This window comes from Carassius auratus, chromosome 34 (genome assembly GCF_003368295.1).
Source record: "Carassius auratus strain Wakin chromosome 34, ASM336829v1, whole genome shotgun sequence".
Taxonomy (NCBI): domain Eukaryota; kingdom Metazoa; phylum Chordata; class Actinopteri; order Cypriniformes; family Cyprinidae; genus Carassius; species Carassius auratus.
In genome coordinates this window covers 16,661,425-16,782,631 of record NC_039276.1, presented here as the reverse complement: position 1 = coordinate 16,782,631, position 121,207 = coordinate 16,661,425, and the positions used below count along the sequence as shown (strand labels likewise).

Below are 121,207 nucleotides of genomic sequence, written 5' to 3'. Positions count from 1 at the left end.
CACGTTTGACTTTTGCTCTTGAGTTTTTCACATGACAGTAAAAAGAAATTAAACTTTAAAAAAAGTGTCTCTACTGTATACCTTGCATTCTTTTGCCCTCACATCTCACATTTTAAAATGAATTAAAATTGTTCTACGTGAATGGCCCTTAAAGGTAGGACCTGCCACGAGAGGGCGCACTACCAAAACAATAACAATCGTGTGGTTTGATAATGCTAAGAAGGAGCGTAGAATGATGGGATTTGTTGTCTTTTACTCAACTGCTGACGATTAAAACACAAGCGAGATCGGCATCTCTTTCTAGATGAAGTTTGTCGCGAAGCAACTTCCGCATTTGTCCAAGTCACTGTTGTCATATGGTTTCTACGTCAGTAAAGGTGGTAACAAAGGGTTACTAACGTCATTGACAGGTAACTGCACTGCCCCGTGTCACTGTTTAGAATAGGACTTTTCTCATGATTTACAAGTAGTTGTAAACATTAGAGATATGTTAATAGCTGGACAAAATATATAACACTAGCCTAGTGGTTTTGGGATATTTTACTGCAAATATCTTACAAATTGTACCTTTAAGAGAGACAGTATATACCAGTTCTCGGCCTCTAAATCCTCCTTGATGGATACCATGGTTGCCATTCATAACAGTGTTTTTGCAATATCTGATAATGTGAGGTTGCTGTTGGCAAACATTTGAATGCATCTTTCTGTAGTAAGATAAATAATCAGCCTGAGCTGGCTAAGTAGACAAACACTAGTTTAGTCAGTATGTAGTGGCATGTTGAACAAGCCTGAGCTTGGGGTTTATTGACAGAGGTTGGGATGCTTGGTACTAACAATTTTATTGTTGAACGAATCTATGATTCAGTGCTTTAGAACAATAGCTTAGATATTTTTTTGAATTGCTGATTAAATTTTTTTACAACCTGTGCCTTTGTTCAGGATTGTATAAAGAGACTACAACACTGTTTGCTATCCAACATTTCACATCTGACAATGACAACTGAGAGTGTAAGTGCCTCTTTCTCCCTGATTGTCTGAGTCCCACAGTTTGTCATGATGTGTTAGCACAATGTAAACTCTCAGTGTTGTGTTTTGTCTGACAGATTGTGTTCTACGAAGACAGGAACTTCCAGGGAAGGTCATATGAGTGTAAGGGAGACACAAGTGACCTTCATTCTTTTTTTAGCCGCTGTAATTCTGCAAAGGTGGAGGGGGGCTTTTGGGTGCTGTATGAGTGGCCAAACTACATGGGCTATCAGTATGTCCTGACCCCAGGGGAGTATCCAGATTATCATCATTGGATTGGCTTCAATGATTGTGTCCGATCTTGTCGTCTACTCAGGCATGTAAGTTCAATGGCAACACAAATTATCACTTTGAATTGCTTTTAGGGAGTCTGTGATTATAAGTAAACAGTGTGATTAGGTGTAAACATAGAAACGTCATTTGTGTTTATTTCAGGTTACTGGAAATCTCAAGCTGAAGCTCTTTGAAAGGCCCAATTTTGATGGCCAAACATGGGAAGTTACAGAAAGCACCCCGTCCATCCAGGAACATTTCCTCTGTAGAGAGATCCATTCCTGCAAGGTCCAGGAAGGTCCCTGTGTGTTCTTTGAGCATGCAAACTACAGTGGCCGGCAGTACCTCCTTGAGAAGGGAGAGTACAGACGCCACACTGAATGGGGGGCCATGCATCCCATTGTGGGCTCTGTTCGTCAAATCACCACAGACTGTTGAACTGAAAACTTCTTGTCACTACTACTGAAAAATACAATTATTGAAGAGGCATTCATATATGTGAGTTGTGTCTATTTTGTTCCGGTTGCCATAAAAAAAAATATAAGGCTGAAATACTAAAAAAAAAAAAAAAAAACATTATTACAGCTAGTTTATCATATATATTTCTATGAATGACTGCTTTGTAAAGCCAAATCAAGTCACCTTTATTAAATTCAGTTCAATAACAGTGTTTATGTTAAATTTATCAGTGATTAACAAATTTAATGCTGCTATAAAGCAGCTCTATAGAAGACAATAGTGTCATTATTCAGCTCAGTTCAGTTACATTCAAGTGGTGTTCTCTTCCTAAAGAGTAAATGTGATCATATTACTGAATATTAAGTGTCTTTAAACACTAACTAAACGAGCCAAAGGCAATGGTAGCAAAGAGTCCAAACTCAATCAGGTGACAAAAATGGGGGGGGGGGGGGGTAAAACTTGCATCTCTTGAGCAGAAATGTTTTCAAGTAAGATGTTTTACTTTATATTTTCATAAACTAAGCCCAATGAACAAGAGTTGTCTGACTCTGAAATAAATCAGACAAAAGACAACAGCAGTTGTGCACTTCCTGAGCAATTTACAAAGCAGATAAAAATCAGCTCATCAGATTATATTACATTTACTGTTATAATTTTATAATACTTTGTTATAATTTAAAATACAAGAGAACGTTCTATATATATAGCGTTCTTATCAGACAGTGTGTGTTTAGAGCAAAATGCTATTTTCAGGAATTTCACATACAGTGAATAGATATTTTACTTCATAAATGCATAAATATAGTTTTTCTCGACTGCTTAAACACTGTAACCAGGCTTCTGAACTAAAATTTCAAGACCATAGCACCATTTATTAAAAAGCACAGCCATTCCCCTAAACTAAACACTTTAACCCTTTTTTAAACACATGAATCGGATTTGGTGAAATGTCACTGCAAATCTCTACATACAAATCCCTTAATTTCTCATTGCCTATGCCATGTTGTCATTTAGAAAGCAGTAGCATTCAATATTGTTCACTAAAGTCAGTATAGCTTGAGCTCAATTAGTACACAGTTACCCAAATGGAAAAATTAGGAGTCAAAACTTATCACACACCAATCAGAACTTTCAATAGATAGATAAAATAGCCCCAGTCAGTTCATTCAGTTTTGGAATAATTTATTAAGAGAGACATGATTGAAAAGCTCAAGGACACCAGAGAGGAGGAGGAAGACAAAGAGGAGGAGGAGGAGGATAAGGATGAGGGGCAAGGAGAAAAGGAGTCTCAGATTAAATTTGTGCCATTAGTTGACCATGTCCTATGACTATAAGGGAGGCTGGGCAATGAGTTTGCAAACTTGCAGTTTTTCTCGATTGCTTACAGATTTTGCTTATTGCTATCACACGTTATGCAAAATTTGGCTCATTGTGTCAAAATCAGTCTTTCTATTTTTGTAGAACACAGAGACGATGGAATGGAAGAAGCCTGACTAGACATTACAGTTGATGTGTGACGGGGGTGGATCACTCATGCAAGAAGATTATGTGATGCTGGGGCAGAATATTTTTTGGTTGTTGTTTGATGTATTGTACTGTACAGTACATTAAGGAATAGAAAATGTGCAAATGTATACACATGTTCATCATGTGAAAAGTTCATAGAGGGGGAGAACCACAAGCAACACAACTTATTACTGGTTTTTAGTTTTTGTAGTTTTGTTTTGAATTTACCTCACCACTGTGTAAGACTATGTTGTAGTGTGTGTGTTTGAGGACTTGTTTTGAGTGTAGAGCTTCATTCTGAACTGAAAATTGGATGTTTGGGGAATTGGGTGAGATGTTACGGATTTGCGTTTACTGTTTTGAGAATATAAGGCATGAAGAGAAAAACTTTCAGGGACGTTGTTTTGAGTGCAGCATGGACTGCCCAGAGCTGTCATCCCACTTCAGCCGCTGTAACTCCATCCAAGAGTGAAAGTGGGGCCTGGGTTTTGTATGAACGTCCAAAATTAATCGGTTGCCAGTACATCCTAACCAGGGGAGAGTATCCTCATTACCTGCACTGGATGGGCTACAATGACTCTATAAGGTCTTGCCGCAAGGTTAGGGTGACCATATGCGCCGTTCATACGGGACACGTCCCAGCCAGGATTTTAATATTGCCTAAAATATCCAGGTTTTGGCTATTTTGCTTTTGAATCGCTTTTACGTGTATGTTCGTTCGTTTGACTTGAAGGATTGTGGCGCACTTTGTTTTTGTTTGTTTTTTTTGGATTTGTGCGCAGGGACGCTTCAAGTCAATCGAACGAACAAACACGTGCGCATATTTGCATAGCTTTTATTGTTCCCTCTAGATCTCACCTTCTCACACGCAGCCCCACGATTGGTCGACTACGTACAATACCTGCATGTTATTGGTCAAGCTGCTCTGGATGTTTAAGGCATTATTAAAATTCTGGCTGGGACGTGTCCCGTATGAGCGGCGCATATGGTCACCCTACGCAAGGTGCGAAATGTAAGTCATGCCTGTTTGGAGAAACTGAGCTATTTAGCCCAATACAAGTCTACAGTATGTTCCTTTTTTCAGGAAAAACCACACCAACATATACTGTATCCCTCACTAACCATTCAGGAACAGCATTATTGGCCCTAAACTCTGGCAGATATGGAATAACACTGTATTGTTCCCTACTGAAAGTTTATTTTTATCTTGGAGAAGATTGAAACATAAAACCCAGTATGCATAAACTTAAATATTTTTTTTAATAATTCAGTCCCCCATTAGTATAATTTTAGGTGAGTCTGGATATGATTCTGCTCTTTCTACAGTATATGGCCGATAAGAAATCAATGCATTGTAATGGTATTTGGCTACCTGCTGTATCTTTTGTAGCATACTGGCATTTTTTGTATCCGTCTGTATGAGCGGCCTGACTTTCAGGGTCAGATTATGGAGTCCAGTGAGGACTTACCCTCTCTCTATGACCGCTTCCATCACCGTGAGGTACAGTACAGGCCTGTAACGTTCTGGATGGGGCCTGTGTGAGCATCCTAACTACAGGAACATCAATATTTGTTGGATAGAGGCGAGTTCCGCCACTTCACTGGAGTGCCATGCATCCTGCTGTCGGCTCCATCCGCCGTGTTCAGGAGTTTTCAGTGTGTAGTTAATTGTTCCTTAACCATTTAATAAGAAATGACACTGTGCTACCCTAAAGCTCCAGTCTCCTGGTTTACTTTTTTTATTTTTATTTTTTATTTTTATTATTTATACCTTTGATAACAAAGATAAATTTTTTAGTAGACTTTAATATAGTCTTCGGTGACACAATATCATGAACTTTAGAAATCATTGAATATGCTGACTTGGTTTTATGCTGATGCATTTTGTTTAGGATTTTTTGATGAATAGAAAGTTATGAAATTAAATAAATAAATGTGTGTTTGTGTGTGTTAAATGTGAACCACTTTTTAATTGATTTAATGGCCTTCTCATATCTTTCGGCATCTACTGTTGATATAACTCTATACTCCCTTCTGTTGGTTTATTGCTTCTGAATGGTCTCTTACAAACATAAGATTTTAAAATCTAAAAAATGTTGACTTCTGTTACATTGCATACAAGACAAGAAAACAGAATTTACATTTACATTTTAGTACTGTCATGACAAACTAAACATTTTACGATAAATAAACAATTAATACATTGAAATATATTTGATAAATCCAATTGCACGTAAACACTTACTATAGGAGTTTATTTAAAGTTTATTTATAATAAACATGACATATGAAGAATCAGCTAGAAATAAATGGCCTAAAAATAAACTGCTTTTTCAGGCTTTTTGCCGTAATGACACTTAGGTCAGGAATTTTGTTTTTGTTACCAGTACCTGTTCACATGAATATACATACCACACTTGTTTTTTAACCATTTGTATGTGAAAATGAGTGCTTGTGTGTTTGCACTGGTTCAGAGAGAGAGGATGAGCTGCCAGTTGTGTGAACAGTTGCTGGTCAATAACCCCTAAATCTCCCCATACAATAGTTCAGGCCATGTTGATGACTCAGGGGCTTTTCCAGAGACCAGCATGTGCCCAAAGTCCACAATGCTGATGCAGACCAGAGAGGGACAAGAGCATGCTTGAAAACAAAAGAGTTTTTTTTCTGCACAAAGGCCACCAGCAAGCACTTTTTCACTGGTGGGCCCTCAGGGCAACATGTATCTGTTGGTCCAGATTCCTCCATAGGCATCCAGCACGGAATGGAAGGATGGTTCACAAAGTTCACTAACTAGTGTTTGAGCTAGTACATTTTCTGCCAGCCTGACAGCGCTCTCTTGTGGTTGTCATTTTTATAACTTTTTAACATATGGTGCTTGATAACTTCTTGTAATCATAAATGGGCATCATCTACACATTCCTAAATAATTATTTTGGATAATTGTGGAGTGATTCAGAAAACTAGTATGCACTGTAATCAGATTTTTTTTTCCCCATTGATTTTATTGACAACCACTGTAGTCAATCATATTTAAAAAGAAAATAAACAATGTTTCTTTATATTTTATACTAACTTCAGGTTAAAACAGTATAAAACAGCAACAGTCCAGTATTTTCAATCTCCCAGCATGCAAAAGTCACACAACATGGTGGAACACAATTAAAACATTGCTGACTTTATTGGAAAATTCTAAGCATTTGACCTGTAATACTTTTTTTCACAGTTCTCAAGTTCCGTGACTAAAAAAATGCCAACATTGAATCTTTAGTGATTAAAGAAAATGCAGCTGTGGCAGACAATTTGTAATATTACTATATCCTATTAGGCTAATCATTAATAAACTACTCCAAATGATTTTTTAATGTACTGACATTAACTAAATGAAGTGTCAACCTAGTTCACTGAGAAGAGTTTTACAGAGGTTAATGCAACACTATAGTTCTTTAAATATGCATTTTCAGATACTTTACAAAGGCACGGTGAAGTGTAGGAATGCTCCAGGATTATTAAAGTTTACAAGAGTAAGTGACTCTGAGACATATCCAGATTTCAGTCTTGTAGCTTGCTGAGATGTCGCCTCGAGAAGGTCAAAGCATATCTTCTTGTAATTTGCATGTAGAGAAATGTTTTAAACAAAATATGTATAAAAATCACGATTTTTATAACTAGTGATGTGCTACATGCAAGTTTAAAGCCGTAACGATAATACATAATCACCATTAGCTTGGGTCCGTTAGCTTGTGTCCGTTAGGGTTTGTCCCACGTTTTTTAATAATAAGCTTATATTTTAGTTGTCTTTTAATCAGAATATATCTGCAAGATTTATCAGCTGCTACCATGTGGTACAGCTATGATTTAACAAGCTGGCAAAGTATGTGCAGGTGTTAATTACCTGGTAGTTGCAAGTGGGAACTGCAAGGTCATTGTGGAGACACCCCTGCTGCAATGTTATTACACTGTTAAAAGATGGAGACATCTTTAAATACACCAGGAATTAATTATAAGACAGGCTTCTAAAGCTGTAAGCATGCAGTCTAATGCAATTTAAACCCATTTACCAAATGTAATGATGCATTCTATGCAGTAGTAAAAATGTCACAGGTTGTGTCACTGGCCTAATCTAAATAAAAACTGAAGTTAGTTTGATTTGTCTGACCTTCAGCTTTTTTGTTTTACCATGTAAAAAAAAAAAAACAACATTTCACATTTTCTTATTGCTTTCAGAATCACATTCCTCCAAGACTATTTTTAAACCTCTGAGTCACTGATACAGGTCCACAGCTGAAAGGAATTACTTTAATCCTATGAAAAGAAAGTAAAAATAATATTTCCAGACAAGACAATTGCCTTTTAAGGAAATAGCAAAAGAGTCAAATGGAAAAGAGGGGGCAGGGGGAAAAAAACCCCAAAGTAATATATACAAAAGCCATTCAGTTTCTAAAGTAATAATATTGAAACAGTTGTCTTGGGCACTATAAAGTCCAGCAGTGATGTACGATGTCTAAAAAGTAAACTTTATTACATGTTTACTGCTAAAAACATATTTACAATTGACCATTTTGTAATCCTTTAAACGAGACGTCACACAGAACAAAACAAGAATTTATTTCATATTAAGTAAACTTTGTTTAATACTTTGTTTGCGATTGAAAATGCTATTTATATGGAAACTGAATACAACATAAAATATTAATGCCAGGATCTCAATATTCATTAGGATTCATTGGTACTGTACGTCTATAAAGTTGTTCATGCGTAACTAATTTACACTTTAGATGTTTTGCTTTATCGTAACGTAATGTACGTGTGGTAGAACCACACTTTATAAAAAAAAAAAAAAAAAACACATATCAGATCATGTTGCTTTTGTGGTCTGTGAAATATACGTTATATAATACTGGTGGTCGCTTAATCTTTAACCTTTTGTGCAGTCCTCAAACTTGAATAGGCAGAGCTCATTAAGTGCTATAGCCTGTATCTTTACACATCTCCTCTCTCTTATCAGTTTGAATACATTAATTTTTAAACTAAATTTCTTTCTTAGCAGGATTCCTTTGAGATGCTTCAGATTTAAAACAAATAGCTAGACCTCACTTGTGTAACCACTGTGTGTAAAAACTACACACCACAAAAGACAAATTAATTACATACACTAAAAGATTATATATTTACCTTTAATAATTCTGATCATCAAGGCTTATTAAGATTTAGGTGAAAATTAGGATTCATTATTACATGGGCAGGCTGGATGAGTAAGCTAAACACAATCTCACTCCTTTCTGGTGATGACAGACAGACGGGTGGTACACCTGGCCCAGAACGGCATGCTGGGTCCTTAATTATGGGCCTCGGCCTGAGGTACATTAGATGACTCACCTAGTGCTAACATAAATCTGTTACAAATACAGACAGCGTCTGAATCCCTAAATAATGACACCCCTCCTACCACAGTTTATTGTCATCATCTCCAGCTGTCAATGACCCACATGGATCAGGAAGCAGAGGAAGAACTGTAACTTTTAACATCACTGGAAATTTTCATTATATAAATATGTTAATGAGATTTCCATGAAATATAGGTATAGGTTTTTTGGTTTCTGTTGTGCCTTTTGTTTTCACCACTGGAGGGCAGCATAGAATATAGAACATATCATTGCCAATGGTGATATTCTGAAAACGAGAATTTTACTTCCCTCACTGGCAGATAGTTTTTTTAATTAATTGTTTTAAGCACAATGCACTTAATTTATCATATCCCCCCGGAGAACAAGACTATATATATTAAGTAATTTGGAATATCTAGTAAAAGTATCTTTATTTAAGAATTTTTAGATATTTTGACTAGAAACAAGACAAAAATACTAAGTAAGATAAGCCATTTTTTGCAGTGTTGTTTATTAAGGATGCAGGACAACCACCTAGCAGTGCATTACAATAGTCCACTCTAGAGGTCATGAATGCATGAACTAACTTTTCTGTATAAGGAAAGATCATTGTGGCACTCCAAACTTTACTGGTCATAATTGAGGTGACTCCCCATTTAAATAAACAAAGTGGTAGTGATCAGACAGATAGGATCTAAACCATCTTAAAGCCTGCCCGTGAATACCTGTATAGTTTTGTAATCGATCTAGGAGTATGCCATGATCTATGGTGTTGAACGCAGCACTAAGATCAAGTAAAATTGGCAATGAGATGCAGCCTTGGTCTGACGCAAGAAGCAAGTCATTAGTTATTTTAACAAGTTCAGTTTCTGCAGTCTAAAAAAAGATATTCTTTAAAGGTTCTTTACATGCAGTAATGGTTTTTAGAACCATAGCATTCTGAAGAACCATTTTATGCTGAAATGGTTCTTTGTGTTAGAGCAGGATTCCTCAAATCTGGCCCATGAGATCCACTATCCTGCGGCGTTTAGCTCTAACACCCTGTGTTAAAGTTTAGGGTTCTTTGATCCCACCCCCTTTTCTTTCTGTAACTGTCAAAGTACCTAATTACTGATTTTCTGGAGTTCAATGATCCAACAACACAGACTATCAACACACTCTCATCAGGTATATTAGAGTCAGAGTGGTGCTCCCTGGCTGAAGGCCTCTAGTGGAAAGCGGTTCTGCGGACCGTCATTTTCGCTGGATAGCCTTCGTCATAACGTCCTGACGCCTAAGGTCTAGGACTTTTTGAGGGCCAGCTCCCTCTTGGAAAGAGCGGTGTACACCACATTACACAGTGCCCGTCTCTCCTCAGTGCCCTCAGGAGATCGATCTGCCAACCCTGCCGGTGTTCCAGGACGCAGCGGTCTCCGGCGACCACTTCTCTCAGTTACCGCCTGGAAATGTAGCGGTTCTAAAAGGCTCGCTACTTCAGCGATGGTCTCCAGAGCAGCTAGTATGGTTGTCCCCTGCCAGTGCGCCGCTACAGGGCACCAAGCTAACTGCTCTGATGACACCAGAGATCAGTCTTGAGAGGCTGATTCCCTTAGTAGACTATTTGGCAGTGTGAAAACTACTGCCAAATGTGTCTCAGTGGGTCCTGCACATTGTAGTGAAATGCCACATCAGTCAGGGGACTGAAGTTCAGACCAAGTCCGAAGACCTTGTGTCATGATCTATCAAAAAGATGCACTTATCTCCATCCTTCCTCATCAGAAGTTCCTGAGGTTTGCTTTTGGGGGCAAAAGCCTACCAATATGGTTCTTCCTCTGTCCGTGCACTCTCACCCCACACTTTCACGATATTAGCTCGATCAGAGTGGTCGGCACCAAGGTGTCGTTCTCGCTCACATGAAAGAGCTGGGGTTAAGACTTAATGTCAAGAAAAGTGTGCTTTCTCTAGTACAGAGAACCACTTATCTGGACATGGTGTGGGATCGGACCACAATGCAGGCATGTATGTCACCTGCTCGGATCGAGTCGATCCTCACTGCAGTCGCGAGGGTGAGAGAAGGCTGGTCAATTCACTGTCAAGCAGTCTCAGAGATTGCTGGGTCTGATGGCAGGTGCATCCAACGTGAATACTATTGGACTGCTGTACATAAAAAGTGACGTGACATTCAGCCAAGTATGGTGACCCATACGCAGAATTCGTGCTCTGCATTTAACCCATCCAAAGTGCACATACGCAGAGCAGTGAACACACACACTGTGAACATACACCCGGAGCAGTGGGCAACCATTTATGCTGCGGCGCCCGGGGAGCAGTTGGGGGTTCGATGCCTTTGTTCAAGGGCACCTAAGTAGTGGTATTGTCGGCCGGAGATTCGAACCCACAACGCTAGGGTTAGAAGTCAAACTCTCTAACCACTCTACATGAGACCCCTACAGTGGTGTCTCAAGACCAAGGGGTTCTCCTTGAGGGGAAACCCACTTCGCATGCTAATGGTCATGCAGCGGTGCCTACATGCCTTGGACATGTGGAGAAAACCTTGTTTTTTGTCTCAAGGCCCGGTTCTGGGAGCTCCTTGTCGCCGCGTAATGCAATCTGTCATAGCATATCATCTGCCAAAGGAGGCTGGCCATGCTTCGAGCACTACATTACTTTCTCCCAGACCTAAGAGGTCACCATGTGTTGCTGCACACCGACAACACAGCAGTGGCCTCTTACATCAAGCTCTGCGCTCACGCCGTTCATACAAACTATCGTACCAGATCCTTGTGTGGTGCCAGGGTGAACTCCCGCTGAGAGCAGTCCACATTCCTGGGCATCTTAATATGGGAGCAGACATCCTGTTGAGGTAGGGGCATTTCACCTCTTGGTGCAGAGACCACCAGCTCAACCCAGTTAACTGCCCAGTTGGTACAGTTCTGGAGTTCCTGCAGGCCCTTCTCTCCGCAGGGTCGACCCACTCCACCTTGAGGGTCTATGTGGCAGCCATGACAGCCTACCCCACCCCCCTTGGTGGCCAGTCAGTGGGCAGACACCCTCTTTTTACATGTTTTATCCATGGTGCGCTGAGGCTGAGGCCTCCGGCTAGAAGAAGCTTATGCTAAGCTGTGATCGGGATGCTATCCTAAGCCTCGAGTCCTCTGATCTTCACTCTCTGGGAGTCAAGACTCACTCCTTCTGATGTTTGGCCATTGGACAGGTTGTCCCCGATTACTGTCAGACTCCCCTCCTGGAAGGCTCATCCCGAGCTGTAACACCGAGGGGTGGGGGGGGGGGCGCCATGGAGGTTGATGCAGGACAGGAACAGGGTGGAGTTGAGGAGGACATCCAGGGCGGATCTGGAGACTCGGGCGGCCATGGTGAATCTGAAGACTGACAAGATCTAGTCAAGTCAAGTCATTTTTATTTTGAAGGCACATTTAACAGCAACAGCATTGCACAAAAGTGCTATACATTTAAAACAAGGCAGATAACACAGTTACAACAAGATAACAACTCTTGAGAAAATGCTAAAGAATAAAAATGAAATTTAAGAGCAGCCAAGATCTAATAAGAACTAACTTTAATTCCTCGATTTCGGAAGGCATTCTAGCATAAAAAGTAAATTCTAAAGTAAATTGTAATACATCATCCTAGTTATTATTATAGACGCGTCCTGTAAATAAGTATTATTTTTATAGGCTATCGACCTTATTTATCCAAGACCGGATGTGTTCATTTGTAAATTTTATGTGTCTGGCTTCCAGTGTCATTCGCTTCCAGGTACTTTTAGCTGTAAAAAATGCAGCCCACACAACCAAACATATGTTTGCGCGGCCCGCTGCAACAAAATTAACTGACGCCGCTATTGTTGAGTTAATAACTTAGTACTCAGAAGCTAGATTGTTAACTGTCTTTATTGAATGAACTGGCAATGAACAGAAAATAACTCAGGCTACATAACACCGCTTGGCACAACTGCTGTTGTTCTGTAGCATATGCAGCAAAAATATCTAAGATAAATTGGCGGTTTATTCTTAAACCAATCAGTGAGTTCGAATATTGGAAGCATAGTTACAGTTTAATATTTATTTTTTGTTATTTAATTATATGAAATGATGTTATTGTGTTATGACTCCGACATTTTTAAATATATGAACAATATTATTTTTTATTTTAATAGTAATTGACAGCCCACCTGCAATACCATCGCGGCCCACAGGTTGAAAACACTGTCTTACCATAAAGTTTTAATGTATTATCTTAGTTATGAGTACACGGGTTTGAAGTGCGAATGGTTCTGCCATTTACTGCACATTAATATTCTTCTCCTTATTTCCCTACAGTGGCTAACGATCTGGAAGTCTCGCACATTCACAGAAAACTGATGAATGATTTAATCAAAATAAATAAATAAATAAATAAAATACAAGGTGTTGTGTATTTAAATAAAAGTAGGCCTAACTGTTAGGCTACTCTGATAATTTAAACACCAAACCGTTGAATCACACAATGCTATGTTTAGCAACCAATAGCCTTTAAATTGCGTTTTATATTTTTAAGCTTTCATTTAATATGTTATCCAGAAGTGGTTGGAAAATGCTTTTTAGTACCCATTTTAGGGACATTTGAGATGCTCGCAGCATAGCTTTTCGAGTCAGCTCGGCTCATGCACACGCACACGATGCCCAGCAATGCTGTCTAAATAGGCAGGTCGCTAGGTTTTGAGAAACAGCTGGACTCACGACTCCAGACTGGTGGGGAGATGAGGACACAATGAATTCATCTGTGGGTAGGTTCTCACCTTTGTTGTTAGTTACTCAGGATTATCAGTGTCTGTAGATAAAAGATTGTTCCTGTTCGATTTAGACTGCATATAGCAATTTAAGTGATCAAAATGTTATGGATACTGCCACATATACCTATGACTTCACATTGTTGTTAAGCAATTTTTATGTGTCATTTTGGCATTTATTATTGACTGTTTTAATATTGGACCTTTACAGAAATTGATAGAATAGAATCTAAGATATTATGGAGAATGAAAATTCATTCTGCTAGTTTTTGGCAAATTATCAAAATGTAAAATAACAATAAGCTTTATATATACACCAGTGGACAATACAACCTAACCAGCAGTTTTGTTCTGTATGCTGTCAGCTCATGTAGACAGATGTGTTAACATTTCCATAAATGTTTACTGCGAGTCTTTTTATATTTATAATTGCCTGCAGTGTGTATGAAAAGCATACTGCAAAATAGTTTTTTAAAGGTTTGCAGATGTGTTGTTTTTGTCTCAGGAATGAGGTGTTTACAGTGCTGGGCAAAGGGGGATCCTGGGAGGTTGCTATTTTTAGCTCTTATTTCATCATTCCTCTGCACAGTGCAGCAAACTGCTCTCTGCATATCAATGATTGAGGATTGGCACATCAGCCCCCTTCTCATTAAAATATCTAAAGCTTTTAAATCAAAAACAATCCAAGAGGACGAATGGATGTGGAGTCATACTCTTTTTCAATCTGCTCTAATGTTGTTGCTTTGCTGTGCAGATTCTAAGGCTGTTAGGTTGTGCAGTATTGTGTTCTATACACATGCAGCAATAGGGCATTCATTGGCATTCATTAGTGTTTGACAGAATGATGTCTCTTGATACTAAACACAATATATACAGGCACAGATCCATTTACATGTGTTTCTTCCAAGGTTGTCATAACAGCATGAGCCAGATTGGTATCTAACACTGTACGCCTGACCTTAAACACGACCAAAATGTCTGTCTTTAAAGTTCCATCCAATGTATAAACCATAATACATTTTTTATTACAACGAAGAGCACTCTCTACTCTTGTATGTAGTGGATGTGGTGTAGTTTTATGTTTTACACTTCCCATCACAGAAATTCTTCATTCTCTGTATTTAGATTACATTGAACTCGTAGCTAAGCACATTGCCATGGAAATTTGAATTTGAACAAAAAGTTAGATTTTTGCATTTGTAGTGGAATCTCTAATAAGAGGAACTTTTATAGTTCTGGTCATTGGATTTTAGAGTTTCTTTTTATTCAGATTCAATATGAGCTATTTTCTCAGTATATATGTTGGAAAATGAAAGTGAAATAACTTTGACTATGTTTGACTTTTTGGGCACAATTTGGCACATATTTTATTAACTTGACAGAGAGCAAGATGAAGATTCATATATACCGTTTAGATATGAATGTGAAATATCTGTTATGAAATCTTAAAAAAAAAGTTTCATTTCATAAGTCATCTAAAGGTTGCAGTGTATTACTGCAATGTATTAATACAGTTATGTTCAACATAGAAATGGTGTGGTTTGTCTCACTTTACAGTGTGTGAAACGTGGCAAAAGGAGCAGTTAAATCTTTTTTTTTATATGGAACACAGTGAGCTACACTTACTAATGTAGTTGATTATTTGATGTGTGGCAGAAAGGAGTCTAATTGTGTGGGCTGTCAACGGGGCCAACAGTTGTTGCAATTATTACGCAAGGGTGATAGCAAGCAAATGTTCCAAGGCATACTGTTTATGTTTGTGTTGTAGGTTGCACAATGCTGTTATAGAAGCGTCTATGTTCAATGAAAAACAACACAGAAAAAGTGACCTTTGTCTGACTACAGATAATGAGAGAGGAAACCTGCCTTTGTAAATTATAGAATACTGTCAGCAATGTGCCATGGTTAAGTGTGACAACTGAAAACAATTGAGAGAAAGAGAAATGTCAAGGGGAGGTGCTAATTATGTTAAATGCGGTTTAGTGGTGTAAAATGACCTCGAAAATGATTCAATGAAGGAGAAATGAATTGCCATTATTTTGAAAACATTTAATAGCAAATCAAGAAATTATTTGGCATTTGAACAGCAATAGACAATTCATTTTTATGTAACCAATTTTAAATATCAAATCAGTAACAGCTTTATATAAATTCAAAACAAGTTTGGGGACATGCAAATTTAAGATTTCACCACAACATGTGAGCAGAATTATATTTTTAATACATTTTTATTTAAGTTGGTCACATGCAATACAGAGTCCAATTTTACAGGTTGGGATTTAAAAAGTCTTAACTTTCCTTTCCACAAATTAAGGCCTGAAAAAGGTCTTAAATCAGAGCACAAAGTCTTAAATTACTAAAAATTAAAACAAGAAATAAAATAAAAAAGGAAGAGGAAGAATATCTTCTTCACTGGTTTTTCAATACAATTATCTAAACATCATTTAGTAAAGAGACATGAACTTGAGATGCTAAGATGTTACATTTTGGGGCATGGAAACTTGTTTTCCCTTTAAATTAAGTTGTTTTTTCTTAGCCCATTGGCTGATGTTTACTGTATATTATGCCTTCTTTTATTCTTTAGCCGTTATACTTATTTTGATGTATCTTCATTTAAGACATTTGGTCTTAAAAAGTCTCTAACTTTATAAAACATGTAGATAATGCCCTAAAATAATAATAGTAATTGCAATACATTTATTTTACCAATGAAGCTGTTCATCATTTAAATTGCAGCTGCATACTATAATCACATCACCAGCAAGTCAATTGTAATCCACTCTTCTTTTCCCCTGGATGTTAAACAAAAGGCTGCAAAATGCAAAGGCCTTGCCATCTGCCTGGAGATGACGGCAGCAATTTATTCTCCTATAGTTTCTCAGCCAACCAGGATAGGTGGCACAAATGGAGTGTTTTAATTAGAAACTGCTGAGACATTAGGGGAAGATGTCAGCATGGCATGGTTTCCCCACAAGAACACGCTGCTTGTGTTTCATCACTGCAAAACAAATAAGGCAAACAGAATGACTCTTACAATGAAGGGAATATTGTGTTTACATAAACCAGTTACATAAAACAGCTATATAGAAATTCATATTGAATTTCCTAAGAGCTACAGAAATTAACATTTGTACTGAACATATACTTAAATGCGATGATATACCCACCCATCAGATGTCACATTACATCATAATGGTGAAAATATAAGTCCCCACTAAAGTCGAGGTCATTTAGTGGATAAAAAAAACATTGGTATAACCAACACCACACTCTCTGACGAATAATGTTAGAGATCAGAATGCATTTCAGCTGACAGAGGGGAGAAGGTTATGCTTTTGTCCATAGAGATGTTTACTAGCAGTCCGGTCTCTGTATTCCCTGGGAGGTTTCCATCGCTATGGTGACAGCAAGCTGCTGATGTCATTCAGTCCAAGTCACTGAGGTTGGTGGGCTTCGTTCTGTCCTTTTCCCCTCTGCCTTTCATTTACATCAAATCCTGAACACCAGATCGGAATCAAAATGATTAGAGAATGCTCACTTCATAAGCTACCTCTATTGTTTTCAATTAATTCACTGCATGGTAAACCATGCAAATATAATACAGTGAAAGCAAGCTGGATCTTTTGGATGGATGTTGCCTTTTATTCTTCCTCTGACTGCTAATTAAGTTTTCTGTAATGAGCCCTAGAGGCATGCTAATCACATTAGCACCGTATTTACAGAGAGGAGAGGTGTCCAAGGTGTATATTTGCACAAAGGCAGCTGGAATATATCTATAACAGGAAGGGGAAAGTGAAGGAAATATTTTTAGGAAATGTTCTACTGAACATTGCTGGAAATGTTCTGCTGATGAACTTTCAGTTCCTTATTACTAATTACTAAGTTTTTTTTTTCTTTCAGTCTAGTCTTGGCTTTGTATTAAACCAGATGGTATAGTATAATTCAGCATGAGAGTAAATGTTGCTTGAGCTACATTAACTAATTATGGTTGAGGCTTTTATCGCTATTAAAGTTATGAAGTTGCTATAATTGTATGCAAGTTTCTCAAGCATGTGACTGATGATGTCATTCTACGTAAATGTAAAATACATTATATTCTAAATAACAGCTATAAACAAACTGTTTCACAACCAAAAAAACAACAAAATAATATATGTACATGAACAGGATTTAATCCTGTTAAAAACTGCAGACCGTAAGAAGTTTGCAGTACAAGTTTTTCTGTATGCAGATTTGGAATGAAAAGAAGAATATAAATGGTACTTGCAGAAGCCATGCATGCTGATGTTTTGTTGCAGGTTTATGAGACTCCTCCCCAGACCTTTCCCTTGCTCTGGATCTTGCTCTTTCATTGGTTGCAGGTTGTCACCGACTTAATTTCCAGTCAAAACACATTTCACAGAGTTGCAGACAGGTCTAGATATTTAACATGCATCTCTCATTTCAGTGTTTCTCTCAGATTGTCTCTTTGATAATACACTACGATTGTTACTTATGTGAACAAAACTGTCAACAAGTGGAAATCATGCAGTGGGTACCCAGCATAAGACCAGCAAACAGTCTTATGCAGTTTTGAGCTTTTTTCTTTCAAGGTACATATAGGAAAATGTTAGTTTAAAATGTAAATGTTGTCCTGGAAACTGTATGTGGCTCTGAAAAAGCACTCACTTGAAATAAATATTACAGGGTTAGCTGGATAATTATTTTTATTCTCATTTAAGACCAGTTAAAGTAAAACGACTATATTTCCATGGAAGCAGATAGAGAAGCTTATTAAACAATGAATCAGTTCATTAAAAATGCATGATATAACAGGGAATTAAAATGCAGGTACAATCACCACAGTATAACTCTTTATGGACTTTTGTGTTTGTTTTCATTTCATCTTTTGTGTTCTTTGAGCTATATATCACCGTAAAACAGGGGAAGCACCACCTCCTCTGCCCCACCACAGCCACAAGGTAACCCACTTTGAAAAGCTATTCCCAAATTGCATTCCTTGACTTGCCAACTCCACTTATTTCCACCCTCAGTGATAACATTTATGTCAGTGGTGGGTGTAATGATTAGTTGTCAGTGGTTTTTGTCCTTTCTCAGCGTGAGGTCCCGCTGAAAACACTATTCTTTACATCCACCCGCACATTCAGGCTGAGTCAGTACACTCTGTGTCATTTGCTGTCTCGAACCCCTTCTTCTCCACGCAGCCTCTTCCCATCCATTGCTCATTTATGGCATATTATTTTCATGGCTGATGCTTAACATGGCTGTTAAGTTCCTTCAGACCTCTCATAGGGGTAAAAAAAACCATCCACATTGCGCTCTTCTCAAAGTAAAACCAATTACCTGACAAGTCCACGTGATTATGGGCAAACAGAGAGGCTGTGGCTTGAGGCAAGCAGTAAAATGATGCAACTGTGGAAAAGTAATAATGTGCTGGAGCCCATTTGTTTTATTGCGAAAGCAAATACTTATCAGTGAAGGATGAACTCTCCAGTCATGTATTTATGACAACTTTATAGATCTCAAGTGTGCAATCTGTAATCTCTTAGGGGCAAAATATTGATTTTTTGAATTGAATTGAAGTGGGATTGAAACAATAAACAGTTTATAAAATATTATTTTTATTGAAATCCAAAGTTTCAGAGTTAAAGTGCAAATTTCAGGTAATTAAAGTTTTGATTGTGTATGTGTCAAAAGTACGGTGGCCGAGACAGCTCAACACGCTGCAACTTAAGAAAACACATGCAAATTGAAAAAACAGCAAATGAAGAAAACATCTTCATCAGTTTGACAACACAAGTTTTGCAAATCATCACAACACATGCATATAACAAAACACTCTACAAATCATCACAGCACATGCATATAATGAAACGCTCTGCACATTATCACAGTACATGCATATAACGAAACACGCTGCAAATCATCACAACGCATGCATATAACGAAACGCTCTGCAAATTATCACAATACATGCATATAGTGAAACAAGCTGCAAATCATCACAACACATGCATAAACGAAACGCGCTGCAAATCCTTCACAACACCTGCAATTAACAAACGCACTGCAAATAGCACTGACCACAATGGAAATGTTTCAAGGAGACCTCAAAAAAGTGTCGGACCCGAGATTTGTTTATCATGCAGCGGCTACTGGTCAGTTGAGTTGCTGGTAAACTGAAAGGTGAGGTTTTTTTTTAAACACCATGATTCCTTTATCTTTTGGATATTATTAGCCTAAATAAGCCAAATAATTACATGATGAAATGTAAAACGTTACTTAAGATGGCTAATTTTAATATTCTCAACTAAACATAATTTCATGGTTAATGTAAATAAATTTGCAATGCTTCATTATTTGTTTCTAAATGTGTGCTGTAAGGATTTGCAGCGTTTCTTAATTTATGTGTTGTGAAGTAATTTCAGCGCGTTTCGTTATATGCATGTGTTGTGACGATTTGTAGCGCGTTTCGCTATATGCATGTGTTGTGATGATTTGTAGCTCGCTTCGTTATATGCATGTATTGTGATGATTTGCAGAGCGTTTCCTTATATGCATGTGTTGTGAAGGATTTGCAGCTTGTTTCGTTTATGGATGTGTTGTGATGATTTGCAGCTCGTTTTGTTATATCCATGTGTTGTGATGATTTGCAGCATGTTTCGTTATATGTATGTGTTGTGATGATTTGCAGAGTCTTTCGTTATATGCATGTATTGTGATGATTTGCAGCGTGTTTCGTTATATGTATGTGTTGTGATGATTTGCAGAGTCTTTCGTTATATGTATGTGTTGTGATGATTTGCAGTGCGTTTCGTTATATGTATGTGTTGTGATGATTTGCAGAGTCTTTCGTTATATGCATGTGTTGTGATGATTTGCAGCGCCGTTTCGTTATATGCATGCGTTGTGATGATTTGCAGCGCCGTTTCGTTATATGCAGGTGTTGTGATGATTTGCAGCGCCGTTTTATTATATCCCTGTGTTGTGATGATTTGCAGAGTCTTTCGTTATATGTATGTGTTGTGATGATTTGCAGAGTCTTTCGTTATATGCATGTGTTGTGATGATTTGCAACACTTGTGTTGTCAAACTGATGAAGATGTTTTCTTCACTTGCTGATGTTTTTTTCAATTTGCTTGTGTTTTCTTAAGTTGCAGCATGTTGAGCTGTCTCGGCCACCGTACAAAAGTTGCATTCGGCAACATTAATCATACATTCTAATCCACAGCTGCATTCATTTCTCATGTCTGTAAAATTTCAAATGCAATATCTACTCTTTAAAATCTAAATTGAATTATTTAAACCTAATGATGAATTATTAAAAGCGGGCACATAAGTATGACAGCTCACCATGGTTAAATAATGGTAGGAATTAAAATTAAAATTCAGAATTTTATTATAGGGTTTTCTTTTTTGTGGTTGCCCTTAACAAATGTGTATCATCATCAACAGTTTTCCTCAATTTTCCCAGTCCTTAAGCATGATTCCAACTAACATTTTCCTCTATAAATATTTTTTTGATTCATGTCAGCACTATTCAGACCAAAGGTTATAAAGAAAACCCTACAGGGACATGCATATGGGTGAGAGTTGTTCCCTTGCTTCTCAAAAGGTAGAATACTCTTTGTGCATTTGCATGCTAATAGAGGTGTGCACAGTAAGACTTGTGTTATCCATTCATCAAGAGGCTGCCAGACACATTGATTCTCAAGTCAGGGCAAAGGTGTACCGATAGATTCCTTGTCAGTGTTACGACCCGGCTCAAAGTCACAACATAAAGAGGGCACTTAGACAAAAATAGGTTTCAATACAATTATAAATTTATTTCAAATTAATCAAATAATGTCTAGGGTCAAAGTATTAAAGAATAACAAATGAATCAAATCAAATAGCTGTTAGAAATTGGGTTTGTGGAGTTGTGGAAAACAAATGTGAACACAAAATATCAACCCACTCTTCAAACAAACAAACCAAAAATGAGAGAGAGTGATCACAGCTCCATGAGCCTCTTAAATAGGGTGCCACAGGTGCCAATAATTAACACTGGAATCCCGCCCATCCAGGAGGAACCTGCAACCTTAACCAAAATAAGAGAAAAATAGGCAGGGCTGTAACACCTCAATCAACAAAATGTTAAATAACCTAAAGTATTTAACACAATAAATTTAACAAATAATAAAACAAACAAATATATCAAAACATTTACAAAAAAAAAACAGGAGTATAGAATGTCATACACGAGACAGTGCATCGGCTAAAACATTCTCCTTTCCTTTGATGTGATGAATTTATAAAGGAAAAGACTGCAAAAAGAGACTCCATCTCATCAACCGCTGGTTAGAGTTGCAACTTCGCTGCAAAAAAACTAGTGGGTTATGATCAGTCAACACTTCAATTGGGTTGCCACTACTCAAATAAACCTCAAAATGTTGAACTGCTAAAATCATTGCCAAGGCTTCCTTCTCAATTACAGAATAATTTCTTTGGTGGGAATTAAACTTTTTAGAAAAGAAGCAGACTGGGTGTTCAATACCTTGATCATCGTCCTGCAAAAGAACTGCCCCTGCCCCATTTTCACTTGCATCTACTGCCAGTTTGAAAGCATTTTTAAAATTTGGCGCTGCCAAGATAGGGGCATTAACCAACAGGGCCTTGGCATTATCAAATGCCTGCTGGCAACTGTCGGTCCACACAAAATCAATTTTTGGACTTAACAAGTCTGTAAGAGAACTCACTACACTAGCGAAATTGGGACAAAAGGCACGATAATAGCCGGTCATTCCCAAAAATCTCCTTAGATCTTTACGAGACTGAGGAACAGGGAAATGATCTATAGCTTCAACTTTAGCCCGAATAGTTCGAACTTGACCTTGCCCCACAATTTTGCCCAGGTAGGTAATGGTTGCTTTGGCAAACTCACATTTAGCGAGGTTAACAGTCAGATTAGCAGCCAACAAACGGTCTAAGAGCGCTTTAAGCTGAGCTACATGACTACTCCAGTCAGGGCTGTATACCACAATATCGTCCAAATAGGCTTCACAATTGTCTAACCCAGATATTACTTGGTTAACTAACCTTTGAAAGGTAGATGCAGCATTTTGCATTCCAAAAGCCATAACCTGATATTCCCATAGTCCATCTGGAGTCACAAATGCTGACATCTCTTTGGCTCTGTCAGAAAGGGGAACCTGCCAGTAACCTTTTAAAAGATCTAACTTGGTTACATACCTGGCAGAACCCACCCGGTCAATGCAGTCATCCAATCGGGGCAATGGATAAGAATCTACTTTGGTTAGAGCATTAACCTTACGAAAATCTGTACAGAACCTCATAGACCCATCAGACTTTGGCACCAAAATACATGGAGAACTCCAGGCACTTTGGCTTGGTACAGCAATTCCATGTTCAACCATATAAGCCACCTCCTTACTCAACAGTGCACGCTTTTCAGGACCCACCCTGTAGGGATGTTGCTTCACAGGGGCAGCACCTGAAACATCAATATCATGCACTACCAGATTAGTTTGGTTAGGCACATCTGGAAACAGTGGTTCATAAGAGCTAATCAGCTCTACAAGAACAGACCTTTCAACTTGAGGCAAATAAGATAGATAAGCCTCAAGATCAAACAGGATTTCAGAATTATTTAACCGAGGTGTAGGAACCATCACTTCACTGATTCCTTCTGAAACTACTGGAGTACAAGGTAACACCACCATCTTCTTGGTTAAATCAAAACTCCCTTCTCTAGTAAAATACTCTTTCAGCATATTAATATGACAGAGACGACTTTTCTTTCGTCTGCCTGGAGTAGAAATGACATAGTCAAGATCACCAACCTTGCGTTCAACTGTGTAAGGCCCTGAAAAACGGGCCTGCAACGCAGAACCATGGACAGGAAGCAAAGCCAAAACTCGATCCCCTACTGAAAAAGATCGCTTTTTAGCCCGCTTATCATACCAGGCCTTCATCTTTTTCTGCGAGCTAGCGAGATTAGAATTGGCAATTTCACAGGCTTTACTAAGCCGATATCGAAAATGGCTAACATAGTCCAGTAAGTTGGAAGAATCTGTTACCTCAGCCAGCCACTGTTCCTTCAACAATTTCAAAGGACCACGGACATTATGTCCGAAGACCAAATGAGCAGGACTAAACCCCAAAGACTCTTGCACAGCTTCTCTGGCCGCAAAAAGCATGAGATGTACTCCTTCATCCCAGTCCCGCTGAAACTCAAGACAGTAGGTTTTTAACATTGTTTTCAAGGTTTGATGAAACCTCTCGAGAGCCCCTTGGGACTCTGGATGGTAGGCACTAGAATGACAATGTGAAATTCCTAACTGATCCAACACCTGCCTAAAAATCCCAGACATAAAATTGGATCCTTGGTCAGACTGAACAGTCTTAGGAAGCCCAAACATTGAAAAAAACTTTAGCAAGGCCTGCACTACCACGGGAGCTGTTATTTTCCTTAAAGGAATAGCCTCTGGAAAGCGAGTAGAAGCGCACATAACAGTTAGTAAGTATTGGTTGCCATGTTTGGTTTTAGGCAAAGGACCAACACAGTCTACTAAAACTCTACCAAATGGCTCCTCAAAAGCCGGAATAGGATGCAAAGGAGCAACAGGTATAGTCTGATTAGGTTTACCAGCTACCTGACAAATATGACAGGTCCTGCAATATGCTACAACATCTTGTTTTAGACCAGGCCAATAGAAATTTTGCAATATACTATTATAAGTCTTATTCACACCAAGATGTCCTGCCATGCTACAGTCATGTGCTAGCTTGAGTATGTCTTTACGGAAAACTTGAGGTACCACAATCTGAAAGACATTTCCCCACTCATCCTGTCTAGATAATGATTGTGGGCGCCATTTTCGGATTAGGACCCCATCCTTTTGGAAATAACCACATGACAATTCATTTACTTCTTGTTCAGTGCTCACTTCCTCAAACAGAGAAGATAAAGAAGAATCCTTACTCTGCTCTAAAATGAGCTGATCTCTGGTAATTGCAGTCTCTTTAGGAGGAATCTCCTGGGATTTTTCTAGCTCTGCCTTACCTGACACTATTAAAGATTTAACAGGCACAACTTCATCTCTCTTCTTTTCATCAAACACCCTTAAAAAGGTATCAGCTAGATCGCAATTAAAATCTGCTCTTTTTTTATCGGTAGACTTAAAAGTCTGTTTAGACATAGCACGAGTCACAGCACATACTGGAAAAACATCAGGAAAAGATTGAGACAGATCAGAGTTCTCACTTGACATAGGGACCTCAATAACTTGAGCATTAGGTGTGACCTTGACACCAGCCAAATCATTACCTAAAATAAATGAAACCCCTTCAATTGGCAAACAAGATCGTACACCCACCACTACCTGACCAGACACTAATGGTGATTTTATCTCAATGCTATGTAGAGGAACAACAGCAGAACCCATTTCAACTCCCCTTACCAACACTTGAGCTCCTGTAGCAGTCTGGTTAGAGAGAGGCAAAATTCCCTCAAGTAATAAAGACTGTGAGGCTCCTGTATCTCTAAGAATACTCACTGGAACACCACTTTCTTGCCCTGGTAGAGACACAACTCCTGTAGTAAGAAAAGGAGCATAATCTGTTAAACAGTCACTAGTACCCAAGTCTCCAAACTTCAAAGACTGAACCCCAAAACATTCAGCACTTTTTTGTACAGGAAAATGGCTTGCCGCAGCCAATCCAACTGGCTTGGTAGATTTTGCTTTCTTACCAAGAACAAAACATTCTGATATCTTATGCCCTGGCTTCTTGCAATAAAAGCAGATGATGTTTGCCTTAGAAGAAACCGCACTAAGCTTGCTAGAGGAAGTTGAAAAAGAGTCAGGTCCGGCCAAAACAGTTTTACTATGATCCTGATAATTTCTTCTTGGGTTATGGTTTCCATATAACCCTTTATGGGTTAAAGCGAACTCATCAGCCATAACAGCGGCATCAAACAATTTGGAAATCTTTTGTTCATTTAAATATGTAGCCAGAACTGCTGGGACACAATTTTTAAACTCCTCTAAGAGAATCAAGTCACTAAGCTGGTCTTTAGTTTCCACTTGCCTAGAAGCACACCACCTAACAAACATGTTCTCCTTTTCCCGCGCAAATTCCACAAACGTCTGCCTATCACTTTTGATGTAGTTTCGAAAACGTTGCCGATATGCTTCAGGTACTAGCTCGTAAGCATGAAGAATAGAAGTTTTAACTGTATCATACACAGCACTCTGTTCTAAACTAAGTGATGAATAAACCTCTTGAGCCCTACCTGTAAGCACACATTGTAAAAGCAACGTCCAAACATCCTTTGGCCACTTCAATGAAGTAGCGACTCTCTCGAAGTGGGAGAAATACTTCTCTACCTCTTTTTCAGAGAATGGAGGAACCATTTTAATATGCTTACCAATATCAAAAGCTTGCCCTACACTTTGAGAAGACTCTGAAGGTACTACAAAAGGTGAAACAGGGGGCTGACCCTCAGGTGTCCTACCTGCCAACTCTAACTCCATTTTTTTAAGGACAAAGGCACGCTCACGCTCCCTTTCCTGGCCCTCCAATTTCCTCAACTCAAGTTCTCTGTGCAACTCCTTTTCTTTCAAAGCTATTCTATCATGTTCTAAGCGACACTTCACTGCCTCCAATTCTAACTCCTTTTCTCGTAACACCATCTCTTTTAGCTTTACTTCACTGTCAACGTTACTTGGAACATGTAACTTTGCAACTAGAACTCCTTCTTCCTCTAAAGTGCCCCTCAAGTTCTTTAAGATAGACTCCTTAAGTTTTTTATCACTTTTAGTGAGCTCTATATTATAATGAGCAGCAACCAACAAAAGCTGCTCTTTAGTGCACTTCTCAAGTGCTTCCTCTGAAGGTTCTTTTAGAAATTCTTCCACATTGGAAGCCATTGCTAAAAACCTCTAAGTTTTCAAACAAGTAGCCACTTTAGGAGTTCACACGAATCAGAACAATATCCTTTAAATATACTCCACCAAAAAAAATTTTTTACCTTATACACAACTCCATTTCCACAAAGTTACTTAATGGTAATTTAATCTACACCAACAAATCAGATTTACAAATCAGAATCAGTCCCCTTATCTTCTCTATGGAGAACGAATACAAAGGTTTAACAAAACCCTCTCCGCAAGTAGCATGCCAACAATATAATACTCTTACAAAAAGAGATTAATTCATAAGTCACGCAATCACTCCTGAACTGCTGACAATATTCAACAAGGTAGCTACCACGAAACTGCATGTTAATTAGTATATTGACTCCCTACGTTTGTTATTGGTGTAAAATTACTTACCAATTTGAAGAAAGTGGGGATGAGAAAAAAAAAATGCTCTCTCAAAAGCAAACAAACAAAATAAATTTCACAAGTTCCCAACACTAGCCATTGATTCAAAGTACCACACCAATTGGCATGGATACTAGAGAACCACTCCGGTAAAACACTACACAAACAAAAAAAAACTAACCTCTCTAATCTTCAAAGGCTTACCAGGCTCGGGGCCACTTTAAACGCTGAACTTCATGTCACCTGGTAAAAACCAGGCCCTGAATAGCGCACCCCCAACAGAGATTAAATCTCCACCCGGGATACCTTCAAAAATAACAAACTAACAAAACAAACTAACAAAACAAACAGTGCTCCGTTGGAAGGATTGACTAGCAACCCAGCTGGACCACTCTACCTAACCGGAGTCCTCTATTAATCCAATAACTATGAACCTTTTCCATGCTCCACTCTCAAAAAACTTGAAAAACAAGTCACAAAACCCCAACTTCAAACAAGAATTTGATCCCGGACGAGCCCCCAATTTATGTTACGACCCGGCTCAAAGTCACAACATAAAGAGGGCACTTAGACAAAAATAGGTTTCAATACAATTATAAATTTATTTCAAATTAATCAAATAATGTCTAGGGTCAAAGTATTAAAGAATAACAAATGAATCAAATCAAATAGCTGTTAGAAATTGGGTTTGTGGAGTTGTGGAAAACAAATGTGAACACAAAATATCAACCCACTCTTCAAACAAACAAACCAAAAATGAGAGAGAGTGATCACAGCTCCATGAGCCTCTTAAATAGGGTGCCACAGGTGCCAATAATTAACACTGGAATCCCGCCCATCCAGGAGGAACCTGCAACCTTAACCAAAATAAGAGAAAAATAGGCAGGGCTGTAACAGTCAGTGCAGTTCTAATGTTATTCCTGGTACATGTTTAAAATGAAGTACATGGAATCCATATAATGTCACAATTGAATATGGGAAGGGAGTGTGCTTATACACAGGTAAAACGAATGCCACTGCTTACATCAAAGGAAATGGTAAAGAGAGCAGGAGGTCCCTGCAGAGGAAACCAGAGCTCTATCTTTTGCAAATGTGTGCATGAATGTGGTAAAAAGATGAGCAGAGGATTTCAACCTGCCTTTATCAATGTAACAAGTGCAGGAAACTTTGTACAGTGAGTTTTTTCTTTTAGTTTATATTTAGTATGATAATAATGGCTAACAGAGAATGTGACTTTGTTTACTTAAACTTTATGTAACTGTTAAAAACAAATAAAACCCTGTTGCCAGAATTTACTGCACAGAATACAGTGACATTGTTTCAGGTATTACATATCAGGTACTGGTGCCTGAACATTTTACAAATTATAACAGTATATTCATTAATCATATATAAAGTGAATATTCCAGTGTACTCTATCTATCACTCTCAAATGAAAAGGTAAACAATCTGTCAGTAGGGCAGTACCCTTTCCAAAGGTAGTAATATATACATTTTATGTGATAATATGATATTTTAAGATACTAATATGCACACTTCAGGGGTAAAAAAAAATAAATAAATAAAAAAAGAGTGTAACAAAATCTGCTTTTTGACTTAAAATGTACTGATAACCACCACAATAATACAGGTGGTGCAATAGAAAACCAATTGGTTTGTTTACTCTTGTCCTGTCTTGAGAAAAGGATACAGTCAATATTTCACCTTTTGTGCATGTGTGAATATGTTGGTGTCAGTAATATGCAGTATCAGGCTGTGCATGTGTGTTGCACTGCTCTGGTGTTCCCAGAAAAGAGCGTACCTCTCTAAGAGCTCGTGGAGTCCTCAGGCTTCTCAGGATTCTGTTTGAACTATGACTATACATGCCTTAGACCTGCTTTATCGAGACTCTATTTTTTTAACCATGATGTATTATGTTCTTTGCAACTTCTTTTGAAAACATCTTTTTGAACACAGTCGATGTGGGCCAAGAATTCCCTTTATAATGTTCTTGGATAAGCCTGATGTTTTTATGAAATGTAAGCTTTTCAGCTTTGTTAGATTTGTTTTGTGCAATGCTACTTCATTGTGCGAATCTTCTCTTTCTCCTCCCCCTTCTTCTTGTCCTGGAGTCTCTGGGGATGAGCCTGCCAGCCCAGTGATGTAGCATTGGATCTCATTATGGGGTGGAGATGTAATGGAGCCATGGTTGTCTGTCACCCGCTAAGTTGTGCATTAATGCAGAGCTGATCCCCCACCCCCCATTAAAATTATAGCCTTTAGGACATTCCTAATCTGTCTTCTTACTATTTTTAATTTCACATCTGTAGCTACTTAATAGTGCGGAAATTTGGAATTAAAATGCTGGATTGTTTACACTTTAATTGGAACATAGTGTGAGACTGTATTGGGAAAGATCCCTTCCTGTTGTTGCTGAAATGCAATACTCCATGAAGTGAACCTTAAATCCTGCACATTTTTCTAATTATAATTATGGTGTATTCACTTAACTATACACTACCATTCAAAAGTTTTTTAAGTCTGTTTTACCAGTGCTGCATTTATATGTTCAGAATTAGCTTTTTGTTTTATTCTTCACTGAATACAATTATTAATTAAAAAATAATAATCATAATTGTACTGACTCAAACTTTTGAATGGTGTTACTATAGGCTTCATCCCAAATCTTTCCTCAGTGGGATTTGTGAGAAGCCAGTATCATAATAGTGTCTTCTGATTATAGTGTGGGAGTCTTTTTTTTTTTTAACAACTTAAAAAGTGATAACTACAACATGCAACCAGATACACCACTATTCATGACATATACTGACAGAAATGTAACAAAATATTATTTTGTATGATTTGCAGTCTGTTTTCAGCTTCTTTTGCGTTGTCTGTTGATACTGTTCCATGCATGTCTTACAATTCACACTCCTCCTACACACACACACACACACACACACACACACACACACACACACTCATACTACTACTGCTAAAGGCCTACTATATGTTTCTTTGGAAGATGTCCAACAAGGCAATTGATGCTAAGTGGCATATGCAATGGCAGGAGAGCATGAACAGTCTTGCTTTTACCATAAGATACAACTGCAGACTGTCGTGTTCATGCGTGATTGCACAGTAAATGAGGGGGAAAAAAGTGAGAAAGGGAAGTTTTATTCCCAGGGTGCTCTCACTCGTGATGAGAATGAGGTGACCGCTCCCAGTGGACTCTGAGGTGAGGAGCGAAGGACAGCACTTCCGCTCACTGGGGAGATGGGACAGCTGGAGGGATAAAAATAGCAAGTAAATTCCACCCCCAAGCTCTTTCTTGTCCTTCTGGACACTGTGTGAGGGTCTCTCTCCCGGTACCCTGCTGTCTTCCCCACAGACTCTGCAGGATCCCACACTGGATCATAATCAACCCAGTGCTGGATTCAGAAGCAAACGCCTGTTTCTGTCCGACAGACAGACAGACAGACAGACAGACAGACAGACAGACAGACAGACAGACAGACAGACAGATAGATAGATAGATAGATAGATAGATAGATAGATAGATAGATAGATAGATAGATAGATAGATAGATAGATAGATAGATAGATAGATAGATAGATAGAGAACCGACCTTGAGATTTCTCATTCATAATCTTGGTTCATTACAGTATTTTCCATTTCTTCAAACAAAGAGGACAATAAGATAGGGACAGGAAGTGAAAGCATACACTCTGCTGGCACAAGGCAACGCCTCCAGCTCTAACAGCGAAGGGGAAAGTCCCCTCAGAAAGCGAGAGAGCACTAGAGAAAACCAGAGACAAAGAACAGACACCTTACGCAGCCCTGTAGACCTATATACATTTTCCTCTCCTTATTGCATTTCTCTCGTCTTTTTAAAAATTGTGTCTATTTTACCATGTGAAAACACTTTGTGGGTTTTTCTGATAATGTGCTGTTTTGTGCAAGTGCAAAAAGCATTTTGATGCGGTTCTTCTGTTACCTCTACCACTCTTCTAGGAAATACAGACGTCTCCTCATGTTGACACTCCTACACGTTTCCTAAACACTGATTACTGTATGCACAAGACAGCCAGCTTACCATTCTGAAATGATCCCAGTGAGGACCGTCTTATCATTTAGTCTTCTTATTTTCCTTTTTTGTCTATAGTAAGAGTGTGTGATCTAATCTCTCGGTGTCCTTCAACTGCAAAATCTCAACAAGCCAGAGGCTTAAGGGTCAGCACATGTGCTCTGATTGAAACCACTTACCTAAAAAGGTCTTTTAGAGCAAATTCATGATTGCTCTCCTTTTTAAAAAATAGAAAAAATGATAAGGGGATGGCATACCTTAAGTGACAGTCAGGCCAGACATAAACAGTCTGCTTTTGATCATCGGAGCAGGGGAGGAGCGCTCCAGCGCTATTTCTGTCCCCTTTTCTGCTTGTCAAATTAAGTGATGGAGTGATGGTGTTACAGCTTAATTCCCTATTCAGCTGATAAGCCCTGGTCTCATCCCATCATCCATTGAGGGACCATTATATCATCCCAATGTGACATCGACAAAGTTTCTCACTATTACGGTCTTAAAAATAAAGGTTCCAAAAAGCGGCTTATATACAAAAAGTGCCAAACAAAAAAACTTTCAGTATCTATGAATGTCCCATCAATATTTTTTGAAATCTGAAATACACATTTTCTATTGAATAAAAGCTTTGTGGCTCACTTTCCCAACTGACATAACTGAAATCAATTTTGTGTTTATGGTTTTCTTAAGCCCCCATGAAAACATTCAACAAGCACTGTTGTCTTTTTCTGTGTTGACAAGGATTTTTCTTTTGAAACAGGAAATGTCCTATAAGGGCTCATTAATTGCTGTAAAACCAAACAGTTTAAATTAATGTAATAAAATGAGTTTGTTTCACCAAATAGTATATTGCATTGTTTTAAATTTCTTACTGCATAATTTAATATTATGTGTTTCTTATATTAGTGTTATTATTTCATCTCTACTGTGTAATTCCTGTGTATAACCTTCTGAAAGTTCCTTGTACTTAATAGAAAAAAGTTACGTGAACTCAAAATCTGATTGTAGTAAGCTAAACTTTTGACTAAGTTGCAACAGATTTATAGTTCCCAGCATGCTTTGCATCAGACTGTAGAAGGAGTATAAATGTCTAGATGAAGTGTTATTTTGTGTGTTTTTGCACAAGATTAATATAGGGAGAGACGTTAAGGTTTAACATTCTGCTGTCTTGGGGTTTACGGGGTTTCAGTTATGTTCAATGAACATTTTTCACCTCCTTAGAATTATACTTCGAAACCACAACACAACAGATCAGACCTCATTTAACTCTTACAAATCTGACACACTCGTCCCAATTATTTATTTATTCACATATTATTATACATATTTACACAAGTTTTTAGTAATACTATGAGTGTTTCCAATATTATTATCATTATTAATATCATAGAAACATTGAACAGTAATAAGATGATGTTGATGTGATGATATTTTGTATAAGGACGGTAACTGTTTAATGAAGCTCATAACACTAAATATATATACTTTAAACATATAGATATAACTAAATAAAATCTGCACCCAACATATACAACACTTTAATGCACCACACCCTTCTTTTAATGCACCACCTCAGCTTACATAAAGTAATCATACTGTGAATGAAAAAAAAAAAAACATGACACTGACACAGAAGGGAGGATAGGTGTGGTAAGTGTTGGGTGAGTCATCATTACATTATTATTATTACTATTGTTATTACATTATTATTATTATTATTATTATTATTATTAGTATTACTTTTTTATTGATATTAATGTTGCCTTTCATCACATCAAGGTATTATTGTTATCATCACCATTTTTATTATTATGATTATTATTATTATGCATGCTAGTACTGCTTAAATACTACTACTATTTTTCAGATTGTCATTGCTGTTTATTTTCATTGCTGTTTATTTGCATTGCTGTTATTATCATTGCTGTTCTACTGCTGTTTTTGTGTTTTGTGTTCACCGTATACAAAAGAAGAAGAAGAAGAAGAGGAAGAAGATTCTTTCTACTACTAATTCTACTACTAATAACAGAAAAGTGCACCAAGGATTAAGCTTCTGGGTTCATGAATATTAATCATGTTGTCAGCATTCGCTTGGACTGATTTGCTTAAATCAAAATAGGGATGAAAGGTGAGAGCCAGCCAATGAGATAGCAGTTTGTGTATTAGTTCTGTCCACTACTGGAGAAACCGGCATATCTTCTATTTGTTCTTAAAAGCTGAATAATTCTACATTTTACAGCAAATTACAACAAAGAATATTGTTTACAACATGTAGCGCATCAATTCTGCATAGTATAAGACTCTATCAGTCTCTCTATCTCTTTCTTTGTTTCTATGTGAGAAACACTGCTCTCAGAAAAGCGATGGTGAGTTGTGCGCCTTCACTCTGGAGTTTACAGTATGCCAAACACAGGTGTGCTGTGCATCCATTGAGATGAAGTGTAAAAGTAAAGATGAAACTATGGATAAAATATATCTGTGCTAAACTTGTACTTAGCCTCCAACTTACACACTGAGGATTGAAATCGAAGAATATAACAAAAGAAATGATTTAGTCACCCAGAAGATTCAGTCGCATATGAGAGTGGTTTACTTGCATTGTAAAGGGGTGCATTTTCAGTTGTGCCGATTTAATGTTTGTTGAAACCATGCATATAGCCTAGTATAAGCTGTGAAAAAAAACCTTAACATAAATATCTATATCTATACATCTATATTTGATGCATCATTAGGCTACTGTATAAAAGTATTAATTTCTTGCACATTTTTTTAACAGTAGGCCTACTGTATAAAATAAATGAAGAAGCAAAATATAGAACATGTATTCAATCAGTAAATGACTGCATAAAGGCTATTTTAATGTCTTTTGAAGCCATTTTTTTTAAAGATGATGTAAACAATACAATTGTCACATTATTCAAGATTCTTTATTCATTATTGAGTTTTCTTTTATTTCCAAAAAGGCATTAAAGACATAAATGATTTTAGATTTTATTCTACATTAAAGCACATTTTATATATATAAAAAAAATAACTGGAGAGGGCACTAACTGTGGTGGTAAGGGTTGTTCACAAGGGGGAGGGCTGGCCCTGTGAGAAGCACTTTGATATTGCTCTGTTGATGAGCGAGAGTGTGTGCAGAGCAAGAGAGCGAGAGAAGCAGAGAGCTCTGTAAACAGGCTGTCAGAAAAGAAAGTGCAGGGACATTTTCATCCGCTACAGCCAAAGGCGAGTGTTGCGTACAACACTGAAGGATAATCACGAGAGGGAGAGAGCGCGAGCGCGAGCGCGAGCGAGAGAAGGTTTCATTAATTCATGCAGGAGGGAAGGGATGTTTCTGCCGCTGACTGAGCTGGTTCCACCACTGCCTGTAGCATTTTGTTTGTGAGCCCATCCATGCCGTGAACGTGACAGCACTCAGATCAGGCAGAATTTGACGCACACCATCACCTGAACAAGCAGAGGTAGGGGACGATTTCTCACACACATCTGTTTTCTGCTCGCTCACTTACTTATAAGTGCAATCTGCTGAGCCAGTGACCCTTGTTTTCCTCTCACGTTGTCTGTTCTCTTGTCAACAAATGATACTGTCGCATCAGAACGTGCTCATTTATCTAGCTTTTTGAATTAATTGGTGTGTTTTGTCTTTATTTTGGTTTTCTGTTGCTCACAGGAGATGATTTGGGGTGTTTCCTGTGCTTTGTAGAGTTCACGTGCAGGATTTTTCCTGCTAAGTGCTTTTGTTATGGTCTGTATTGTCATAGTCTGTCTGTCATGTCAGAGGTGAGTGCAGATAGTGTTTATATTTCACACTCACTTGAGAGATCAGTGCCATGGGATGATGGATAGATGGTTTGTTGATGGATTCTGTTGATTTGTGTGGGGAATGCAGCTCGACCATTTGACCAGGTTTGTTTGTCATCTCCCGTGATGTCCTGGAGCGACCCACAATCTCTGTTGTGAGGGAATGTAATCAATTTTGATGTGTGGGATGATTCATTCTCTTCACAAACCTGTGCTGTCATGTAATTGGGAGATGCTCCTAAATCTCAAATCGGCTTGCTTAATTACTGCTCATCATGTAATCACCAAAGGCACAGGGTCTTCATGTCTCAATAGGATCTGTGGAGCAGAAACAGTGTGCGGTGTGTGTGTGTGTGTGTGTGTGTGTGTGTGTGTGTGTCAGAGAGAGAGAGTTTTTCGCTGTAGCTGCTTGAAGACACAATTCATGTTGTCAGTCTTCAGAAAGGGCTAAATATTTGGATGCATGTTTGCAGTTAGATATGCTCTCATTCATTAGAAAAAGACACACTGGGTAGAAACAAAGACACACTACCCAAGGTCAAAAACGGCAGTCAGCAGCGGAGTATCTTAATGGAGTCCACAATAACGGAGAGCCTGAATAAACACTCACTGATCATACTGTTGTCTTTGGCTTGTCTCTCATCTTTACTATGCTGCTCTCGGGTAGATGAATATGTTTCTGTCTGTTGGAGAAGCACAGTGATTTATCCTGGAGTCCTCACTGGAAGCACACATTACGAAAGCCACTCAGACGGTCTGTTTTAGTGTGAAAGTTTTCAAAACAAATAGAAAGGGAGTATGCTGTTTTATTTTAGAAATACCATATAGTACTGTGGTTTTCAGTACCTTAGTGCATTTCCTCTTTCTATTTCCATGTCATGATCAGTTACTGTACTGTACTGTCATAATAGTAATAATATTATTAAATGTAACAAAAATATTAATTATGTGAATATAATTATATATTTTTCTGCAGTTTTAGTTGTTTTTTATGGTATAAGTCTCTCCTGTTGTTGTAAAATAAGAAGAATTGCATATTAATTATATGTAGTTTTGTTGCATAATGTAAATTGCATTCATTTCATATAATATTTCTTATACATTATCATTGCATTCATTTTTTACTTTTTTTCTGAATTCAGAAATATGGAAATCAAGTCATTTTTCACCTTTGGTCTGCCACATCGTTAGCGCTCTGTTGTTGATGTTGAGTTCCATTAATAGACATCCGGACCGGATTGAAGGGCAGTAGGTTTCCCTTAAGCTGTGACTCAGAGCAGGTATGGCCTGGCTTTTCCATCTCGTTGCATTGCAATTTCGAACCAAACCCTCCTGTTGCCATGACATCCAACCTCTGTAAATACTCCCAGGATTTTCTGAGCATGCAGGCCCCAGGAGAAGAGAGAGAGGGAAAGAGGAAAAGATTGCTCATGTTTTTTCAGCCCAGAGAGTCACTTAAGGAATGGTAAAAGGCTAGATTTATTCCCTATTCTGTGTTCTTCCACTTATTCATATGAGTAAAATAAAAATAAAACTTGACCCTGCTGTAAATATAATTTCTATATTTTTTATATGTATGTCTGCATCATTTACTTTTATTTATACTTCATTTAAACATTTATAAAGAGAAAAAGAGACTCTTTAGATCGATTTTCCGATTTGGCACAACTGCAAAGCAGCCCATATGCCTAAATAATGGGATATCTGTGTTTTGAGATTGATTGCTTTATGTATGCCTATTTGGCATTGCTCAATTTCAGCAGTGCATGTCAAAGGCAACCATCCATTACATTGTTTTGGACCATTAAGGATATTATGCTAAGTCTCAGTTCAGGCAAACACTTTGCTAATGCATAAGTGGTAAATGCAGCTGGAAGTAATTACAGTTGTGAACATCACAAAGATTGCTTTGTGGTTGCTCGCACTTAGAGAGTCACCGAGTTGTGTTTGATGTGAGAAGAGAAAACTCTAAAAAGCATGTCATGTAAATGCATCGGATAGGCCAAACAGCGATGGAGTAAGCACCAACAGAAATGCTGGTTAAACGCTTCTGTCTGCTCTTTAGGCCTCGATATGCTTAGCTGATTCTGCTTCTGTGAAATCAGTAGGAAAAAATGAATCTTTACCCTGACAGCAATACCTGCACAGGCCCAGAAGAAGATCCATACCTAAATACCCCCTGTGCATCCATCAATCAGATGACATTTCTGCTCAAGTTGTGTGTTCTAGTGTGTGTGTGTGTGTGTGATAATTGGTTGTTTCTTCTCTTGCTGATTTGTTCCACTGTTCGTTCTTTGGCCATACATTTAAAACATAAATTGAAACCAATATAAATATACATTTTAAGGAGTTTAAAATATGTATTATATGTGTGTAGAGAGGATATAAAGTGTTATGGATATATAGGACATCACAGGGCTGATTATAAAATGGCTGTTGAGATTGTGACATTGACTATTACAAACTTGATCGTTTCAAGAAAAATGATCTGTTTTGTACTGCCTTCAGATCTCTACACACAACAACAATGACAAAAAGAAAAGAAAAAAGTGTTGAAACTGTATTCACCCCCACGGTCCTCTCACACATTGTGTGAAAATTGTAACCTATTAATATGAGTGGTGAAATAAATATGCACTGCTTAAAACAGAAAAAGAAAATGTTTTTGTAAGAAGAGATGTTATCAAGTTAACCATCTAGACTTGTTGCAATATACCCTCCCCCCATTCTTATAATTCTGTAAGCACATGACTGGGAGTTTCATGGGAAAAGCCATTTTCTGTCAGTGAAATGGACCTATCGGGTCTCCTCCAGACTCTTCCCTATGATTTGGCAATGTCTCATCTTTAGCTGCCACTCTCATCCACTTTGTCAGAGCTCTTTCTGCCGGCTGCACGCCCGACCGCAGAGACTATCTGTGGAGAAGTTGAGACAAAAATATTACACCATACCTTATCAGACTTCAAACTGTGACAAGCAACTCTTTGTGGGTTAGCAAAACTGTAAAAACTGTAATGAGTGGTGAAGGGTGCACATGTCAGCGCCGCTGTTGGCTCTGACTGGACTGTGACCTCTGCAGCCCAGCCGTGTTGTTTAATTCTATAACGGCCTGTTTATGAAAGCTGGGATTTTGGTATATCTGTGCCGCTCACTAACCTCCCATTGTTTGGTCGACTAGTTTCCACAGGTTCTTCATTCATCACAGCTACTGTCTCATTCTCCTGTGTATCAGCTGTGTGTGTGTGAGCCTGTCCGCTGTCCCGCTGGAGGTGTGTGATATTACTGCCATAGCTGGACAGCAGTGCACCTCTCCCTCTCTCTTTATCCCTTTCGGAATTAATGTCCTAATTTGGTTGTGTTCTTCTGCACGGTGGTTCAGGAGACTAGTGCAGTGGTCATACTCAGAAGATGAATCTGAGTAGGGTTTTTTTTTTTTTTTTTGGTGCTTTCTATTTATCAAAGAATCCTTCAAATGTATCACAAAAATACATATGTTCCACAAAAATAATAAGTTATAAAAATGCATCAAATCAGCATATTAGAGTGAATTCATTGGAATATATTGCATTTAAAAAAATATATATTCACATAGAACATAGCTATTTTAAAATGAAATATTTCACAGTATTATTGCTTTTTCTGTATTTTTGTGTTTGTCTTTGGGTGTATAGAATGAATAGAGATGAAATGCTAGCATTTATTTCAATATAATTTGGTTTGTAAATGTATCTGTATCTGTTAATATTAAATACATTTTTACCCATATGCATTTGAGGGACACAAATGCATCTACTTTATAGAATGAGCTAAAAAGGGACTAAATATTTTCATATGCCGAAAATAAGGTTAGGGTTTGTTTGGGTTAGTCCATAAAAGTAATTTAATTTAAACACAGTAGTCAAAGGGAGGGGTGTGTGTGTGTGTGTGTGTGTGTGTGTGTGTGTGAAACAAACAGCTACAGACCGTTTCTTATGGTAATGAATAGTGCAAATATGATTAATATGGTTATCGGAAACCGAAAGGGGCAGAGTGGGAAGGGATGATGTGAGGAGGACCAAAATTGCTCATACTGTAGCCCCATCAACAGTTCAACTGAAAATCGCTGAGGCCACTGAGATTTCTGGTCTATCTGTAAACCACTTTTAGATCCGTGAAGTTCCTTTCCACTGTGGGCAGTACAGGAGTCCGTCACATCTGTCACCCTGAAACTGTTGCGCCCACATTAAAAATTCTTAGTGCAAATCATTCAAACATTCCCCCCACTGGTGATGGTTCAGTGCACAGAAAATCACTATATAAATGTAAGGAATTATTCCAAAAAAATCATACAATTCTGATACAAACTATTTAACTTATTATATAGAGAAAATATCAGTGTGTTACATAAAATGACCTATAATAATAAATCCGAGAAAGGGTAAAATAAGGAGGTACATGCAAAAAGATGGTCACATAAATTCTACATGAAAAGGAGATGCGTCATATACCGAGCTGATATAGTTTATAGGGAATTGGGGGAGGAAGAGAGAAAGATCTAATATAGATGGCTACAGAGAAAGGGATGTGAGGGAATGGTATAAATACTCCAGGGCTGGAGGATAATGGAGTGTCAGTTGGAGACAGAGAGGCAAATGGAATAAGGTACATGCATTTCTTCACTGCTAGACAGGAGAGAGTGGAGGGAGAGGGAAAATAACGAGGCTCATTCTGTTTAATGGGACTGAGAGACAATATAAGTAACTCTGAGTAAGATCTGCATTCACTGAACAAGCCTATAGTTGTACAACATGCTCTGTGTCCCAGTCTAGACCACGTTCCTGTTGCAGTCTGGTCTACAGAGTTTTTTTTTTTGAGCTTCCACTGGCTTCTCAGTCAGGTGGACACTTTAAGAGCACCTTCAGGGTTCAGCGGATAGGATTCAGTGTGAGAAAGATTGTAAACAGTCGATGGAACTGTCACTGCTGTGTTTTACTACGTCTTGTGTTTGTCGTCATGTTTATGCGTTACTGTGATGTATTGCAAATTGTAGCTGTGAATTCTGCTTGTACTGTATATGCTACTGTTTAAAAGTGCTTTTATTCACTTTTGTTTCTAGTAAATGCTGTTCTTTTGAATTTTCTATTCATCAAATGGAAAAGAATTACAGTTTCCACAAAAATATCAAGCAGAACAATGATAAGAAATGTTTCTATTCTTTGCTATTATTGCAATGTACTTCTTTCTTTTTTTTACTTGATATTTATTCAGAATTATAAAGTATGGATAAGAATAAAATATGTTGCAATTTATATATATATAAATTGCAACAATTTATATATATATATATATATATATATATATATATATATATATATATATATATAAATTTATATATATATAAATACTCAACACATTTTCACTTAACAATTTAAGATGTTAATATGACGTAAAAATGTTATATATATATATATATATATATATATATATATATATATATACATGTCATAAGTTAAGATTTTTACGTCATATTAACATCTTAAATTGTTAAGTGAAAATGTGTTGAGTATGCTTCAGTATATACATAGAAATCATAATCATAAAGCACCATGTCAAAACAATAATTCTACGGAGCATGGTTAATTTGCAGGGCTTTTTGCATTTGTTAGCAGGAATATTGGGGTGAGGGAGGGAAGGGTATAAATGTAAAACTCTTAGTTTTGCAAGTCCATTAGGTTGGTTTGTAAGCATAAATGGACAATTTATATATGGGTTTCCCTGTAGAAATATTGGTGCAGTGCACTTCCTGTACCTTTTTTATGTTTATGCTAAGGGAATATGAGAAAGATAACACGTCTTATGGCCTGGAACATACACATAACGCACCAGTGCACACAAACTCCTCCAGATGCACACACACACAAACCCACAACCGCTTTCAGTTCATCTCCTTGCTGCTAACTTGTGACGTCAGGTTGCCAGGAAACTGTCTGAGCAAACAGAATCCCTCTCCACACAGAGGGAGGCCCGATCCTGTTGATCAGCGCGTGGCTCCAGCAGCCCATTAGCACACATACAGACACTTTTGCACAATACAGCCATTAACCTTGTTTCTTGATCCTTCCTTTAATGTACACGTTTCCTTTACTGGCTTATTAGTGAATTCTGTCCTTGACAGTAATAACGTAGGGTTGTATAGCTTACATTGTCAGGAGGAGGATGCAAGAGAAAATACTATGAGTGATGAGGGAAACCCACACAGGAAGAAACCTGGGTTATTTTTAACTGTAAAGGGGAATAGAGAAAACAGAAAGGCATTTTGCATGGTGGGAGGATCAGAAATATTTTCCATTGTGTGGCGATACTAGAATTAAATCCGTCACCACAAACCTTTCATCTCATTCGATGACAGTTATGTTTATAGTGTCTGTACTCTTGTTTTGTGGGGTTTTTTTTTCATCTGTTCACCTTGACTCTACCTTCCATTTTCCATTTTAGCACTCAGTACAGCATGTCTTATTTCATTAGGACAGTGCAGGCGGATTTCATTTTTGCAGTGTTCTAGCAGCAGGAAATTACATCACCTCGATAAAGCGAAATTTTCAGCCTTTCTGTTTGAGGCACAGTAATTTGATCCTATTATTTAATCAACACCTGATGGTGCTTTATTATTTCTTTGATAAAAGGCAAAAGTCTTGATGAGGAAAGTAAACAAGTAAACTTTGACCAATTAAAGGACAGTTTTACTCACATGTGACTCACAAAGTTGGTGCAATTTGTAATGTTGCCTTGTGAAAGCAAGCCTAACCAAGAAGAAAAGGCAACATTGTAAGAAATTAAGTCCCTGTTTCAGAACAAAACAAACAATATACAGGTCTGAAATGCCCTTAGTCTGCATAAACACCAACATTTTCTAAAGTCCCTAACCAAAGTTACATAAATATTGCAAGGGCGTTTCTTGATACGGAAGAGAAAACCTATTTTATCTCAACACTTCAACATCTTAAAAACTGCAATACATCAGACTTGAAAAATGTGAAATATGAGGGCAAAGACCAAAAACATCCATCTAGCGCATATTTACATAGGAAAGCAATGGAAGAGAAGTGCAATGGAATGCAAAACCACTGTCTGCGAATGGCCCTCCAGTGTAATGTGCTGACATTCTAAAACTCTTAATGTGAAAAACGCTTAACGGTTAATGGTAGTTTTTTCACATGAAACATTTTCAAATGTACTTTTAAATGAAGTCTGTGAAGGTAAGAGGGATGTTAAGGGCAGAGAGGGATGTGAAGGTAAGATGAATGATTACTGCATCGAATGGACCAGGACATGTGTTGGACACATTAGTCCAGAAAAACAATAACTATTTTGTTGTATCAATCATTTTATGATCATTTTAATAGCTTTATAAAAATCGATTTTCCTTTATGTTTGAAAATTTAAAATTCCTAAAATTACGATTTGTAAAATAATAACCCCCCCCACCCCCACCCTACTTAACGCAGAAGAAATCTGCGCCTCTTCCTCTGAGCAGGATTTTTTAAATCCACTTTGAACTCTCTATAATAAAATAAATATATGCTTGGCTATTTTGATTCTGACTTGCAGATTGTGAATAACGTGTGAAACAGGAGTTATTTTAAGGGTTGGCAGAAACCCAGGCCTTCTCACTAGACCACTAAAGCTCAAATCCAACCTTTTTTTTGTTCGCTACAATGTTGCACTAATTTTGCTATGGATATGATTTGGAACATATCTATCAAGTGGCTAGCATAGTTATGACAAGTCTTTATATTATTTATCCTAGATCATGTATTGATGGCATTTTTGCAAAGCTGAAAAGAGTGTTTAATTTTGGGAATCAAAATATTGTGTGTAATTCAGAGTTACTGCGTTGGGTCGTGTCCCACAGGAATAATTCAGGTCTATTTTTGGTTCTCTGTGTGAAATGTTCCACAAGAGAAAAGCAAATTCCCTCTGAAGTCACAGATGGTAACAAAAATGACGTCCTTGATATATGGACCAATAAATCCTTGTGAAGTAAAATGAGTTATGGGGGAAAATCAATGGTGTTTCATATGGAGTCTCTTATTAATTGAAATGTAAGCTGTTTATGCTTACAGTACACACTAATGTCAGTGTTTCCATGAGTTATCACTGACTTATTTGTCTTTCTGTTATTCTGTCTGCTACCAGACAAGCTTGCCTGATTCCTCATTACTGAATAGATCATTTAATTATACAAAGATAATCATCGATGATCAAACTTAATTTAAAGCAATGTTTCAATTAAGATCCTGTTTTCTGCTGATGTGGTTTTATCCAGGAGTGGCACATAATTTATGCATCACTCTTTTCAAATACATTAAACTGATCAAATATGAGATTAAAACTATTGTTTTAGAATTATTACTTGGAGGATTGTGTTTCTGTGTCTGTTCTAGTGCTGAAGAAATTATATGAATTACGGACGTCTTTTCTGAAGTGAGGTTATATGCACGTATTTATGATTATATTGGCTTTTAAATAATGTTTTAAAATGCTAAATATATATTAGCGTGTGTGTGTGTGTGTGCTCTCTTGTCTGAAAGGTCCATAAATACAAGTCAGTTCAGAGTTTAGTTGGGTTGGATGATTTATTTTGGGACTTGAGAATAACAGGCAAGATTCCACTCAGTTCTCTGTTTCAAAACAGCTGTACTAGTACCTACACCAAGATCTTTATCTATATCTATTCACAACAGATGGCCATACTTTGCCCTTTATTTGCTCTTTCATTTTTTGTTTATCAGTTACAATAGTACAAGTGCTTCTCAGTGAATTAGAATGTTGTGAAAAAGTAAATTTTGTTTCAGTAATTCAACTCAAATTGTGAAACCTGGGTATTAAATAAATTCATTGCACACAGACTGAAGTAGTTTAAGTCTTTGGTCCTTTTAACTGTGATGATTTGGTTCACATTTAACAAAAACCCACCAATTCAAGAAATTTCAATCTCAACAAATTAGAATATGGTGACATGCCAATCAGCTAATCAATTCAAAAGGTTTCCTGAGCCTTCAAAATGGTCTCTCAGTTTGGTTTATTAGGCTACACAATCATGGGGAAGACTGCTGATCTGACAGTTGTCCAGAAGACAATCCTTGGCAGCCTTCACAAGGATCCACAAACATTCATTGCCAAATAAATTGGCTGTTCACAGAGTGCTGTATCCAAGCATGTTAACAGAAAGTTGAGTGGAAGAAAAAAAACATTCCTGAGGCGTCTTGCCTGGGCTAAGGAGAAGAAGAACTGGACTGTTGCCCAATGGTCCAAAGTCCTTTTTTCAAATGAGGGAAGTTTTGTATTTCATTTGGAAACCAAGGCCCTAGAGTCACCAGACCTGAACCCCATCGAGAATCTATGGAGTATTGTCAAGAGGAAAATGAGAAACAAGAGACCAAACAATGCAAATGAGCTAAAAGCCAATGTCAAAGAAACCTGGGCTTCCACACCACCTCAGCAGTGCCAAAAAACTGATCACCTCCATGCCATGCCGAATTGAGGCAGTAATTAAACCAAAATGAGCTCCTACCAAGTATTGTGTACATGTACATTAAATTAATATACTTTCCAGAAGGCCAACAATTCACAATATTTTTTTTTTTTTTGGTCTTATGGAGTATACTAATTTCTTGAGATTGTGATTTTTGTGCTTTTTTTTTTTTTTTTTTTGGTTAAATGTGAGCCTAAATCATCACAATGAAAAGAAACAAATACTTAAACTACTTCAGTCTGTGAGCACTGAATTTATGCAATACACGAGTTTCACAATTTGAGTTGAATTACTGAAATGAACTTTTTCACGACATTCTAATTCATTGAGAAGCACCTGTGCATTTTTAGGGCTGTAACAGAACACAAACACTGGTTCAGTGTGTTTTTAAGGCATGGTTCGAGTCAAGTATATTTTCAGTACAGCGTGGGATTTTTTTTTTATTATAATTTATTATTATTATTATTATTAATTAATTAATTAATTAATGGTTTGAAGAACATACTATGGCTTTGTCTTTAAATAAAGTCTGTTTTTACTGCTGCAACACTGGATGCAACACTCTTTGTACTACAGTTTCTGTTGTAAATTTAGAAAGAGATTTGAAGTTCTTTCACATGCAAAGTATTGTACATTTAGGCAGAATTATTGCACTGACATACTATTCCACTTCATCTATTTGACATGTATGTGTGAACCAACACTCATTTAGTGAAGTCTGTGAAGTCTAAAACTTCCGATATATTTTGCTGGTGATGTCAAAGGCTGTTTTGTGGTCATGTGGTACATGCCTCTTGAATCCAATTTAATGTTTAACCAAGAATGATTTATTTTCCTTCGAATGACTTTTGTACAATTTGTGTAGGCCACATGATACTCCTTGTCTTCGCCCTCCCTTGTGTTCAAACTTTTTTACTTTGTACAACAAACATCACACATCACTCTATGCTTTTTAAACCAGAGGGCATTACTCCCTGGCATGCTGTAACTCATGGCAGCGCTATCAACTTCATTGATTTTTGTCTTTTCCTCTTCTCATCACGGCAGTTTTTTATGCCTTTGCTCCTCGCAAAAGGTTTTATGTCAGTTTCTTCCCTCCCTGTGGATGAGCTGGCAAACTGCTGATGATTTTTCTCTCTGCTTAAACTTATCGGGAGTGTCTAAACAGGGAGAGGAACAGAATTGAGAGAGAAATAGAGACAGAACAGGAGTATTCAGCAGACAGAGAGCGAGAGACATTGATTGGTACGGCATGCTGAGCACAGAAGCTGGCCAGGCCCATGTGAGTCATTTGCTGAGCGGCCCTTTGAACTCTCAGCTATATAGAGGAGCATTGCTATGCTGTTTTTAACTGAGTGTACTGGAGCAAACGAGATGTCCAAATGAAGGCAAAGACAGCATACAGTATGACTTGTACACCTTGTAAAAAATATATATAAATAAAAGAGAGAGAGAGATTTATTTTTAACTGTCTCCCAGGAGTAAAATAGTAATGTTGTTCCCATTTGTTTGTAAGGTATTAACCTGGTCTTGGATGTTTGTTCTAAAATCTACGGTGGCCGAGAGAGCTCAACACGCTGCAACTTAAGAAAAAACATGCAAATTGAAAAAACATCAGCAAATGAAGAAAACATCTTCATCAGTTTGACAACACAAGTGTTGCAAATCATCACAAGACATGCATATAACGAAACGCGCTACAAATCATCACAACACATACATATAACGAAACGCTGCAAATCATCACAATACATGCATATAACGAAACGCGCTGCAAATCATCACAACACATGCATATAACGAAACGCGCTGCAAATCATCACAACACATGCATATAACGAAACGCGCTGCTAATCATCACAACACATGCATATAACGAAACGCGCTGCAAATCATCACAACACATGCATATAACGAAACGCGCTGCAAATCATCACAACACATGCATATAGCGAAACGCGCTACAAATCATCACAACGCATGCATATAACAAAACGCGCTGCAAATACTTCACAACACATGCAAATTAAGAAACGCTGTAAATCCTCACAGCACATTTGCACATTAAGAAACAATTAATGAGGCATTGCAAATTTATTTTCAATGCCTTGAAATTATATTTAGCTGAGGATATTAAAGTTAGCCATCTTAAGTAATATATACATGTGTTGTGAGGATTTGCAGCGCGTTTCATTATATGCATGTGTTGTGAAGGATTTGCAACCTTGAAATTATATTTAGCCGAGGATATTAAAGTTAGCCATCTTAAGTAATATATACATGTGTTGTGAGGATTTGCAGTGCGTTTCGTTATATGCATGTGTTGTGAAGGATTTTTGCATCCCTTGTGTTGTCAAACTGACAAAGATTTTTTTTTTATTTATTTTTTTTTTCAATTAAAAAATCTCTTGAATGGAAACAAATGAGAGAATTACTGTAGATGTTATTCTTGAGATTTCCTCTGAAACTGAAACAGCTTCAAAATGGGGCGTGTGATGGTGCTGTAGGGGTTCTGCCAAATATTGTTATGAGAATATGAAAAACAGAACAAAGATGCAATATTTCAATAGTGAAGTTTAGCTTAATTGTCCCTTTCACATTAAAATCTATGAGGTAAAATACAAATATGTATATAGTATAGCTAACTGAAAATAAAACTAAAACCAAAAATCATTTCATTTGATTTGATTATATTGCAGGATATATACAGTATATATATTTAGTTTGGGAGAGCAATTCCATAAAAACGTGGATGGGAGTGAAAAGTCTTGTGGTTGATCTACTGACAGTGCGCAAACGGACACAGACACAGTCAGTTCACATCCAAAATGACCAACACTGTCAACCGACAGCAGCTCAAATTAGCACAGGGTCACAAACCGGCAGAGGCAATGATAACCAGTTCTATGTATTCTTCTAAGGCCACAAGTGCAAAATGGTTAAGTCCTGCTTTTGGGGGGCATTAAATAATGGTGCAAATACCAGTAAATTGACTACCAAAACTCTTAGTAATTCTGCTTTTGGCGTTTCTAACTCTGGTTCTTCTCTCTATAGAGTACATCAGTTGAAAGGTCATCAGCTGCTCCTCCGTGTGCGCCTGGCACCTCCCCGCCGCAGAGCTACTCCAATCCCAGCCCCTACCGGTGGCGCAGCACGCCTCACCTTCACACTGCCTTCGTCCTTGTGGCCCTCCGTCATTTCACAACTCCACATCGGGGACGCCAATTCACCATCTGTCACTAAGAAAAGTCGAAATAATCATGCCAGATCGTACCATGTCCTTCTCATACCTCACCTGAGGACGATCAGTGTGGTTCCCCAGGCTCGCTGCAAGCACTCTGACCGTTGAGATGGGAGATTGGGTCTGTCTGAGCCCAGCTGAATTCTCCCAGCTTCAGCAGTACAGTGAGTGTAAGTATCTGGGCACAAGAAGCTTCTCTCCTCTGACCTCTGGCAGGTTGATTGGAATTTATTTTGGGGCTGTTAGGTGGATAAGCATGGATAAGAGGGTTTGTTGGTTCATTTAGTTGGTTCTTCGCCATCCTTTTCTACAACTGCACTTCTCAACTTCCTGTGTTTAAGATGATGCTTTGTTTAATATATTATGTAGTAGGATGCATTCTGCAGCCAAGCCGCTGGACTTTTAGGAAGCACTGCTAGGAATGTAGGCTATATTGACGTAACGCATCAGTGTGCTGCCAGTGATCTCTGCATCGGTAGGCTATTGATTAACAACGTTTAATGCAGTTATTGATGCAGACCACTTTATAAGCTAAACAGGCATATGAAATTTTCAATAACATTAAAAAGTGACGGTCTTGCTTATCATCAGTTTATTTATTTTGCAGACAGATTTGAGGGAATGCAGGATGGTTTTATTGATTTGATGGGGGGGGGACTGAAATCGGATGCTAAAGCAGGATATTAATTCAGAGAAATATCTATTATTATAAGGGCTTTCGGTAAATCTGACTCATATTGTGTTATAGGACTGGCTTTGCTAGCACATATGCATGTGTAATGAGGAAGATTGTGCTTCATCTGGTCAATAAGGACCTGCTTTTTGCCATTCTCACTAACTACTCAGTTCAGCTTGAGAGGAAGCTTTAGTCGCATCAGCATTTATACTTTCAGTGTTTTCTTTGCAGACAAATTATGTGCATATTGTGTAATTTTCAGACAGCAAAGCAGGTGGCTTGAACTCAAGTGCCAAGAAGAACATTATAGCAGTCTTTGCAAACATTGCGGTTTGTGTGTGTGTGTGTATATATATATATATATATATATATATATATATATATATATATATATATATATATATAATGTATGCATGTATGTATATATTAGCTGCATGCTGCCAGAAACAGTGATGTTGGTTTGATGGCGGGTGCTGACAGTCAATGTAGAGATCAGGGCTGTGCAATTAATCGAAAAACGGTTTCAATTTCGATTTTGGCCTCCAATGATTATGCAAATACAATAATCGAGATAAAACGATTATTATGCCACATTCCGCCCCCTTTTGCATCGCTGCACTTTCGTTCCTCCATAAAAGCCCAATTACACGTGCAAATCAGTAAAATCATGTAACATGACATTTGCAAAATGGGACGTGCTTGAAAGTATATATTTTTTTATGTTTTTAAAAGCTTGACAGAAAACTTGCGCTGCTCCTCAGGAGGAGATATGCACTCAGAGATGGAACAGAACACGGACATGTAAAATCTTTTACCTCAAGGTGCACGCATAAATGGTCAAACATGCAAAAATGTGTAAAAATGCGGCGCTTAGTGATTATTTAAGGATACCTTCGTCGGTCCTGTAATAAATGAACGTAAAGAGTTGAGAATGAAAATACTTGCGTGACGGTAAATTACATCCGTGCGGCACTTAAAGTGATTTTCCTGCTGCTTTGTGTGTTTATTAATCAAACAAAAAAAGACAAAATCACATACTGCTCTTGAGTGAAGGATTTTTTTAGCTTTATTAAGAAACAAAAAAGTTTAATCCTTACAGTGAAGACTATGCTGTTTTATTTTACATTTGATTATTCATTTTTGTAGTACGCTGTAAACTGTTGAGACTTGCATAAAATAAACATTAAATCACAAAAGTTTGTTTCATTTATATCTTTTTATTCTACTGTATCTGTCCTTTGCTTTTTATTACGGACAGTTTAATTATTTGTAATAATTTTGAGGACTTTTTGTTTTTGTTTGAAATTACACTGGTCTCTACAATGTAGATGTCATAGCAACCTTATTTACAGGAAATACATATTTGATAAGTATCTTTAAATAAATCCCTTATATAAAGTTTTGGTCATATGGCCTCTTCATAATTGTGTTAAATAATTGTGATTACAATATTGACCAAAATAATCATGATTTAGATTTTTGCCATAATCGAGCAGCCCTAGTAGAGATCAGTGTATAAGTGTAACTTAAGACTTTTGGTTAAAAACCAGTCAAATGCAGTATGTCAGCACATAGTGTAATTAATTAGATTAAAATATAAAGAATAAAATAATAATAATTGCTTGATGGACTTATTTTTGTTTAAATGGCAAATAAAAAAAAAAAAAAAAAAAAAAAAAATATATATATATATATATATATATATATATATATATATATATATATATATATATATATATTACAATGTTAATGAACAGTTAATAAACTTTATACTAAACCTCTAAATGCTCCTATTGTTGTTATTATCAGCACAGGCTGCACTGGCTAATATGTATTTCAAAGAGTCCTTTGTGCCACTTTAAGAGGTTACCTGTAAAATTACCATGAAATTTCCAAATGAAGCATCTGTCAGTGCTTTGTGAGGTTAATTGGCTTGTAGGATCCTGGTAATAAATCGAAATCCTCATGAAGTCCATATAATTCCTCTCCTTTCGTTGAGGGCGACCCCTGGTATCAGATTTGATTAAAAACCCTTGAGAAACAGTGAAGATTGAATAATCAGTCAGACGTGCTCTCACCCTGAACTCGGCCAGCATGCCATATTTAAGGTATAATGGCTTCAAAAATAGCAAATGCAGGATGTGGAGTATATTCTGGCATACCGGACATTAAGAACTCAGTAGGTGTAAAATGAGGCATTAATCTTAAATTAAATTTTTATGTATATATAAACGATTAATCAAATGCTATTGTCATGCATGTCTCGTTAGTAAAGCGGATCTGTGATTAGCGGTAAATGTCCATCACCTGCTTTCAAATGGAGCGGTGCTTAATAGACAGAGCAGTAGTTAGCTGACAAAAACGCAATATCGCGTTCATAATCACAGATGAATAACATGCATGTGATTAATCATGATGCCTTAATATATATATATACAGTATATTGGTTTGGAGACCATATGTACATTCTTGCCACAAATTAATGTGTGGGCTCAATTAGGTGGTAAAGACTTTTCTTTTGATTCCATGGTGTTAATAATCAGCGGAATACATCTGTCATCTCTATTTAATGAGCTTATAGAAAAACTCCATCCACAGTCACAGCATTAGGAATTCCAAATATTATAAAACCCAGAGACACAGGTCTGTTAGTAAGAAGATCTGTTTGCTGCCCACAAAAGCCACAAACAGTTTGGAGTTTGGCGTCAGTCTTTAAATCAATGATAAGTCTTTTACATTTAATACTGTCAGTCAAAATGTCCCATTCCAAAGACCAGAGATCTATGACCTCTGTGTGTTTGACCTCTGACATTATGCTATTTTGTGATTCAGGATCTGAAACTTTAACAGTTTGTAAACCTCTGAGTGATAATAAAAGTGTGATGTCAATCTTTCCGACCACAGAAATCACCAAATTGCTTTGTTCTGGGTTTTACGTGTTGAGGAAAGACTTGTTTTGCTCAGATGAAACAGTGGGTGCAGTTTGGTTTTCAGTCATGAGAGTCAGTCGCATTGCCTGGTTCCCCCACCTGTTTTTCCCTTAACCACTGAGTCTCTATAGCCCCTTTCACACAGAGATTTTGGATAATACATGGGTAATGTGTCCCAGCAGTTGTTTCCGGATCGTATTATTATGATTCATTCACACTGCCAGTGATTTCCCGTAATCTGTGCGTGCATTCACACATAACCCGCAAAGGTCCCGTAATGACACGTGATATCAGGATGTCGAAAACACAAGTCGAAAACGCTAGGCACGTTAACTTTCACTTAAGCTGTTGAACGATCTAAGCTGCAGTGCGGATAGTGAGGAACTACCTGATCTCTGCTGCATTACAGTTTGCACATATTTTTTTGCGCAAACTTTGATCTCCTTCAAAACTCCCGGTAAAAGAGTCACATGATAACATGTGTCATCACTATGACACACCCTTTACGGCATTAGTTGTTCACACAGAGCTTGTTCCTGGCAATGTTACTAGGTCCCCAACCCAGGATCGATCCCAGGAATCAATCCCGGGAAGTGTTGGCGTTCTCACAGAAGGCAATCTGACAATGTTCCATCAATTTTCCAGGTCCAAGTTACAGTGTGAAAGGGGCTTATATAAGGACTCACCTAGCACTGCTACTTATTATTTGAATATCTGACTTCATTTTAGGTGTGCGTTTTCCAATTAAACTTGACAGTTCACCCCAAATGTATGTTGTGTCATTTTAGACTCACCTTTGTGTCGTACTATACCTGTATGCTGTTATTTATTTAATGGAACATGAATTTTGAAAGAATCTATAAACTGTTCCTTTATAATGTCGGCTCATATAGTGACTGATCTGTCAACCTCAAAAAAGATAAAAACTAGAGATGCATAAATTTCAGTTTTCTTGTCCGATTCTGATTTCCAATTCTTTTTATTAGGGGTGCACGGATAGTTGAACATTTGAATATTGGTTCTGCTGTAATTATTCGATAAATAAAAATGATATTCGAGTTTCGCATAGGGGTGTGACGGTTAGTATATAACCGTGAGACCCACGGTTATAGTTGAACACCGTCATTAGAACTCTATAACCGCCAAAACCGTGTCATTAAAATATTTTTTACAAACATTTTTTATCAAAAATTATTTTCATTTTTTAGATAGGATCATAAGATCCGCAATATATTGGGAGACATGGTTTTTACCACTTAATGAAGTTTTGTAAATCGTCAGACATGATATTTACCCCTTCATAAAATTTTGCTTTGTAGAAAACCTTTCTTAAAAACGAATTTCGTTTTGTACAAATTTTATCTTAATTTTAATAAATGTTTCATCAACCAATTGCATGTATTTTAATAAATAAAAAGCAAATATAGCAGACAATGATAACTGTGACATGGAAGCACCAGCGCGCCGCTTGCACTGCACTGTGAACTAGAGCACATCTCATCGTAAATGAAACTCAGCGTAGGCCTATGCTTCATACATTAGCATTAAATATCTTTGCTGCATCCTTTCTAGAACAGACAATGGCTTTTTTTGCGGCTCGCATCAGCAAATCATTGCATCGCAAAACAATCAGTGGATGGCGGGCGGGTGCGGCTTTGAAATTTGCTCAAAAAACTTTGGTGCGGATGATGAGTTTTGTGACAGATCTCCTTAATAAACGGAGGTCTGAAATCTCTGCCCCTTTACCGATCAGAGTGGCGCTGATACGGAGTTAACCCGCTATCTCCAAGAACAACCAATTGACTCTACGGCAGATCCACTACAGACCCCCCCCCCCGGCGGTTATGTTATGAACCGTCACTTTTGACTCACGTCATAACCGTCATCACCAATTCTGAAACCGGCACACCCCTAGTTTCGCACATTTGTTTTTTTAAAAGTTCACAATAAAACCTAATTTGGTCACTTTCTGTGATTTCTCCACGGCATATTTGAAGATATATGCAACCAAAAAATAATTAATGAATGAATAAGGGGCCATTCACATATTGTGCCTAAAAACGCGTGGAAAACGCTAGGTGCGCCGCTTTTTCCTTCTTTCCAAAGCGCTCGGGCAGAAGCACTCCTGAGGCGTTTGCCAATGACGTGCTCTCTCCATGAAGACGCAGAGATTTCAGCAAAGGATAAATGGATTTGCAGCACAAAAACGCTTTCAGTAGCTCTGCTACTAAATGTATTTCAAAATGGCAATTCATATACAGCTATGATCAGCTGTTCCTTCATCTTAGCTGAGCTTTCAACATTATTACGGGAAAGGATGAAGCTGAATATTTAGTTCTTGTCACATGACCTGCGGTGCTCTTGCGACATTCTGAAAAGTTGAAATGTTTTTAACTCGATGCAGTGCGTACGCGCCTGGAAAAAATGGCCGCGTCGCACCGTGTGCACGTCGCTTCCATTATGAGCCCGCATACTGCGTGCCTACATTGGAAATAACGAACTTGAGCACGCAAAAGACGCAATATGTGAACGGCCCCTAAGAACTGTGGTCTTCTATAGCACTTCAAATATGCCGTGGAGAATCACAGAAAATGACCGAATTCAAGAACATTGTTGCGGCATCTCTCATGCAACGAATAAACACCGCTAACTTGGAGAATGCAGTGAAAACTCCTCTTCTCGTGTCCGCTCTAGACCCTTGGCACAAACATCTCAGGTTTCTCGATGAAAACATGAGAAGTAAGAAAAAAAACTTTTTTGAACATTATCAGAACATTTTCCCTGATGCGAGTGGTGAGTCACCAACGATGAAGAGGATCCGGCAATGCCCACTCGTCGGAAAAGGCTGAGCCAGTTCTTCAGCGATGATTACATAGAGACCAGCCGAGACGGGAACAGTTCTTGCTGGAGCCATGTATTCCACCAGATGAGGATCCCATTCAGTGGTGAAACGAAAACACGAAGCACATCACAAAATGTATTCACTTAGCACACCATTATTTGTGAGTCCCGCCAATGTCTGTGCCGTCAGAGCTCGTTTTCTCTGTGACCGGCCTTATTGTTAACAGACTAAGGTGCCAACTTTCCCCCGATCATGTTTACATGCCCATATTTCTTAACAAGAACATGTAAAACAATAGAAAAAAAACAGCAAAAAATATTTGCTGACAGTTTCAAAGTTAAGTGTAAGCAATGTTCTACAATAGCCTAATTGCTGCAGGCTGCTTTATGTTTTTTCTTCGTTCACATTTTATTTTTTATTTTTTTGCTTTTAATCTGTACTTTTGTTTGTTTGCACGCATTGTTAAAGGTTTTCAGCTACAAAACACGATGTGTAATGTTCAAGCTTATTGTGTGTAAGCTTGTTCAAAATGACGGAAACAATAAATGTTGCTGAAAAATAACGTTTGTCTCATTAAACTTAATTTAAATAAATGAATATTTGAATATTCTACTTTTTATAAGTGTGACCTGTTGATTCCGACGTTGATGCCAATTCACACTTTCTTTTTAAGAACTATTGAGAGCATATACAAACAAAAATCTTACTTTTTTTAATGCAAACAAATGATTTACATAATAATATAAATTATCAATCATTAGAATTCCCCCAAACTGGAATAAGTTACAGATGTAACTACAAGTACATCTTTAGATGTATTTACAGAGACTGTTGGATTAAGCTGAGGTGCCATAAATGCATTTACACAGCAAAATTGCAAATGCATAAATAATTTTGTAAGATTAATGTTTTAAATTGTTTTCTTACATAAAGATTTGAAATGTTGTGGAAAAATGCAATGATACTTTTAAATATGAAACCAAACCACCTGTAGGTGGCAGCAAATTACAAGTTTTGAGTCATTTAGTCATTCATTTAACCAATTCGTTCAAACGCCGCATTCATTCAGTCTTTATAAATGGGTCACTGAATTATTGACTCAATCGATTTGTTCAAAATGTGAATTTATTCAGTAACAAAATGCCACTGTGTGTTGCTGGGAAACACACATGATTGGAACTATTTGCATTTGTGAAATTGAGCAAAAACATATATATATATATATATATATATATATATATATATATATATATATATATATATATATATATATATGTCAATATTGTGTCTAAAATGTAAGTCACTTAATTTTAACTTCTTGTTTATTAAACTACTATTGTATAAAATAAGTGTCACATTGGTTGATATTCGGGGAAACATCTTGGTTGAGTAATGTTGCTTACCTATATCATATATTATAAATATAATTTTATTTCTAGCGCAGTATGCATCTATAATTTTCTGTGTGTGCTGTGGCGCTCATTTGTTTTAATTTCTGCAGTAGTTTGTCTCTCACACTCAGACGGGTTGTCTTGAGTAGCTGAGGAGCGTAGCGGTGACATCAAAATGGACAATGTTTGCAGTAATTATTTATTTTTTAAGATTTATTATAGTACTTTAATATTTTATATTAGTTTACTGTTGTGTCTGCCTAAATTTTTACTTTTTAAGGTTTTTTTTCTTTTTAAGTTTTTCATCTAATATGTTTTATTTCATTTAATGTTGGCTTCATTTCAGTTACCAAAAACAGTTTTTGTTAGTTTTTTTTAGTCAAGTGCCAGTCCTGCACAAATCAATTGAATTTAAGTCAAATGTGGATTTTGTTTATTTTCTTAAAGGCCACTAAAAAACAGCAGACATAGAAAGCAAAGAGATTTAACAAGTGGGAATAATAAACATTAAAATACATGTAGCTAGTCAATAGTAGACGGTGATGACTACTATCAGTACTGGGGGGAGATTAGCAGCTTCTGTGAGGTAAGCACCTTGTTCTGCCCCCCGGGCAGCAGACAGAAGACTTATGGAAAATAAAAATGAAGCCTGGGGCCGCAGGCTCATTTCTCCTGTCCTAATGTTAATAAGCTTTGGTGACATCTATTGCTCAGCTATTATCTCTGCTAATAAGCCTGTTTTGTCGGATTACACCATACAGTACATCTAATGTTTCCAGTAATAGATACCAAATGCAAGGCATAACTTTTTTCAAAATGTTATAAATAATGATGCTTGTAGTTTATGTTTCAAGTACATTTCTGTTGTGTTTGGAGATAACTTTGCGTTAAGACTTTCAACTCATGCAAATATGAGTTACATTTTGTATTTATTTATTTTTTTTCTTCTTCTTTTTATGAAACACACCCAGACGCAAGATTAACAAATGTTAATTTGATTAACAATGCCTCATGAAAAGGAGATGTGCTGTAGAACATCAGCCAATATGTTGGGAGCTAAAAGTTACAGTTACAGTTTGCCAGTAAAACATTGGTTATCTAGTTAGCAAAATCCATATTTGCTGTCTTGGGAAATGCTTTTTATTTGCTTAACAGAAGATGCTAATGGCATATGCTAGTTCTTATTTCTATTGTTTTTATAGAAAATAAAATTGATCAAAAAAATATTATCGTAAGTGAATATTCATATATAAAATGGATTGATAAATATTTTCTGAGTGGAAGACAACACACAAAAGTGTAACTGTCAGCTGTTAAGTGCCATTAAATCTGTTAGTGTCTAATGTCTAGCAGCTGTTCTGCATTTTCAGGTTTCTTGGATGAATATAAAGTTTAAAGAACTACATTTACAGCAATTATTTATAGCATTATAAATGTCTTTGCTGTCACTTCTTATTAATTGAATTCAAATTTGTGCAAAATTGTATTTCCTTAAAAGAAAGAAAAAATCGGACAGACCCCAAACTTTTTAACAGTATAGTGAATCTAACTTTTCCATTGCTGTATATTTTGCAAAGAGTATCCACAACTTGCGAGTAAAGCTGTATATCTGACTAAGTGTTTTCCTTTACATTTTGTTTTTCTCCAGATTCCTCCAAGAAGCTTAAAGATGTGCTGGAAGAGTTTCACGGAAATGGTGTCCTCTCCAAGTACAACCCTGAACAGGTATGTAATGGCAGGAGCGGATCCGTGATCTCGCCCGATTAAATGATCTGTTTAGAGGCAGTGGAGCCTCTGGCTGTGACTTGACAGAACACCAATACAACCTGACTCAGGCCGCAAGTCATTACAGGAAATGCTTAGTCATCCGCTCCCTGAAACGAAGTGGCCAGATATTGCCTCCTGTTAGAGAAGGTCCTCACTGACATCATGAAGCCCATGCATCACGTTGCCGTGACAACAAAGCCAGCGGGCAGCCACATCTATAATTTGCTTTATGGAGTGTCACCATTATATTTCTCTCCTCTTCTCCACACTGACATACATAAGAGGCTGCTCAGGGTTTGGCGCCACAGGTTTTTACCCAGAGCCATGGCTGAATCAATAGTGAATAAGAACCGGTGGCAATTAATGGTTCTGAAGCTGACGCCAGGTTGGCTGTGGTGTGACATTGCATGCTTCGCTTTGTTCATCAGTTCAATCGCAACCACCTTTAAATCATAAAGTCTGGGAGAATCACAAAATGAAGGTGACATTCCATGAGTGCCACTGTACTGCCTACTTCCGATGACAGCCTTGTATTTCACTCATGGATACAGCCATGATTGACTGTTTGACTGAGGTTGGGCTGTAAATATCCCTCATCACAGCCTCAAAAAGTCACAGCTAGTTTGAGTGCCTTTTCATTATAGGGTTTAGTTATGGTGACTCTGTGACCTTTGTCTGTAAAAATGGGCGCCAGTGAAAGGTTCAAGAAACCATTCATTGTTTCCTGCATCATTTGAGAGCGGGGCCACTCTCTGTTTTTGCACTTCTGAAAGCCAGACAGGAAGTTTCTCTTACAGCCACTGCTGGCTGTGCTGCTTTTCACACCAGCAAAACATATAAACGCATTTGCTAATAGTGAGACAAAGAGAGTCATTTGGGTTCAGTTACTTTAACCTTCCTGTTTGAGGTGTGCAACTGCCCACCGTTTGCAGTCCCTCAAGCATAGCCTACATTTAAATTGCACTCAAGTTCCTCTTTTTTTTTTTTTTTTACCACCATTTGATTCTGTCCTACATGCCTTGCCTGTTTCTGCTTTACTGGCTTTTTGCCCGTTTCCAGAGTTTCATTTCAGCAACAAGAAGGATCCAAAGGATTTAAGTTTGTTCATTCCTGCAGTGGTATGATTGAAGGGGAATTCAACCACAATGCCATCTAAATTGTCTTCAGCACAGATTTTGTGGGTGCTTTTGTACCCATGTCCGATTTGCACGTTTTCTTTATTGAATCATGTGCTTAAACCCCCTTTTTTAGTTAATTCTCTTCAAGGGCTTTTGGCTTCACATTTTTTATTTCGTTTTCATTCCTATTTTATTTTCAGGTTGTCTTTGCAATTTTTGTTTTCATTAGTTTTCACTCTGCAAGATAAAGCCTTGCATCGCATTGCGTCGGGTGTATGATAGGGCCCATAATGTAAAAAAAAAAAAAAAATGTCTATTTATTTTGACCTTGCTATTTATCAAAGAATACAGAAAAATTTATTTCCAAAAAAATTGTAAGCAGCAATTATGCAACATAAACTTGAGACCAAAATGAATAATTATAATAAAAGCCTTGCCATAAAATGATTTTTTTTTTTATATATATTTAAACAGAAAATAGTTACTTACTGCTCTTAATCTGCTCTTAAAAATAGTGTATTTTTGTTATGTTTCTTTTTTCCCCAGCTATGCTATGTTTTATTTCAGTTAACAAGAATGTTTTCATTTAGTTTTCATCATCGGTAATATAGCTGTTCCCTTTTTAGTGCTATCGCTGTTCCCTTTTTAGTCCTTTATTTATTTTTTGGCTGTTGTTTTTTTTTTTCAATTTTTTATTACTAAGTGAAAAGTATCACCTTAAAGAACAAAGTACGAATTATACAAATAATTATCTTGCCACTAAACCTGCAAAACAGCATTAAATACTTAATAATGAGGATATGAAAGGTAACACCATTCACCGATCCCTTCCCTCTGCATGAACAAACACTGCAGTGTATATAACCCCTCTTTCCCTCTACCCTCTTCATATATCTCTGACTGCCACACAGAAGCAAGATGTTCTCATCCAAGTAAGATGTTAACTTCTGGGTTTGCATGTTCTGTGGTTCAATGTGTCTACAGACTGCATGCCCCGGCCCATTCCTGTCTGACAGGATAGTCTTGCTATAATGTCTACTGAAGGTCAAAGGTCACACCCACTGCTTTTAATGTGAGCCATGTGTCTGTGATACTTTCAATTGTGTTAACGAGATCTTCATCATGGTGTTTTTCTAACTGCAGATTGTTTCTTTCAGCTGCAAAAAAATTAGTTTTTACTATTCTTTATTGTGTGTCAGTGGGCTCCCTCTGTATAATTGTTGCCATGTGTCATAATGAAATGCTTGAGCGTGTCATTCATGCCCAAAGACAGGAACATCCTCTCTCCTGAAAACATAAAGGAGCAGGAAGCTGCATATTTATACATATGTTCTTGTGTCTCATCATCTCTCCACATGTCTCCTGCAGCCCATCGACTATGAGGGCTTCCAGCTATTCATGACGACCTATCTGGAGATTGACATCCCTGAGGAACTTTGCAAACACCTCTTCACCTCCTTCAAGAGCAAGAATGGTGGAGGCAGCTCCCCGGACACCTCTCGATCTGGAGAAGGCATAGGTAAATCATATTTTTAAAAAAGCCTTTATTCTATCAATAACTGGTCGTAAAAAATCTGGATTTCAGATTTCAGTTTTAATTGGAGAAACAGGTGTCAGTTTCTTCTGAGGTTACTGTTTTGGGAGCTAAGGATGAGCAAGTGCAGTGAAACACTCTTACAGTTGGGTCCAGATTCTAATCCATTTTAAGCCTGGAAATAAGATTTTGAACCTCAAGAAGCAAAATAAGAAATATTTAAGAGTTACTAATCAGACTTTTGGAGTTCAGCTAGGGCACTGCTGCCATTAATGCAAAAGGGGTACAAACCAAATAAAAATAAATTATTCTGGAAATACTCAGTTTACTGATTATTTATTTTCTAATGGAAAACATATACGCTACCATTCAAATGTTGAGGTTGGTAAAATCCATAACATACTGTGCAAACGTTTGGTGCATCTCAAAAGAGTAGAATAACATGGAAAATGTCATTTAATTTATATGATGGCAAATGATGGTCTTAAATGTCGCAGAATCCTTCAGAATTCATTCATATATGCTGATTTGGTGCTCAAGACTCAAACATGTTGATGATGAACATAAAAAAATAAAGTACTTCCACATTTGGTCTCAGATCCCACTTTATCTTTTCATTTGAATTAGATTAGATTATTATACTGCATGACCAGTTTGCTTGTAAAGCTGTTTATAACAAACTCTCAGCCTCAAATAATGAACTGGCAGATGTCTGGAGAAACCTGCTCTTGTCGGGAGACCTGCAGCCCGCTTTATAGGCTCTTCATGACTCTTGAGCCATTGTTCTATAAAGAAAAAACTTATATGAAGGCAAGCATGATGCAAGAGTGCACCAGTGGCTTTGCTCTGAATTACTTATATCATTGTTGGCCTGAGGTGATTTAAATATTAGTTGACTGAATAAATAGTTAGACAGCCAACAGTGCCATCTAGTGCCTTGATTTCTCTGGACTGGCAAATACAGTATAATCAGTGTTTTCTGTTGCTCCATTTGTCTTTAATGCAACTCAGTCAGTGAATGTAAACACTTAATGGCAAACTCATTATTGTAGAGATCAATCTGCCATGTTAAGCTGTCCCGGCTGGTGGCTGTTAAGCTGTCCTTAAATCACGTGACTCAAACATGTTACTTCGCCTGATGTTGTTATGTGTTGTCTTGGCGTGTCTTGGCAGCTCTTTTTATGTTTATGTGTTGATGTCATCACAAAGCAACCACTGACAGATATGATTTTCATCCATCGTGTCAAGTCAATCATTGTGCATTTGTGGTGACAATCGTGATGTACCGTCAGCTTCCTCCTCAGTACCTTATGCAATATTAAAAATGTCTTTCTACCTGTCTGGTTTCCAAAGCCTCCCACAATCTGAACAGTTCAAACTCAAAGCACTGTCCAGGTATAAACAGACCAGTAACAGGCCAGTAGCAACAATATTCTGTATTACAATGTTCACACAGGTTTTACACAAATCTGTGTGTACACACAGTGAATGAGGCCCGGCGCTAAGTTGCTTCCTCTCTCATTTCAGATTGGCACTTTCATTCTCCCCTTTATCTTCCTGTACTGCTTTTTTCATGGTAGGTATGAATGGGAAGAGTATTTTGAGTGCTATGAGCCGACATACACCAGAGAACTCTGCAGGGATCACTCAAGGCTCAGGGGCCACCACATCACCCTGCTCCTCCCGCTCCTCCTCACAACGCTCAGGCACAGGGGGCCACACACCCAGAGGCCCCCACCGGTCGCCCGGCACACAGCCCAATCCCCCAGCGAGCAGCAGTAGCAGCAGCAATGCTTTGGCTCTCTCCAAAACCACCAACTCCCCGCGCCTCTCCCCAGGTCAGAGTCGGGACAACTTTTATCTTCACTGCCCTTTTTACACGTGTAATCCATGACTTATAAAGCAATATTGGCTGATCGGAATCATGATACTTTCGTGTTATATCTGCTGTCATTACTCATATATTATACATATTCTAATTAACACACTTCCAGAGCGCAATCAATCTGAAAATCGTACATCTCTCCGGAGGAGTTCTTCTCCACAAAAAGGATCTCCATCACCCCAAGTGGTCTTCCTTAAAGACATTGTGTGCTACTTGTCCCTGCTGGAAAGGGGAACACCAGAGGACAAGCTTGAGTGTAAGTTAAAAAATTTTCAAAATTTTTTTTTTATCTTTGCTGTCTTTTGGGAAAATTTAAGAAGGCTTAATTTTAAGATTTAATTTTTAAATACTTTTTTTTTTGCATATTGATAGTTGATGTTAGAGCTTGTTCATGATCAACGTGTTTCTTTGTTATTATAGTTTATTGTACATATTGAGGACATATTAGGTTTCTTCCCTTTAATCTCTATCTTATTTACAGTAAGACAGCATATCCTCATTAATTCCCACTTTTCCAAAGTTCGTCTAAAGAAAAACCAACAGTATTTTAAGTAATTTTGTAAATTATGTCTCCAAACCAGTCGTGCCAAAGCATACAGTAGTATCAGTCAGTAGTGACTAATGCTATGTGAAAAGTCCCCTCTTTCTTGGCTGTCGCAAATTTCATTTCTTTACTGACAGTTCATATTTAAACACAGCATATGAAATGCAGATATGGATCTTTTGAAATGTTTGAATAGACCATTTCAGTTCAGTTAATGTAGCCTATGTGAGGCAAAGCTGAATTTTCATTACTCCAGTTATCAGCGTAACATGATCCTTCAGAAATCATCCTAATATTATTATTTTCTTATATAAATTAAGAAAAATTTCTTATCAGTGTTGAATTATCAGTTCAACAACTTATCTTATCAGTTGTGCTGTTTAATATATATATATATATATATATATATATATATATATATATATATATATATATATATATATATATATAAAATTATTATTATTACGTTTTTTTGTGGAAACGGGAATACTTTGTTCCAGATTATTTGATAAATGGAAAGTTCAAAAGAACAGCATTTGTTTGAAATAGAAATGTCTTTACTGTCACTATTGATCAATTTAATGCGTTCTTTACGAATAAAAGAATTATGTTCTTAAAAAAAAAGTTATTAGCTATTAAATCAGTTTGAGTCTGTTTTTACATATAGGTGCATTCAAACACCCCTTTGGCAGTTCTGTGTTTTAATTGACCTCTGACCTACACATAGTGAAAATGACAGGAGACTTCCTCTTATTTCGTAAGGGCTTATCTCTGCTCCTGGCCCTATTGAGTTAGCTTTCTTTAGCATAGGAAGTTATTTCTGCCCAAAGCTAATCCTCACTAGCTGCCTCAGTCTGCCCTTTGATAACCTGAGCTCCAGGTGCCAGCATGGGCTCTGTACTGGACAAATATTTGCCACACGACAAAAAGATACAGTCTCTTATCTTTCACTTCTCTCACCCTAAAGTCATGTTCAGGCTCTACGACACAGATGGCAATGGTCTGCTGGACAGTTCGGTAAGTCTGCAATCTCCATTATAATGTGTAATGTCTAAACGTCCAGTTATTTGGCTTTGTGGTTAGATACTGTAAACAACAAGGAGTTAATAATGCACAGTACACCTTTAATGTGAGATTTACATGCACTGCTATAGTACATGATGTCATTGTGTTGAGTTGTTAATAAAGTGATCATCTTTAAATGTTTCATTTATCTTAACACTATCAGGACTCTGTGATTCAGAGTCTCAAAATATTATTGATCTTTTTTTTTTTTTTTTAACTTTTAACTGATAGTTTGGCGAAGCTGTAAATTTCAGGCTTCATAAAAAAAAATAATTTGAAAACTGTATGCTTTATAGCATATAATATCTAAGGCAATTATATCTGTTCGATTTAGGAGCTCGACCGCATCATAAACCAGATGGTCCATGTAGCTGAGTACCTAGAATGGGACTCTACAGAACTACAACCAGTATGAATCACTTTAAACATTACCCCCAGGCAATCCCATCATGCATAGTGGAATCCATATGTTACTGTCCCTTATTTTTTATTGTAGATTCTGAAGGAGATGATGGAGGAGATTGATTATGACCGGGATGGAACGGTCACATTAGAGGAATGGATCAGAGGAGGAATGACCACCATACCACTCCTGGTACTGCTGGGAATGGAGACGGTGAGGAGAAACTAACTGTGACTCATAAAGCGGAAACTATGCATTAAGATACAGTATCTTATTTCCTGTATCTCTTTCACGAATATTCAGAATGTACAGGAAGATGGGCAGCATGTATGGAGACTGAAGCATTTCAACAAGCCAGCCTACTGTAATTACTGCCACACTATGTTGTTAGGAGTACGAAAACAGGGCCTTTGCTGCTCACGTGAGTATCTATCTGTCTGTCATCTATCTATCATCTGTGATTTGGTCGAATCATGTCTGTTGATCTATCTTTCTGTCGTTCTGTCCATCTGTTATCTCTCACCTTTCTGATGTGTCTGACCTGATGGTGTGTAGTTGTCATTTGAAATGTTGCCCTTCAGTCTCTCACGCTCCATCTCTCACAGTCCTGTCTTTTGTTCGGCAGTATGCAAGTACACAGTCCACGAGCGCTGTGTGTCCAAAGACATTGCTCCTTGCATTAGCACCTACGCCAAGTCCCGCAGGCACACCAATGTGAGTGCACAAACAACACACGCTTACAAATGAACACTTCTCACTGTGTTTAAACTGAGTGTTTTCTCTAACAGTTTACAGTAAGGCCAGAAGACATTTTTTAATTGTTTATGAAACTGGGATTCTCAGATTGATTGGTTAAGGACTGAGCTCATCGTGCTAACAAACACAGTTTTCTATTATTAGTAGACGACTCGTGTTATGATTATTTTATCCACTGACCGCAAGTCCAGCTCAGCTTTCACCCAAGGCAACTTCCCAGACCCATAACTCATGGTTTAACCTCAAAGTCATGTTCTGTGGACATGTCAGAAAGGCTATGAGAACATCCTGTGTGTAAGGTCTTTTTACTGTACTGAGAACTAGAGGGGAAAGACTGAGAGCACACAGCACCGTTTAGTCACTGACACCTCTTTAGAACTTGTGCTCCCCATACAGTAACTATCGCAGAGATGACAAAATAATGTCATTAGATTATGAGTGTATTGTGTGATGTGTTAAAGCTGCGGTAGGGAACTTTTGACGCTCTAGCGGTTAATAAACAGAACTGCTTGCATCTTGCGAAAGAACATCGTAGCCGGAACTACTTCTCTCTGTTTATGTCTTTGAAGTATCACAAAGGTACTGGGTTACTCCGCCGCGGTCTCCCCGAAGCAATGTAAAATAGTCTGAATATAAACACTTATTATAGGTGCACCCTAGTGATTCAGGACAAGCTAAAAACACGGTTTGGAAAATGGATTCATGGTGTATTCACTTATTATATACATTTTTCTACATCTTGAACACAAACAATGTTACGGACCGCAGCTCTGATTGGTTGTTTCTTAACGGGAGTGATGCATTTCTGCAAATGGCAATAGGATCACTGGGAGGAGCCAGAGGAGCTTGATTTTTTTCACAGATTATCTGTCTCATATTCTACTCTTAGGACATAATGACAGGTTTAACAAATATGTAAAAATATATATTTTTACAAAAGTTACCTACTGCAGCTTTAAGTGATGTGGAATGTACTTTTAGTGTAAAAAAACAATTCATTTTCATTGAATAGTGAAAATGTCAGTTCGCAAGACTTGGGGCTTGAGTAAAACTATTATACACTATCAAGTAATGTGCTTTAAGTTTCTTCATTAGTCTTACCTTCATCTCACATACTATATATTGTAGTATTATTTTTTTTGTGTGACTTTTTAACATTAGTTGTTAGACTAAAGTAAAAATGCAATCTGCTAGACCCTTGCAGTTCTTCCTAGAGGATCATTTTGAATGCTTTGACCAACAACAACAAAATCTGTATATCATAACACATGGGTGCATCTCTTTTAGTACATTCCAACATATTATTTATTTACTAATATCCTGTGTATTCAAGGAAATGTATATAATTATATACATATAATAAAACCTCCTCACTTGAGGTTTTACCTTGTGAGGTGATTGTTTTAGTCATTTAAGTAAAATAATATTGCAGATAGTGATATAATTCTTGTGCAAATGCCTTTTAAATGCATGACAGAGCATGATAACAATTTCAGTAATGTATAGATGGGCTGCTGGATTATTTCCCAACTAAATAATAAATCATGATTCTCTGTTCAATGTGTTTCTAGGCTATGCAGCATGTTTGGATGGAGGGCAACTCCCCAACAAAATGTGACAAATGTCACCGCAGTATCAAGTGCTATCAAGGTCTAACAGGCCTTCACTGTGTTTGGTGTCAAATCACTGTGAGTATATACTGAGTCAAAAACTTTTGTGTTAGCTTTAGTAATATTGTATTTTTTAGTAATATTTAATATCTAGTAATAGTAATTTGATTTATTTTAAAAGAGGCCTTGAGCAAAGACTAATGGAAATGTATTTCGTTATTTTTTTTCCTCATTAAAAATAACTTCTTTATATATATATATATATTCTATTTTTCTAAAAGCCATTTTTATGTAACTTATTCACACCACTAGGTGGCGTTCTTCACTAAACTTTCACACCATTTAGTGGATGTGACCAGTATAGCTCTAATAAAGATGAGTGTCAGCACTTACCACTCATTTAAAGGCCTTTTCACTGCATAATGATTTTTATTATCACATTATATGCTCCTGCACTCTCTCTGAACCATCTCTCCTGACAGTTTCAACTCTAAACCTGCAACTTAATTATTATCAACTACAGATTATGCTGTCCTCTTTGTTCCTACCATTTAATGTCTTCTTACTAATTTTGATTAGTGAGGATAAAATAGATCCAGTCCATTCTTGATGTTCTTTTTTCACCAGTCCTCATCAATATTTGTATGTTTTCCAGCTCCATAACAAGTGTGCATCTAACGTGAAGCCTGAGTGTGACGGTGGACCATTAAAAGATCACACACTCTTACCGTCGTACATCTGCCCTGTTGTTCTGGTGAGTTCGTTCTCTCCCACTGCACTTTTTTAACATGCTAAAATGCAAGGATCCCAGTACAATTTTTTCATGGGTGGGTCCTGGACAAATTCTTCATGGGCCTACTCTCTACTACTACTAGGACCCAAGAGTACTGTAAACTTTTTTAATTAAATATTCATTTTAAAAGTAATTGTGTTCCATATAAAATGTATCCAGTAAAAGTCTTTTCAATAAGTAATCAAGGAAATCAAGGAAATGTACAAACATTCAAAATTAGTTTTTGGAATAAGTCTCTTATGTTTGGGCAAGGCTTCATTTATTGGATACAGTAAAAAAAAAATAAGAAAGAAAAAACTAAAATTATGCATTTTACAATGGAGCTATTGAATGCGTAATTCTGGTTGATTAAATTATTGTCCAGGAAATGCAAAAATGCACAGCTATGAAGTAGTTCCAAGGATGTAGGCTACATTACAGTTGGTGAATAGAAAGTTATAACAAACAGCAGTTATTGTGAAATAGATTTTCAAATAGAAACAGAATTTGAAAATTTACTTGAAATAGGCATTTTTCAAATGATTGTAAATGTCTTCACTGTCACTTTAATGCATCTTTGCTATATAAATTATCGAAATAAACTTCATTTTTGAAGCACACACACACACACACACACAGACACATACATACATACATACATTATATATATATATATATATATATATATATATATATATATATATATATATATATATAATGTATGTAAAATGTCCTGAAGCACATAGAAAGAACTTCAAAGGGAGGTAGATTCTGAAATTACACTGGTCTTGTCTTTTTGATCTCATACAATATGTTCATCTGTCTCACTCCATCTCTGTTTGTTGATGTTTACTGTCATTTCTCTGTATCTGTAGGACCGTCAACCTGCTGTCAAAAGAGGTGAAGGAGAATCATCCCCCAGTACCAGCCCTGAGGACACCAGCCAGTGTTTCAAGTTCACCGGTGACGGTCAGGCACTGCAGGTAACCCTCAGCAGACTGCAAATCTGTGCAGCACACATATGTGTGTCTTGTAACATTTTTCTCCCTTTCTGCCTCTAAGATCACCCCTCTGCCTGGAACGCACCCCCTCCTTGTGCTGGTTAATCCTAAAAGTGGTGGTCGGCAGGGTGAGAGGTAAACGTCTTTGAAGCTCAAACTCTGGCATCATAATTTTTCCTTATACTGCTGTAATGGTTCTGATGAGGAGGTTGGTCGAAACATCTGAAGTCAGTCGAATCTGCATAGACACGTTTAACAAAAGTCCCACTCTTTTTCTTGCTCACTGGCAGTGTCCTAAATACCATCAAAGCTAGCAGGAGACCGTAATACTGTTAAAGGAGGAAGAATGTGGGTGTTGTTTCAGCTCTCACCACCCACCCAATGTCCTCCGGGAGACCAGTTTTGGGATTTGGAGCTGGCATCACCATAGCAACACTGTTTAAAATACCATTAATTGGCCGGTTATCCTCCATTATTAGACTCAGTGCTCAAACAAAGACGTGATAACTGCCCTGGCCCTAAAAAAAGAAAGACAATTTTAGTGGTTCTTTGATGCAAACAGAGGAACAGAATGGTCACCGTAGAATCATACTCTACCAAGCGTATTTTTCCACCATATTCACCCTGAGCAGTGTATTGAAAGCTCATTGGTCAGACTGGATACTTGACTTTTTTTGACTCTTTTGTTTTTGCATATGGAATGAATGAATTCTTCAGAGTTGATAAGTGCACAAATTATCACCCCGACATAAAAGCATAGCTTGTGACGCACCTCAAACTAACAGCCCATCTTATTTTCCTCTCTCCTCCTCTGTGTGTCTTTGCATACTAAAGGGGCAGAGTAGCTAACACAGTTAGAAGTGAAGGACATCGCAGAGTCCTCAATAATCATTTTATTGCTTCAAGGTTATTGAGGAGCACTGCTGCAACAGCGTGCAATCTGTGTTATGTGTGTGTCTTTCTTGACTTCTTTGCTTCCCAGGTTTGTGCGGTCTTTTATTATAATGGATTGGAATGATGGTGTTTTAAGAATATCATTCCTCCATATGTGTATCTATCTGTGTCTTCTCAAGGAACAGTTCAACCAAAAATAGAACATTCTGTCATCATTTACTCATCCTCATGTTGTTCCAACATTAAAGCTGCGTCTTACAGTCTGTTGATTCGATTCATTAGGGGGGAAAAGGCCAAATGTTATTTTTGGGATTTTGCCGAAAAGAGTATATGTGTTATTCAGATATCACAAGAATATGCTGAATATAATTCTGACTGTTTTATTGTTTTAACGATTTAGGCAAAAAAAAAAAAAAAAAAAAAAAACTAACAAGCAAACTAGATGTAACAAGCAAGCAAACAAAATTCACATTATGATCCCAATGCAGAAATGGATCGGTCTGAATCATGATCTGATCATGATTCGTTGAAAAGATTTGACATAAAAATGTAAAGAATTTGTGTTTATGATTAGTACAACATCTTAATTCTCTCATGAAGGTGCCAAGAAGAGAAAGGATGCACGTCAAGATATTCTAATAACATTTTAGTTTTGTACATATTGACCAGGATTATCTTTAAAAAATGTAACTTTTGTGTGTGATGAAAGAAGGAAAGTCATTTGGGCTTGGAATGAAAAGAGGGTTGGTAAATGATGGCAGAATTGATATTTTTGGCTGAACTATCCCTTCAAGCCTCCTATCGTAATGTAAAGTTCACAGTGATTACATGTTTAAAATGTCATTCCTCTATGTGTGTCTTTTAATGCTTTTCTGCTCTCATCTGTCTTCAACAGAGTACTACGGAAATTCCAGTACCTGCTTAACCCCAGACAGGTGTACAGTCTGGATCGAGGAGGACCCATGGTGGGGTAAGACTACTAAAAGCCACCATCAAATTTCGAGGGAGATATGTGCGAATAAAACGTTTTTTTGAGTCTTGGCGGGGAATTGCTCAAAAACAGCTTGACATTCTCACTGTTGTTTTGTTCTGGCATGGCTCCCTCTCTCTCTATTCTTTTTGCTTCTACAAACTTGCAATAAAGTGAGCCAACCTGCAATCAGCTGGCCTGAGAGAGGAACCACTCACAAAGTAGAGATGACTTTGAGAGACCTATAAGACGTTTACTATGACTCAAGCAGCCCCCTGCTGAGTAAATCTATTCATTCAAGCACTGAATGTTCTTCTGAGCCTGTCGGTCACGACGAGGCTACCACTTTAAGCGAGTCCATTTTACTAAAGCCTCTTCACCTGCCTTTAACAGAAGGAAAGTTCAGGGTCGTCCAAATCAGTTTCAACCCGGAGTGCTGCAGTGGATTCTGAGAATGTCACTGTAAGAGGTTCATATTTACAAATGATTTCATGAACGCCAAATACTTATGTTTTAAGTATTATAGATTTGAATTTGGAGAAATAAATGCAAACGAGACCACTGTAGATGACAACATTTCTTATTTCCATTAGTTTTTCATCAAATGTTTATTTCTGATTGAGTCATTTTGATTAGCGAAAACCTTTTGGATGCAGTGGATGAGTAGCACAACAATAGTTTTAGTTACAAATAACAACCATGATATAGAACTATATATTTAAGATGGTATACGATAGATCTTTTGACCTCAGACGTACTTGATGTGAAATCATCTTAAGATCTTAAACCAGTCTAGGACGGTTCACTGATCTAAACTGGTCTCCTAGCATGGTCAGGTTGGTTTGTTAGCTGGTTTAGAGAGATTTTGGCTGGCTTTAGGCTCCCACCAGCTGGTCACCCAGCAAAAAACTAGCTTGTCTTAACTGAAAGACCAGCTTAAATCAATTTACAATAAGCTGGGTTAAGGATTTTTTATTTATTTATTTATTTTTTACCATTTTTATATTCATATTAAAGTTGTCAAATCTGAGCACAATTTGAGATATTAATATCTTTTCCGGGGGACTTTTTCATCCATGGGGAGGATGTTGTTGTTTACATAGTTTGAACAATTCCATGGCAATACAGAAATAAACCTGAGAAGATTGACAAAAACAGTACTGCTTGAATTGACTGCATTTTCATGGTAAATGTAGTAGCACATTTACTCTTTTCTTTCACTCTTGTCCTGCATACATAAAACATGCTGCATTTTCAGAGCCATCAAAAGAGGTTACACAGTATAAATCTTTCACACACTTGTGTGTCAGCTCTGCTGGCATGCTACACTCAGTACTATAGCAAATCTCGCATGTCTATGCAGGACATGTGCAGCAGTACACGCTCCTGACCAGCAGAGGGTGATGTCTTCTTCAGCCTCTGATTGTGAAGAGTACGAGATAGAGCTCAAGTACATACATACAGAGAGAGAGATTTTTAATTAAGATTTTTATTATGCTAGGACGAGTTACATTGATCATTTGTTTGAAAACATATGGATTTATAATTATTTGGTTATTTATTTTTTGTTGTTTTGTGCAGTCAGCTGTTTGACCTCCCATTTGAATTCATTTCTTTTTTTGTCCTAGCTGGGAAAATAAGTTTTATTCAAGTGCTTGTCTCATAGCTCTAGACCAGTTCACAAACAAATAAAAAGTCGAAGTTTAACTCAACAATGCAAACTAAAAGAGTTGACCTTAAAGAAAGGTATGTTTTCGAGGCTCAATGAAGGCTCAAACCGCACAAATCTTCTGTAACATCCCTTAGATCAAACATACAGCACTGAGTAGTAAACAGTACGTTGCCACTGGGGAATAGTGTGAAAGCTGTAGATTGTTGGGTAGGTTTGCTTTGCTGTAGTGTTGTCACTCCACGTTGTCACTTCACTTTAATTATAGGACCAAGGAAAGTTTCCAAGCAAATACATTAAAAGGCAAGACTCCATCTCATTGTTTTTATGTCTCCCAGGCTCAACTTTTTTCGAGACGTGCCCAATTTCCGCGTGCTGGCCTGTGGAGGCGATGGATCAGTGGGGTGGATTTTAGACTGCATTGGTGAGTACGCATCAGCGTTAGTGCTTTCTAGAGCCGTAATAATTAACATTGTTACATGGACTTAATGCCTTATCACTTAATATTTCCTGTTATTTTGCATCTGCATTTACGCTGAGAGATCAATAAAGCATGTCAACCGATTCATTGACAAACATTTGAACATTAGGGCATATTTCCATACGCTACATGAGGCTGGCTCTAATTTAAGGCACATAGAATCATAACGAATAACCATCAGAAAGATGACAAATCATTGTTTCTAGGAAGCGCATTGACTCATCTGTGACCTCTTTCATATGAGTGAATGCAGAATAACAGTGGAGATGCTGTATAATGGGCTGTCTTTCGCTCTCCTGACAGCAGTATTGATGTTAATGGACGAGTGCTGGAGAGGAACCTGTGTGGGCGGTGCTAGATATTGCCGCTAAGTGATTTAGAATCAGTTTGGTCTCTAAACCTTTGGCTTGAAATTGCAATGGGCTGATGGTACTGAAACCTGAACTTAGATCAGAAGCAATGTGCTCTTTATCCCTTTAGAGAGTCTTTAGCCTGGCAAATTGAGGAGGACAGGGACACTTGTGGGAGTTTGTCCTCCTAACAGCCCTAAAGTGAATGAAAGCCGCTCTGCTATCAGTCCTTGCTTGTTGTTCTCCCACACGAGCTTGACTGGTAAAATGTCTGCTGCTGACGATTACTCAGAGAGCCCCTGTGGTTAGGCAGTACATCACGCCATACGGACCAGCCTGAAAACAATGTCCCCGCAGTCCCTGTGCACATAGCAATGAGCCACACTGGGACCATCAGCATGAGGACAGAAAGATCCAGCTCATCATGTTGCCTCCTTTCAGCAGAATGCACACTCTGCTGTTTGTCTCAGAACAAGAGAAACAAACACGTTTACTGTGGATTGTTGTGAGGAATGATACACATCGATGCATGAAGCACTAGTCAATTTTATATGTAACTTCAATGCCTTTTTTAAAGGGAGACGTTAGATTAGTTCTTCAACAAGGCCATGGAAGGATTCCTTGTTACATTTTGTTTAAAAAGAATATAATATGAAGTTCCATTTTAATACAGTTATTTTAAAGTTCAAAAAAAGTTTTTAAGAAATTAAAATCAGCAGAGATGTATTAAACTGATCAAAAGTGGCAGAAAAGATGCATAATCTTACAAAAATGAATCAGAATATTGGAATGATCACTTGAAGTCTAAAGTAATGGCTGCTGAAAATGTAGCTTTGCCATCACAGGAATAAATTGTAATTTATAATATATTAAAATAGAAAACAGTTTTTTAAATAATAATAATATTTCGCATTATTACTGTATTTTTATTCAGCCTTGATGAGCATAAGAGGTTTCTTTCAAAAACATGAAATAATCTTATTGACCTCAAACTTTTGAATGGTATTGTACATGTGAATCCATTAAATATAATCATAAATATGTCCAAATTAAATGTGTTTACTTAAAGTAATACATTTTAATGTTTCTCGAGGTGCAAAGTATGAATGCATATTTTCTTTTTTCTTTTCTTTTTCACAAAAAATGTAAATCATAAAAAAAAATAATTAGGAAACAATAATTGGTTGCCCCCCCTTCAGCACTGCGGACACCTTTTTTGATCCCAGAATTATACCAAATATAAATGAAAATGTTTTCTAATAGGTTACATTATTAAGCCAAACAAATAATCTAGCCCCAAATCTACAGCAAAACACTGAGCCAGTGTTACTGTGTACAATGTTTTGACCACCACAGAGCCCCTGTGTTTACACTCTTTAAGGAACTCTGCACATTAAACTGGGATAATAGAGAGTGTTTTAACATGGAAATGCCACACAGCAGCTTTAATAGCTCTCTGTTTCTCAACAGATAAGGCCAGTTTTGCTCGACATCCACCTGTTGCGATCCTGCCACTGGGTACCGGGAACGACCTCGCTCGCTGTCTGCGCTGGGGTGGAGGTGAGGAATCAAAAACAGACTGCCCACCAGCAGTTTCAATGAATTACTCAAGGTCTTTGAAATGAAACTTAAAGGACTTAACTTCACATAACCGCTCGAGTTGAGATTAGGCTTTGAATTTTTTTAATCTCAGCCCAATCCTGCATAAACCCTTCAAAAGGATTTTTAGACTGCTTTCTTTTAAACATTTCCACACACGGCACTCAACGGAAAGCCAGACTGTAATAATCAAACTTGATCGTAGTTAGCTGAATGTTCCAGAGACCACACTTGAATCTTCATCCGACACAAGACCACGCCAAACCAATGAAGTAAATTAAGAAATTAAAATTATCTCTCATTATTTGCCTTTAGCACAAAAGGAGAACTTTTGAACAATGTACTGGCACCATAAAAGAAGTCTGTGTGCTATTTTTCAAGTTTTTTTTAATTCATACTGCTGCGACTGGACCATTGTGACCAAACAGCTGGTGGTACCCATTGACTTTCATAGTACTAAATGGCTACCAGCAACTGTTTAGTTACTAACATTCTTCAAAATATCTTCTTTAGTGTTCAGCTTAATCAAGAAACTTATACACGCTTGGACCCACATGAGGTTGAGTACATTTTTGGGTGAACTATTCCTTTAAAATGATTTATCTTCGTTAGTGGCCAAGGCAAAATTTCTCATTTAAAGTAAGCTGAAACTTTTTCAACAGCATGTACATAATTAATATGTATATATTACAATTTATTTCAGCTATATCACCAAAAAAGATTTTTTATAGTGACAACAGCACAGTTAAAAATGAATTCAGTTACAGTCATTTCTAACAAGAGATAAATAAACTATTCTTTGAATATATATATAGACTTGCCAATCATTTGCCAACAAGAGACCTGCACGGTTTCATTCCTGTGTGATTACATATGCTTGTTCTTGATTAGATATGTGGGTTTATTCAGTAGGTTATGATGGAATGATATGCATCAGTGAGCCTGCGTCTGCTTGTGAGGCAGGTGTGGATGGCCTTGTACAGGCTTCTCTATTAATTGGCCTCGTATCAGTGTTTCCTGTGTGAGCATGTGTGTGGTTTGTGCAAACGGGTAAGGTTTTGCATGAATGTATTCTTAATTTCATTTGGATGGTAGATTGAGTTTGAAACACGTGTGTCACCTGTATTCAGTGCAGAGCTGCCATGTGAGCGTCCGTTCATGTAACGTTCGATTGGAAGCATCTGGTTCAGAAAGGCAGACTGAGCACCTGGGTGTCATCACACATGTGATATTTCACTGCTTGGGTTGCCAGGCGGGAGCCAGTATCCTCATCTGACTCACAGCATGACGGCTCTCGTTAAGAGATGCCGCCTCTTATGATAACAACCTAACAAGTAAACTCTGTGTCCTGCCCATTACTATTAGGAAGTAATTACAGTTCGTCCACCTCAGGGAACCTTTCTTAGGATCCCTTCATGTCATTTGGAAGGGTTGCCAGGCATTGACAAAATCCCTTGATGTAATACAGTACACTCTCAGAAAAAAAGGTACAAAAGCTGTCACTGGGGCAGTACCTTTTCACCAGTGACAGCTTTTGTACCTTTTTTCTGAGAGTGTATGTGTTTTTGTTTAATTTTATGTATGTATATATAAATTCAAAACAATAAAATCAGAATATAGTGGTCAAAAATAATACCTAGGACCAAAAAGCACCGTACAGTTTAGTCAAATAAGTCATACATTTTAGTTTGTGTGTGAAACAGACTGGATTTGAGTTAAGTTATAACTCAGTATTATTCGCAGTAATATCACAGTAAAATATAACATCAGTGTTGTTATAGAGAGCAGATGATCATTCTCATTCTCACTTCAGACCTATAGTTTTGATTAAAATGCATGCAGTTAGGTGGTTGCATACAATTTTAGATCACCTGAAACTCAAATTGGATCAGAAAATTAGCTTTACATACATTATATATTCAGACTTCTTGTACTACTCTCCATTGGAAATGAATCAATTATGATCTGGCATTTGTCAGAGAAAAGGCTGCTTTATACCTACACAGCATTGTGTTACTAAGGCAAGTTTAATCATCTTATCTTGCTGTGTTGAAAATTGAAATAAGCCGTGTTAACCTTGGATTTGAGATAGTGTGAGTCTTTCGTTGTCGCGAGTTGAACAAAAGTTGAATCGTGCTTGTTTTATTTATTTTTTACGTTTCTATGCGTGGACACTTGCTTGCTCTTGTTCATAGATAAAAAGGAGCTTTTGTGATATTCTTCATGTGTATGTCTGCAGCAGTATCCACACATCAGTTCAAGTCTATCATTTACACGCTCTGTAGGTTCATGCGGTGTCTGTTGTGATTGACAGGCTATGAAGGAGGCAATCTGGTCAAGTTCCTCAGGGATATCGAGCACAGCACCGAATTGATGCTTGACCGCTGGAACATCGACATTGTCCCAGACGATAAGGAGGAGAAGGGCGACCCTGTGCCCAACAGCATAGTGAACAACTACTTCTCCATTGGAGTGGTGAGAACATACAACACTTTTACACGAATGCTTACAGGCTCAAAGAGACTCGATATCAGAACTCCTGAAAGTGCTGTTATATTAAACCTCCTCCTTCTATCCACATTCATCATCAGTCAAAACCTCTTGCTCCCCATTATAAGTGTGTATTTATACCAAAGCCTCAGGCCAAACCTCTCTTAAAAGTAATTTAGGATTAATCAGATGTTGTTTCTCATGTGGCATTAGAATCAATTATGATTGTCAGGGGAACAACATGTTCAAACTTTACTGATGTGATTTACTGCGTCTGAAAGCGTTTCATGCCTGTGACTCAGTGTATTATTGCACAGAATTCTCCTTCTCACACACAGTTGCTTAGCAACCCTCTTCTGTTCGATTGTTATATCCCATGTTGCTGCTATAATCAAGCACTTATTATCAGAGCAGTTCAGTGTCGATTTAGTATGTATTTGTTTGTTTAGTTTTTTTCAGACTTTCAGAAAGTAGTTACATAATCTTTTTCTACTTCTTTATATATACCAGCTTGTGGGGTAGGTTATATAACAAACAAATAAGTTCTTTTTGTATATGTTTTTCAATAGTTTTTTTGCCAGATGGACACTTTTTATTACTGGAAGAAGTTACTGATGTAGACGATTCAGAATCTTCCATAGTTATGAAATGAGAGGGAATCAAAATTCAGAGACTCAAAAGTGAATGCCAATGAGGTTATTTACAACAAGGGACAAATTTCTGTCCTTTCGCTGGCACAGTTTACCCACACAGGGGCCAGTCGTGTCTCCGTTAGCCTGCCGTCCTCCCTTTGTTTAGCTAATGATTAATTTCTGTCCTGTTTTTAGAACCCGTCACTATTTATAGAAAGTCTGCGTTCATTTCTGAAAAATGTTCAATATTCTATTCTAATCAGCCCAATCCCAGGTGTGTTGGATGACTGCTGTTTTATCACGCTGTAATGTGCCAAGTAGTCAGGCCACATTTAGAATGGCCAGAAATAGTGACGCGGCCTGACTCGGGCCACCTGACCTGGTTGAGATGGTAGTGAAGAGTGGCAGGAGGCACATACAAGCTTTACGCAAGGTGGCATGGAGGAATGCGCCACTTCAGGGCTGTTATGTAACTCAGCTTAGTGTCCTGCTGTCTCTGTGTTCATCAGCCAATGACACGGACCACATAAGAGTTATTGTTGTAGGAGCCTTGAGAAATTGTTGTAGAAATGTGCACATAATTAATCTAGCCCATGTTTTGTGGGAAATGAAATAAAAATAATTCACAATTATTATAATGCTTAACAGACCCTTAATTAATGTACATATCATATGACACTGAAAAAGACCGGAGTAATGGCAGATGAAAGTTCAGCTTTGCATCACAGAAATAAATTATATTTTAGAGTATTTTTAAGTATATTAATAGAAAACTATTATTTTAAACAATAAATGCAGCCTTGATGAGCATGAGAAATTTATAGAAGAAAAAATGTTTGTTTGTTTATGATAAATAAGGTATGCTGGTGCAAAGTTTCAATGAAATATAGTAAACTTCTGGAGGGAGGGCGCATAAGATTGAACTAGTGAGTTTAGGTATGTTGATGCCATGCCAGTGGTCGTCTTGTAGGCAAGCATCAGTAGCTTGAATTTGATGCGAGCGGCTGCTTTTAGCCAGTGTAACCTGATGAGGAGAGGAGTAACGTGAGTGTTTTTGGCTCATTGAAGATGACCCTCGCTGCTGCATTCTGGATCCCAGACAGCAAGCAGTTTCGGCCCAGATCCGGCCCACATCTGGTTTAAAACAACATAAGATGTTGTTAAATAATGAAAGAATGTTAATTTTTGTAATTCCATTTGGTGATGTTAGTGGCTTCTGCTTTAAGCTATTTAAGATATTAAACTATGTCATATCATAACTGACTATTCGTGAATGAATGATAGCAGTGCAGTACCTAAAAATGCATGCTTTGAATTCAGTTTGATGGACTTTTCTGAGGATGCAAGCAGTATTGTAGGGGTCCTTCGGTGTCTGAAATCACGATACTGTGGTGTGTGGTGCAGTGTGGCATGGCTCTGGAGCACAGGGATGGGTGCTGCGAGTCCAGGAGGACAGGACAGATGGCTCCGCATTGGGTGCCACTGACACCTGAGTAAAGCAGTGCCGTGACTCATGCACTGATGTAATCATTAGTAATGCTGTTTCAGCCTTCAACATTTTCCAGTCACTCTCCATAGAGGTTGCCATGGCATTTGTGGTTTCAGGCTGTTATCACCAAGGTTATGCTTTTCAATATTTGTGACATTCAGAGAGCTCATTTTCTCTTCAGCTTAACTAATATCCATGTGAATAGAAAAAAATAAATGTTATCAATTATAATTATATTTAGGTGTATAATTATTTTTCATATAAATATCTAACAATGAAATAAAAGTCATTAAAAAAAATTTAAGCTACAGAATGTTATTCACATTATTCATCTATTATATATATATATATGAACATGGATAGATATTCTCAGTGTTTTTGAATATATGCATCAGCTGTGGAAAACATTTATTTAGCAATAAGGTGCAAACATACAACACACACAAGTCAGGCTCTTGAGATCCAAAGTGGTCTGGAAATAAAAATCTGTGCAGAAGTCTTTCTTTGGGATTTGTGGGTGGGAGTTGGGCAAAACGTGGCAGTTGCGGGCAGGAACAGGACATAATCTTGAGGAAGTGGGACTGAAAAATAACTTTACTAGTAGAGCTTGGTGCTTGCAATGTCAAGGTCATGGGGATTGATTCTTAGGGAACAAATTGAATAAATCTAAATAATCTACCAACTAATACATTACTGAATGCAGTGGTGCTGTTTGTTGGCTAATCCGAATGCTAACACTGAAGAACACAAATCTGTCCCAAGTTGCAAACATACAAATATTTTAGAAAAATGTGCACTAGTTGAGCAGCTATTATTGACAAGACTGAAATGCTTTCTCCAGGAACGATAGACTTCTTCACTTGAACCTTAACTCCAAACCGTACCAGTTGGTAGGGGAAAGCTGTGCTTCACATCCATGAGAATCTGATTTCTCAGACATCTTAGCATGGCATTGCAATCCTACTACCGGTATGTGAACCAGTTCCGCCTGGAAGGAATCCTGCGGAGGAATTAAGGACAGCAAACACACCTCGTCAGCTACCATTTAAGATGTCTCTCCATGTACGTCTCCAGGCCTGGGAGTTGAAATGGAACCACCACTCTTGACATAAACAACTTATCTGTGTGAGCCTCTCACCCTCCCCGTGTTGATGGTGCTTGGAGAACTGCCCCGCTGCCATCATGTTCTCACCGGTGTGGTGTCATGCACACCTTCGTCTCCAGTGACACAGTCAGTTCTGTCCTGGGACAGCAGTTCTAGTTGCTTAGTTTAAAGAGCGAAAGATGTCAAATGTGGTGTCGCTCACTAAGCCGTTGTATTACAAACACTCTCAATTGCTAGATTTATGGTGTTAATAACTATGGAAAATTTGCCAAACTTCTGCTTCTGAGAAGCTCAGAAATGTGAAAAGGGTATATTTTGTCATATTGTAATATGATTGTGCTCATGCCGGTTCAATAGGTAGCTAAACAAACAACTTTTTGATTTATACAATATTTCAACCTCATCTATGTGATTAAGTGTTTATTTTCGAACCTATCAGTGTGTGTGTGTGTGTGTGTGTGTGTGTGTGTGTGTGTGTGTGTGTGTTCGGAGGGGTATAACACTGGCACGGACTGAAGGTCAGGGGAAGTATCAGTGACAGGAAGTGTTTGACTGCCAGAATCGGACCAGGTTACCACCATAATGAATGGCCGTGCTGAGTGACACCTGGCCAGTCTTAAAGGTTGTAGGAAAACAGGACCCACCTCTCCATTCACCTCACACATGCACTCTAGAGATGCATTTGATTAGTATTCACATGAGTATTCACAGGATTCACTCCCACACTTATGCAGACTTTAACACAAACACACTCCCAGTCTCAGCGTAGGTCCCACATGCACCTGCTCGCGGCCGTGCTGACAGGAGCACAGATGGGCACTGCCTCAGTACAGTGCTACAATAACCCGGTCTGGACACACCAATCACAGGGACCTGAATATCACCTCACTTAATACCCTTCACCTCTTCACCCCAATGATAGATACTGTCCCCGGAGAGCGATATCTGTTTTTGGACTGAATTCATTTTTGAACTTCGCCCACTGATATGCAGAAGTCATCTAACTGTATATGATACAAACTCTGAGATGATGCACAACCTTTAGCCCGTTCAGATGGGGGATGGGGGAATGCCAAGAACAGTTAAGCCCTCAGTTCCATTCCATAGGGACATGATATGTCTTAGTGGAGGACATGGTGTCCCTGTCCTCCCATAGTGCACGGTTTTGGGATGAATCATAACGTAACACCCCAGAGGATTTTTGTGTCTGGGCAGCTAAACCTTTTGAAAATATGCAAGATGGAAAATCGTGAAACTGAACAAGATCTTTGTCTTTAAGGGCTGTTTAAAGATTAATTTATATCTGTGCATGCCCAAACTTAAGGTTATTCTGTCTGATATGTCAAGCTATTGCAGAGGGGAAAAAACTGTTTTGAACGAGGACTAAACATTACGGCCTACATTAGTAAGAGCTTCATGACTCTTGGGTGCTGTTGTATGGACGTGAATGAAAATTAATGAGTTGTTAAGATTAAAATGCACTGCTAGAACAAGCGTCTGTAGATAATATTTGGAAAAGTATGTTCATGTATTAGTTTTTAATGATTTATTAGTGCTTTATTTCAATTAACAAACCGTTTTTAATAGTTAACAACACTGATCCATACAATAAAAGTCAATTGGATCAAATGTTGATTTGGACCCCACTGACTTTCACTGTATGGACAAAAGTCAAATTATTATTATTTCTTTTAAATATATATCTTTCTTTGTATGTGTGTGTTCCACAAAATAAAGTCATGCAGGTTTGAAACAACATGAAGATGAGTCAGGGTGAGCCATCCATTTAACATTTGTTTGCTGTTTGTTATAGTCTAAAATGAGGAATTAATGAGGTCCTAATGCCTCGGACCACAAAAGGAAATAAAAGCATCATTGAATAGAAGCCTTGTTTTTTGAGGACAGCTTCCTGGCATTCATTAGTTGTATTGCTCTTTAAAGTGAAAGGTTGTGCAGTGCCCGTTCTGTGTCATTGTGATTGAGGTACAGTGCATTCTCTTCTCTTCCAGTATCACACATGCCAGTTTGTGGAACACCTGCATGGGCTTTCTGAGCATCAAAAATGTCACGTAGACATTGTCTATTCTGTGATGTTTTGACTGACTTCAGTAATACCAGGCATTCATAGACCTCAGCAGGCAATAGAAAATGTTTAAATATCGGCATTATAGCATTGGTTTGGATATGAGGGATACGGGTCCATGTCACCTCCCCACCCCCCACACTTCCTGTACCCTCTCCCATGTGAGCCCTGCAGCACCTGCAAGCACGGGCAGGAAGCCAGCACAGGTGCTAACGTAGCATCGCTCGCTCGTGGCTTGATTGGCGTGCCAGCAGCTATCAAACCCTGAGAATCTCACACTCGCACACTTCCTCCCTGTCTGGGTCTGTGACACGGTGAGCACTGCAGAGTGCCGAGACCCATCGTTATATTACACAGCGAAACTCCGCGACAGGTGTTACGTGTGTGTGAACGTGTTCAGGCTCGGGCCTAGCGAAGGATGTGGTGGCTTTGAGCTCTTCTGTCTTTTACATGCGCGCGTGTAAATATAGAAATAATCAGTTACGGCTGCAGACCTGATTCATCAATTAGCTTGTCTGTTTGTGCACTGTTGCTTTGATTTTAATCAAGGCTGCTTCGCTGAGAGTGGGTTCCGCTCTGAGTTGATGCTGCATGAGCAAACAAACTCTGGTGCTCGTAACCAACTGTTTGATCACTTATGCTCTCAGCTGCCATTAGGTCCTCCTTCATATCGTTCAAGCTGACAGGATAATGGCCTTGAAGTAGCCGATGTGGTCAATTTACTAGGCATTGTGGCAGTGCTTCTAATTATAAGTGGTTGCTAAAGCTAGGGTTAAAGCTTTAAAGAAAATGCTAGTAATAGTCTTTGGTGCATAACTTGTCCTGCACCATTTGTGCTACTGAATGATACCTCAATCTGTGTGGCTTGTTAAAGAGACATTTGCTTTAATTCTGAGTGATTGGGCTTCATTATGCTTCCTTTACGCTAACATGAAAAACCTCTGTGGTATACTTATTATATTTCAGTATTATTTTATTATTATTTATATGCCAAAAAAAAATCTAAAATTTTAGAAATATTTAGAATTTTTATATTTTCAGTTGTTGTTGTTTTTTATTTTAGTTAAACTATTTGTAAATAAAAAGATAAACCGTAGTTTTTTATTTTTTATTTTTTTATTTAGTAATTTCAGCTAGTTTAATTTCTTTATATATTTAATTTTATTTAAGCTTTATTTCAGTGAATTCCGATATTATTTAAAATAATAAATAAAATGTAGTTTTATTCATGATAACTTTGTATTTTAAAGTATTTGTATAATTATAGTATTTCTTTTAGCTTTGTTTTGCACAGCAAGTTCAGATTGCTGATGGCAACTAAAATAAAAAAATGTTAACTTATTTATTTTTTTATTATTTACCATCTCCTCCTCCTCTTCTCGCGTTCCTGGAAAGCCTCTTTCTTGCTGATACCATCACTTATTTGTCCAGTTTCACTCTATTTTTTTTTTTTTTTTTTTTTTTTTTCAGGCCACTCTAGTGCTGTGGCCATATTTCCAGAATTGTATACTTTGTCCAGCAGGCCTATCTGCACGATCATTTTCCCCTCAGGCCACAGCAACTGAGCAGACAAACAGAGCCTTCCCCCACAGCACATGAGCTCATGATGTGAAACAGTGGTCTGTTAATACCTGAGAGGCTCTCGTTTTCTAGGGATGGCTATATTTACTGCACCAGAGAGAAAATCACATCTCAAGCACCAATTTGAAATCATCAGTCTGTGAACTCAGTGAGCCAAGCTGGAAGGTTTCCACTTTAACACTAGTGTATTATGTTTATTTTCTAGATGCCTGGTAAAAAAATGCTTGATGAAGGTCACTTGACTGATATATGTTTTAAAATCCATATTAAAATTTATTTGCAAGCTAGGAGTTTGCAGGATTAATAATGTTTTGACATAAAATAGAATATTAAAGACATAAAAATAGAAGTATATTTTATAATTCGACTTCGTCAGTTTGTCCTCTAATTTAAGTGAGTGTTTACACAGAATCGTTAACAGTGGCATTTTCAAAAACTTGCACTTTGAAACCTGTTTTCAAAAATATGCATTTTCAGTCCCCAAAATGCTGTTATCGTTTAAATGAACAGGCAAAACATATAAAAAGTTTCAGAAAATATTAATGAGTAAATAGCTCCTGAGCATCTTTATTGCTGTCCTTATTGGTCCAGAGGTTCTGTTTCATCTCAGCCCTGAACACTTGATTTAGGATGTGGCTCCTTCAGCCATCTGACAACACTGTCTGTAGCTTATTAGCCGAAGACTTAAAAGACTTTTATATGTTAAGCAAAGAGAGGCAGTTAACCTGTGTTTCCTGTTTTCTGTGTCCCAATTCAGGATGCATCCATAGCACATCGCTTCCACTTGATGAGGGAGAAACATCCAGAGAAGTTTAACAGCAGGTAAGAAAACATGCATGTTTGTAAATGAGCATAATGGAAAGAAGACAAACGGGAATTTCGATAAAAACGGTGCAGATGAATGACACAAATGAGAAGAAAGGACGTTACTAAAACCTAGTTCCTGTTCAAACCAGTAGAAACTACGTTGTTTTCTAATTCTGCTGAATCATGCCGCATGGCCCAACCCACAGCAAAAACTCACATTGATCCAACATTTTTTACTTTTAAAATGAGCTTCACTTTACTGTGTCATTGCCACTCTTTTCATATTTGAAACATCTTTAGCTTTGTTGGTCTAAAACACACTTTTTACACTTGGCATGAATATAAACTCAAGCCTTTTCTCTATCAGTTTGGGGTCCAGAGATCAAAATCATTATCATTTGACCTTCAAAAAAGAGACTTCTTTTTAAGCACAAAAACACTGATGAATCACTCTTCTGTGTTATGCGTCTCTTCAAGCTGCCTGTATCTGTGCCAGTTCTAGCACAATGGCGACCGGCTGACGGTTTCAATTTCTTTTCTAGCTTGAGTGGAGTCAGTCTGAATGTTTTTTAATAAAATGTTATGCATTGCTTCTCTGCTTCAGTGGTGGAAAGTAAACTGGTCGGTCATATATCCTTTAGAGAAGGCCATTTAGAGTGGTAATTTAGAAATGATACGGTCTAATTTGGACCCTCTACTATTATCTCCACTCAGTTGGATCATTGAAGTAGGAGGAAAGAGAAATGCTTGAGTTGAGCAGGTAGAATGAATCAGGATGACGTTAGCAAGGCAATTCGGCATGAGAAAGGATAGCAGTGAAATCAGCATCGCTCAGATAATAGATTATAAGTGTAGTTTACAATAAGCCTCCATCAGTCTTCCAGCGATAAAAGGGTAACTGCTAAAACTGATCCTAGAACAGTACTTTGGTTCGACTTTAACAGCTCCATAAAATATGATGTTTTATCTTAAGGAAGAGTCCCTCAGAGCCCCTGGTGCACTTTACAGTAGCTGTTCTCAGCTCCCTTTGATGTGGGTCTCTTTCAAGTCTGTTGTACTGTTGTCTATTCTCTTGGTTGATGGCTCTATTGAGAAACACTTTTAAAAGCCTGTGTAGCCCTTGGCTGATAAGCACTCTCAAAGAATGGGGCTTTTTGATAAGCATCATTGGTCCTGCTCAGTAGACTCCAGGCATTTTAGGTTGCCATTCAACTCAATGAGGCAGCAGAAATATTGAAATTTATTTATTGGTTGCATAATCTGATGTGATTGGCCAAGCAGTGTTCCACTGGTAATTTAATACACATAATTCATACAAATACATAATACACACATTTGAACTTTATATTAATAAAAAATGCTGAAAAATACATATTTTTAACATTGGCAGTAATAAGAAACATTTCTTGAGCAGCAAATCAGCATATTAGAATTAGTTTTTAAAGAATTATTAGACACTGGAGTAATGATGCTGAAAATTCAGCTTTACCATCACAGGAATAAATTGTGTCGGGTCTCGGGGCTAATCACCTGCCTTTTTGGTGTGTGTGTTTTTCACTTGTCAGCTCACCGTGTCTACCTGTTTGAGTTTTCCCCGCCCTCCTTGTTTCTGTGTTGTGAACCTTAATTGCTCGCCACCTGTTTTCTATGTTCTTCTAATTTTACACCTTTATCATTCCCTGTGTTTCTCTGCCTATTGTCAGACTGTTGTTACTCGTTTCAATAGCTCGGATCTTCTAGCTGTTCTTAGCACTCACCTTTGTCGTGTCTTGTCCTCAGGCTCCAGTGTGTTTAGCTGTTTTCTCTGCCCCCTGTTCCCCAGCGCAGAGCTCTTGGAAGCTTCAGTGTCATCCCTCCGGTCTCAGTGGTCGTACAAATAACTGTGGAACGTTACTCATCGGTTTGATTCATCTGCTTCGACTATTCTTCCAGTCACTACGAGTAATCCTGTGAACGTGACTCATCTGATCTGCCTCCTCTGCTTTAAATAAAGCCTTGCGTAAACCCGCATCTGAATCCTGCCCATTTCTCCTGACATAACAGTCTGACCAGATCATGGATTCAGCGGGATCTGATCCACTCCGCTCGGCTCTCGTTCAGCAGGGAGTTTTGTTGGGACAGCATGCCACCCAGCTCGGCACCACCGCGCGGAAAGTGGACACTCTCACTGCCCGGGTCTCCGAGCTCATCGCACGGGTGGACGGTCTTCGGCGAGAGGCAACGAGCGGATCCGTTCTTCACACCGGTATGTTCCACGAGCCCGAACCTCATGCCAACAATCCGCCGGTCTATGATGGCGATCCTAACGCCTGTCAAGCGTTCCTCTCCCAATGCTCGCTGGTGTTCGCTCTGCAGCCCCGGCGTTACGCAAAAGAAGAGGCCAAAGTTGCGTACGTACTTACACTTCTTTCGGGCCGTGCCCGCGAATGGGGGATTGCCGTGTGGAGATCGCGGGCTTCCTGTTGTGCAACCTTCGCGGACTTCAGTCATGAGATGGCAAAATTTTTTGATCGCTCAGCTCAGGGAGACGAGGCGGCGGCCCAGTTATCGCGTCTGACTCAGGGGAGGAGCTCTGTCACGGACTACGCCATCCAGTTCCAGACTTTAGCGGCGGCCTGTGGCTGGAATGAGAGCGCGCTGCGCGCCCGCTTTCTTGAGGGGTTGGATTTCGCCATTTCATACGAACTCGCGGCCATAGAGCTCCCGCGGGAATTGGATAACCTCATTAATCTCGCGCTCCGTATTGAGGGCCGTCTCAGCCGCCGCCGCAAGCAACGGCAAACTCCCGCCCCGTGGCGCCACCTAGAGTCCTCTTCAGCCAGTTCAGCCGACCGACAGCCCTCGGAGGAGGAGCCCATGCAGTTGGGTCGTTTACGGCTTACACCACAACAGAAGCAGGAGCGTCTGTCGTCGGGGGCGTGTCTATACTGCGGCGGGGGAGGTCACTTCGCTCTGCACTGTTCGTTAAAGGGCCAGGGGCCACCAGTGAGGCGGAGCGTCCTGGTGGGCACGGTTCTTAGTTCAAGCTCTCCTGCAGCACGGACTCAGCTGCCGTTCCAACTCTCTGTCCAGAGTCAATCTCACGCTGGACTCGCCCTTGTGGATTCAGGGGCTGAGGGGAACTTCCTCGATGCTGCTTCTGCCCAACGATGGAGAATACCACTTATCCCCTTAGTTAGTCCCGTATCAGCATGGACATTAGCTGGCCGTCCCCTTACCACCATCACTCACATCACCCCCAAGTTAAACCTTCACATTGCTGATAGCCATAGCGAGCTGATTGAGTTGTTTATTATTGATTCCCCTAAGGCCCCTTTAATTCTGGGACACCCATGGCTGCACAAACACAATCCTCACATTGACTGGGTCAACAATTCCGTGTTAGCCTGGAGTCAGTCTTGTCACGTGTCATGTTTGGGTGCTGTTTTTCCTCCTGTCTCTGTGTCTTGTCTTCCTCAGGAGGATCCCTCTGACCTGTCCGGTGTTCCTGCGGAGTACCATGATCTTCGGGCGGTCTTCAGTAAGGCCCGGGCCACCTCGCTACCCCCGCATCGCCCCTACGACTGTGCTATTGATCTTCTCCCGGGCTCTTCTCCGCCTAAGGGTCGTTTATATTCCCTTTCGGGTCCTGAAAGAGAGGCCATGGACAAATATATACGTGAGTCACTTCAAGCTGGGCTCATCCGCCATTCCTCCTCTCCCGCTGGTGCAGGTTTTTTCTTTGTTCAGAAGAAGGACGGCTCCCTGCGCCCCTGTATTGATTACAGAGGTTTGAATGACATTACTATTAAGAACAGGTACCCCCTACCTTTAATGTCTTCTGCTTTTGAGTTATTACAGGGAGCTCGCGTCTTCACCAAGTTAGACCTGCGCAACGCCTACCACTTGGTGCGCATTCGGGAGGGGGATGAGTGGAAGACTGCGTTTAACACTCCTTCGGGACACTACGAGTACTTGGTTCTTCCGTTTGGTCTTACCAATGCTCCAGCCGTTTTCCAGGGACTCGTCAACAGCGTGTTGGGTGACATGATCAATCAATTTGTCTTCGTGTATTTGGATGATATCTTGATTTTCTCCCCTTCTCTCCAATTACACACCCAGCATGTCCGACGGGTTCTCCAGCGCTTACTAGAAAATCAGTTGTTTGTCAAGGCGGAGAAGTGCGAATTCCACGCTGAGTCAGTTACGTTCCTTGGCCACATTATTTCCACGGAGGGGATCAAGCCAGATCCCGCTAAGATTGAAGCTGTCGCCCAGTGGCCGGTCCCTGACTCCCGGAAGGCTCTGCAGCGATTCCTGGGTTTTGCCAACTTCTACCGGCGATTCATCAGAAATTTTGGTCAGATCGCTGCACCACTCACAGCCTTAACCTCCACCAAGGTGTCCTTCAGATGGAACCGGGAGGCGCAGGTAGCCTTTGACATTTTAAAGTCCCGTTTTGTCTCTGCACCTGTTCTGTTAGTTCCAGATCCTGAGGCCCAGTTCATTGTGGAGGTTGATGCTTCGGACGTCGGGGTTGGCGCAGTTCTATCTCAGCGTTCCCTCCACGATGGGAAGCTCCACCCTTGTGCATTCTTCTCTCGTCGTCTCAGCCCTGCAGAACGTAACTACGACATCGGCAATAGAGAACTGTTGGCGGTACGATTGGCCTTGGGTGAGTGGCGTCACTGGTTGGAGGGGTCAGTGCAGACCTTCTTGGTCTGGACGGATCACAAGAACCTGGAATACGTCCGTTCGGCCAAGAGGCTGAGCTCGCGCCAGGCCCGTTGGGCACTCTTCTTTGCCAGGTTCAACTTCACCCTCTCGTACCGGCCGGGCTCTAAGAACACCAAACCTGATGCCCTCTCTCGTCTGTTCGATGCTCCAGGGGGGGAGGTTGCGGCCGAGGCCATCCTTCCTGAGGGGGTGGTGGTCGGGGCTCTTTCATGGGGTATCGAGCAGCGAGTTGAGGAGGCCGGTCGAGGGGTGCAGGTGCCAGGAGAGTGCCCGGCGGGCAGGTTGTCGGTGCCGGCTGCGCTACGCTCTGAGGTCCTTGAGTGGGGTCACTCATCCAGGTTAGTCTGCCATCCAGGTATTCGGAGAACGTTGTCTGCCATCCGACAGCGTTTCTGGTGGCCTACTATGGCTGCCGATGTTAGACAGTTTGTGTTGGCCTGCCCCACATGTGCCCAAAGTAAGCCGGTCAATCGTCCTCCTGATGGTCTGCTAACCCCTCTCCCTATCCCTTCCCGTCCTTGGTCACACATTGCCCTTGATTTCGTCTCTGGGCTTCCTCCGTCGAAGGGTAACACTGTGGTTCTCACGGTGGTGGATCGCTTTTCCAAAGCTGTTCATTTTATCCCCCTGCCCAAGCTGCCCTCCGCCCGGGAGACCGCCCAACTGGTGGTGGACCACGTCTTCCGTCTCCATGGATTTCCGGTGGATGTGGTTTCTGATAGGGGTCCCCAGTTCGTCTCCCGGTTCTGGAGGGAATTTTGTAGACAGATTGGGGCCTCCGCAAGTCTGTCTTCAGGGTTTCATCCCCAGACCAATGGGCAGTGTGAGCGGGCCAACCAGGATCTAGGAAGAATGCTCCGCTGTCTAGCATCCAACAATCCGAGTTCCTGGTGCCAGCAGCTCTCATGGGCAGAATACGCTCATAACACACTTCCGGTGGCCGCGTCAGGTATGTCCCCTTTTGAGTGTTCTGTTGGTTATAACCCACCTTTGTTCCCCTCACAGGAACCCGACGCAGCGGTTCCATCCGCCCTGGCTTTCGTCCAGCGCTGCCGTCGCACCTGGGAGAAAGCCAGGAGGATTCTGATCCAAACCTCTGGCCGAACCAAGACCGCAGCTGATCGTCGCCGGTCCTCTCCTCCTGCCTATGTGTGTGGTCAGCGGGTTTGGCTTTCTACCAAGGATCTGCCTCTCCGGGCGCCTTCTCGTAAGCTGGCACCCAGATTCATTGGGCCATTCCGCATCACCAAGGTGGTTAGTCCGGTGGCGATCAGGCTCAAGCTCCCTCCAACTTTTGGTCGGGTTCACCCGGTATTTCATGTTTCCAGGGTCAAGCCGGTGTTCTCTTCCCCCCTTAATCCTGCTTGTAGTCGGCCCACCCCCCCGCCCCCTCGTCTTGTGGATGGATCTCCGACCTATACGGTTAAGAGATTACTCGATGAGCGGCGCCGCGGCAGGGGGTTTCAGTATCTTGTGGACTGGGAGGGGTATGGCCCAGAGGAGAGGTGCTGGGTGCCGTCCCGGGACATTCTGGACCGCTCGTTGATTGAGGACTTCCGGCGACATCGAGGTAGGGCCCTTCCTAGAGCGTCAGGTGACGCTCCTGGGAGGGGGGGTACTGTCGGGTCTCGGGGCTAATCACCTGCCTTTTTGGTGTGTGTGTTTTTCACTTGTCAGCTCACCGTGTCTACCTGTTTGAGTTTTCCCCGCCCTCCTTGTTTCTGTGTTGTGAACCTTAATTGCTCGCCACCTGTTTTCTATGTTCTTCTAATTTTACACCTTTATCATTCCCTGTGTTTCTCTGCCTATTGTCAGACTGTTGTTACTCGTTTCAATAGCTCGGATCTTCTAGCTGTTCTTAGCACTCACCTTTGTCGTGTCTTGTCCTCAGGCTCCAGTGTGTTTAGCTGTTTTCTCTGCCCCCTGTTCCCCAGCGCAGAGCTCTTGGAAGCTTCAGTGTCATCCCTCCGGTCTCAGTGGTCGTACAAATAACTGTGGAACGTTACTCATCGGTTTGATTCATCTGCTTCGACTATTCTTCCAGTCACTACGAGTAATCCTGTGAACGTGACTCATCTGATCTGCCTCCTCTGCTTTAAATAAAGCCTTGCGTAAACCCGCATCTGAATCCTGCCCATTTCTCCTGACAAAATTGCTTTTGAAAATGTATTTAAATAGAATAAATGTTATTTTAATTTTAATTTGCTGTATTTGCAGAGCTCTGGATGCTGGGATTATATAAAGATGGATGACACACCGTCACACCATTTTCCATATTAGAGTGAGAACCTGTCATGGCAGCACAGCTTTTTTAATGACTTTAAGTCCCTAATGACTCATACACGATCTGAATTATGGAACCTGCCTGGCTGAATTAACTAGTTACCGTTTCAGTCCTTCATAATTCATGCACCGTGATTTCCACAGCACATTAATAGTGTTGTTTCTCCACAATGAGGGTTTTCTAGACTCGTTGCAAGTTACAGTCAAATGTGGCTTATTTGCAATTTATCTTTAAATGACTGACGGACAGAGAGTCCAAAATAAAAATAAATGTAATTGTGTCCTCGGCCCATTTAAATCATTCAGTCTTTAATCCCAGAGTGAGTCACCCAGAAACACAATATAAAACACTGCCAAACCAAATGCTTTATCTGCTTTGCTTTGTTCTGCAGATTTAGAATAGCCAGCCAGTGCATCTGTCAATCTATGGCTTTCTAGTGAGGGCTGTCCTCAGTGTTTTTAGGATTTGAGAAAGCACTCTCAGAGGCAGCGTGCCACCAGATGGTACATAAATGATGGTTGCCATGGAGTTTCATGATTTATCCTCATTGAACCTGTTTATGTGACATGTTTCAGTCCACCTGTTATACTTCACCCCCATGAAAACAGTGCTTTTAGTTTTAACAGGCACTCAGAACAGCATAGTGATGCACTTGGTTAAAAATCCAGTTTAAAATCAAATGCAAATTCCATTCAGGTGTGTTCATATGTGCGTGCATGTGTTAACATCCACACACATTCCCACAGTGACGTGTGAAACACGGGGTCTTCATTTGCTTCGGTGCTCAGGGATCTGCATCAGCAGTCGGGTCTACAGTGAACCCGCAGCCCAGGTGCTAAAGACCACGAACGCTCAATGGACCTGCGCCTCTGTGTCCACTCCTCCCTACGGGACCACCAGAGGAAGTTTTGGATAAAGAGGTGTCAAATTGCCCTATAGAAAAGAAAAAAGACCTCCAAAATGCCTTTGTCTTTTCTATTAAAATAACAATGATGGCTCTGTGGACTGTCAGTTTCTCAAGCAAACAATGATGGGAAGATGAGAGGCAGGGCTGAACACAGAGTGGGGGCACATGAGGGGTGTTGTTTCTCCTAATATTGTGGTGGATTACATTCCCACACTTTATTTCTTGCCTCTCTTTTTTTTTTTTCTGTTGAAGACTAATTTCAAAGTATTTTATTGGTTTAAATGTGTAAATGCAATTTAGAAAAATATACCGAAAAAGAAAGAATCTGGTGCTATATATATCTGGTGCTATATATATATATATATATATATATATATATATATATATATATATATATATATATATGCGCTGCGGTCCGTAGTAGTAGTAGAAGTAGTAGCCCTTTATTGTCACTAGTCACAATTACCAGCGAAATTAGCCTTAAACATGTCCTTACATACATATACACAACATACATACAATATGACAAGGGGGGTAGACAGGACAGGAAGACAGGGAATTGAGGAAGCAATAACATTAAAGAAGAAGTGACGTGACATTCAGCCAAGTACTCAGAAGTACTCAGAATTCGTGCTCTGCATTTAACCCATCCAAAGTGCACACTGTGAACACAGACCCAGAGCAGTGGGCAGCCATTTATGTTGCGGCGCCCGGGGAGCAGTTGGGGGTTCGATGCCTTGCTCAAGGGCACCTAAGTCGTGGTATTGAAGGTGGAGTGAGAACTGTACATGCACTCCCCCCACCCACAATTCCTGCTGGCCCAAGACTCAAACTCACAACCTTTCAATTGCGAGTCCGACTCTCTAACCATTAGGCCACAACTTCCCCTCTTGGGTAAGCGTGGAGAAAAAAAGCAACACGCAGACTATGCAAAAAAACAAAAGCACATAATCAATACAGCATAACCACATGACTTTGCAACCGGGGAAGGGAGTGGGGGGGGGGGGTTGAGGTAATCCAGCGCAGGCAAGCAGTCATCCGGCCCTGCAGCCATCCTCGGCATTGGTCACAGACCCGTTGTCAGACTGCCAGTACAAAGCGGCGAAGGCGGTGGGTGTGGGAGTAAGGGTGGGGAGTGCATTAAAATGCATTTATTTCTGCCTCAAATAGCCATTGATTGATCATCAGTATGTAACTCCGCATGCAAGTGGCCGACGGGCAAGTTAGTTAGACTACTGTATTTTCACATTGATCTGTGAAAAGCGTTTGGCTATCTGAGGTCCCTTTTTGTTCCTAGATGTCCCATTTTACTCTGCAGCATGTCCTTTGCACCATAAAAATTAAATATGACATTAAACATGCCATTAGCGGCTGCACTTTGAAAGACATTTGGCTGCTATGGCTGTTCATCTGTCCTGTGGTAAAACGGTTTTATCTTTTATCTTTTTGTTTTCTTTCTGCACAGAAGTTATATTTTTATTAATGATTCTGTCAGTTTTCAAATATATCAGGTCTTTATAACAGATTTGAAAGTTTAATGTCATTGGTTCAAAGTTGGACATAAATCTTGCATTATGTTATACTGCAGGCAGATAGAAATGACGATATTATTGAATGAATAGAAATCAACTTTTTCATCACGGTGAAATTTGGTTTACGTAATAAATGTCGCGCGTTACGTCTGTACTGTTATGACTGTACCATTACGACACCTCCTCTGATCATGTGACCGAGAAAGGAAAAGGCCAAATATGGTCCTGGCACAAGCTGCCGTCTGTCTGCCCAGCATGTGAGCATGTGTTTCATAACCCCTAAGAAGGTGTCTAGGTTATGTCTATGTGAGTAAGGATGTTTGTGTGCTCTGTGTGTGTACCTTGGCCAGTTCATTGTGTATTTTAGTGCATGGACCGTATGTGTGCGTGGGTGTGAATGTGCGTAAATCCCTCCCCGTGCACATATGTGTGTGTGCCGGACTCAGCAGAAACCCAGCGTGGCTGTGTTCTGGAACCTGTTGTTCCCTGCTGCTCCATGCCCATGATGGGGAGGAATAAATATATGCTTCCCTTCCTCACTGTCTCTGGCTGCTGCCAACAGAGCAGCCCGACAGAACATACCCCCTGCCCTGACCCTCCGTCCCACACACACACCCCCTTGCTGTGGAGCAGGTCACAGGCAGACTGTGGAGGAGCATGAGCTACCTCGAATCAGACCCTAGAGTCACAGAGTTAGCTGAAGATTAACTGCTATAACATTGTTAATTTGATCCCACCAATTATAATAATAATAATTATCTATTCTATTACATTTTATTTTAACAAATTGACTAATAAGAACGCAATTCAAAAATTATTATTATTAATAATTACTATTATTATTAGTTTTTTTATTTTTAAAAATTTACTACATTATAAAATGCTTTTAGTGAAGTGATTAGTCAGATAAACAAATTGTCTAACAAACTAACACACTGACTAATAAAGAATATGGCTGCAATAATAATAATAATTATTTGTAGTAGTAATAATAATAAAAAAATAAATAAAATAATTATCATTATTAATCATTTTATTTTATCAGAAGTGGTCAACAAAAGGACTAATGAAAAAGAACATGCCTGAAAAAAAAATTTGCATTGTAGCATCTTTATTGGCTGGTGTCAAATGAATATAAAATTATTAGGGCTCGATTAAAAAAATTAATCTAATTAAATTTTCACATGGACATGGACATCAATAATGACTGAATACATAAGCTTAAGCAACAAAATATTGTTTATTTTTGTTCAACCAAGTCTAGCAGACCAGTGCAATTTTTGCCATGAAGTGTAGCAATAGCATATTTAGAAACAATTTAGAAATAGTACATTTCAGAAATGCAGGAAGCTTATAGGTGCTGGAACCTTCTGTAAAGTGTTTTTTTAAGTAATACACAATACTGTCAATTACATTCAGAACATTGGAAACATTGACTATTAGAAAACATCTCTCTGTTGCTTCAGAGGCCATAACATACTAAATCCAACTCTCAATAACCTTGGCCAAAACAATAAAGAGTTCAACATAAACTGTTGCACCAACAAAATAATACATAGTTCAACATAAAGTGTAAAGTCCACGCTAGCTGCTATATGTTTTGCGTTGAGGTGATACTTGAGGCTCGATGTGTGCTACGGTGATGTGCGAACGCTAGTTGGTGCTCCAGTATAATCGGTCCGCCGAAACTCATCCAGTGAGAAACGTTCCGCGGTGCAAAAAATAAGTTATTAAAAATGCGGGAATTTTTTTTTTCTGTAATTAATTAATCTTAGTTAACGCGTTATTTTTTGTGTAATTAATTAATTAAGTCCCGGCCCTAAAAATTATTCTTATTTCTTACAAAGGGCTTTTCAGAAATGAATAGTTGGATCAAGAAATAGAATAATAAGAGATTCAAAAATTTGTTTAAATAAAAATAAAATTATTAAAATGTTATATTGTTGTTATAGTAGTTGTATTATTAACACTCTGATATACTGAATTAATAAATGATCACAATATAAAGTATTATGCAACGAATCACACCATTCATATTAAAGGGGTGCAGTCTAACATGTGTTAATGCTTTATCATTTTATTTATTTTTTTTTTTTTTTTAAAGCACATCATTTTTCACATAATTTACCTTTATTCCACACCATTCTGTCCCTTCTCTGAGAAACGCTCTCATGATTGGCTGCTTTTATGAAGCCCCGCCCTCAGAAATACGCAATGGGCTCAGATTGGTTAGCTGGTCCAGTGTGTTGTGATTGGCTAAAGCACCTCTAGTGCGCATCTAAACGTCCCGCTCCTAAAGCTCAGAATGTGCCCCGGTTGTATTGTAAACAATGGCATCATCTATATTGCTATATTGCAGTTTAATCCTGATTGAGACGCAGATGATATTACCTGTTTTTACCTGTTTTTGTTTGTTGTTGTCTCATACTTTTAGATACGCTGTTATTTGTAAATGCTACTGCTTCTGTTAGCTTTTAATGTATGGTTTTATCCTGATTAAAGTTTTAGTACAGTATGGCAACTGCGCGCGCATCCATGTTTAACGTTTCTCATAGCTATGTGTAAATAAGTGTATAAATTAAACAATTAATTGTTGGAGCTGATCTGGTGATCTAAATGAGAGAGAGAGACAAAGAGAGAGAGAGAGAGAGATGCAGAGCAACACGAGGAACAGGATTGAGAACCGCTGCTTTAGAACATTGGTTTTGATACTTGTGAATCAATTAGAATTGTTAAAAAAACTGAATTGTGATTAATTTATGAATAGAGTTTTACGTGCACCTCTAGTTTTCTCTTTCTCTTCTCTAAAGCAGCGCAGCATGACCTCGCCCCCTTAGCTTCATGTTCCCGCCGCTGAGTTTTTTTAACTCGTTGTAGTCCTTACGAGACGTTTTTGTAGGCATTGAACTGCCAGAATTTTAAAAGATGATTTCTCCATTTGCACTGAACTTTCAATGCCGCAACTTTGCAGATATTTTTTATGCTCAAACAGCAACATCACACACGAAATAACGTAAAAAAATGAAATCACAATCAACCACCCCTTTAATGTTTTTGTTATTAATGTTGGTAGCGTTTACAAAGTGCTGTCGAGAGACAACTCGGCAAAGAAAGACTGAAATACGCAACAGCAAAAGTCTGTTCTGATGGAAAGGAGTCACATCGATCCATCTGACAGGACGCTCAGCGTGGCCAGATTACAGTGGGGATATTCTCACTGCAGTCTTTCTTCTCTTGTTCCCATCACAAGAGGTTCATCGCATCTTATCTTTAACCCCCAAATGCCCCTCTCCCTCTACAGAACCCCCGTCCTTAAACTCACTCCCATTTGAGCTGTCAGTCAAAGGCTGTATCAGAGTCACGATCAGCAGGATAAGGACTGAGCTGCGCTGTGACTGATTGCTGTAGTGATACAGGGGCAGAGATCTCACGGGTCAAAAAGTCATCAGTCTCTGAAGGGATTATGGGAGATGGTTATCTGGACCAATGACCAGCAGGGTGTGTGTTTGTGATTGTTTTAGAGGAATGTGTTGGTTAAATGTAAAGGTTCACTGACCCTTAACATCTACATCTTTATGTGCTGATCCAGATTTCAAGCACAACTCTATAGTCAAGAGGATTTTAGCGTAATAGATTAAATCTCTGCTATTTGAATGCTCACTTTTGTCCGATGACCTAGCTGTGCACAGAAAACGCTAACCTTAAGATGCTCTTACCAGGAAGCTTTAAGTCTTTGCTGCTTCCTCTGTGCTTTTGCAAAGCTCAGAAGACAATTCTCTAACAGGCTGCTAACATAACTTTTTTTTTTCTCCACTTCAAACTTCAGCTGGGGGTGGACCGGAAAGAGAAACCCATGGCTAATTGTTTTTTTTTTTTTTTTTTTTTTTTATGGAGCATTTCAGATGGAAGTTAGCTAATGAGGTTAGGCAGCTTGACCCCGTTGAGATCACAATGTGGGTCTAATTGTGATCTCAAATCTGCTCATAATCCCTTCATTTGACTGAATGAAGGTAGCAAGTTGCTGGAGTGTAAACTGAGGGAGAGGATGAGAGAGTTAAGTTTTAAAAGGAACGGTAGCAATGCTATGGACTTCAAAACAGAGTTGCTTTTTAAGTAACAAGCAAATGTTTTAAACAGTTAATAGTATATCACAACAAAACTCAAAATTGCTATGTTTGTCACATTGTATGGCATTACTGATCTGTATTACAGCTGAGAAAATGAAGGTAATGGATAATCACACTACTGTAAAATATATATTATTTACGTTAATGCATTTGAGATACATTATGCGTTTTGCCATTCATGAATTTAATTTGCACTCAACCCCTGATCTAATAATATTTAATTTAAATAATTATGTTCAAATGCTATTTAATGCTGTTACCCTAATAGTTTTAACTCTCTGTGTTTTGTGGTATTAAATATTGTTCTGACTGAAGGGAAAAAAATCATCATTGCTTCCCCAAAACTGTTTTTTAGCATTTTTATATATATATATATATATATATATATCAGAATCCATGTTTACAGCATTTATATATATATATATATATATATATATATATATATATATATATATATATATATATATATATATATATATATATATATATATATATATATATATATATAAATGCTGTAAACATGTATTCTGATAACTTTTGACAATGTTTTTTTTTTTCACATATTGCATTTGCATAGTTTGACTTAAATTAAGTGTCAAACCATACTGAAAAAAATGGTCTAGAAACAACAGGTAACACTATCAAATTAAATGTACATTTTTGAAGTAGAAAAAACGAAATTAATTTTCTTATAAAAGCTACTCCAAATCCTTATTAACAACTTTGAAAAAAATTTTAACAGTGCAGTTAAATCAAATTTAATTAGTCAAATAAATATTTTAAAAAAATCATGAATTGTTTAGACTCGTAAGCATGTTGCCATCAGTAGTTTAGGCTTCACCTATGCTTGTGGCTCTTGTGTCCTGTACCTCAGCGGATTACATATTTTATATGGTTGATACTGATGGTTGCTCTGTGTCCATCCCTTGTGAGCCTGGAGAAGCCCCCATTGCACGTTGTCTATTATGCAAACAATAGTGTTGTCATTATCAGCAGGACACCCCTTTGCAGGGCCTTGTCACTGGTTGTCACCATTTGATGAGTGTAAATTACCCTGTTTCATAACCAAAGTGAAAATGCAACACATTTAGAGTAGAGACTAGAGAGAGGATTGATAGGGTCCTGGTGTTATAAAATCATCTGAGCTGAAGCAGAAGGTCTTCATTATAGATTAGTCCTACCCTTGTGTGATATACTGGCAGTGTCTGTTGTCCTCCGCTGGCTCCTCTCAGTGTCCCAGGCAGTTAATGTCAGGTTGCGCTCAGGTTGCCGATGGTGCTTCTGGTTTCTCCATGGAAGCTGAGGCCAAGTTCACTGTCACTCATGTCCTCTCACACCTGTCTGCCTCGGCTTTCCTTGTAGCGCATCAATTTTTCAGAAGGCCAGAGGGTGACAAAGTGAACTGGCCCAAAGGCTTCTTTCCTTGCCCTAACTATAACCAGCCCTGTCCTCAAGAATAATCAAAGATTGTAATAGGTAAGATGAGACAGACTGGCCCATGTGAAAGCACACCTCGTAACATTTTGTTTAAATCAAATGAATGTGACAGAGTTAGACCTGTTCAAGGAACAGTGCACTGCTGTTCAAGAGTTTGGGGTCAGAAAGATTTTGTCATCCTTTTGAAAGAAGTCTTTAATGTTGAACCAGGCTGCATTTATTTGCCGAAATAAATATAGTAAAAACAGTAATATTGTGAAATATTATTACAATTTCAAATAACAGATTTCTATTTGGATGCATTTCAAAATTTAATTTATTCCTGTGATGACAAAGCAGTGTCACATGATCCTTCAGAACATTTTTTAGAATATTTTATGTGCATACATATTTTTTTTTCCAGGATTCTTTGATAAATAGAAAGTTTAAAATAACTTTCTTAAAAGGTTTTGTTTTTAAATAAATGTATTCATCTCATTAATGTTAATGTCATTAATGTATTAATGTTAAAGACCCCAAACTTTTGATTGGTGTAGTGCAAATTGGTTGTAGATTTACCATCAAAGAGTTGCGTATGGTTTCCTTGGCTTAACAAATTGTAAATTTGATGGCGTAAATCACAATTCAGCTATTAATCAAAAAAAAAAAAAAAAATGTTATGTGTTGTTGCAAATGAGGCACTTTTGGGAGTTTTTTGTGCAAAGTTAGATCTGAGAGCAGTTGTCTGTTTAATCCGTTGAAAGCCCAAGGCTCTGTTCATCCCATAATATTTATTTTCACGCCAGCATTAACATTGGGGTGTGTAAACGCAAACTTGTTTGTTGTTCCAGTGACAGAACAGCTGCGCACGGAGTCATCATTTTTTTCTCATTATGACTGAGCTTGAGATGTTGCATTTTAAATCCTGTTGAACATTATTTCTTTTTTGTCAGTTGCTCCTCTGAGATCATATTGAAACATTCAGACACATAGCTGTTATTTATGACAGGAACCTCGCCAAATTGTTGCCGTGTTAGCATTTTTTGTCTTAAAATCAGCAAATACTGTACAACTGGTTTATAAGTTAATACGGGTAAATACATCACATAGATTCTTGATTTATCAGAACCGCGAAAAGATCAAGTTGACTTTTTTACGCATAGCCTTATTGTTTATCATGAGCTTTTTTCATAATGTCACAGCCCAAAAATTTATTGGATAAATTCTTAGTCCAACGTCTAATCACTTTTGTTCTCTCTCCTCAGGATGAAAAACAAGTTGTGGTACTTTGAATTTGGCACCACAGAGACCATCTCAGCCACTTGTAAAAAGCTGAACGAATCCATTGAGGTGGAGGTGAGTTCAGGACATTTAGCCTCAACAGTGCCTTGTTTTACTTGACAGTAAATGTTGTAATTATATACGGCCACATTCACACTCTTTTAACTGTGTATATGGTCAGTATGTCCACTGAATACTTCCTTCAACAAACTGTGATTCATTCATGTGCAGCTGGCTACAGTATCTACAGTAAACTTCAGGCTGCTCTTATGTGTTGAGGGAACGTGTCAGAACATCTCTATGACAAGTAAACAGCGGCAGACGACCTTTGTTGACAGCGTTCCCAGCATGTGAAAGTTTCACACTGGCCAGTTTGTGCCTGTGGTTAGATATACATAATGAATGCAATGAGTTTCAGTGATAATGATGAGTGTTTCTGTTTGCTACAACACTATTTACTAAAGTGCTTGATATGTAATCTAAGCAGAGACATTATAAATACGCTTATGAAGTTAGAAGAGCTATGAAAACAACTTCAGCTAGCAAAAGAAAAGTTTCTTTCTCCCACTCTTGTGTGGGATCTCACGTGGATCAAGCTATCGCATTATATCATAAACATGTCAGCATTTGTCTTTTGAAGTTTGTGTGCTTTTCCACTGTACTGACGCCCTTTGATTCAGGGTGGTCTCTGACATCACACAATACTGAACAGCATTTCTATTTCTGGATCGCCCGCAGGCATTTTTAGACTAATTTCACATCTTTCGTGTCTGGAGTGTGATTGCTATTGATGTGCCACTCTTAATAGTTACTGCAGTTTATAATGCTTTAAGTGCTTTATCATTCTGTTTTATACAGTATACATTACCCTTCAATATTTTGGTGTCAGTTATTTATTTATTTTTTTGTAAAGATAATAATACTTTTATTCAGCAGGGATGCATTAAATTTGTCAAAAATTACAACAAAGACATAATAATGTTAAAAAGAGTAAAATATATAAATGTATATATGCTGTATAATGATTTTTTTGTTTCTGTCCCAGTGTGATGGCATCATTTTGGATCTCAGCAGCACGTCTCTGGAGGGTATCGCTGTGCTCAATATTCCCAGCATGCATGGGGGCTCCAACCTGTGGGGCGAGTCAAAGAAAAGACTGAATTACAATCGCATGAGTAAGAAAGTGCCAGAGAGAATGACTGGCAGCACTGTCACCGATGCCAAAGAGCTCAAGTTTTGTGTACAAGGTGAGTCAGACCATAGAACATAAACTACTGAAAAAGATCTGGGTTGCTCCTGAAATGTTCTTACAACCTACAAGTTTCTTAATATAGCAGAGAAATGATCGCAGCATCCTTTTACCGTCAGAAAGAATCAGAATCAGGAAAGAGGTTTATTGCCAGGGATGTGTGTGTGTGTGTGTGTGTGTGTGTGTGTGTGTGTGTGTGTGTGTGTGTGATGCGATCTAGGAAAACCCAACACATGGTGAAATCTTTTTTTGGTTTTGATACTGTTTGAAAGCTGACCATTGTCCATAGCTTGAACGTAACACAAGTTATGGCTGTCTGAAGTTGACTGATCGCTATGTTTTTCCAGAATGGAATTTTGAGAAAAATGAGTTTAAAGTGAGACGGATTTCTTTTTCACTTGTACTCAATGATCGCTGTCTGTCAGGAGCGCCATACTGCATCATTACACAAACAGACTAACGTTACACTGAAGAGGACTTTTCCGTTGTTTACCATGAGCATAGTGTCTGAACTCTTGATCACCCCTTGTATGTTTGGATAGCATGAATAGTGTATCTTGTAAGCGAGCGAAGCGCACCTGTGCATATAACAGACTGTCATCGGACCCCTCCTCTTTAGTAACTTCATCTGATCCTACATCTCTGGATGTAAAATAGTCCATTATAACATCTTTTAGGGCACTGACATCACCACGATTGAGCAGACAGAGAGGAGCAAGATTGTCTAAGTGAGCAGCTTCAGACTGTGTTGTTTTCCTGCGCCCGCCTTCTCAGGATATTTAAAAGAATGAAACCCTAATTTTGACAAAAGATTTACATACGACTTATTTTTCAAATTTCCTGAAAACGTCCCAGCCCGATATCCGACGGGTTTTCCCAGATTGCATCACATACAGTATACACATACTAGCAGTCAAAAGTTTTTGAACAGCAATGACTTTTAAAGAATTCTCTCCTGCATTTATTTGAATACAGCAAAAGCAGTAATATTTTGAAATATTTTTACTATAAAAAAAAAACTGCTTCCTATTTGAATATATTTTAAAATGTAATTTATTCCTGTGATTTCAAAGCTGATTTTTTTTTTTTGCATCATTACTCCAGTCTTCAGTGTCACAAAATCCTTCAGTAATCATTCTAATTTTCTGATTTGCTTTTTAAAAAAACATTTATTATGATTTAAAACAGTTGAGTACTTTTTTTTCAGGATTCTTTGATGAAAAGAAAGATCCAAAGATCAGCATTTATCGGAAATAAAAAGCTTTTGTAACTTTATACACTATACCATTCAAAACCTTGGAGTCAGTATAATTTAATTTTCTATATTATTTTTCTTTTTTTTAAAGAAATTATAGTTATTAATATTTAGCAAGGATGATAAAGACGTTTATAATGTTACAAGACTTCAGATAAATGCTGTTTTTCTGAACTTTCTATTCGTCAAAGAAACCTGAAAAGAATTCTACTCCGCTGTTTTCAACATAATAATAATAATAATAAATGTTTTGAGCAGCAAATCAGAATATTAGAATGATTTAAGCTTAAAATGGCTTAAAAAGAAAGGAAAATAATACATTTTTTGTGGCGATGCAACAATGACGATATATTTCTATAGGAATAAAAACAAAAACTGTTTTTGCTTCTGACCATTTAATTGTAGTACATTTAAGTGCTGATGATAAAACTGACTGAAACCTCTAATTTCCTGCCACTTCTAATACATTTCAAATGACTGTCCATCATCGGTATATCAGCACATCATGTGGAGCTGTTTCATATGCAGCTCTGACTCACAGCTGAAAGCTTTTAACCATCGCTAATGAACGGGTGCCTCTCCGGCTGCTCATTACACTGATGTTCAGACTCACTGTGTTTTGGGACTTCCTGCGTTCGTTTCCCAGAGTGTGAAGCTAAATTAGCAGTGCTAATCGTCATTTAGGGATAGCGCTATCTGTGTCAGCGCCTCACTGAGAGTAGAGTACCAGTTTTCCAGATCCCACACTAGAGGTTGGTGTCACCATCCTACTAAATGTCCGTTTGGGGAGGGTAAGTCAGCACAGGCGCCCTTGTGACGCCAGCCTCCAGGGCCCTAGCGTCACCATCAGCTGTCTCAGTCACAGATCAGAGCTCGGATGTGACTCTACCTCCCAAGGTCAGAGCAACAGCAGCTGTTTCAGCCTGCAGCTCCGGGCCTGTGTTTTGTCCAAAAGAAATACAAATTCTGTCATCATTTTCTTATAATATATAATCACACGTATTTCTTCCTCTTTATATCACAGGTGAAGGTAGTTGCTTATGTACAAGAGTGGCTGTATGTCTCTGGCTCTAAGCTGCACTCCAGTTTTTAATCAGCATGCAAAAAAGTTTGTTAAGAAAATCTGGTCACACTTTATTTTAGGGTCCAATTCTCACTATTAACTAACCATTAACTATGACTTTTGCCTCAATTAACTCCTTATTTGCTGCTTATTAATAGTTTATAAGCTAAATGTTAAGTTTAGGTTATTGGGTAGGATTATGGATGTCATGCATTATATGTACTTTATAAGCACTAATAAACAGCCAATATGTTAATAATAGACATGCTAATAAGCAGCTAGTTGTCAGTGTGAATTGGACCCTATACTAAATTGTTACCCCTGTTCCTAATCTCTATCTTTGATCCATTCCAGTTCTCTTCACTTTTACAACTCTCTCGTCCCTGTCTCTCTCTCTGTGCTCTTCTGTACTGAACTCACATGAATACTGTTACCATGGAGACCCCCAGGCCCTCCTGAACTGAGGAACGGCGTAGGGATCGAAAGAGAATGAGAGGGAGGGAGAGAGAGTGGGATGCTGTGAGCTGTGTGACTCATATCAGTCATCTTTAACTGGCCTTCAGGCACATATACTCAACCAGCACTGCATACAGCACATACAGTAACAGTACAGAGGTCTGTAGCCACATCCCATCTAAAGTAACTGTGATCACTCAGTTAGTCAGTGTCAGTTAGTCAGTTGGTTTTCTTTTTCCATTGCATGAAGGATTTAGTGCTGTGGGGTTTCTGATAACTCACCAGTCATGGAGGTGTTGCCAGCTCGCTCCACATGTTCACTAACACGTTACACTCTGTGAAAACGACCTGCTGTTTACAGCTGTAAGAGCATGACCTCATCTTCATCTCTCTATGGAGTGTATTTTGAGGTTTATATGAATAGAGAATTCCTCTCACTCACACAACTTCCACATGACTCAGGTCCTAATGGATGTCTGCATGTGACTGTTGCATTAGTAGCACTGAATCTTTTCCTGGATAGGTCCTGAAGGTTGTAGAGGTTTATTTTTGGCCATAATAAACAAGCATTTCCCAAATTTGGGTGGGTATTATATTTGGGTAATAGCTTGCCACTACACAGGATGCTGTTATATTTAGTCACATTATCACTGTGTCTTTTTTGTTAGCGGTTTTACTGTCTTTTCTAGCCATCCTTGATGGCAGCATTATTAGCCAAATTAAAAACCTTATTAAAAGTTGAACTCTGGTTTGAAGTATTTATATTTGTTGGTAGCTTTGCTTTATGAAATGACGCTAATATTTTTAGAGTTGTTTTTCCATTGATATTATGTTGCATGTTTTCCCCCTAGATTTCTTTCTAACTGTGCGCTTTAACAATTGTTTAAATTGATCATAAAGTAACCAAATGCCAAGTTGTTTTCGTTCTCACTATTCACATTAGAATATTTACTAATAAGCATAGTGCAGATTTTCATGCCAGAGATAAAATTTCCACATTACATGTAACAAAATGAAAAAAATATTTATTTTTTTATAATAGTGTTGACCCTACAAGGGGTTGGGAGAGTTCAAGAAATAGATTTTGCTGCCATTATACAAAATTCAAAAGTTTGGGGTCAGTATGATTTTAAATGTTTATGCTCACCAAGACTCAATTAAATTCAATTATTTATATATATATATATATATATATATATATATATATATATATATATATATATATATATATATATATATATATATATATATATATATATATATATATAGTTATTATTATTATTATTATTATTATTATTATATTTTTTTACTGCATAATATTGCTGTGGAAACCTTGATACTTTTTTTCAGAGAACAGCAGTAAACTTTAAAAGAACAGCACTTAACAGTGTAAATTCTTTACTATCACTTTAGATCAGTTTAATGCATCCTGAATAAATGGATATAAAAGTATTACTGAACTCAGTCTTTTGAATGGTAGTGTCTGTTCTAGTAATCTCAAAGCATGCCTCAGTTAAGGGGTTATAGTTTTAACATTCTGCATGTGACGAGAATCGTATGACGATAATGAGTTAAATAGAACATGAAATGATTAGGTGAAAGCATGCAAAAGCTGCCTAATCATGATCATCATGATCATCTTGGCAGAAATTATGTCTGTTTTTGCCAAAAAATTGCAATTAGTCATGGTTGAAATGTTCATGATTTTTTTTCTTTCCTTTCCATGTTTGTATATTCCAGGAATATCTGAAATAATGAGTGAGTATTTGTGTGGTAAACAGCATCTCCACATCTCTTATCTCAAATCGACTGTTCCCTTTTCCTCTCTTTATTTCAGGGTCACAGAGGGATATTTTGTCCTTTTACCTGCTTCCCACACCCTTGAACTCTCCTATTTCTTTCTCTTTATGGCTCGTACACAAGTCACTCCACCCTTCCCACAGCGATCTTGCCACACACTGCCTCGTGCTGACGGCTATTTCAGGGCACTGGGGCCATTCATTGTTACATCCCACAAACAAACACACACATACACACACTCAGATCCTCGTAAACACAGCAAATGATTTGTGTTGTATTTCCCCACTCCCGTCCTCACATGACAGGAATAGAAGTGAAACTCTCCACCCAAAGAGCACTGTGGGAACACGGTGACTTAGTGGACGAAAGGGACACTTTCCGCTGTGGCTCAGTGTCCTCGCTTTAGCAAGAGTGATGGACATTTGAAGAGTGGCTCTCACCCATCAGGGGTTCAGAATCATTGAAGATGTTTTTGGCCTGAGGGGCCCTTTCCCATGATCTGCGTCATGAGAGCTGTGATTGTTGGCCTGCTTTGTGAGAGGAGCTTTGTTTGTGAATGGCATGGGAACAGAGGTTGGGAGACTGGGGAGCTCTTTTGCATGCAGAACGCTAGTGAACGGAGCGTGTGCGGGTAGAGTGCATCCGTACAGTGAGTGTGTGATACAGAGGAGGCCATAAGCAGTGTGGCAGACTATCAGTTGGGCTCTCATTGAACAACACCCTCCTCTGTATGTGAATCATGACCTGTTATGAAATCCCAAACAATGTAAAAATTAACACCTATCATTCATTTGGGCTTGTCACAGCGCTTCTGAAATGTCTGCCGCGGTGTGAGGCTGTTTTAAGACATGTCACAATACTGACATAATGAGAACGCTTTTAATGAATAGGAGCATGGGAAAGTGTGTCATGAGGAGTATGTTGTCTAAGTAGAGCAGGGCTGAAGTATTGAAAGCGTGCTCAAGAAAGTAAATGTGCAGGGCCCGCATTCACATACATTTTAAGAAAAAGTTCTGAAAGTTCATAAGAACGTTCCTTTGGAAGATATTCCTTAATGCTCGTACCTCAAATACTCTGCCAAAAATAAAAATTTGTTTGGTTTTGATTATCATGTATATCATGCTGAAATAATGCGTTTTATAGCCATATCAGTTTATACTTCTGATGTAAGGTTTTCTGAGCATGTAAGCACTAAACTAAGTTTTTTTTCATATCTTATTGCAATTAAACTGTCAAATGCACACAAGGTTATGAGGAAAACATGTTACAAAAACGCAGTCGGTTATGTCTATGAAGGTGGGAAGGAAATTGCATGCTTATATTATATCTGTGTATTAAGTGACAGCAGCGTAACATACAGTACCTGCCACTGTCTATGCTGTTAATATGACTCAAACAATAAATAAAAACAGAGAATCACTGCTAATGATAGAATAAATTCTATAGCTTTAGAAATAAGACATTTCTTACTTGAATGCTGCTTTTAAATGCTCTAACGTGAATAATATATTTGCACATCTATTAACACTTTCTTAAGTAGCAAGCTCCTCGGGACAATTTTTTTCAATATAAAATGTGTGATATTAAAGAAAATTAATTTGCCAGATTAAGTAAAATCTTGCATTAGTAATATGTTTTATATGTAGCTAATACTTTAATGCTTAATATTTGAAACAGCCCAATAAATTAAATATTAGGGATGCCCCCTAATAGCCGACTAAGGCTTAGTCAATTAAAATTGTATTAGTTGCAGAAAAAAAAGAAAAACATTCCACTGGAAGTGATGAAGTCAGTGATGGACAGATTATTATGGTAATTACAGTACATCAGACATCCAAATGTTTGTTTCGTTCATCAACCTCAAATGTGGCTTATTATCTAAAGCATGTAATTAGTAGCTACATTATGCGGCCGCTCACTCTGACGTTAACCTAAAAAGTGTGTGCTATTTACTTTTATGTTTGTGCACTCACAATAACAACAACAAAATGTTGTGCTTTTGTAAAATAATGAAAGCAAACAGGGTGCGCTTTCTGCAGTCTAGGTCTCTGTGAACTTGAGCACGTAAAAAAAATTTGAAAAGTGAAATGTATACTTTTAAATGAACCAATTCAAATGGAAAAGTAACAGAATTTTCACCAAAGTATGTTACAGACATTTCATGCAGACCCTAAAGAATCATATCAACTCTTGGAAAATGGGCATCGGATGTCCCCTAACAGAAAAAACCTAGAAAAAAAAAGAACATTCTCAAAGGGATAGTTTATACAAAAATAAAAACTCTGTCATCATTTACTCCAGTTTTTGTCCAAACTTTAGAACTCACTGGTCACTAAAACTGTTTGGTTACAATTGTTCTTCAAAATATCTTCTTTTGTGTTCTGCAAAAGAATAAAATCATACAGTTAACAACTGTTAACAACTAAATTTTGGGATTTTCTTAGAGACCGAGAAGAGTTCATGCAAAGAGTCTGAGAGTGAAGCGTGGTTAGAGAAGACAATCTCATTAAGTAAGTCAGTAAAGAGTGCATAAGAAGACTTTGAATGAAGTATGCCAGAAAATATGTCAGAAGCAGCATTTCTCCGTGTAGTTTGCAGAAGTGTACATAACTTGTGTTGAAAGTGTTGACAATGAAAAGAGATGTGTTGAAAGTGTTGAAAGAGTATGCTGACCTCAGTAGTTTTCACTGACTGACTTTGTTAACTGAGAATGGTCTTGCACTTAAATAAATGGCAGTGAACAGCTAAAGTGTGTCATTTTCTATTGCAAACACAGTTATAGTGTGGATCATGTGTTTTGTTTAGATCACTATCATTTGTTCTATACCTTCAACAAGATCCTTTTAGCCGCGACTAAATATCCACCACACAATGCATTCTGACACGGTTACATAAGAAGCCGTTTGTGAGCTATTCTTAGTGCTTCCTCACTGTGATGCGCTGCCTGGAATAAGAAAGCCCAGACCTGACAGAGCGGGAAATATTCTTGTCGTGAGGAAAATAAGGCTCCCGTCAATTTTTTTTCTTTATTTTTTCTTTATTATTATTTTATTTGCTGCTTTTGGGACAGTCAACAAGAAGCCATGTGTTTGATAATAATACGTTTGTTCCATGAAACCAAAGACGAGGCTGACAGTAAATACACAGTTGAATATAGAATACAGTATATTATTACTGTATATTATATATACAGTATATACAATATATATATATATATATATATATATATATATATATATATATATATATATATATATATATATATATATATATATATATTAGTGCTGTCAAAATTAGCGCGTTAACGCATTCGATTAATTTGAAATATTTAACGCGTTAAAAAAAAATAACGCATTTAACGCGGTTGCAGTTTTTTTTTTTTTCCAGTTGTGGCCTTGTGTGTTCAACGTGCAAAGAAATATGGTTAAGACCAAGGAAGGACTTTTAGACGGAAAGTTTCAGTATAAAACTCTTCAGGATTACTCTTCAGTCTGCCACAAGAAACATTACTCTTCATTTAGTCTGCCACAAGAAACAGCAACATTAAAATCATGAACTCAAATGTCATTGTTTAAAAAAAACGTTAATAGGCTTAAACGAAAATAACGAAATAATTGTGAAGCGGAGTATTTTTTGTACACAGTGCCGCGAACTGTCAATCACTCCTGTGCGCGTGCATCACTGTCCTCCTCGCAGCTGCAGCAACTTGCGCTCTCTCTCTTCATCAAGCTTTAAAACAAAAAGGGGACAAAAAGATCATATTGTCTTTGTGCATAGGCTATAGATTAATTAGATAAATGAATATCTAAATTTGTGCCTTGCCGTCTACGGTATTTTTTTAGAACTTAGAAAAAAGATGCTGCAGCCAATGAACAGCCAGCGGGGGCTGCAGGACGACTCAACCTCCGCAGACAGTTTTTAATGTTTATCAGACAATAAATACTCAAGATTTTGCTTTAGTATAACTCACAACGAGTTTCACTCACCTTCTCCGGCCACGTTGAGTTGTTGACACTTAACAGTGGGAAAAGCGACACATGCGCTATTCACTTGTATAATTTAAGGGTGAATGGGTAATGTAGTTTCTGCTCTGGGTGGGATGAATTAGGAAGCTTGCATTGTGAAGGGCGCTCTGAAAATCGGCAGTGCAGGTAAAAGATTAAAACCTCTATTAAAACAGATGTCCAAATGAGCGTACCGGTACGCTACAAGCACGTTCTGGGCGCACGGAGAGGTGGCGGTACGCTCAAGAGCTATATTTGGAAGTGGCGGTACTGAGTACCCTTGCGTACCGGCCCACTTAAAGCACTGGCAATGACTATACTTTGGAATTTTTTTGCAGTCCACTTAGAATTCAACATGGAAATCATTTTTGTTTTTTATTGGCATTGATTGTTTTGAAATTCAAATGGTACTTACATGCCTATGTTTTTATTTCTGTAATAAATATGGCTTTCAAGCCAACAGTTAATTTGGAGGATATTGATGGTTTATTGCAGGTATGTTGTTTACATGAGAAAATCTGTGTTACAAGTTAAACAAAAATTCCAATAAACAATCATATTTTGCATTTAAATAGTTTCTTTGTCTTGAGTTTACATAAATTTTTTACATTTTACATATACATATCCAAAAAGTTTCAGTCTATTAATTGCGATTAATCGCGATTAATTTAAAAAAATTTTGCGATTAATTAGTTAATTTTTTTTAAGCGATTGACAGCACTAATATATATATATATATATATATATATATATATATATATATATATATATATATATATATATATATATATATATATATATATATATGTTTGCAAACCGAAAGATCCATACCGAACATTTTCCATATGCATAAATTTACCATTACACCCCTACTATTTACAATATTTAAGTTATCCAAAATATTGTATAAACAAAAAAGGAACAAGAAACATATAACATTTTTTGAATGACAACTATTAGTGTTGGCAGAGCTCTGTGAGCGCAGAGTCCATGTAGATCAGTGTGAGGCTGAATTTTGTTGCAGTGTGTGGTGTTAAAGAGCCATTCGTCACTCATGTCACTTCATAGTGTCAGTGCTGAAGTCCTAATCTGCCCTCCTTACCTCCCTCTTTTCTTCTTATAGCCCTCAATCCTATTATTCTTTCTGGGAAAACTCCTGAGACGTATAGAGATCAGGAAGCATCAAGATCTTGGACATACTTGTCAAATAGTGGCATTGTTGAGTTGAATAAAAGGATACCAAGCACAGATTTCTCTGTTGGGGCTCTTCGCAGCCCTCCAAGCAAAGCATAAGGTTTGTTCACCTCTCAGCAAACCTCTCCTGTCTGACCTTTCAGAGGAAGAGAGTCACAATATCCCCCGGCAAAGCTGCACAGTCAGGCAGGTTCAGACTTCTCCACTTCTCATCAATCAATAAACACTTTATAAACACTGGCAGGCAGCTTTTTCGTTTCAGCCAGGTCATGACTCAACAAAAGATATTCATAGGTCATACCACATGCTGAAAAATAGCAGTATCAAGAGCCTCGGGAAACCAATTTTATTTTGCTAATCCACTCTGGTCATTCTCCTGACTGCAAGTAACTTTTCAACTACATAACAACTACAACTAACTCTCATTAGTAGTAGTAGACTATTAGGTTAGAGTTAGGTTTAGTTGGAATACTTGTAGTTGCAAAGTTATTTATGGTCAGCAGAATATATAAAGGGGACTATTTAAATAAAGTGTTACCTAAAAGCCATTTAGATGCAGTTTTTTTTTTTTTTTTTAGGTTTTACTGTATAGAATCTTTAAAAATAATAAAAAAAGCAATTGTTTTTACGTTCTCTTTGACACATGTAGGCCTCTGCTTAATGAAATGAATCGAAGCTTCTCACAGAAGTTCCTGTTGAGCGAGTAGGCGATCCTGGAGTGTACTTTGTAGCGTAGAAGTTGGCCACATTCACTGAGGACAAGTTTTGTGATATGTGTGATAAATGCAGTATTAACACCTGCTGAATTTATTATCTCACAGTATCAGTAACACTGAAATCAGGAACAGAATTGTACTTTTCTTTGTGTAGTTCGTATGGTTGGAGTCAGGAGACCAAGTCTTTATTTTAAATGTTTCCAGTGTCTGCTGAGTTAATTCTGGGTTTTGCCATTACTAAGCAGATTTTGGTAACAAATTATAATATGTTTATATTAGTTAACATGAACTTACAATAATATTTAAACACAGTTCATGTTAATTTCAACATTTACTAATACATTATTAAAATCAAAAGTTGTATCTTAATATTTAATGGTCCTGAACTCAAATTAACTAACAATGAACAGTTCTATTTTTATTAAATTAATAACAAGGAGTAATAAATACTGTTGCAAATGTCTTGCTCATTGTTAAGCATTGTGATACTTTCACTGAAGCTAGCGAACGATCTCGGCGTCAGCGCGGAAAGTGAGGAACTAACTGATCTCTGCTTACAGTTCGCACATATATTTTTGTCGCAAACGTTCATTTTCCTTCAAAACAGCCGGTAAAATCGCTACGACACGGTATTAGATCTGGCTTTTGTTCACACAGTGCTTGTCCTGGCATTGAACCCGGCAATGTAGGTCCCCGACCCAGGTTCAATGCCGGAATCAATCCCAGGACATGGGATTTTTTTTTTTTTTTTTGGTTTTTTTTTGGTTTTTGTTTTTTTTACCACTGTGCCACAAGTGGCTACAAGTTACAAAAAGTTCAATTATTAGTGCGTTAAATTTTATGAATTAACAACAAACAACACTTAATTATGAATGAGCATGAATTAACTAAGAGCAATAATACATTCATTAATAAAAATTTGCCTAGATTAACAAATGCTGTAAAAACTATTGTTAATTTTTCATTCCTGACACACAATGCATTAACTAATGTTTACATGTTGAACTTTCCTGTAAAGTTTTTTTTTTATAATCATATTTTTATCTTTATATTTTGACCTTTAATTGAAAGCCAAAGTCAAAAGTGTCCATGTGTTCTGTCAGGTGAAATTGTGACATTATTAACTGTGTTTACACTGTTAAACAACATACATTCTCATCTAAACAAACCATTGCTGTCTGGATTCTAGGCAGCTGATGGGAGTAAACACAAGCTGTTTGCAGATGTGTCTTTAAGTACGTCACACACTTTAGAAACCTTTTTGTTAATGATAGGCTGGATGAGCTTTGAATGTTATAGGCGGACCCAGCTTGAGTAAATTTGAAACATCTCTTTGACAGATCACTCTGTATGGTGTGTATTTGGCTTGAACTGATGAGTAGTTCTGGCTTGTGTGGATGTTGTGCATCCATCTGCTGAAAAGATGGCTTAAAGCTACCACTGATAAGGCCATTAATGTGGGTCAACTTTTAGAATGGATGAAGTGTGAAAGAAAAGAGAGATTTGTATTACGTGGCTTTGTATTATGGATTGCAGTATATTAGTATAGCATGCCTCATTTTCTTGAAAATGAATTCTCAGTCTTGGATATAGCTTTAGTAAACTCATTTTTAATTGCTTCTCTTTTGCAAATGAAGATGGACATTAGACCAAGTTCTTCTTGGGACACTTGCTGCCATGACCCTGTTGTGTGTGCTAGTGTGAGCGAGAGAAAGTTAATGAGTGGGTAAAGGGATAACAATGTTCCACAAGCATTTACTAAAGCTTAGTCTACTAGTAGGCTTAACCACTGACCTCAGTGCCTTTTCCCATCTAGTTCTATCTATTTTTTTCTCATACTACAAGCTGAATTTCATTTTACTTTCCCATTGTGTAGAGTTTGCTATTGATATGCTTTTTTTTAATGCAATTTAGATTCAATTTTTCCAAAGGAAAAAAAATATGATCTTTCTTTTATCGCAGTTGTTTATCCTAGACCACCATGAGAGAGCATTAAGAATTAATTGAAACTTTTTCCCTATATCTTATGGTTATCATATTATTCAGTCCCCCAGCATTCTCAGCATGTTTCTCTTTTGGAGTTTCGGAAGAGTTCTTAAATTGTTAGTTACCCAAAAATAGAAATTCTGTCATGATTTATCTCACTCTCATGTCGAACCTTTATTGTTCATCTTCACACACGCAAATGAAGATATTTTTAACTAAACCTTCCAAATTTTTGTGCCTTTGTGTTTGTATGTGATAAGATAAAACCCTTAAGAATAAAGTTTTAAAATGGCGTAATATTGAGTAAATTATGACAGATAAAAATCTTGGGTGAATGTTACATTTAATGAAATTGCAAACTTTGCTCACAAAATATATAATCAAAAGATTTTATGATGAATTTGTCATCAGGTTTTTACAGGACCAAATAATCTGAGCCATGACATCCAACTGAACTAATATTAACAATGTCTTCTCCCTTCACTTCTCCTAGGGAATTTGAAAGGAAAAAGCATTTGAGAAAAAGTTGATACTTAAAAGTTGAAACGTAACCATTTGTTTCTTCTTCTCTGGCAAAACAGATTTGAGTGATCAGCTTCTGGAGGTGGTGGGTTTGGAGGGAGCCATTGAGATGGGCCAGATCTACACAGGTCTCAAGAGCGCTGGACGGCGCCTTGCACAGTGTTCTAGTGTCACCATCAGGTCAGCAGTTCATGCCTGTCCACATTCACATTGACTAAAAGTTCAGAATTGGCCCAACTCATAGGCAAACCCTCTGATGACTTGTTTCCATGACTCTGAAACATCTCTCTTCGCCCTCCCCGTCAGCAGGACATCCTCTCTTGGCCAGTGCAGCTAGTAAATCAGACCTTTAACCTGCTGTCACTCGCTTAGCCAACAGCTCTAACATTCTTAACACACTCACTTACTTATGAATAATGATGTTTGTAGCATGTCTAAACACACACATACACACTCCGGACGTATGCAAATGAACCAGTGGAGACTTTTCCGAGGTGCTAGTTCACAAGGTTGTGTTGCCTTGGTCTGCTTTGCTCCATTTAGCACTTATAATGTCCTTAACAGTTAGTTCTGAATGGAAGTGAGGTGGTTATTCACAATTTTCACTGATGTTTCCTCACCTATACACAGGGCCGTTCTGCCTATGACCTAATACTTTCCTAATACTTTAATAGGCATTAATAGTGCATTCATCATTGTCATTCTCCCATACTGTGTTGCTTTAGCTTGTAGTGGCCCTGCTGGAAAGACTAAAGTAACTATTTGTAACTATTTGGGAATGGAGGTTCTGAACTGAGCGAGTGTGTACGTTTAGAGAGTAAGGGGTCCGGCTGGGAACAGGGCTGTGGGAACAAAGAGCACAGTGTTCAAAGCCGTGTAGGAAAAGTGTTGTATATAGGAGCCTCGTGCCTACAATCTGCGTGGTCAGTGACCTGACCCGTAACAGCTCTGTCCTTGTCTCTGTGTCCACAGGACGTCCCGGCTGCTGCCCATGCAGATTGATGGGGAACCGTGGATGCAGCCTCCATGCACGGTGAGCTCTTTTGATTTTGCTTTGATTTATTATTTTTAATTTGCAAATATCTTAGAATTTTCATGACCAACACCAGCCAATGTGTCACAACAGTGGAATTAAACAAGACAAGACATTTCACTCATGCTTCAGGCTGATTTCACCTACAACTCAATTGCTTGGTCCAAACCTAAGTTCGATTCCACGCCAAAGGTCTGGACTTTGAAAAATGATGTCCAAAACCAAAAGTTGAATTTAAAAATATGTTAGAGTCTTGGTCTAGTGGTTTGTGCATTATGTTATGTTATGGCACAGACTTGGGTGATAAAACTTCAAATCAGCTTTTTGGTATTTTTTTAATTTACATTTTATTTTATGCTTTTATCTAAAATAAATCACACTGCATTCAAGATGATTTTTGTTTCGTTTTGTTTTTTTGTTTGCAAGTACTTGTCGGTTCTGTGGAGCTGCAATAGAATAACTCTGTGAGTGGCCAAATATTATAATTAAAAACCATATTCTCTGCTTTTAAAGTACACAATGTGATGTAATGTGAAGTCAGATACACCCAATGCTCAATGATAGGTTTCAGTTCAGAGCAGGACCTTTTTTCCATCTCAGAAAATTGCCTCCTCCAGTCTGTTGCAGCTTTGTACATTCACCCACCCCAGCAAGCAGACTGTTAATTAAAACACTGTCATGTCACACCCTGCCATTGACTGATTATGTCATTAAGAGAGGGGAATAAACATGCAGCTTTCCATCTGCACATAGCGCCAACACAATGTCCTCCGCTATATATACATCTCTATCAGCACAAGCTCTATAAAAAGTGTGCCCCTGTGCCTTTAGTCCTCTCTAATTTGCCCAACTCTGCAGAGGGGAATATGGGATGTTATTTCAGTTTCAAGGTCAGCTCTCACTTTCTCAAATTTGTGCCTGTTAATCTGGACACGTGTGACTTCTGTCAGCTCATTTGCTGAATGTGAGCGAGACAACTGCTTAAAACAGTGAGTAATTAACAAGCAGAAGGATTTAACCAACTGTTCAGATTTGGTTGTCTTCAGAGAGTAATCTTGCCTTCTTCCTTGCAGATACGGATCACACATAAGAACCAAGTTCCCATGCTGCTGGGACCACCACAGAAAACATTCTTCTTCTTCAAGAAGCGCAACAGAAGTCGGGACTAGATATGGGGACTTCAAAATTCAACCACACTTCTGCAGTCATACAAACACACTCAAACATCTCCACCTTCCTCAGCTAAGTCTTCGTCTTTGGCAGGTGGCAGCCAAAGAGAAGACACCTTTCAATCACTTTTGTGAAACGAATCAATACAAATACAACACTCTAATGGACTCCATCTCCGAAAACAGTCAGATGCACATGGGCTGAACCAGAACCACTCTGAGTGTCATGACCACTTCCTGTGTCTTATCATCCAGAACATCTTATCACAGGCTTGTGACCTGTAAGCTATGACTCAATTCCAACTAAATCGCCCCTCCCAATAGGCCACTGCCTTGGGATCACACTGTGTGCCCTCTCCCTCCTCTTGAGATGGCTCATCAGAAGAGACGGCCAATTTCAAAGAGAAAAAAAGAGGGAGGACCAGTAGTGAAGAGACTCAGAGTAAAGGCAAAAGAATTGTGTTCAAGTCAAAAGAGATGGAGAGTAAGAGACACCCTGGCATGATAATGTTCTTTGCATGAGAGTTGGTGGTGCACATATGGACGTCACCAGGCCCTGGCCTAGCCTAGCAGGACCAGGGAACAAACTTTCCTCTTAAAGGAGCTCACTGAATTATACATCAGTGCATGCAAAGCATTCATTCCAGTGCCTCTCCAAGGCCCTGCAGCATGCCATCACTAAAGAGATGAAGCAACATACTCATCCATTGTGAAAATGTTTATGGGGGTCTGCTGATAGAAACAGGTTAGACTGGCCTGAATGAGATGAAATATTTCAGCTTCTGTTGTTTGCTCTGGCCAGTTCTGCTGTTCGCCAGTTGACCAGTGCAAGTTTTGTTACTGTTCGCTGAATGATTATTTATTCACATACTGCCCTTTAAAACAACAATGCTCGTGTTCAGTGTGCAGAATGGACGTAAGGTCTTAGAGAACCCTTAGAAGAGAGAATCAGTGGACCAAAAGAGTTTTACCAATTAGCATTTATATCGTAGCAATGTGGCAGTTTGTGCAATAATTTGAAGATTTTATTGTATTTTTTAAGCCAAATCAAAATATCGTGCCATTACATCGGGGAGTAGATTCTGTGTGATTTTCCCTGTCGATTTAAAACATCTTACACCAGCCTATGCTGGCTATGCTGGTCTGTTGGCTAGTTTGAGCATTTTTGAGCTGGTCAGGCTGGGAGACTTGCCGGTTACCCAGCTAGGCTAGACCAGCTGAAAACCATCGTAATAGCCGTAATCACACCAACATGAACGTACGGCATGAAAATTCGGTCCAGTTTCGGCAAGTGATTTGTCTGTTCAGACCAATGCGAATAATGGAAGAATGAAGTAATGAAAAATGCAACTTAACTTTATGGCAGTAGATGGCACTTACAGAAAATTAGTTTTATGTAACAGCAGCGACTCAGGGCATGTGACCAAATATTTCTGTAGAAAAAAAAAATCCGTGTGAATGTTTGTCTAAATCTGAGCAGAAGCATTAATAGCCGTTTATTCAAATTAAAATGTATATAACACTGATTTTACGTCTTGGTATGAACAGGCCTTACACCATCAAACCAGCTTAGGCTGTTTTAAGCATTTTATCAGCAAAGTATGATTTTAATAATTGTTTTATATAACAATAAGGATGCAATGGTAAAACTTTAAGTTCAGGATCAATTTGTTAAGATTTGTTAATGCATTAGATGTCAACAACTAACGCTGAAAATATATTTACAGCCTTAAATAATCTAGATTAGCCTTAATTTATAAACTCAATTGCTTGGTCCAAGTTCAATTCCACCCCATAAATTGATTTCATTGTTAATTCATTTATATTCATATTATGTTTAATAATATTGATTAATACAACCTGAAAATCTATGAATATAGTGCATACATTATTAACATTGACCAGGAGTAATAAATCATGTAACAATATGAATTGTTCATTGATGCATTAACCAATGTTAACAAATTAAATATTATATTTTGTTACAGAAATAATAGTTTAAGGAAAAATATGCTACACATTTTTAAGAAAAACAAGGTCTCCATTCGGAGGCGGGCTGAAATGGATCTAGCGCTGGTATTAAGACTGAATCCTCTGGTCCCCATCTGTCACAACAAGCTACTGCAGTGGGGTTTGATTTACTGCTGCATGGACGGAGCCTAAATTTAACTTCCTATTTCAGGGCATGAAACACTATTCCTAATTGCAGCATGAAAACATCAGCTCGCAATTTCAGGTCGACAGTTAAGCGGGTTTGAAAGCAGCCTAGATGAATGCAGAAAACGGAAGTTACTTACAGTTGCCGTCCACAACAGCTGACTTGGAGATCCAAAAAGTGAGCGTTGTAATCTTTTAGCCCTTCTGAGAAGGCCCATAAAGAGTGTGTGACTTAAAGATGCCCACTATGTATCAGTATTTATATAAACTAAGAGCCTTGTGTGCATATATACAGTATGAATGTGCAGTGATCATCAGATGCTTTCGCAGTGTGCCATAGGGTGTTGGAACTGTATATATGTATTTCACCAGTACACAGAACTGGGGTCAGATTGACTTGAAGTTCAGGTGTCGACTTTGGAAACTGAGCTCTTCCCAGAGTTAGCAGGTTAATGTTCCCTTTAAAGAAAACTGAACCGCAGAAGCAACACCAGTGTCCTAAAAAATGCTCATCTCTTCATATGACCACAGAACTATCGGTTTATCACAAGTTAATGGTGAATTTGGCTAAAAGAGCCCCATTGATTCTGTGGTCTTTGGACGGATGGTTATCCTGCATGACATTCTGGTGTTTAAAGAACGGCGGTTTGGCTACAAGTGCATGTTTACAACTACTTTTCATTTTACAGTCTAGAATGATTTTAAACAGTCATGTATATATAGAAATTGTTTATATTTTCTCTAAAGTTAAACCACCGCATGCCTGCTGAAACAAAGAAGTCAATGTCTGCTTGAAGAGAGACCACGCTGATTGTTGCTACTTTATTCGTTTTACATGATTATATTTTTGGACCCTATCCAGGCCCCTTGTGTCTACCCACTGTACTTTTCCTCAATCAGTTAGTAGCATGTTCATTGTACAAGTACCAATGTATGCAGATCGATGGGCAACTGAGGAATGTCATGTTTGGGAAATGTCATTTCTAAATCGTACTGATGTCACTTCCTGTATAATTTCTGTGAATAGCTGATAGCCTTAACGTACCAGTACAAAATAGCATTTTGCCTGGAGCAAAGACTTTTGCAATATAAGTCACTAAGAAAATAACCCAAATGATGGAACAAAATAGAGGGAATAAAACGAGAGGTTAACATGTTTTGCTGTGTTGCAATAACTCATTTTTGTTAGTGTCATCGTTCCTGCCTACTTAATCTCAGAGAAAAGTGGTGATAGAGCGATGTCCTGCACATCATAGATGAGCTCCATGATATCTCTGACACCACATCTGTCTTCATTTGTGGACAAGAAGGCTTTTATCTATTTTGTAGCTGTCCTAATTGCTCAATCTACCCATGACTGTCTCTTTTATCATAACAATAATATGAGTTTATCTGTTAAAACCGTGCTGCCTCTTTCAGGGTTGTGCTCTATTCAAAAATGAATTGATAATGCCTTTTAAATTCTGAATGTGAGGTTTTGAATTAAAAATGAATTGTAATTCAAAGAAGATCATATAATTTTGATGTATAACTAGAATAACTGCCCTTTTTTACGTTTTGCTGAGACACCCTGAAGTTTGAGGGTTTGTTGGCCCCCCAGACAGAGAGAACGATGGATGGAAGGAAGGAAGAAACACTTTTTCCCAGGATGCATTGAGTTTCTTTGAGTTAAAATACAGTACATTCCTCTCCTGTCATTCCGATTCAAATTCATGTAGGGCATCCGCAATTCTATTTAAATTCAAACTCGTGAGTTGAAAGGGAGACAACTTGTTTTTGTTTTTTGTTTTCAGTTCTGAATTTTGCCCAACCCTGGCATATTGAGACCAAATCAGGAATGTTCTTTTTAAGAACAGTGAAGCAGAATCCTGGAGTCAATATTGAAGAGGCAGTATGGCTAATCTCAGTGTAGCACCATTCTTAGCTGGGTCAGATGAGCCTTATTGACTGCCACTGATGAAGTACAGCCCATATCCACATATCCTGAATGTGATGTTCTACATGTGTGTTTAACTCACTGTCTTACTCCTGCCTTAGGGTTAGTGTGGTTTGTAGCAGTCCATCTGTGTGGTAGGCAACAAGGTTCAAGGACAGGAGTCCTGCAGACTGGGATGGGGTTAATGGGTGAATTGTGCCCTTGAAAGCCCCTTTTAGACTCTGTTACTCTGTAAGCTGTTGGCATCCATGTTTTTATTGAATAAACAAAGAGACTGAAGCCCTGCGTCTGATGTGGGTCATTGGCAGACTCGGCTGGGATGCTTACTCACTTCCGGAAAAGGCACCTGACACAATCCTCTACTTAATGTGATTGAATTTCAGTTCACATAATAAATCACAGATTTCAGTGCTCCTGTGCTGATTATATGAGGCACTCGGGAGAAATACTGTGATATTTTAGCGCTGTACTTAAGATCCACATGCCAGCACACTTTCACACTTGCTTCCATCTCTCAGACAACACCTTCAGTCATGATTGCACCTATATATAGACAGTTTTAAATCATATTATGTCGCAACTTCAAGACATTGGCA

General features: G+C 38.3%; 2 protein-coding genes and 1 pseudogene across 3 annotated transcripts; all 3 read left to right on the top strand.

Annotated features, from left to right (window-relative positions):
• Window positions 1-944: 944 nt before the first annotated feature.
• crygs4 (crystallin, gamma S4) lies at window positions 945-1,765 on the top strand. Its single transcript, XM_026218294.1, has 3 exons — window positions 945-1,008; window positions 1,104-1,346; window positions 1,462-1,765. Exons 1-3 carry the CDS (start codon window positions 994-996, stop codon window positions 1,735-1,737), a joined length of 534 nt encoding a protein of 177 aa, XP_026074079.1. The 5' UTR covers window positions 945-993; the 3' UTR covers window positions 1,738-1,765.
• Window positions 1,766-2,954: 1,189 nt separating this feature from the next.
• Window positions 2,955-4,932, top strand: LOC113053824 (gamma-crystallin B-like; annotated as a pseudogene).
• Window positions 4,933-33,910: 28,978 nt separating this feature from the next.
• Window positions 33,911-120,891, top strand: LOC113053342 (diacylglycerol kinase beta-like). 2 transcript variants are annotated; one of them, XM_026218277.1, is made up of 26 exons: window positions 33,911-34,269; window positions 47,178-47,534; window positions 56,852-56,928; window positions 59,000-59,020; window positions 59,457-59,607; window positions 61,203-61,460; window positions 61,617-61,763; window positions 63,019-63,068; window positions 63,451-63,525; window positions 63,613-63,732; window positions 63,823-63,940; window positions 64,145-64,233; window positions 65,847-65,963; window positions 66,541-66,639; window positions 67,533-67,640; window positions 67,720-67,793; window positions 69,448-69,522; window positions 71,530-71,615; window positions 73,493-73,582; window positions 75,936-76,096; window positions 83,759-83,823; window positions 100,056-100,146; window positions 101,117-101,318; window positions 114,376-114,496; window positions 115,289-115,349; window positions 116,423-120,891. In XM_026218277.1, the coding sequence occupies exons 2-26, from the start codon at window positions 47,474-47,476 to the stop codon at window positions 116,516-116,518; spliced, it is 2,613 nt and encodes an 870-aa protein (XP_026074062.1). In that variant the 5' UTR covers window positions 33,911-34,269; window positions 47,178-47,473; the 3' UTR covers window positions 116,519-120,891. The 2 variants fall into 2 exon arrangements, with proteins under 2 accessions (XP_026074062.1, XP_026074063.1); XM_026218278.1 differs by lacking the exon at window positions 59,000-59,020.
• The last annotated feature ends 316 nt before the right edge of the window (window positions 120,892-121,207 follow it).

Excerpts from the sequence above, each read along its gene's own strand:
- LOC113053342 (XM_026218277.1), top strand. The coding sequence starts at position 47,474 with ATGGGAGATTGGGTCTGTCTGAGCCCAGCTGAATTCTCCCAGCTTCAG. Across the intron at positions 59,608-61,202 it reads TCGATCTGGAGAAGGCATAG|GTATGAATGGGAAGAGTATT; the intron begins GTAAATCATATT and ends TTTTCATGGTAG. Across the intron at positions 63,733-63,822 it reads TACTGCTGGGAATGGAGACG|AATGTACAGGAAGATGGGCA; the intron begins GTGAGGAGAAAC and ends ACGAATATTCAG.
- crygs4 (XM_026218294.1), top strand. Across the intron at positions 1,347-1,461 it reads CTTGTCGTCTACTCAGGCAT|GTTACTGGAAATCTCAAGCT; the intron begins GTAAGTTCAATG and ends TGTTTATTTCAG.